Here is a 103,678-nt window from a genome sequence, read left to right on the forward strand (position 1 = left end):
ATTACAGGCATGAACCACTGTGCCTGGCCAGATGTTAAAATTCTAATAAATTAACCACTAAATATTAAAGCAAGAATTGTTAGACCTACGGAAATACTCTGACAAATCCACATTATAAGAATAAATTTAAATGTATTTTTCTCTGCCATTAGGTCAAGCAAGCAAACAAATGAAATCAACAAAGTTATAAAAGATTTGAACAAGTTTAATCTAATAAATATATAGAATTATTTATTTAATACAGTATATATATACTTATTTTTTTTTTCTTTTTTCTTTTTCTTTTTTTTTTGAGGAGTTTTACTCTTGTTGCCCAGGCTGGAGTGCAATGATGTGATCTTGGCTCACTGCAACCTCTGCCTCCTGGGTTCAAGCAATTCTCCTGCCTCAGCCTCCCGAGTAGCTGGGGTGACAGGTGCCCAGCACCACGCTCAGCTAATTTTTTTGTATTTTTAGTAGAGACAGGATTTCACTATGTTGGCCAGGCTGGTCTCAACTCCTGACCTCAGGAGATCCACCTGCCTCAGCCTCCCAAAGTGCTGGGATTACAGGCATGAGTCACTGTGCCCAGATAATACAGAATATATTTTAAGTGCACATGAAAAGCATTCAAATTTCAAAGCAAACATATTTATAAAGCAAGTCATAATAAATTTGTAAATAATTAAGATAATTTAGACCAGGGATTGACAAACTGAATTGCAGGACAAATCCAGCCTGCCACTTATTTTTGAAAATAAAGTTTTATTAGAACCAAGCCATACCCGTTCATTTACATGCTGTCTATGGCTCCTTTTTTGTTATAATAGCACAGATCATATGGCCCACAGAGCCTACAATTGTGACTGCCTGGCCCTTTACAGAAATAAGTAGTCAATCCCTGATATAGGCCATAGATCAACACACAATTAAGTTAAAAATTAACAAAATGATCAAATTTAAAACAATATACTTGGAAATTATAAATGTACAAACTTAAGCTTTTTTTTCCTTTTAAAATTTTTATTTATTTATTTATTTTAAATCTAGTAGAGACGGGGTCTCGCCATGTTGCCCAGGCTGGTCTCAAATTCCTGGCCTCAAGCTATCCTCCCGCCTTGGCCTCCCAACGTGCTGGGATTACAGACGTAAGCCACCGCATCCGGCCTTGAAAGTTGTTGTTGTTGTTGTTTTTAAATAACTCGTGAGTAAAATAAGACATTGTAATGGGAATTTAAAATATTTAGAATTGGTGGTTAGGATGTAGGATGTAAGAGGGGAACAGTAGACCATTGTGTCCACTATGGCAATTAGAAAAAATATATATGGATAAACTAAAAAACATATATATTTCTTTTTAGAGACACTGGAAGGCTGGAAATCTAATGGAACTAAATTCCAGAGCAGAAGGGACCCTTGCAAAGTGAGTGGAGATTCGTGACTGCTTTCCTCTATGAGGGCATTTGTTGAGTCTTGGCATGGGTTGGGGAGATTAGACTTGCCAGAATAGAGACAAGCCTACTCAGAGAGAATGAGAAACCAGCCAGCTTTTCTGGTCATGTGAGCTGGCTAGACAGAGTAGAATCTGGAGAAGCTTCAAATGCATAGCTGGTTTTCCTCACCTGCCAGTTCACCCCACAGGATTTTTGCTAAGTTCTGGGCAATAGAGAAGGCTAGATTGAAATTCAGAGAAAGATATCCTATAATATTGTTGTATTTGAGAAAGAGAAGGCTGCTTGAAAAAAGGGCCTGTAATAAACACAAGACAGGCACGACTCTAAGATATTTGAAACTATTTTTTTTTTTTGAGACAGAGTTTTGCTGTCACCCAGGCTGGAGTGCAGTGGTGCCATCTCAGCTCACAGCAACCTCTGCCTCCTGAGTTCAAGCAATTCTCCTGCCTCAGCCTCCCAAGTAGCTGGAATTACAGGTGTGTGCCACCATGTCCAGGTACTTTTTGTATTTTTAGTAGAGATAGGGTTTCACCATGTTGGCCAGGCTGGTCTCAAACTCCTGACCTCAGGTGATCTGCCTGCTTTGACCTCCCAAAGTGCTGGGATTACAAACGTGAGCCACTGCACCTGGCTGAAACCATTTTTTAAATTAAATTTGAAAAACTAAAAAAATACAGATGAGGTCTCACTATGTTGCCCAGGTTGGTCTTGAACTCCTGAGCTCAAGTGATCATCCTGCCTCAGCCTACCAAAGTGCTAGGATGACAGGTATGAGCCACCATGCTCAGCTGATATTTGAAACAAAAAGTAAACTGATCCAGCTCAATATCAGACTGGATCAAAGTGATCAGTTCATCACCTTAGCTGCCAGAAGAGTGTTCTCTCTCTGGTGAAAAATAATATCTACATCAGACTTTGTGGCTATTTATGCATAATATTAAAAATATATAATATAGGCCGGGCGCGGTGGCTCACGCCTGTAATCCCAGCGCTTTGGGAGGCCGAGGCGGGCGGATCACAAGGTCAGGAGATCGAGACCACAGTGAAACCCCGTCTCTACTAAAAATACAAAAAATTAGCCGGGCGCGGTTGTGGGCGCCTGTAGTCCCAGCTACTCGGGAGGCTGAGGCAGGAGAATGGCGTGAACCCGGGAGGCGGAGCTTGCAGTGAGCCGAGATCGCGCCACTGCACTCCAGCCTGGGCGACAGAGCGAGACTCCGTCTCAAAAAAAAAAAAAAAAAAAAAAATATATATATATATATATATATAATATATGCAAACAAGTAGAAAAATGTGACCTGTAAGCAAGAGAAAAAATAGACAACAAAAACAGTCCTACAGGTAACTCAGATGTTGGAATTAGCAGACAAGGACTTTAAGATGCTTTTTCGTAATTATGTTAAAGAAAAATAAAAGTTAGACAAAATGGATGAAAAGATAAAGAATGTCAATAGAGAAATTAAATCTTTAAAAAAGAATATGGGGCCGGGTGCAGTGGCTCACGCCTGTAATCCCAGCACTTTGGGAGGCCGAGGCGGGTGGATCATGAGGTCAGGAGATCGAGACCATCCTGGCTGACACGGTGAAACCCCGTCTCTACTAAAAATACAAAAAAATTAGCCAGGCGTGGTGGCTGGCGCCTGTAGTCCCAGCTACTTGGGAGGCTGAGGCAGGAGAATGGCATGAACCCGAGAGGCGGAGCTTGCAGTGAGCCGAGATCGCGACACTGCACTCCAGCCTGGGTGAGAGAGAGATACTCCATCTCAAAAAAAAAAAGAAAAAAATAAGAACTTCAAAATTGTCGTTGTTATTAGGTTCCTGCTGGATCTTGCTACATAATGCATTAATAAACACACGCATGTATTATTACCATAGTGCCACTCTAACATTTTAATAAATGTAATTCACACTATTAATTTCCCTTGTAATCCTATGTATTTTATGCATTTAAAAACGTTATTCTGAGCAAGAATACAAGGTTTCACATGATTGTCCAAGGGGTACATAGTACGTGCACACACACATACACGTGCACAAAGGTTGAGCATTCCTGATCTAAAGGATATAGGAAATGGTCAGAACTGTCATCACCTTGTTCCTGTTTACCATGTTGTATTACAGATATTTATATATCTTTCTTTCTTTACTAGCCTATGAATTCTTACAGAGCAGGGATGACGTCTTTTATTTCTTTGGGTCTTCAGTGCATAGAACAGGGCTTGGCATTCATTGAGTCATCGTTTATAGAATATCTTCGGTGTATAAGGATTGAGCCCCATTGGGTGAGGAAGGAGAATGGAGAGATTCAAAGGAAAGTGATAATTAATTCATGTGCTTATTTGAGCATTCAGTCTTTCATTCAGAAAACTGTCCAATTGTTACTCAATGCCAGCCAGTATGGTAGGCTCTGGGGACAACAGGAAAAATGAAACCTAAGTCTTTATTCTCATGGAGCACCCATTCCAGCTAATGGGAGAAAGATAGATAAAAGATTTCTGAAGAAAGACAAATGAGAATGAACTCACTTGTTCGGGAAAGGCAGCATCATGGGGAAAATCTTATTCTTAAATCTGTATTCATCAATTCTTTTTGGGCAAAATGTTACTGGGAGAACGTAACACTTAAGGCTAGAAAATGAAGATAAAGATGCTCTCTCTTCCTTTTTTTTTTTTTTTTTTTTTTTAGACAGACTCGCTGTGCACCCAGGCTGGAGTGCAGTGTCACAATCTTGGCTCACTGCAACCTCCACCTCCTGGGTTCAAGTGATTCTCCTGCTTCAGCCTCCCAAGTAGCTGGGATTACAGGCACCTGCCACCATGCCTGGCTAAGTTTTTGTATTTTTAGTAGAGATGAGGTTTCACCATGTTGGCCAGGCTGGTCTCGAACTCCTGACCTCCAGTGATCTACCCACCTCGGCCTCCCAAAGTGCAGGGTTTACAGGCATGAGCCACCATGCCCAGCCGAAGATGCTTAGAAGGAAAAGTCAGCTAGGTGCAGTGGAGTGTGCCTGTAGTCCCAGCTGCTGGGGAGGTTAAGGTGGGGGGATTGCTTGAGCCCAAGAGTTTGAGAGCAGCCTGGATAACATAGCGAGACCCTGCCTTGAAAAAAGAGAGAGAAAAATAAAGTCTTTGGAGCTCTCACGAGGACAGTTTACCTTGTTGCATGGTTGCTGGTCTTGCCTATTAAACTTTGAGAAGTTAACCCTCCATTGCCCAAGATGTTTCAGGGGCTGGCCTGTCCAAACACAGCAAGATAGATGTCTGCCCCCTCTGGAGTTCTGGTGCTTGTTCAAGGATTCTATGATGCGATCAATTAGTCAGAATGTGCAAGGTTGCCTAGATACCTTGGGGCTCCTTTTTCTTGTAAGAGACCAGGGCTGGGTGAGAAGGGACTGGGTGACCTCCCCTAACCTGCCAAACATGTGCTGAGAGACCAGGTCATGGAAGAACTTAGTGGCACAACAACCTGAATCTACGGGTCAGATCACTTGTCCGGGAAAGACAGCAAAGAGAAAGATCCCTGGCAGAACCAGGGGAAAGAGGGACTGGAAGCTGAGGATGTCTTACCATAAAATGGGAGAACTAGGGAAAGAGAATAAGGACAGCAAGGTTTTCAGTTGATTAAGATGAAACCTGATAAGGTGAAACATTTCTCCAAAGAGGCGTAACTTCAAAATATAAAAAAGATACATTTAAAACATTCATACGCCATTTATCTAAAGAGATATAACCTTAAAATAAAAAAGAGATAATTTTGATAAATCTAGGACCTGTTCACAGCAGTACCACCATACATTTGTGTTGAAAGTATGGACCAGACACGGTGACTTATGACTATATATCAGCACTTTGGAAGGCCAAAGCGGGAGGATCACTTGAGGCCAGGAGTTTGAGACAAGTCAGGGCAACATAATGAGACTCCTGTCCCTACAAAAAATTTAAAAATTAGCTGGCATGGTGGCATGTGCCTGCGGTCCCAGCTGCTTGGGAAGCTGAGATGCGAGAATGCCTTCAGCCCAGGAGGTCAAGGTTGCAGTGATTCATGATTGTGCCACCATGCTCCAACCTGGGTGACAGAGTGAGACCTTGTCTCAAAACACAACAAAAAAGAAAGTATAAAAAATATGTCCCAAGGAACCCTCAGCTCCCTCATTACCCCCAGCCCTAGCTGGCCTCTCTCTCTCGGTCTTTAGACTCATCCCCCTTCACTCCATCTGGACATCCTGCTTCAGCAAATGGTGACACTTAGAGCTGGAATCCAAAACCCTTTTTTTTGTTTTTTTTTTTTTTGAGATGGAGTCTCATTCTGTCACCCAGACTGGAGTGCAGTAGCTTGATCTCAGCTCACTGCAACCTCCACCTCCCAGGTGCAAGTGATTCTCCTGACTCAGCCTCCCAAGTAGCTGGGATCACAGGCATGCACCACCATGCCTGGCTATTTTTTTTTTTTTTTTTTTTTGTATTTTTACAATATTTTGTATTTTTAGTAGAGACGCATTTCATCATGCTGGCCAGGCTGGTCTCGAACTCCTGAACTCAGGTGATCTGCCTGCCTTGGCCACCCAAAATGCTGGAATTACAGGCATGAGCCACCACGCCTGGCCAAAGCCGTAATCTTTTGAAGAGACAGCAAGAACACTCTGTGGAGTTGTCATAATTAAGTATGTAACTAAGCAAATAAATAAAAATAAAATCACTCGATTATTCTTTTCAGTTTGTTTCCCATGACAATAACAAGAGTTGACAATTTCCTTCCTTCCTTCCTTTCTTCCTTTCTTTTCTTTCTCTCTTTCTCTTTTGTTTCTCTTTCTTTCTTTCCTTTCTTTCTTTCTTTCCTTTCTTTCTTTCTTTCCTTTCTTTCTCTTTCTCTCTCTCTCTTTTTTTTTTTTTTTTTTTAAGAAGCAGGGTCTCATTCTGTTGCCCAGGCTGGAGTGCAGTGGTACAGTCATAGCTCATTGTAACCTGGAACCTAGACTTGAGAGATACACCCCACCTCAGCCTCCTGAGTGACTGGGACTGCAGGTGTGCACCACCACATTCAACTAATTAAAACAAATTTTTTTTTTTTAACAGATGGGGGTCTTGATATGTTGCCCAAGCTGATCTTGAACTCCTGGCCTCAAGCAATCTTCCTGACTTGGCCTCCCAAAGAGCTGAGATTACAGGTGTGAGCCACCACACCCAGTCTATACTTTTTCTGAAGAAAATTTCTTGAAAAGTTCTATTTTTTTCAATCATGCCTCCCACAAGTAAGTATTTGATAGGAATGGCACAGTGCTAGGTTCACTAGAGCAATACAAGAATGTGTTTGACAAAGAGTTTACAATCTATCTGGCCAGATGTAAAACTCATACAGATAACTATGTGCAAAACAGAAAGGCACAGGCAGTTCAGGTAAAGTGGGGAAGAGAGGACAGAGAGAGGAAGTCCACTGGAGAAATGGTCAGGGATAGGCCAATTCCACATAGTTCTGCAGGGTAGAATGGAGATCAGTGGGGTGTATGGGAGGAACCGAGCTCAGAAGTCAGAAGGACTTCCAGTCAACCCCAGCTGTTCAAAAGCAAGAGCTGTAGATCGTGTGGAAAATGCTCAGTTACTGGAAGTATTCCAAAGAAATCTGGATAATCTGTTAAGGATATTTTAGAAGATATTCCATATATTTCCCCCTGTTGGTAGGAAGTTTGGACTCGAGAAAAATGCTCAAGCTGCTTCTGACTCTGCATCCCTTATTCCATCAACAAAGCATGGTGTTACCAAGTAAGCCTCCCAGAAGAAATATCAGCACCTCATGCGAAGTTTATTGGAAAATCAAAAATTTTTTATTAATTTACTGGATTTCATATACCTAACAATCCTTAGAACAACTATCAACAGCTGCAACACAAACCACATGCAAAATGAAAAACAGATGCCCCAGACAGCACCCCACCTCATGGCACACACTTAATAAGGAACAAAATCAGGATGCTGACATAACTTGCTTTAAGCATGCAAAGATTCCTGCAGGGCTCCCTGGCAATCAACCTCTCTGCACCCCGGGGCTGGATACTTCAAAGTCTTTGTTCTGTCATCAGGTTTGAAGTCAACATGGCAAGTTAAGGACAAGTTAGATGAGATACCCCTAGTTCATAACATGAGTTCCTCTTGCTCTCCAGTGTTCATCCACAAGTATAGGGCCCAATCCCCTATAAGAGATGACTTAAGCATCCCAATGGGGAAACAGCCTGCCAGTCACATGGGCAGATTCTATATATTTCCAAGTCCAGCAGCCACAGGACTGAAAACCACAGAGAACTGACAGCTCAATCCTCAACTGAAAAATGTCTTGAAAGGGGATCTCTCAGAATAGACATTTTGATTTCACAAGTTGGCCCATTTTGGCCCAAATATACCAAATATAAATGTCACGTAACATCACTGCAAATCCAGTAACAAGATACTAAGAGTACCCGAGAACCTGGGGTTCTCTTTCGGCCATCCAGAAGGTGAGGTCAGCCAGGAGGGTGCCCATTGGTCTCTGACCAACTGATCTGCCAGAGGAAAAGCCGGTCAGTGTCCAAGATGCATCAGATCCAATCCCAAGGGTTCCTAGTTCTCCTTCTGTGCCTGCTGTAACCTCTTGGCCACAGCAGTGATCAGTGCTGCCCCTTTTCCACTGCCATCTTCTGACAGCATGAATGTCACATCACATCGAGGGGCTAGTTCCTTCACAGTTTCCTGCAATATTCTAGAAAAGCTATGAAAAAGAGAAAGAAACATCATCAGCCCTCCCATGTAGAATCAGCACATTTATAAATGATCATAATCTAATTTCTTTAGCTTCTTCCCTTTGGTTTGCTTTTCAAGGCTCTAAACAGCTTCTTCTTCTAATTTTTTTTTTTAGACATGGTCTCACTCTGTTGTCCAGGGTGTAGAGTGCAGTTGTGCCATCACAGCCCACTGTAGTCTCAAGTTCCCAGGCTCAAGCCCCCCAGCTCAGCCTCCCATGTAGCTGGGACTACAGGTATGCACCATCATGCCCAGCTAATATTTGTAATGTTTGTTCATTTTGTATTTTATTTTATTATTTATTTATTTATTTATTTATTTATTTATCTTTTTTTTTTTGAGACAGAGTCTCGCTCTGTCGCCCAGGCTGGAGTGCAGTGGCCGGATCTCAGCTCACTGCAAGCTCCGCCTCCCCGGTTCACGCCATTCTCCTGCCTCAGCCTCCCAAGTAGCTGGGACTGCAGGCGCCTGCCACCTCGCCCGGCTAGTTTTTTGTATTTTTTAGTAGAGACGGGGTTTCACCGTGTTAGCCAGGATGGTCTCGATCTCCTGACCTCGTGATACGTCCGTCTCAGCCTCTGAAAGTGCTGGGATTACAGGCTTGAGCCACTGCGCCCAGACTGTATTTTATTTATTTATGTTTGTGGAGATGGAGTCTCCCTGTGTTGCCCAGGCTGGTCTCAAACTCCAGGGCTCAAGGGATTCTCCTGTCTCTGCCATTACAGGCATGAGCCACTGCACTCAGCCAACTTACATTTCTTGAGCTCTGTGTGAAGCACTTTACATGTACTCACTCATTTCAACCTCACACATTTAGCCCTATGTGGTAGGGATTATTAGTGCCGGCCTTTTGTGGATCAGGAACCTGGGGTTTAGAGAGACCAGCTAACATTCCCACACCGTATTACAAGTAGCAGAGGCACCAGGGCTCACACCTTGTCTGTCAGATTGAATAGGTGGCTTGACCACACAGCACTCCTTTCCCATAAAAGGATGGGGATGCATCTTCCCATGCCACGGCTGAGGAGGCTATGCCAAGTCCACACTTGGTCTCCAGCACCTCTGCTGCCCCACCCGCCATGCCTCTCGTGGGCACTCACTGAGGGTGCAGCTTGTACAGGGTGCCATCCACACCCACAGTGATCCTCAGGTGCTCCAGCCCCTGGTCTTCTCTCCTTTTTTCCACTATAGCGGCCAGGCCAGCACCGCAGAGCTGGGCCGCCCTCCGGGACACAGCTCCGCACACCTCCTTCACCACGATGCTGTCCTCACATGTGCTGTCCAGGCCCAGCTGCTGCAGAATCGTCCTGACCTGGAGGAGGGCCAGCCGATCGCTGCAGGCAATAGAGCAGGGAGTCAGGACCTCCTTCCCAGCATCCTGGGATGTGCTCAATGCAACCCACAGCCTTCCCATTCTTAGATGCCCTTGCAGGAGTGGGGAGAAATTGACCCAGGCAATGGCTAGGCTGGAGCAGAAAGGCTTAGGAGTAGAGACTCAAGAAGGTCCACCACCCGTGGAAGTTCCATCAACTTTAAAAAATAAAGTGTGAATGCCTCTGGTGTTCAGCATGTTCATATCTATGATCTCACTAGAAGCCACATGAGCTGCAGCAACCAACACACCAGGTACCTGTTTTTCAGAAGCAGAGGCTGTGGCTCAGCCTGCTAGGGCTGTGCCCTCTCGTTAGAGAGCAGGGGCTCAAATTCAACCCTTTTCACACCACCTCTCGCACTTTGCCACAAACCATGCCAACTCTCATACGCTGGCCCCCTTCAATTGGAGGCCAACTTTCCTTCTATTTAACTTTTTCTGATTCTCTTCATTTTCTTCCCTTTTTCTGATTTCTCTGCTCTTTGATAGTAAGACTGTATTTTCAGTAGTAGCCAGCAGGGTACATTCAATGAGCAAGTGAATACATGAATATACAAAATACAATCAGAACCTTAGAGAATCGGAACCAGGTAGGACTGTAAACCCATGCAGAGAAACACCCATCACGAGGCAGGATGGCTTCAAGTCTAGACCCCGGTCATCTCACAGTGAACTAATGGTACTTAAACGGAGCCCTGACTCCCACGCTAAGTGATGTGAAGTTGTATCCTTGACTGTCTCAGGTAATAATTAGAGAAGAGGAGTGTTATCAAGAAAGACAATTGAGAAACAACCTGTATGACCACACAGGGGATTCAGCAGGTAAACAGTGGTGTAGCCAAACGGTAGAATTCTTCGTAGATCTTAAAGATGAGTTTGTAGCCAACACAGTGGCTTACACCTGAAATCCCAGCACTTTGGGAGGCTGAGGCAAGAGAATCACTTTAGGCCAGGAATTTGAGACCAGTCTGGGCTACATAACAAGACCCCACGACCCCATCTCTAAAACAAACAAAAAAAAAGATGATGCCATGGAAAATCTTCATGACATAATGACATAGTGAAAAAATGGATTATAAAATACTATGCACAATATAATGTTAGTTTTTTATTTTAATGTTTGCCCTTGCCAAGATAAAAAAAAAGACATACACACACACACACACACACACACACATACATATAAGGAAATCTATTCAGACATTGGGAGGATTACAGGTAATTCCTTTTTTTTTTTTTTTTTGAGACTGAATTTCACTCTTGTTGCCCAGGCTGGAGTGCAATGATCTCAGCTCACTGCAACCTACGCCTCCTGGGTTCAAGTGATTCTCCTGCCTCAGCTTCCCAAGTAGCTGGGATTATAGCCCCACCACCATGCCCAGCTAATATTTGTATTTTTAGTACAGACAGAGTTTCACCATGTTGGCCAGCCTGGTCTTGAACTCCTGACCTCAGGTGATCTGCCTGCCTTGGCCTCCCAAAGTGCTGGGATTACAGGCGTGAGCCACCACACCTAGCTTAATCCTTATTTTTCTTCTTTTGCTTATCTGTATTTTTTAGATTCTCTAAAATGAATGAATAACATTTGTATAGTAAGAAAAAAAGGTTTTTCAACTGGTGTGTCTAAAGAGAAAGCCTGCAATTCCTTCCTGGGTCCAGCCTTTCACAGCTTACTTAGTTCAAGTACATTCCCTTCCTGATCCTCAGAGCAATCTGGGAGTTAAGCAACAGGGCAATTATTTCTGTTATGAAGCAGGAAACTGGAATTCAAAGAGGTGAAACAACCTGCCTCAGCTCATGCAGCATAAACAGGTTAAGTAGTGGAGATAAATCTTAAAACTCAAGCTCTAAGACTGTAAATTCAGGGACCTTCCCCCTGAGAACACTGTCCCATCCATTTGACAAACTGCTTTGAAATGGGCTGCAGTTAGCACGGCACCTACCAATTCCCATTGGCACTAGGTGGATAATTTTCTTTTTATTCCAGGAAGGTTTTAAAAAACAAAACCTGGCCGGGCATGGTGGCTCATGCCTGTAATCCTACCACTTTGGGAGGTCTAGGCAGGTGGATTGCTTGAGCCCAGGAATTCAAGACCAATCTGGGCAACATGGTGAAACCCCATCTCTACAAAAAATACAAAAATTAGCTAGGTGTAGTGGTGTGTGCCTGTAGTCCCAGCTACTTGACAGTGGGTGGGAGCAGGGGAGAGAAGCAGTGGTGGCAGCTGAGGTGGGAGGATCACTTGAACCCGGGAGGTTGAGGATGCACTGAGCTGTGATTGCGCCACTGCCCTCCAGCCCAGGCAACAGAGTGAGGCCCTGTCTCAGAAAACAAAAAAACAAAACAACAACCTGTAGAAATCAAAACATTCAAAACAGACACTTCTTATGCAGCAGAAGCAAATAATTCTGGGGGTATAAGAGTGTTACCACCTTGCGCTTGTCTAGGAACAACTTTCCTTTTATTATGGAAAAAAGAAAAGCAAGGCAAAGATAAGTAAACTTGCTTATCTATTGCTCATGAGAGAGAAGCTGTTTTACACAGCAAAATAGGATCCCTTTGGTCACCAAACATAATGATTTTTAACCCATCTGTTCAGATTGGATGGGGTGAAGACTAGACAGGAGAAGGATGCTGAGCACTTGCTAGTTAACACCCCAAAAATATATAATCGCTGCTGCTGTTATTGATTCCACCATCCTCTCCTTAAACAATAAGAACTCCCCTTAAACAGCCCATCTGATTTACCTCATTACATACACCACTTTCATGTATAATGTGTTTTCTTTTTTTCCCCACTGGAAAGTGATTTTTCACTTGTGGGCATCTGACCATAAAGACCAGGAGAATTAAATGAATGAACCCAAATGGAGATAAAATCCAAAAACAAAGCATCAGATAACATCCAGTGCTAGCACAAAAAGCAGTGGAACTGACATATTTGTACATAACTGGTGGTGATGGAAATTGAAACTACTTTTTTTTAAAAAAAATACTGCACCCACGGCGAAATACTCTTTTAACCAAATGTTTCTACTACTGACGAAATGATTTACAATATTCAAATGACTATGTGTACTAAAAGAACAACTACGGTTACTCAGAATAACAGGAATTTATAAATTATAAACTAGACATCCTATACTAAAGGGAAAGTTTAGTAAATTATAGTACAGTAACATAGTATAATATGCAACCATTCAAAGTGATAATTACACCAAAGAGTTGATAGGGGAAAGTTCCTCTTTCTAGAAGTATTCCAGCTAATAACTGCAGGAATCATCACCATTTACGATGTCTAGTGAAATAATAGATCCAGGCAATATGCATCAATGACTGATAACATCCTAAAAGAAAGAGAGACAGACAGACAACTCAATGCCACCTAAGAAATATTCTTGTCCAAAATTAACTACTGAATCTAACTAAGCACCTGGGTCTAAACTAAGTGTTTTTGGGAAATACAAGAAGACAGAGGAAAATGCTAAATGCTGCAATCCACAAAATCTAGAATACAGGAAACTCATAGGATAAGACAACAGTTTTTTCAACAAATACATGGCAAGGGAAAGCAAGACAGGGAGAGGAAACCCATAGATTAAAAGAGATTATTTAAACATATTAACCAAATGCAGTGTGTAAACTTTGTCTGGATACTGATGCAAACAAAAGAACTGTAAAAACCATTAATTTTTGGCAATTCAGGAAATAAGAACACTAACAGGACATTTTGTGAGACTGAGGTTTATCATTAGATTTTTAAGTGTGATAATGGTACTGTAGTTATGTTTTATTAAGAACCCTTATATTTCAGAATACATTATGAAATATTTACAGATGAACTGATGTAAGATGTGGGGTTTGTTTCAAATTAACCCAGCCTAGGGATGAGGACAGCGGGACTGTATAGATGAGCCCAGTTTGGCCATGAGTTTATTATTGTTGAAAGTGGTGATGGAAATATTGAGCTCACTTTACCTCTCTTTCCACTTTTGTATATGCTTAAGACTTTGTATAATAAAAAACAAAATAGCCGTGCATGGTGGCTCACACCTGTAATCCCAACACTTTGGGAGGCCGAGGCAGGTGGATCACCTGAGGTCAGGAGTTCAAGACGAGCCTGACCAACGTGGTGAAACCAAATCTCTACTAAAATAATACAAAAAATTATCTGGGCCGGGTGGCACAGGCCTGTTATCCCAGCTGAGGCTGAGGCAGGAGAATCGCTTGAACTCAGGAGGCAGAGGTTGCAGTGAGCTGAGATCACGCCATTGCACTCCAGCCTGGGCAACAAGAGTGAAACTTTGTCTCAAAATAATTAAAAAAACTAAAACCAGAATTTTATTTTATTTATTTATTTATTTATTTATTTATTTATTTATTTATTTATTTTTGAGACGGAGTCTCGCTCTGTCGCCCAGGCTGGAGTGCAGTGGCCAGATCTCAGCTCACTGCAAGCTCCGCCTCCTGGGTTCCCGCCATTCTCCTGCCTCAGCCTCCCGAGTAGCTGGGACCACAGGCGCCCGCCACCTCGCCCAGCTAATTTTTTGTGTTTTTAGTAGAGACGGGGTTTCGCCGTGTTAGCCAGGATGGTCTCAATCTCCTGACCTTGTGATCCGCCCGTCTCGGCCTCCCAAAGTGCTGGGATTACAGGCTTGAGCCACCGCGCCCGGCCCTTGAGCCACCGCGCCCGACCCTTGAGCCACCGCGCCCGGCCCAGAATTTTAAATGAAAATTTTCATGAACAAACACTGAAAACATAATACACAGAGTGATAAATGTAATGATTATGATTATGAAAAATGTTTGCATGCATTCAAGAACTTAAAAGGAGCTGGGCGCACTGGCTCACACCTGTAATCCTAGCACTTTGGGAGGCTGAGGTGAGCAGATTGCTTGAGGTCAGGAGTTCGAGACCAGCCTGGGCAACATGGGGAAACCCCATCTCTACAAAAAATACAAATATTAGCTGGGCATTGTGGTGTGCACCTGTGGTCCCAGCTACTCAGGAGGCTGAGGTGGGAGGATTACCTGAGCCCTGAAGACAGAGGCTATAATGAGTTGCAATCGCACCACCGCACTCCAGTCTAAGTGACAGAGTGAGCCCTGTCACCAAAAAAAAAAAAAAAAAAAACCTTAAAAAGGAAATATAATATGCAAAAATCAAAATAGCTGTAGTTGAGCATGTGGTTGATTTTTTCAGGAACAAAAGAGGATTATTTTTTAGCCTTAACCTAACTCTTGTGTAACTATTTAGGAAGCTTGGTGGAGGACTTAGTCATTTCTGCTAAACATTCTGAGACCCAGGCGGGCTGCAGGCCCCAGAGTGCTATACACATGGTCCTCGAGGCTGTGATCCTGAATCAGTTGGAAAGAGAAGAGCAGCCCCAGGAGGCAATCCCTTGTCCAGCCAGGGCCTTTCTGTTTTTCTTTTTAAACCTCAAATTGGCCCAACCCCAGCGCAGTGGCAGTATACGCCAGTCAGAGCCTCATGATGAACTTGATCACAGGTCACCTTTCAATCTGGGACAGGAACTTGGTTTCGAAGATGCCCCTGGTCCGGAGACGCTCTGAAATCTGCCCTCGGAAGAGGAGACCCTGCTTGGTCAGGTGGATCAGGATCTGCCGCACAATCTCCCCCAAGTACATCCCACTGGTCATTTTCTCGTATCTGTTTGGCGAAGAGGGATAAGGTTGGGGCAGACATGCAATGCAGAAGACCACATGATGTGAGAAGGCCAGGCTTTGGAACCACGCATGGGCGCTAAGCAAAAGTTAGTCCCTGGTCTTGGCCCCAAAGCCAATGCTCATTGGCTTTGTGTTACAAATCTGTTCCACTGGAGATTCTGCTCTGTGAGTTAACACATTGAAACTGTCTGCATGCACCAGGGGTGCTCAAAAGCATTAATTCCCTTCCTCCTTTCTATTGGGCTGTGAGCTCCATGAGGGCCAAGAGAGCAAGAGAGAAAAGGGGCCTCGTACTGACCAGGCACTCTGCACAGGATGTGTAATGGTGACACACATCATCATTAACAACAGTGACACAGAGGCAGACTCCCACTGCTTGCAGAGTCAAATGGAAAGCATTTATGTGCTGGGCTTGGGTTCTCTTCACTGCTCAAGACCTCATCAGTCTAAGGGATTAACACCAGAACAAACAAACAATGGTGGTTTCAAGACAAGTTCAAAGGTGCTGCCCCTTAAAACCTCAGTCCAAAAATGTGAGCCTTCAGTGGCTGCAGACACAACACTAATTAGAATGAACTGCCCCTTGGGAAGAGCCATGATACTCAGATGCCCCAACTTGGGATTCAGAGGGAAGGTACCTTCTTTTTGGAGCAATCCCTGCTTTAGCTGGGCTTACCACAACTCACCTGCCTTCCAGTTACAAGACTGATGCCAAAGGGGAGAGAAACCACCAGGGCCAGTCTCGGTCTTTTCTGAGCCTCTTCCTAGACAACGTTCTCAGTTCAACAGTTCCCAAGGTGTCCATGGCCTAGGCATCCCCTCACATTTCCCATCTGCTCAAGCTCTCAACTTGGATAGCACCCCTAACAATAAATCTATGTTTCCCATTATTTTCTATATTAAGACATTGAGCTTAGTTTTGATAAAGACCATATGGCCTGCAAAACCTAAAACATTTACTATCTGTTCTTTTACAGAATAAGTGTGCCAACTCCTCTTCTAGGGGATGGGCCTGGGTTAATAATCAAGTTTTAGCATGTGATATCGTTTGGATTTATGTCTCCACCAAAATCTCAAGTTGAATTGCAATCCCCAGTATTGGAGGAGGGGCCTGCTGGGAGGTGACTGGATCATGGGGGCGGATTGCCCCCCTGTTGTTCTGGTGATAGTGAGTGGGTTTGCACAAGATCTGGTTGTTTTAATAGTGTGTAACACCTCCCCCTTCACTCTTTCTTCCTCTTTCTCCAGCCATGTAAGACGTGCCTGCTTCCCCTTCATGTTCTGCCATTATAGTAAGTTTCCTGAGGCCCCCCAGCCATGCTTCCTGTACAGCCTGTGGAACTGTGAGCCAATTAAACCTCTTTTCTCCATAAATTACCCAGTCTCAGGTAGTTCTTTATAGCAACGGGAGAATGGACTAATATCACATGCCAGCTCTATCTCTGCTATCCCTTTCTCTCATAATAACAGAATGCAAGTGAAATCTACTCTAATTTATTTTTTAAACCATTCATTATTTTCAGTATTTTTCGTGTGGTTAGTTATTGGAATACACCTCACAAGTGATTGTGACCCATGGTAGGACATGACATCATGGTCAAGAACCAGCATTCTCATCCATCACAGGTGGCCACTTCCCCACTCCCAGAGAAGGTCACCAACCTAGTAGCCAGCTCTTGAAGGCCTGAAGATGTTGGCTTCTGAAAGAGACTTACTAAAAGCCCATCCCAAGAGGGGTCACTGAGTCACCATGCCCTTGGCGAATGAACATGCTGGCAGCCTCTGCCTCACTTCCAGAACCACCACTAGACCTTATGGGGCCTTATGGTAATTAGAAAAAGGGACTTTTCCCTTTTACCTGTTGCAAACTTGTCATAATATTTTTCTTTTGTTCCAATAGGTATTTCACTGACATTTGACAGCTGTAATAAGCACACAAAGCTATGCTGTCTATGGTACCCCCTTAGGTCTCGTAGTGTTGTTCACTACACAACCCACATAACTGCACACATCCACCCTTTTCACCTCTGCTTGCCAGGATTCAAGGACCCCTCGTCCACCTCCGTGTCGTATCGGGTCCGGATGTCATCTATGTAGCCATTGTCTCCAAATCCTCCCCACTCTGTGTTGATGCACATCTTCCCTTCGTCCCCCTCCACCATCTCGATGTTCCTCATGTCCTCCATGTAGCACATGTTGCTGCCTGTTCCTAGAAGGAATTGTGAAAGAACATTAGTCTTCAAAGACACCACCAGGTTTTAGAAAGGCAGCAGAGTGCAGCAAATAAGAATTTAGGCTTGGAGTCAGATATGACTGGATGTGATTCCAGCTTTACAGTCATAGCTGGCTAACCTTGGGCAAGCATCTCATCTTTCACAGGCTCAGTTTCTTCATTTCTGAGAAGGAAATAATACCCGCCTTATGGGTTTTATGAAGTGATATTTTTAAGTTTCCTTCCATGGTAAGCATTCAATAAATGGTAGCTGCCGACTTCATCATCATTATCATCATTACTGTTAAGCCATAGGCACACAAAGCTTCCAAGCAGTCGTAAAATTAGCAGTCAGAGCTGGAAGGGACCATGAGGAATCATCTAGTCTTGGATAAACAAATGCTTGGCATCTGTTAGCCACCATCTTCTTCCTTGCCCATGACTTGGCCTCAGAACTATTCTCAGCACAGCAGTCCAGGCAAGTATTTTAGTCAATCAACAGGCCTCACCTCTTTGCCCTCCTATATCTAGCCCAATCCCTCCCACAGGTGAAGAAACTCAAGTCAGACAGAATAAGCCACCTGCCCAAGCTCACAAAGCGGGTAAGAGTTAGAGTGAGAGGAAACCTCTCACCTGGCATGGGAGATAGCTCAGTACATCCCCACCTCCTTGTTCCACCTGCTGCTTATATCCAGAAAGCCCAGATGATCAAATGGAACAACTTTTCTAGGTTCTATCATTACTTAGCCTGTGCCTGTCACCTGGAATGCCTTTCATCCCCATCTCCACCTGTTCCAATCCTACCCATTCTACCCCTGGTAGAGACAGCATCCCCCTAGAATCTACCCTCGGCCTTACTCACTGCCAGACTTCTCCCAAAGACCCCTAAAATCCCTGTATCAGGCCACTCCTTTCCCCTCTTCTAAGTTTCTTTCCAGCTCCTCTCCTTCCTGTGCACCCTGAGAAGCAGAAGAATTCAGATAACAGAAGAGGTGCACATTGGAGCCAGAGTGAAAATCTACAATAGCTCCCTCAGCCCCAGGTCAAGAGGATCCAACTGTAGTCTCCTTCGCCCCATCACAATCAGCCCCAAGGCCCTAATTTAAAAATCTCTTCTTCCTGTGTCATTATCCTTCCTCAATAGAAAGGATGACCTTGGCTTAGGACTCTTACTGGAGAAAGAACTTGGTGACCTGGAATCGCAATTGTAACTTCATCTCTGCCTTGGGCAGAGCCTCTGTATAACGGAACAATGCCCACCCTCTCACATTGTTAAAAGGGAACCATCAACGGGTCCAGTGGGATTAGGCCAATGGGCCATGCCTTACCACTTACCTGCAATCAAGCCAATCTCACAGTTAGGATCTTCATAGCCACAGGTCATCATGGTCCCCACTGTATCATTCACAACTGCAACGATGTCCAGGTCAAACTCCTAAAAAAACAAAACAAACAAACAAACAAAAACCCAGCTCTATTATGAGTTGAATGTGCCAAACAGGCTTAGGAGGCACGTGTCATCCCCAGGCAGGCAGAGACCAGTCACAGGAACTGGGCAGAGGATAGCAGAGCAGAGGGGCCTGGGGAAGGCAGCAAGAGCAGGCATGAGCCTCAACACCACATCCTACGTTTCTCCTCTTGATGGCTTCCCTGAGCATGTCCACCACGTCCTCCCCTTCACAGTCAGTGGCCTTGAAACCTTTGGTCCACCCTATGAGTGTTCCCTGAAAGAAAGGAGGGGAAATTCATTTGAGCAATAGTTTGCTAGGACCACTGCACAACCTCAACATCCAACAGATGCAAGGCACTATAGTTGGCTGCTTGTCAAGTACATGTGCTTTTGACTCTGCCTCCCTCTCCACAGCCCTAACCCTGGGCACAGCAGCATCACAGAGCACCACACTCAGGCAAGGCCTACCTCTGAGTGGAAGGACTGCAGCAATTCATACTCGTCAAGGGTCAAATCATGTTCCCTGGCCATGATTACACAGAATAAAGGCCTAGGATCACAGTGATCCTACTTCTTTTTTTTTGTTTTCCTTTTTTTTTTTTTTTTTGGAGACGGAGTTTCACTCTTGTTGCCCAGGCTGGAGTGCAATGGCGCGATCGCGGCTCACCACAACCTCCACCTCCCGGGTTCAAGTGATTCTCCTGCCTCAGCCTCCCGAGTAGCTGGGACTACAGGCATGCACCACCACGCCTGGCTAATTTTTGTATTTTTAGTAAAGATGAGGTTTCACCATGTTGGCCAGGTTGGTCTCGAACTCCTGACCTCAAGTGATCCACCCGCCTCAGCCTCCCAAAGTGCTAGGATTACAGGGGTGAGCCAATGCGCCTGGCCTGAAAGTAGTATTTTTAATTCTCAAAAGGAAGCCCAAAGTTACATTGTCAGCCTGAGGCAGGAGTTAGCCTAGCCCCGGACTCCATCACCTAGAAAGCCAGGGTGGGCTGAAGGCAGGCAGAGCTGGGGTGTCTAGACCTGGGACAGGAAAGGCAGTCAGAAAATCTGATGGCAGCACCGTCAGCCCAGTGACTGGATGCCACCTCACCCTGAGGCCGTTAGCCCACAAACCCCAGTCTCCCTCCTTTCCTCCATAGTTCTTGGGAAACTGGGCCCCTGGCTGGCTCCTTTCCGACTGGTATGTGTACAACATTAGAGAGACACTCCCAACTGGGAAACCTCTCTTATTAATTGCAGTTACACAAAACTAATGTATTTTTTGATGTCTCTCTTTTTTTCTCCCCAGCCATGGGTGTCTTTGCTTCTAGCTGCCCACGGGTCTCCCCTCCCTCTTCTCTGTGTCTTCACGACACCTTCAGAGCTGCTGGGAGACAGGCCCAAAGGCCCAGTGTCCTGAGTCAGGAGCAGTAGCTGTGTCCTGGCGCCCAGTCAGGACCGCAGACAGCTGCACACGGCACCCTCCCGGATGGTGTATTAATTTTTAATGGCAGCAGCAATGCAGGAATGCATTAGTAGTGTAAAAAATTAAAATGTTACTGACAAGGATAGAGTTCCCTTCAACTCCCATCCTCCCAATCTGAGAGGTAACCTCTGCCATTAGTCGGATATTAATCCTTCCATAACTTTTCTTTTCCACTTATTAGTATTTGTTTTCTTTTTCCCCCCATTTCTTCTTTCAGGGGTGAAATTACACATATTTTTAAGTAAATAAATTCACACTGTGTGTGAACTACTGCAATTTTTTTTTTCTAATTCAATAATGTATCTTCCAGACCCTTCCAGGCCATTTATATGGATCTGCCACATTCCTTCACTGAGCAAAATATTCCTTGAATATAATTACACGAAAATAAAACCACGAAACACACCTATAAAACGAGTTCTATTTTTGTGATCATTTTCCAAAGAGGAAACCAAGGAACAGGGAGATTAAATAACTTGCCCAAGGTCACACAGCCAATAAGCAGAGAAGCTAAGGGTAGGGGAAGGGGGACGAGGGAATCAGTGCTTAACGGGTACAAAAATTCAAATGGAAAAGAAAAAGTTTAAGAGATGGATGGTGGTGATGGCTGCACAAGAATGTGAATGTACATCATGCCATAGAAGTGTGTATTTAAAAAAATAGTCACAGTGGGAAATTTATGTTATGTATATTTTACCACAATAAGAAAATGGTACAAAAATAAAAAACTTTTTTTTTTCTTTTTTTGAGACCGAGTCTTCTCTGTCGCCCAGGCTGGAGTACAGTGGTGTAATCTCGGCTCACTGCAACCTCCACCTCCTGAGTGCTAGCGATTCTCCTGCCTCAGCCACCCAAATAGCTGAGATTACAGGCACCTGCCACCACGCCCAGCTAATTTTTGTATTTTTAGTAGAGATGGGGTTTCACCATGTTGGCCAGGCTGGTCTTGAACTCTTGACCTCAAGTGATCTGCCCGCCTCAGCCTCCTAAAGTGCTGGGATTACAGAAGTGAGCCACTGCTCCTGGCCCTGGACAAAATCTTAGTGCGTCTTTGGTGCTACCCTTATTGTTGTCCTGAGCTCTCTGGTTGACCTGCTGAGCTGACCAGAATTCTCCCATACATTTAGGAAGCTGTATGCTGCTTCATGCCAGTCTTGGAAGCTGGGCTGATGACAATCTGTCAGAAAGACAGAGCTCCTCTCCACAAGCTGGTGAGTCTGTCTGTGAAGCGGAGGCCAGGGGTTGCAGAGAATTCACTGCCACGATGTCAGGCCCTGGTGACAGCACACCCTCCCTCACCACCATTACCAGCACCAGGTTCCTCTCAGCCTTTTCCAGGCTGAATTTCAATCCTATGCTGCCTCGAGAGTGAAGGATGATACTAGGATTTGAGGGCCTGCTAGGTGCCAGACACCATGCTATGCATTTTACACACACGAGCTCATTTAGTCCTCACCGTATTCCTCCATTTTCACCAACGGGGAAACCATGCCTCAGAGAAGTTAAATAATCTGCTCAAGGTTATTCAGATGGGAACAGTAGAGACAGGGCTGCAAAACAGGAGCCCACGACCCCAGAGTCTGTGCTCTTGACCACTGTGTTTCCTAACCTTAGAAAGGACACTGCGCCTCTCTGTATAGCCACATCTGGGCCTGCTCCCAAGCCCCTGAAGAAGGACATGTCCTTGCCCGGAGGTTTTCTGTGTGGGCACTGGCAGAGGCTGCAAACTGTCTCTCTCCGTCTGCAGAACAGACAGCTCTGCCCCAGCCTCATGCAAAGGCCCAGCCTCACTCGCCCACCGTCAGCACCAGGCCGAGGCCCCATGACCCACTGGAGCTCTGCGGAGTCTAAGAGCTCAGCCCAGTGTCTAGTCCCCACTTCTAAGCTCTACCTCTTGGTCAAGCTAGTTTACCAGAAAAACCGTGCAAAAAACACATATTGCTGACCTACCTGAGTCTTAGCTTTCCAGTTAAAAAACCTTTATTCATTACACATAAAGTTAAGCCTGGGTGATTTTTTGTTTTTACACACAGACACACACACACACCACACACACACACACACACACACACACACACATTTAGAGGTGGGGTCTTACTATATCGCCTAGGCTGGTCTCAAACTCCTGGACTCAAGTGATCCTCCCACCTTGGCCTCCCACGGTGCTAGGATTACAGACATGAGCCACTGTACTTGGCCTGCTTGTTGTGTATGTTGTTTTTGTTTTTGATAGAGATGGAGTCTCTGCTGCCCAAACTGGAGTGCAGTGGTGTGATCATAGCTCACTGGAACCTCAATCTCCTGGGCTCAGGTGATCCTCCCACCTCATCCTCTCGAGTAGCTGGGACCACAGGGACATGCCACCATGCCTGGCTACGGTTTGTTTTGTTTTGCTTTGTTTTGTTTTTGAGACGGAGTCTCGCTCTGTCACCCAGTCTGGATGGAGTGCAGTGGCGCGATCTCGGCTCACTGCAATCTCCGCCTCCCTGGTTCACGCCATTCTCCTGCCTCAGCCTCCCAAGTAGCCGGGACTAGAGGCGCCCGCTACCACACCCGGCTAATATTTTTTTGTATTTTTAGTAGAGACGGGGTTTCACTGTGTTATCCAAGATGGTCTCCATCTCCTGACCTCGTGATCCACCTGCCTCGGCCTCCCAAAGTGCTGGGATTACAGGCGTGAGCCACCGCTCCTGGTCTGTTTGTTTGTTTTTTAAGACATGGGGTCTCACTATGTTGCCCAGGCTGGTCTTGAACTCCTGGCCTTAAGCAATCCTTCCATGTCGACCTCCCAAAGTGCTAGGATTACAGAGATGAGCCACCACACCCGGACAACCCTGGGTGTTTTTACCCTAGAATTACAAGAAAGACTTTGTGATAAATGTCTCCATATTTATGAATTATCTATTAAAATGATAAACTATGATGTTCTTCAGTGTTGGCTAAAGTGGCCGTGTGATCAATTGCTTCTGAGATACTAATATTAGAAAATAAATGCATTTATTGCCAGACATGGTGACTCAAGCCTGTAATCCCAGCACTTTGAGAGGCTGAGGTGGGTGAATTACCTGAGGTCAGGAGTTCAAGACCAGCCTGGCCAACATGGCAAAACCCCGTCTCTACTAAAAATACAAAAGTTAGCTGGTGGTAGTGGCAGGTGCCTGTAATCCCAGCTACCTTGGGAGGCTGAGGCAGGAGAATCGCTTGAACCCAGGAGGCAGAGGTTGCAGTGAGCCGAGATCACGCCATTGCACTCCAGCCTGGGTGACAAGAACGCAACTCTGTCTCAAAAAAAAAAAAAAGAAAGAAAGAAAGAAAGAAAGAAATGCATTTCTTGTGATGTGCTGGCAAGCTTTCTTTCATCGGATGATAAAAACCCATTGCAATTCCGTGTTTACATGACTGTCCAGAAAGACACGGATCGTATTATTGCCCAATTGTTACAACTGGACTTCACTGGTCATTACCTCTTCCTCCCTCTCTCCATAGTATGATTCGACCTCTCTTTTAGTAGGAATATTATGTATGTGTCCCTTTATTGTATACTACTCTAAATTCTCTTGTGAATGGTCAATCTAAAAAATCGTGATAAATTGATTAAAAATTAAATTGTTGAAATTCTCTATCATGTGTTCCCAGCTGCCCCGAACCCAAGATCCCTGTAAAAATGAAGGCTGGCTGGGAGTTACCTGGAGATGGCCCCAGTAGAGGAAGGAAGCCCACTGGGCTGGCCATGAGTCTGGTGGGGCTGTCTTACCTTGTCAATGCTCATCTGCCTGCAGGGAAATGAGAACGTGAAGCCCAAAGGTAGGGAGGCCCCCTTGAGGCCCATGTAGTCCAGGAAGTCGGCAATGCACTGCACAATGTGGTCAAAGAGCTGCAGAGAGAGAGACAGCGGCATTCACACCGGGTGGACATTGATGCAGGGTGGCAGGCTGGCACCTCGGAGCCCAAAGGCCTTGCCTAGCACTTACCTCCTCACCAGTGCCCTGCATGATCCCCAGGGGGATGGCGAAGATCTTGTTGTACATTCGCACTGACCTCCGTCCACTTCTGATCTTCACCAGGAGGACCCGGAAGTTGGTTCCCCCAAGATCCAGGGCAAGAAACTTTCCTTTCTCTGTGATGGAGAAAGCAGCAGCTGCACTCCATGACAGGGACTCGTGTCAGGGCATTGGGAGGAAGAGGAGATGCTGGAGCAGAGCAGACCCAAGGCCTGCACTCCTGGGCCTCACAGACCAGAGGGTCGTGCGGGCCACCGTGCACAGTGACTGGTCCCTGGGCAGCATCTTGAGCCTGCGTGAGACCAGGCTGCTTTCCTTGGCCTCCACTTCTGTGGTAAATGCCCAGGCACCACCTACACTATCACCAGTGAAGTGCCGTGAAAAGAGGCCTGGCCTGGAGTCAAGGGACCTGGGGCTTCTGAGAAACGGCTTTTTTTCTTGAGCAAGAGAGGCAAGGTCCTTTCCTTCCACATCTGCAAAATGAGACTGAACCTCTGAAGGCTCTTTCAGCTTCACTGACTGACAGCCTTCTCTGGAGCCACAAGGAACGGTGCGGGGCATCCAGTCAAGGACGTGCATGATTCAGATACCCAAAGGGCCTCTGGCTGGGCACAGTGGCTCACGCCTATAATCCCAGCACTTTGGAAGTCCGAGGCGGGCGGATCAAGAGGTCAGGAGACCGAGACTATCCTGGCTAACACAGTGAAACCCCATCTCTACTAAAAATACAAAAAATCAGCTGGGCGTGGCGGCGGGCACCTGTAGTCTCAGCTACTTAGGAGGCTGAGGCAGGAGAATGGTGTGAACCCGGGAGGCGAAGCTTGCAGTGAGCCAAAATTGTGCCACTGCACTCCAGCCTAGGTGACAGAGTGAGACTCCTTCTCAAAATAAAAATAAAAATAAAAATAAAATAGTGTCTTTTACTGCTCTCAGTTAAGAGATCCCAAGTATAGCTGTTAGACCTTGAGTAGCTCATCTAGCCTCCGTGTCAGTTATGGCATCCATAAAATGGGAACCGTTCCCTCTTTGGCAACATTCCAAGTGGTTGTGGGGATGAAATGAAATAAAAGGTTCAAAAGCAAATTATAAGATGTAAAGCATTTTACTAAGGTCATTATTTCTGGAAGAGTCTCGTGAGATTCAAAGAGGTAAAATAATTTGTCTGAAGAACTGACTTCACTACTTAGTGGCTTCTTTTGGCTGAGCACCGAGGACCAGAAGGATCAAGGGTTGGAGAAGTTGGGGGCAGAAGTGATGAGAGGGAAAGGGAAGTCAGCCAAGCCACAGAAGAGAACAGAGCCAGAGAAGCAGCAGGAGACAAGCCCAGGCAATCCCAGGCATCAAAAACAAAGTCCATGGGGTCAGGATCTGGGGGTCGGGGGTGCACTCATGTTCTCATCCACACACACGTAAGTGCGCACACATAACCTAATGTAGGTTTTCTGTGTTTTTTGTTTGTTTGTTTGTTTTGTTTTTTACTGCAAATGCCTTGGGTTAACCAAGGCCAACAGATGTAGGAAGAATACTAGCCTTCTACCTATTCCTGCCCTCCATTAGAGACGTGAACCTAAGTCTCTAAAAACCAAGAACCTCACTGGCTTTGAGGAGTTTTGACGGGAGCCCTGGATGGTTGTTCAGAGAGGGAGGCTGTGCTGGCCCACCTGTGCCGTCCGGCAGCCCGCAGACGTAAGTGGGCAGCATTCTGACCGTGGCCAGCCCGTGGCTCTTCTTCTTCAGCCCATACTCCAGCTCAGCCCGCATCTTGGCCTGCACGTCCACAAGCTGCTCTCGGGTCAGCCGGAACAAAGCCAGCACCTTGTCGATCTGCTTCCGCTGGGCCTGCACGCGGGAGGCCACCGCAGTCACCATGGCGGCCCCCTTGGTGCTGCCACTCTCTGACAGGAGGAATCGGACATCACAGCTCGGGACCAGTTTCCTCACCACCTTGTGCAGGCGTTTTGGGTACCTGAAGCAGAGATGATGGCAAAACATTGAGCAATCATAAAGGCCAGGCTCAGGCAAGACCCAGGGGCAGCAGTGAACTGGTCCCAGAGGGCCCTGGGGGGCTGGGGCTCAGCCCTTTATTTGCTGATGGTAGGGAGGGGAGGGGGTGACAGGACGGAGGGACTAAGAAGCTGGGGCAGTGGAAGGCACTTGGGAGGCTCAGGGAAGTGCCGATTCTGTCAACAAACATTTCAACCAGTCTGTGCAGAATGTATTGGCTGAATCATTTCTGATTCAGAAGAAATGATTCATTCAAAGAAATGATTCTTTGGACAGAATCATTTCTGTCCAAAGGGAAGGATTTTCTTTCTTGGCTCTTTCCAGGGACTTGAGCTCTTTCCAGGCTCTTTCCACTTGACTTCCACGTCCACCCCTGGTAGCCAAAGGGGCTTTCATTCTCCTTCCTTTTGGAAAATTCCCATTTCCCTGTGTTTTCCTACCAGGACCCTTCCCATAAACTTGGCAACCTGTGCCATCTCTATTTTTCCCTGTCTATGATTAGGTGTATCTTACTTCCCAGGCTTAACCACATAGTAGGTGTTCAGTAAATAATGGCTAGATGGAAGAATGAATGGAGAGATGAATGGGCGGGTGATGGATGGAAGGACATAGATACATGGAGGGACAGCATTCCTAATTAGGCAACTGGCTTTAGCAGAATATTTCTTTAAGAGTAATCCCCAGAAGCAACCCAGCCAGCCGATGAATGTGCGCCCTGGATTCACCCTTTCCCTTGTAATCTCAGAACCAACAAGAGGGGCTGATGGTTCCAGACCCCGGAGAAGCAGTACAGTCCAGAAGACACTGGGGCCCTGCTCCAGGGAGACTCGTTGGTGGGGGCGTGGCTGGCAGGCGGCACTCACTGAGGGTGGATCTTGTAGAGGGTGCCGTCCACGCCCACCGTGGTCCGGAGCCGTTCCACCTTCTTGTTCTCCCGGAGGCGTGTCAGGATGGCTGCCAGGGCTGCTGCACAGAGGTTGGCTGAGCGGAAGGAGACGATGGTACAGACATGCTGGACGGCAATGCAGTCAGCCTCAGATGGCTCCAGGCCCAGGTCCACCAGGATCTCTCTTGTATTGGCAAGGCCTTCTTTATACCTGGCCAGGGGACAGGAATGAGCAGACCACACTTCTGCATCCCATTGGTATCCTCCCGGGCGAACAAGCTTCCCCACCTCTCAGGATTGTGAAAATTAACAGACAGGGCCATAGTAATAACATAAAAATAACAATATCAACATTGATAGTAGCAGCTGCCACTAACTGAGCAGTCACCATGAGCCAGGTACTTGTCTAAGGATTTTACACGTATTAACTCCTTCAACGTTTACACAAATCCTGCGCGAGGCACCGTCATTACCCTATCGTACAGATGAGAGATGTGAGTGCAGAAAGGGTGAGTAACTTGCCCATGGCTGTACAGCTAGTAAGGGCTAGAGCCGAGATTTGAACTCAGCAGTTAGATTCTAGCACCCACACTTTTAATCACCCTGTGCTATGCTGACTTTCACAGAAATTCTGTCCCTGCCTAGTTCTGCATAGACCTAGATGCTGTAGGTCAGCGCCACACGGCTGAGCTCAGAATCTAAACTGATCACAAAGTCAAGGCAATACCAGGGTTACTAAGCCTGAGAAGCAGGACCCTCAGATGTGCTGGACGGCAATGCAGTCACACAGGGGCCAGTCGCCTTCACCTGCAGCCTTCACCAGCCAGCTCCCCATGCGAGAGACCTGTGTGTAAGGCCTCAAATCACCACATTCAAAGCCAGTTCCTGATGGGAGCAGGTCAAGAAGGCTCTGCTATCACAGGAGTTCTGGACTTGGATTCCACACATGGGCTTAGTGTCCAAGGATGCCCTGATATTGTAAGCAAACTTGTGTGTGAATGTACATTTTCGGGGCTAAGGGTCTAGCTCTCAAAAGGATCTGTGATCCTAAAAATGTTACAAGTTACCACTTTAAGAAGAAGGCAGCAGAACATGGGAAGAGGGTGGCCCTCCGACATCAGAGTTCCTCACTGATGAAATCAACAAGAAGCTCTCATCTGGGTCACGGCAGAAATTGCTAACCCATCTGAAGCCATGACCAGATCTGAAATCCTCCTGGTGAAGGAGGATCTAGTCCCTCCTGCTGTCCTACCACACGGAGCACCCCACACCTGGGCCTCCCATCCCAACTCTCCACGGAGCCAAGGCAGAGGGACTTGCTTACTTCTCCATGGCAGCCACGTGCCGTGTTTCAATCTTGCCCTTAGTGTGGAGAGCAGAAGATTTCTCACCGCCGAACAGGAGGCCAGCCTTGGCCATCTTCAGCAAGATAAGCCTGACAAGCTCCCCCAGGTACAGGCCACTGATCATCTTCTCAAACCTGCATGTTGGTGAACAGATCAGTGGACGAAGCCCGTTTGATTAAGCTGCATCATTTCCCAAAGACCAGGAGCCACTGCCCGCAGGCAGGAGCAGATGGGAGAGGGCTAAGCCAAGATTCCTCCCTCTCACAAAGTGCTGGATGGCAAGAACTTTTGTCTCAAATCACCCTGGCCATGGGTACCATTCTCACATCGAGCACAGGGACTCTCAATTTCATAGACTTTGGGTATTTTCCCAAAATCACTCAAACATGATGCGACAAGTCAAATTTCACACTCAGATGCTTCCCACTCCTACATCAAACTTCTGTCCAAGAGAGAAAGATTCTGTGCCTGTGAGACGGGCTTGGACAGCCCCAGAGAGGCTCTACAACAATGTGGATTTAAGATCCCCATGGCTACCTACAGCTTTACTCCAAGTCTGCACACCAACAATTCCTAATTGTTTCCCAGGCAGACTATTAAATATTATTATTGTTATTATTATCATCATCATCATCAGAGACAGGGTCTCGTTCTGTCACCCAGGCTAAAGTGCAGGGGTGCAATCATAGCTCACAACAGCCTCCAACTCCTGGCCTCAAGTGATCCTCCTGCCTCAGCCTCCCACAGGTGTGCACCACCACACCTGGCTAATTTTTTTATTTTTGTAGAGGCAGGGTCTCATTATGTTGCCCAGGCTCATCTTAAACTCTTGGCCTCAAGTGTTTCTCCTGCTGTGGCCTCCCGAATCCCTGGAATTACAGATGAGAGCCACCGGACCAGGCCTAAATATAATGCTTATTTTCCAAACACAATAAGACCCAAAATCAAGAACAATCTATGTCATAATCTACCTTATATAGTTCATTATAAAAAGTCTTAGAACAGGCCAGGTGCAGTGGCTCACGCCTGTAATTCCAGCCCTTTGGGAGGCTGAGGTGGGTGGATCACAAGGTCAAGAGTTCAAGACGAGCCTGGCCAATATGGTGAAACCCCGTCTCTACTAAAAATACAAAAAAATTAGCCAGGTGTGGTGGCGCATGCCTGTAATCCCAGCTACTCAGGAGGTTGAGGCAGGAGAATTGCTTGAACCCGGAAGGCAGAGGTAGCAGTGAGCCAAGATTGCACGACAGCACTCTAGCCTGGGTGACAGAGTGAGACTCCATCTCAAAAAAAAAAAAAAAAAAGTATTTGAACATTAAAAAAACAGAAGACAATCAAAAGAAATTTAGGGTGGATGTTAAGGAATATAATATATATACATATTTTTTGAGACAGGGTCTTGCTCTGTTGCCCAGGCTGGAGTGCAATGGTATAATCACGGCTCACTGCACCCTGGACCTTCCCAGGCTCAAGTGATCCTCCCACCTCAGTCTCCTGAGCGGTTGGAACTACAGGCATCTGTCATCACACCTGATTTTTTTTTTTTTTTTTTTTTTTTTTGAGACGGAGTCTCGCTCTGTCGCCCAGGCTGGAGTGCAGTGGCCGGATCTCAGCTCACTGCAAGCTCCGCCTCCCGGGTTCACGCCATTCTCCTGCCTCAGCCTCCCGAGTAGCTGGGACTACAGGCGCTGCCACCTCGCCCGGCTAGTTTTTTGTATTTTTTAGTAGAGACGGGGTTTCACCGTGTTAGCCAGGATGGTCTCGATCTCCTGACCTCGTGATCCACCCGTCTCGGCCTCCCAAAGTGCTGGGATTACAGGCTTGAGCCACCGCGCCCGGCCTAATTTTTTTTTTTTTTTTTGTAGAGACTGGTCTCACTATGTTGCCCAAACTGGTCTCAAACTCCAGGACTAAAGCAGTCCTCCCACCTCAGCCTCCCAAAGTGCTGGGATTACAGGCATGAGCCACCAGGCCTGGAAAGAATAGAATTTAAGTAAAATGGAAATGGGTGAAGATGATAAAATTCAAAAAATGGACACCACATCCTTGGCACATGACTGCTCTGGGTCACTAGAGCATGGGCATGTGCCTGAAGTAGGTGCCACCAAAGAGGAATGTGCTTCCTGGGTGGGCAGTTCTAGCGTTTGAATCACTCCTAGAAGGTGCTTGAAATTCACCCGTATGTCTTGACAAAATGACTGATTCCAGGGCTGGGGCTAGGAAAGTGTGACATGAGCCGGGAACATCTTACAGTGCCAGGAAATAAGGAAGTATTTAAAGAGTGATGGAACATGTCAAAAGGACACAGGAGCCAGCTTCAGGGGCTTCCTTTGCCCAAATCTGAAACAATTTGAGCATCAAAATAAAAATGGACAGCAAACATGGAGGGAAGGTCCTGCCAGAGCCCCCACCTGCTGAGTGATGAGGCCTCCGAGAAAGCAAGGCGACCGGCAGACATGCGAACACAAGGAGTTCGGCTGCGCCTGCCTTCTCCTCGCTGCCCAGGTGTGTTCTGCGGCCACACGTCCAAGTGCTCTTATCTTCAGTGCCTTTTATGCACATACGTAACCCAGAAATACTGACTGAATTAGAATTAGGGTTATTAGGGTTATGACTTAGGGAAATCTTTCAATGTCCTTGGCTCCTATTTCCTCATTTGTCAAATGAAACTGAAATACAAGCAATGCCTTAGAAATTTGTTGTAACGGGGCCGGGCATGGTGGCTCACGCCTGTAATCCCAGCACTTTGGGAGTCTGAGGCAGGAGGATTGCCTGAGCTCAAGAGTGCAAAACCAGCCTAGCCAACATGGCAAAACCCCAACTCCACAAAAAATACAAAAATCAGCCAGGCATGGTGGCGCGTGCCTGTAGTCCCAACTCCTCTGGACGCTGAGGTGGGAGGATTGCTTGAGCCTGGAAGGTGGAGGTTGCAGTGAGCCAAGATCGGGCCACCGCACTCTAGCCTGGGCTAGAGAGTGAGACCCCGTCTCAAAAAAAAAAAAAAAAAAGAAAGAAAGTTGTGATGGATAGCTAGTCACAGCTGGAGAGCCTCCCAGGCAGCCAGGGGACCTGAGTGATTGGGCCCTGCCTGATGCCGATGCCCAGATAACAGCAGAATGGAACTCACATTTGCTTTCCCGGGTTGAGAGAGCCGAGGTCCAGCTCCCTGTCGAACTCGGTGCGAATGTCCTCCAGGGCCCCATCGTCCCCGAAGGCCCCCCACTCTGTGTTGATGCACATCCTGCCCTCGTCGCCCTCCACCAGGTCAATGTTGCTCATGTCCTCCATGTAACACGCATTTGTGCCTGTTCCTGAACCAGGGATCAGAGAGAATATGCAGAGAGAAGGCTCCCAGCTGGGCACAGACAGAGAACTCTTGACGGCTGGGGAGTCCTCCTCAATGTACCACAAAGTGCTTTTCATGCCCTGGGGGCCGGCTCTCGCTGGGGGAAGCAGCTTGGGCAAGCCCCAAGCACATGGGGAAAACAGCTGACATGTCAAGTCTGCACTTCTCAGGGTGCTCAGGCTTTGAGGTTCTGAATGGAGTCAATTGTGAAGAAGTCCCCTGATGAATATGGATGAAAGCTGACGAAGCGCTCTTACAAGAGGATGATATATGAAGCTAATCTTGTAAATATTTTTTTCAGAAAATCACCAACCCAGGGTAATTTTGAAAATTCTTTCCCTAAGCTACTTAGCTTCCTCTCTATTTGGTACTAAAAATATTCTTTACTTATGGCGTGCCACAAATTGTTTCTAGCAGAAGCTGCATGCTTATCTTAGACAGTGATTAGCTACCACCTAAGAAAGCAACACTCCGTTATGCAAAACACAAAATCGCTCCAAGGAAATGCCTCAAACACTTGAGCGCTGGGGAATGACTGCAAGTGGGCACCATCTTTTTGGACTCTTTTGGGAGGATAGAAATGTTCTAAAATCAGATTGTGGTGATGGTTACAAAACTGTATGTTTACTACAAATCATTGAATCGTACACCTAAAATCGGAGGACTTTTATGCCTCAATAAAGCTATTTGAATTTTCGGGGGTTTTTTCTTTTTTTTAGTATCTTTCCTTGGCTGATACTCTGGTGTGAGTATTTTAAATGCCAACATGGAAAATGAGAAATGTAGAAAAACAGAATGTAATGTTTGGAAAAAGCTTTTCTCAGAAATGCACAGACACTGTTTAGGCGTGGCCCCCCAATCTGTGGTTACCAGATGCAGCCACAGTGACAGACGGGTGCCATGACTGGCAAAGGCCTGATCCATCCCGAGGCTCCTGGAAACAGAAGGGCAGATGTCCCTCAGCTTTAAAGACCTGCCCTTCGGGAAAGCCAGGCTGAGGAGGGTCTTGAGGGACATTAAGAAAAAGCAATTCAGAAGAACTTTCCCCAGGAGGGGTAAAGGAATGGGAAAAGGAGAGGGGGATATTCAAGAAAAACCTATAAGTCAGAGCCATTCAGCTTTACTGTACCCTAAATGCCTTCCCACACATTCCTCCGGCAGATCCCCTGGCTCTGGTGTGGAGACCACCCACTGGACACCCCCACTGCACCACGACCTCCCGGTCCAGAGCTGCAGTGCACCTTGCCTGACAGTCCAGTGGCCTCTTGGATGGTCGCCCTGCTTCCACTCTTGTCCCCAGTAATTGATTATCCACACAGCAGCCAAAATGGGCTTTTAAAAAATGCACATCCGGCTTGGCGTGGTGGCTCATGGCTGTAATCCCAGCACTTTGGGAGACCAAGGTGGGTGAAATCACTTGAGGTCAGGAGATTGAGACCATTCTGGCCAACACAGTGAAACCCCATCTCTACTAAAAATACAAAAAATTAACCAGACGTGGTGGTGGGCACCTGTAATCCCAGCTACTCGAGAGGCTGAGGCAGGAGAATTGCTTGAGCCCGGGAGGCAGAGGTTGCAGTGAGCCAAGATTGCGCCACTGCACTCCAGCCTGGGCGACAGAGCAAGACTCTGTCTCAAATAAAAAAATAAAATGGGCATCCATTTATCCATCCCCCCACCCCCAGAGTTCCCCAGTGCCTTCCAGTCTCCCTCAGGGGATAAGCCGGTGACCTTACAGTGACTGTGTCCACATCCTGTGCAATCTGCCCAGTCTGTGCACTCCCTCTCACTTGAATGGCCTCCTACTCTCAGCCTTCACTCACCTCATCCAGACACCACTTGGCTATTGGGTTCCCCCAGGACCCCCTCCCTGGACCCCTTCCCGTCTCCAAGCCTGTGGGTGTCCTCTTTCCTTTGCCAGGGACTCCTTACCCCCGGACCTCTACCTTGCCCCCTGGTTTGCATCACTGAGGTCCCGGCTCAAATGCCATCCCTCAGAGAGGCTTCCCTGACGCCTCGTCTCACTCACAGTCACATCACTCTCTTTGGTGTCTTTTTTTCTTTTATCACGCTAACCACCACTTGAAATTATCTTAATAGTTTAGGCTCTCTGGGCCTCTCACCCACCTCCCCACTGAAAGTTCCCGGAGCACAGGAACTCCCCACTCAGAACCCAGTGCCAAGCCCAGGGCCCGGCACACAGCGGGTGCTCAGTAAACACTTGCTGAATGATGGATGAATGGATGAGTGAATGAATGAATTTTTCATGTCCCTATGTTGCTTCTCCTAAATAGTGTCAGTGCCCTTCCCACCGAATTCACTCATCCCCAATAGTCCCTTCTGCCCCACCCTCAAAACACCAGTCCAACTGAGTTACCGATGATGACACCAACTTCGCAGTAGGGGTCGTCATAGGCACAGGTCATCATGGTCCCCACGGTGTCATTGACCACGGCCAGGATGTCCACGTCCATGTCCTGCCGAACACAAGGCCAGAGGGCATCAGCGGGTGGGAAGGAGGTATTTCCCTCCCTCCTTCCCCACAGAGGCAGCGGGCAGGGAAGGTGGCTGCTGAGACATCCCTAGATCCTGCCTGCTAGGCCTGTCTGAAGGAGGAAGACCTCATCAAGGTTCAGGGTCTAGGAGAGAGAAAGAGCCGACGGGAGCTGAAGCGGGAGCCCGTCCTCCTGCTTTGCGAGTGAAGGCCTCTGCAGTGGAAATATGAGGGACAGGCCACTAAGACTCCAGCCCTTGCTTTTTGTTGTTTTTTTTTTTTAATTTAAAAAATTTTAGTTTTTAATCTACAGATAGGGTCTCATTATGTTGCCCAGGATAGAGTGTGATGGCTGTTCACAGGTACAAACATAGCACACCACAGCCTCAAACTCCTGGGCTCAAGTGATCCTCCTGCCTCAGCCTCCCGAGTAGCTGAGACTACAGGCACACATCACACCCAGGTTTCAGCCTTTGTTTGTGGGACCCTGGGAAGACATCGAGGAAAGCATGTTTATCCTGGGAGCAGTGGCATTTCCAGGAGAAAACACCAAAGTCCTCACCCACGGGGACATCTCAGCCAGCAGGCACAGACTCGGCCATGTCCTCCCCATGTGTGGCTTGGTGACTTCCTGTCTGGATTTCCTGTTCTGCCAAGTCGGCTTGGCTTATTGCACCAATATCCCCCAAAGTTTGGAAGAACATTTTAAAATAAAATGAGAGCCAGGCATGTGGCTTTTGCCTATAGTCCCAGCTATGCAGGAGGCTGAGGTGGGAGGATCACTGGAGCCTAGAAATTTGAGGATGGAGTGCCAGGCACTACCAGCCTGGGCAACACAGCAGGACCTCATCGCTAAAAAAAAAAAAAAAAAAAAAAAAAAAGCAAAATGAAACCCATAAGGGAAAATGCAGGCTATAAAAGAATAAGATCCCAGCTTTAAAGAAAAAAAGACTGGAAGGCTATGCAGCAAAACATGCCTCTTGCTGTCAGGGTAACAAGCAATTTGGGTTTGTGTACTTTTCAGCTCAGCAAGGAGTGGGTCTTGCTTTTGCAGTAGTTTAAATTATTGTAAAATACATTCAACAAATAGGGATATTTAATGGACAAAGAGTGGACAGTGAAATACAGAACCAGCCTGGAAAGAATATGATCTTTTTGGCCTCAGAGAGGAGGGCGTGCAGGGCCTACACACAGCATTAGATCTAACCAAGACCTCCGGAAGAGGGCTGTGGCTGCTGGGGAGGCCCAGGGATGAGCTGGCCACCTTTCAATAGGGATTTGTGCAAGCCCCGCCTACCAAGGCTCTGTGGGTTCATCCAAGTTGGCCACATCTGTACTACAGTAGGACTTTTTCTAAGATCAATTCCTTCTCTGATTCTCCCTCCAGGCAGGCACCATATGTGACCCTTCACCCCACCCCCACCCCCTCCAACCCAAGAGAAAGGAACTAGGGCTGGGAGAGCCTCTCACACGGAGGTGAATTCCTCACCTTGTGTCTCCTCATGGCTTTGGTCAGACGGCTCACCACATCCGTGTCCTGAACTCCTCGTGCCTTAAACTTCTTTGTCCATGAAAGCAGGACACCCTGGGAGAAGATTTCAGGTCCAGTTTAAATGAAAGAGGTGCTGAGATGCGCAATGTGCAACTGAGCTGCAGAAACTTCATGCCTACATGCATCCCCCATGGCCTTCTCTTCTCTAAACTGAATCCCCCCAATTTTTTAAAACATCACTTCTGCAGCCTTTTCTAATAATTTAAATGACTGTATTACTCTCATCTGAGTGGTTTGAAATATATGGTAGCAGAAGGAGTAATTATTGAAAAGTTAGAGCTCTTGGATTCATGAGACATTAGACAAGCCGTTTAACCTCTCTGAGCCTCAGTCTACACCTCTGCAAAATGGAAATGTACCTCCCTACCTCTCTCAAAGGAATGCTCTAATGAAAATACCCGGTGTATTAAACATGCAGAACGCATGGTTTGCCAGGTCCACAGAACAGAACTAACATGGTGGAACCTTGCAGGACTGTCTCAGGAACTTAATTTCAACTTAGAAAACTGATTCCCAACCAGGCAGAGTGGCCCGCACCTGTAGTCCCACCTGCTTGGGAGCCTGAGGCAGGTGGATCACTTGAGGCCAGGGGTTCCAGGCCTGTCTGGGCAACATAAGGAGACCTCATCTCTTAATAAGGAGAACGAAGGAAAAATGGTACTCAATTTGCATTATCAATCATTGCTTACAAATGGTGTTTCCTGAGTTTCGTGTCTGAAATCGCAAATAATCATACAACATTTCAGACTGGAAGAGAACTTGGAAGTTAAGAGAATCGCCCAAGTCTTCTCAGTCAAGAGCAGCTGACCCAAGCTCACAAACTTCCTGACCACACCTCCTCCATTTCCCTCAATTTATGGATTTTAAAACCCTGAGATTGAGAGAGGGAGGAAATTGCTCTGAATCTCACCGCAAGTGAAGCACAGAGCCCTAGCAGAACGCAGGTCTCTGACTCTGGACCAGCCCTCAGGCTTTTTCCCTGCACCACAGCGCCGCCGTGTGGTAGCTCTCCCTAACTTCTGCCCTCATAGGCTATGACAACATCCCTGCCTCCCCGGACAGAGCCGGAAGAGATGCACAGGGTGGCTTTCTTCAAAAATCCTTGTTGCAGGGAAGGTGGATGGGGGAAGTGAGGGATAAATGCTTGTGATAGAATGTTAAATAAAAAAGGCAATTCCATACAACTGTACATTTTCTTTTTGTCTCAAATATTTGGTGACTGGAATCAACCATAGATTTCCTAAACTATAGATACAGGATAACACTTGTGCTTAATATAGCTATGAGTAAAAGAAAAACCCACAATTCTAGTGGTGGGAATAGTTGAATGTTGAGATGAGTGGTGATTTCTATTTTCTTCTTTAAACGTTTCCATTCCTTCTCTCTTTTTTTTAACCTTGAAAAAGTATTACCATTTATTTTATTATCAGAAAAACATGCACACACACACACACACACACACACACACACACACAGAGAAATTTCTCTTTGGTTAAGACTTTCTGTTCCCAACTGGATTAAGAAAATGTGGCACATATACACCATGGAATACTATGCAGCCATAAAAAATGGATGAGTTTGTGTCCTTTGTAGGGACATGGATGCAGCTGGAAACCATCATTCTCAGCAAACTGTCTCAAGAACAGAAAACCAAACACTGCATGTTCTCACTCATAGGTGGGAATTGAACAATGAGATCATTTGGACCCAGGAAGGGGAACATCACACACTGGGGCCTATTGTGGGGAGGGGGAAAGGCAGAGGGATAGCATTAGGAGATATACCTAACGTAAATAACGAGTTAATGGGTGCAGCACACCAACATGGCACATGTATACATATGTAACAAACCTGCATGTTGTGCACATGTACCCTAGAACTTAAAGTATAATAATAATAATAATAATAATAATAAATTTTTAAAAAGACTTTCTGTTCCCTCAAAAATAAGAATAAAAAAAAGAAGTCAGGCTGGTCTCGAACTCCCGACCTCATGTGATCCGCTCTCCTCGGCCTCCCAAAGTGCTGGGATTACAGGCATGAGCCACTGTGTCCGGCCTCTCCTTGATATAATTAAATGCCCTTCCTTAGTTTAAATTTTACCTGAAAAATCTTTATTGTGATATGACACTAAACGGGTCAAAATGGGCCGGGCACAGTGGCTCACCACACCTGCAATCTCAGCACTTTGAGAGTCTGAAGCAGGAGGATCACCTGAAGTTAGGCATTCAAGACAAGCCTGGCCAACTTAGTGAAACCTTGTCTCTACTAAAAATGCAAAAATTAGTTGGGTGTGGTGGCGGGCACCTATAATCCCAGCCACTCGGGAGGCTGAGACAGGAGAATTGCTTGAACCCAGGAGATGGAGGTTGTGGTGAGCCAAGACCGCACCACTGCACTCTAGCCTGGGCAACAGAGCTAAAAAAAAAAAAAAAAAAAAAAAAAAAATCAAAATGTTTTCAGGCACCTGCTGCCATTTTCATTGAGGTTCTAAAGTGGTGTCTTTCTGGAAAGGCACTGTGGTTGGGGAGCTTATGAGCTTGGGGTGGGCTACTCTTGGTTGTGGCTTTGTGCAAGTCTCTTAACCTCCCTGAGCTGCAATGTTTCTCAAATATAGAATGAAGATAATCATATCTACCTTATAGAATTGTTTGGGGGATTTAACAAGATAATGTGCATAAAGCATTTGGCACAGTGTGAGGTACAGTGTCAAAACCCGAGGTACGTGTTTTTATCGTTATTATTGAGAAAGATGTTGGTGGGTATTCAACATAGATAAATGACAAAATCCTGGATGGATAAACCATACGTTCACATCCTCCGCTGCCAAGCTATCAAGAAAGCATGTGCGTTTAATTCTCAAAGTTGAATGAATTCTCACAGAGCTTGAGAATTTTCTTCCTTCTTCCTGGATTCTCTGTTGCAGAGCTCTCGAATAAGAGCAGCTGGCACACTCATTCTACCACCCACACTACAGGATCCAGCCAGGCGCTGATTCCCAAACCCCTGACACACGTCTACTCACTCCTGGGACCTCTCTCTGCCAGCCGGCTCCACTTGGCCTCACCCAAACATTCCCTGGAAACTTTTTTGTATGTTTTCTTGTTGTTGTTTTTTGTTTGTTTGTGACAGAGTCTCGCGCTGTCACCCAGGCTGGAATGCAGTGGCGTGATTTTAGCTCACCACAACCTCCACCTCCTGGGTTCAAGCAATTCTCCTGCCTCAGCATCCTGAATAGCTGGGATTACAGAAGCCCGCCACCAGGCCAAGCTAATTTTTGTATTTTTAATAGAGACGAGGATTCACCATGTTGGCCAGGCTGGTCTTGAACTCTTGATGTCAGGTGATCCATCCCCCTCGGCCTCCCAAAGTGCTGGGATTATAGGCATGAGCCACCGCACCTGGCTGCTTGTTTTAGAGATGGAGTCTCGCTTTGTGGCCTACGCTGCTGGAGTGCAGTGGAGTGATCACAGCCCACTGCAGCCTGGACCTCCCGGGCTCAAGCAATCCTCCCACCTCAGCCTCCCAGAGTGCTGGGATTATAGGCATAAGCCACCATGTCAGGCCTCTGAAATCTTCTTTATATTATTTTCTCAATCCTTTCTTTATAAAAGAATGAAAAAGTAAAACTCAGCCTGTCCTCTATACAGATGATGGCAAATTCCCACGATAGAATCAAATAAATGATTGACACCTTTCAACTGTCAGATAGTTATCAAGCACCTATTAAACACAACACATTGTGAGAGACCTTGGTGGGGAAGGTCTGTGCCCTTGGCGGGCACTACTTGCCCTCCAAAAACCTCTGTTGAATTTAGGGATAAGATACAAAAGCACAAAGAGCCAAGTAATCCAGGGACAGTCACCACAGCCTAGCAGCTACTGTGTAAGGCCCAACCACAGTGTTGGATGCTTTACAAATGCTTTGCCTAAGTTTCACCTCAGCCCAACAAGCAGATATGATTATCTGCTTTACAAATGAGAAAACAAGGCGGGACACAATGGCCCATGCCTGTAATCCCAACGCTTTGGGAGGCAGAGGCAGGCAGATCACTTAAACCCAGGAGTTTGAGACCAGCCTGGGCAACATAGTGAGACTTCATCTCAACAAAGAAAAAAATAAAAATAAATAAAATTTTCTCAAAGAGAAAACAAGAGGCTCATGAAATTAAGGAACTGGTCCAAGGGGACACAATTTGTCCTGAACCATGATTCGCAGCCATGTGTGCGGAACGTGGAAGCTCATTCCCTTTCACTATTCCACACCAATAAGCGACTCAAGCTGGCAATATCAAGCACATCCCAAGGAGGCCCATGTGACTGTCAGCTGGGCATCATAACCAGAAGGGCCAGGAGGAGATTGATCAGCATCCCCAACCCACACAGGAGTGGCCCGGGGAGACTAGACTCTTCACAGAATGTCCCCTTATTTGCTGTCTTTATTCACATAAGATCGGGTTAGCGTCCTCCTGCTTACAGACTGAAAACTGAGACACACACAGATGAGTTACCAGGAACCCCCACCTGGCAGGTGGCACAGCTGAGACTGTGTATCCCAGGCTCTGTGTCTGCTCCAGAACATTCTCACTCTAGTGTCCCCATTCTAATCCTCCTCCTGAGGGCTCACGACAGGGAGAGAGTCCCCAGCCTTCCCACGCTTCTTCTAGTTGGCTATGTCAGTGGTCCTAAGTGCCGGCCTCAGGCAGCATCACATCTCCTGGGAACCTGTCCGGGAGGCGAATTTAGGGCCTCCTTGCAGAAACACTGATTCCAGTAGGCCCAGCAGTCTGTGCTTAAAACAAGCCCTCCAAGGAATTCCTCACACCAAGGTTTCAGAGTTACTGAAACGCATTTCACTTTCCCGAGCTGTGCCCACGTTAATCATAAAATCAAGGCCACTGCGTTAACAAGTTCTCTGCCTCACGCTGACGCCCCATCATGAACAAAAAGAAAAGAAAAAGACAAACAAGAAAGCTCCTGCTGTTCTCTCCTGCGAGCAGCCTGACTCCCGCCCGTGCCCGCATTCCGCAAGCCCCAACTCCTGCACAGCTGCTTCCCTCCGCGGGCTCTGGCCTTACCTCTTCCAGTTTAGTCTGTCGGCAGGGGAAAGAAAAAGTTAGGCCAAGGGGCAATTTCTTATGCTTTAAATCTTTGGTCTTCATGAAATCTGCCAGACAGTCTGCTACATATTCAAACAGCTGCAGAGAAGAGAAAGCAAAGGACGTGGGCTAAGGTGTGGTTTCCCCACACACAGATGCCACCGCCTTCCCTGCTGTCACAGGAGCCACCTGCCAGGTACCTCTGTGCCGTTCCCACGGATGATTTCATTGGGTGTTGGGTAGAACTGACTCTCCATCTGCACATGTCGCTTCCCTTCTTCAGCGACTTGCACCTTCAGCACTCGAAACTTGGACCCTCCGAGATCCAGGGAAAGGAACTCCCCATTTTCTATTAAGAAACAAATTCAGTTTCCATTTATTGAGGGTCTACTACAGATACGGCAAGCTCTGCATTACAGGGTGGACATATAATCAACGTCATCAAATCTTACAACCACTTGGTATCATTATGCCCATTAGCCAAGGCTGAGGACTATGGCCATTTCTCAGAGCCCTCGAGGTAAGGCGCAGGGCTGAGATGTGAACTAAGTCTGCCTGACTCTGCAGCCTGAGCCCAACCCACTGGCTCATGCTGCAGGAAGGCGCATTTCCGCTGGAGAAGGCCAGTGTGAGCACAGTCCTTGCAGGTGGCCTCGACAGTGGAGCCCATCCTGGGATGCCATCACCGGGAAGACAGCGGGTACTCCCAGCCTGGGGAAACTCGGATAAAGGTATGAGGGGGAAGACAGGTGTGCAGCGAGGAGCAGCCAGCTTCCTGCAGCCCATGATCCTATGGGCAGAGGGAAAACACTCCTGGAGGGGAGAGGAGACAGGGACCAAACGATGGCCCTTGAGGTGCCAAGGATGCTGAACTTTTTAGGCCAGAGCCACTCCAAAAGGAGAAATTGGAACATGACCCAGCCCAGCCCAAGACAGATGCCATTAATTGAAAGGTGGAGGCTGGGTGCAGCGGCTCATGCCTGTAATCCCAGCGTTTTGGGAGGCTGAGGCGGGGAGATCACCTGAGGTCAGCAGTTCAAGAACAGCCTGACTAACATGGTGATGCTGCTGCTGTTGCTGGTCTATAGACCATAGTTAGAGTAGCAAAGGTGCAGCCAGCTCGATTTTTTCATTTTTGTGGAGACATCTGGAAATTCTTACCTTCCCAGATCAGCCGCAAAGGAGCTGATGGAGCCGTTTATCATTCGGTGAGGGAATTCAGGGAGTTAATCCTATGCAACTTTTATCAGTATTTATTATGCACCAAGCAAGACGGTTCTCCCAGACGCTGTCTTGCTGTGTAGGAAGTAGGGTAGATCACACAACCTATGTCCACACATTTACTGAGCATCTACTCTGTGCTGAGTAACATGAGTCAGGTGCTAGGGATGTACAGATGAAAGACGATGTGCTCCCTGGGAAACTGATCCGAAATACAGGCACATAAATCAGCCATTTCCATATAGTAGGACCAGTGCTCAGATTGTGAGAGGCACGGGGAGAGATACCCAGATCAAAGCTGGGAGTCAAAGGCAGCTGGCTCTCCAGGGAGGGGACACAGAGCTGAGTGTTGAAGGGTGAGCAGGAGTCCGGCTGCCAGGCTGCGGGGAGCGGGGGTCCCAGGGGGAGGAACCATGGGCAAAGGAATGAGACAGCATCCAATAGGAGTGAGTGTGCTTTTGCCAAAGGAGGGCAGCTGTCGCAGAAATGAGGTTGGAAGGTGGTTCTCAGGTTAAATTTGGAGGGATTTGGAAAAGCTATCCCACCCCAAGGATCTCGGGCTTTATCTGGAAGGTGAAAGGGAGCCGCAGAAAGATTTTAAGCTAGGGAATGCCAAGATCTGAGATTTTGGGGACAAATGCTTCTAACATCAACCAGAATAGACTGAGGGTTTAACAAAAGAAGAGGCTGCTGTGCTGCCATCGGATGGGAGGGGATGTGCTGAGACCTGGCCAGCGTCGGTGCGGAAACTTCCCACTCCCATCACCCGCACGGCGATCACTATCAAACACCGCACTCCAACAGTGGCTCGAGGTGCCATTTCATGGAAGCCACACGGTGTGATCCCTTCTGTCTCTGACCCCAGAAAAAAGGAACCAGTGGACCCTGGGAGAGGGAGGACCTGCCCAGGCAACAGCGGTCTGTGGGACCTCGGGGTCTTCACAGACATCAAGAAAACATCCCCAGCCAGGCACAGTGGCTCACACCTGTAGTCCCAGAACTTTGGGAGGCCCAGGCAGGAGAATTAATCCCTTGAGGCCAAGAGTTCAAGACCAGCCTGGTCAACATGGTAAAACCCTGTCTCTACAAAACAAAAGACAAAAAGTCAGCTGGGTGTAGTGGCATGCACCTGTAGTCCCAGCTACTTGGGAGGCTGAAGCAGGAGGATCACTTGAGCCTACGAGGTCAAGGCTGCAATGATCTATGATGGCTCCACTGCACTCCAGGTTGGGCGACGGAGGGAGACCTTGTTTCTGAAAAGAAAGTAAAAGAAAAACAGCATCCCAAGTGGGGTAGATTCCTTTGGCCAATCTGCTTGCTCCAGAGGACCCTCCATGACCTGCCTTGGACACCAATGGTTGGTTCCCTTCTCCTAAGTCACTGTGGGGGCTCATGCCTTCACTCCCTCCCCTTCCCCAGTACAGAGTCTCCCAAAGACGCACGGTGGCTGAATGTGGAGATTCCTGGAGATTCAGAGTCCCCAGGGGGAGGGGCTGGGAAAGTGTGTATTAGGAAACACTCCAGGTTCCAGGCTGACGACCTCAGGGCTCCTGGGCTCATCCCCAAGGCCTATGTGGCCTTGGAGGCTGACTGGAGGCTAAGGTCTGGAACAGAGCCAGCAGGGGTCAAGCTAGAGAATCACAACCACCCTCACTCTTCCCATGCCCCTTCCATGACTGGCAGAGAAGGCTCCAGTATGAACACAGCACTTTCAAGGCACTTGATCCTGTCAGAACAGACCACTGCAGCCCCCTGACCAAAAGGCTGGGTGGTAACTAAGGCTCAAACAGGTAACTTCCTCAGGGGTAGGTCCTGATGGGAGTAGGCAAACTCAGGACTTCTCTGGAAACTGCATACATTTCTGAGACAGATGCCATAAGGAATTAGGAGAGTTTTTTTGTCTCACTCAGTCGCCCAGGCTGGAGTGCAGTGGCACGATCTCAGCTCACCGCAAACTCTGCCTCCCCAGTTCACGCCATTCTCCTGCCTCAGCCTCCCAAGTAGCTGGGACTACAGGCCCCCGCCACCACGCCCGGCTAATTTTTCATATTTTTAGTAGAGACGGGGTTTCACCGTGTTAGCCAGGATGGTCTCGATCTCCTGAACTTGTGATTCGCCCACCTCGGCCTCCCAGAGTGCTGGGATTACAGGCGTGAGCCACCGCGCTCAGCAAGTTTTGTTTTTTGTTGGTAATCATGAAATTATATCACCAGCTCACAAGAGCTATGGAGGACTTGGGACAAGATTTTAGAGATTTTAAAGCATGCCATTCACATGATCTCATTAAATCCTGACAATCATGTACGGTGCCGGGATTTACCAAGAACACCTGGCTTATTAGGAACTCTGGACCCAGGGACCTCAGCACAACAGAATCACTGGCAAGATGCTTTGTGTGGTGAGAGGCTCTGCGGAGACGGGGATGGGGAGCTGGGCATCTTCCTGGCTAAGGAAGAGAGAGTTTCTATGACTTAGTTACTTTCACTTCTGAACCTTCAGACGCAGCTAGGGCCAGGAGGACACCGCCTATCCCGTAGCCTCTAGACCCTCAAAGGCTACCTTCCCTTGCTTCCGGGGACACACCTTGTCTGTATCTGGAGGAGGGACCTCAGTCCAGGAAGCCAGGTGGACTTAGCCCTGGTGCTCCCCACATGACTCAGGTGCTTCCTCCCAGGGGCCCAGATGCCCTGTCAAGGACACGTTCCAGCACTGTCGTCAAGCTGTGGCAAGGACAGAGCCAAGATTTCAAAGTCTCTCTCCGAAGCTCACGTCCCTCCAGGACAGGGCACTGTCCACTGTCCACCCGAAGCACCTCCCCACAAGTGAGGGCACAGGGCCTTTCCCAGTGCAGTGTCCCAGGGCCTCTCAACCAGCAGAGCCAAGCTACCTTGATCCAGGCATTGCTCCAGAGAGGTCTGGAACGCAGCTAATTCCATCAAAGCCGCCTGAGAGCTCCCAAACCTCAGTCCCTGCTCTTGCCACACAAAGCATCTTGCCAGTGATTCTATTGTGCTGAGGTCCCTGGGCCCAGAGGTCCCTGGCCCCTTGTGGCAAGAGCCCCAAGGCTCTTTCACGAACTCGGTTTGAGCACTGGGACCCTGACATGGGAGAAACCCCTTGATCCTTGGTGGTTCTGTCTGAACAGGGTTGTCACAGGAAATACGTGGCTCAGCGAGTCCCTAGCACCCTATGACCGCAGTGGTTGCTCAGTAAATGGCAGCCCTCTTTCTTTCTCTCTCTTTCTTTCTCTTTCTTTCTTTCTTTCTTTTTTTCTTTCTTTCTTTCTCTCTCTCTTTCTTTCCTTTCTTTCTCTCTTTCTTTCCTCTCTTTCTCTCTTTCTTTCCTCTCTTTCTCTCTTTCTTTCTTTCTTTTTTGATGGAGTCTCGCTCTGTCAACCAGGCTGGAGTGCAGTGGTGCAATCTCGGCTCACTGCAACCTCCGCCTTCCAGATTCAAGTGATTCTCCTGCCTCAGCCTCCCGAGTAGCTGGGATTACAGGTGCATGCCATCACACCTGGCTAATTGTTGTATTTTTAGTACAGGTGGGGTTTCACCATGTTGGCCAGGCTGGTCTCAAGCTTCTGACCTCAAGTGATCTGCCCTCCTCAGCCTCCCAAAGTGCTGGGATTATAGGCGTAAGCCACCACACCTGGCCAGTAGCAGCCCTTTTCCCTCTTATGGTTTCATCCAGAGGCTGAGAATGGAAGAGTTGGATTGAACCTCATAGATCCTCTCTAGAGAGTTCTAGGCCATTGTAGGCAAAACAATGTCCACCCCACCCCTCCACAAAGATGCTCATATCCTAATCCCCAGATCCTGTGAATATCTGAGGGTGCAAGGCAAAAGGGAATTAAGGTTGCAGATGGGATCAAAACTGCTCATCAGCTGACCTTGAGGTTGGGAGATAATCCGGGATTATCTAAGCATGACTAATGTGATCACAGGATCTTTAAATGTTGAAAGGAGGCAGAAGGTCAGGTCAGAGAGGGACCTGAAGAGGCTATACTGCTGGCTTTGAGAACAGAAAGAGGCATGCCTCAAGGATGCAGGTGGCCTCTCGAAGCTGGAAAAGCCAAGGAAACGGATTCTCCCCTCAAGCTTCCAGAAGGAATGCAGCCCTGCCAACACCTGAATTTTAGCCCAGTGAGACCCATTGCAAACTTCCGTCCACCAGAACTGTCAGAGAATATATTTGATTGCTTTCAGCCACTGGGATTGTGGTAATACATCACAGCAGTCATAGGAAACAGATACATGGGCCATTTCTCATTCTACAGATGGGCAAACTGAGGCTAAACACTTGCCTAGGTTCACTGAGAGTGACAGAGCTGGACCTCAGACCCAGGTTTGTTGAATTATCATTGAATATGATTTCCACTACATCATTCTTGCTTCCATTACTCATACTCTATGGCCTAGAATTTAGATACCTAGGAGCCAGCACCATTTATTACTCATTCGACAAATATATCAGGGCCTGGCATGCACCCAGCACTCTACTAGGTGCTGGGAACACTGTGGTGAGTGAGACCTTGGACCCATGGATTGAGTGGTTAATTTGGTGGAGACTCAGAGTGGGGACACTGCAAAGTGACAAGTGCCCTGACAAGCACCCAGCCCAGCTCGGGATACTTCGTAGATGGAGGCAAGGACCGCGACGCTGAGATGGAAAAGCCATGTTGATGCTCACCAGGGAAGAACACGGAGATGCTCCGGGAGGAGAGGGAGCAGATGTGTGAGGCCACGATGGGCAGAGAAGCCAAGGTGCCTTGGGGCTGCAGAACCAAGAGGGATTCAGCAGGACTGAAGCACAGAGGGGTGGGGAGGGCTGGACGGCAGAGAGAGGGTTAGAGAGAGAAGCCAAGGTACGGGGCAAACCTTAGGTACTTTAGATACCCATCAGCCAAGAGGAGCCGGGGACCCTGGCAGCGGAGGACTGCACTCACCGGAACCATCAGGAATGGCCCTGACGAAGGTGGGCAGCATCTTCACCGCGGCCGTGGGGTTCGTGTCCTTCGCCAAGCCCTTCTCCATCTCTGCTCGGAACCGCCTCATGATGTCCAAAAGGGTATCATCGGAGAGCCGCATGTGATACAGGAACCTGTCCACCTGGAACAGACACCGCCACCAGGGGGCGCTGCTAGGGGCCCTCGCCCTCCAGCCGAGGCCGTAACCCCCGACATCCCTCAGCAAGCTGCGTCCCTGACTCTGGGGACAGCATGGAGATGTGGATTCCCAAAGGCTCCCTATCTGACTCCTCATCAGGCAGAGGACAGGGAAGGGAGTTGGGAAAGCAGAATGGAACGGAAGGCTGAGAAGGTGTGGAGTCACTCCTCTGAAGGGCAGACTGAGGAGAAAATGATTCCTCCATTATTCGGATGAGACAAGGGAGAGGCAGAAACTAAGAAGGATTCAGGGTTTCCGATTCCCAGTTCAGGGCCCTCATCAGTGTCCCATTCCTCTCCACCGAAAAAGGCCAGCTAGAGCTTGAATCGTGGATTCCTAAACGTGGAAGCTTTCTTTCATCCAATGATGATCACAGATATAGCCAAACAGGTTTCTCTTTGTTTATTGGCTGCCAGGAAGCTCAGAACTAAATTCAGTTTCCAAAAGCAATGTCTAAAATCTAGTCCTTTAAATTCCACCCCACCCCCGCCCCGCCCCTTTATTTGAGACGGAGTCTCACTCTGTTGCCCAGGCTGGAGTGCAGTGGTAAGATCTCGGCTCACTGCAACCTCCACCTCCCAGGTTCAAGCGATCCTCCTGCCTCAGCGTTCTGAGTAGCTGGTATTACAGGCAGGTTCCATCATGTCTGACTACTTTTTTGGTTTTTGTGGGTTTTTTGTATTTTTAGTAGAGATGGGGTTTCACTATGCTGGCCAGGCTGGTCTTGAACTCCTGACCTCAAGTGATCCACACGCCTGGGCCTCCCGAAGTGCTAGGATTACAGGCGTGAGCCACCTCACCCAGCCATAAATGTCCATTTTGGTTTAACTGAGTTGTTGTAGTTAAGATAAAGCTGAATTTTTAAAGTCAGCTCAAATTGCTATTGATAATGAGTGGATCTCACTCATGTAACCAGGAAACAGGGACAGAAGACCATACCCAAAGGAGGGAAGTTATACAAATCACTATGGCTATACTCAGTCCTCTTGACAGTAATAAGTCACATCAGGAATGGCAGCAAAGTTTCCTCCCTCACACTAATTAACACTAATCAATTGGTGCTGGCAGTCTGGAGCCCCGGGCTCACTGGGATGGATTATTGATGGGGGCAGGAGGAAAGACAAGGGCATATGCGCCCCATTCTTGCCAGCCCTGTTTCTATACTGAGCACTCTCCACCCTCCAGGTGACAGGAGGTTCTATCCCAGGTACATTCCTGGTGAAAGGGCATTTTATCCAGGGTGAAGAACACGTGCTACTGTCTACAAAGTGCATCCATGTATGTCACCTATTCTCATCGCCACATCGTCCCTTTGAGGCAGCCACATAAGGCCAAAGTTCTTGTCCCCAAGTGAGAGGTGAGGGGAGAGGGCTGCAGAGCTGCGGCTATGTGGGACTGTAACATAGTCTCCAGATCCCTTACCCCCATGGCCTGGCTTTGGCTCACAGCTCTGTGGGGGATGCATAAGCCTGACAGACAAATGATACCAAATGCACAGGGCTCTCATTACCTTCAGGCTAGGACAGGGCTCGGGCCATCCACTAGGCCTCAGAGGCTAGGACCCAGCTCAGTCCCGTGACAATGAAAAGACCCAAGACACTGAAATGGTCCCACGGCTCCAGGGACTTGGGGGCCAGAGAAAGACCAGAAAATCATCAGACAGCCATTAGCAAAAAAGGACAATTGAGCTTTCAGCATATTTGAGAAAACAGGATGGAACCAGGTCAGGCTTCATTAAGGACTTCCTGCTCCCCTAAGGCTGTTTATGACTAATTGGTTGGCACAGCCACACACAAACCAAGAAAACTGGATGCAAAGGACGTGACCCCAGTAACTGGGGTTGGGGAAGGGTGGGACGCTCTCCGTGGGAACCGAACTTGATTCTTTCCTACCCGAAGGGCCCTCACACAGTGCCCCTGAACCTACTGATCATTTTTGCTTAGCCTGAGAGTATGAAAAACTCCAGGCATCCACACAATATTATCCCTTCTGTGTAAGTCCTGTTTTTTGAGGCCCAGTTGGGGTCATTTGCGACTGGGGCTTAACGGGGTCATCGAGCACTTGGTTTGCTGCTGCTCTTTCAGTAAGTTAAGGTTATGACCGAAAGAATGTCAACTCAGTAACAGTTTCTTGTTGATTTTCTGTATCTCCCACAGCACCAGGAACAGTTGTTAGAAGGGAAAAGTGAAACATATGTCGGGACAAAAAGCACCTATTTTCAATCCAAACAAGTCATGTGGGGTATGTATAACCAGGGACACGCGTCCCAGGCACTAAGGGAGAGTACCGCGGCTGCAGAAAACCAAGCCCACTTTCGGAGAGATGCACAAACCATCATGAGAGATACCTTCTAAGCAAGAAAACCAACCAGCGGTGCGTTTCACTTAGAAAGAGCAAATTCAAACATTCAAGACTCAGAGCTGCTGAATTACAGAAGGTGGGAGCTGGAGGGGTCTTAGAGGTCATCTAGTCCAAAGGTCTCACATTATGAATCGAGAGTCATAAAAAGATGCTGCTCTTTGACCCAGGGCTTTCATTTCCGGAACCTATTCTCAGGAAATAATCCTGACTATGGAGAACCATAAATCTCTACCAAGGCTGGGTGATGTGGCTCACACCTGTAATCCTAGCACTTTGGGAGGCCGAGGTGGGTGGATCACCTGAGGTCAGGAGGTCGAGACCAGCCTGGTCAAGCTGGTGAAACTCTGTCTCAACTAAAAATACAAAAATTATCCGGGCATGGTGGCTGGTGCCTGTGATCCCAGCTACTTGGGAGGCTGAGGCAGGAGAATCACTTGAACCCAGGAGGCAGAGGTTGCAGTCAGCCAAGATTGCACCATTGCACTCCAGCCTGGGTGACAGAGCAAGACTCTGTCTCAAAAAAAAAAAAAAAAAAAAAAAAAACTCTACCAAGGTTTAAAAACTCTACCAAGGTTTATCATAACAATACTTTTATTTTATTTTTGAGACAGGGTCTTGCTCTGTTGCCCAGGCTGGAGTGCAATGGTGCAATCACAGCTCACTGCAACCTCAACCTCCCGGGCTCAAGTGATCCTGCCACCTCAGCCTCCCAAGTAGCTGGGACTACAGGCAACTGCCACCATGCCCAGCTAATTTTTGTATTTTTTGTAGAGACAGGTCTCTCTGTGTTACCCAGGCTGCTGTCGAGCTCCTGGAGGCAAGTGATCATCCTGCCTCAGCCTCCCAAAGTGCTGGGATTACAGGCATGAGCCACCTCGTCCAGCCTAATATTTTAATTATTAAAAATGTTTTTGAAAGTATCCAAATGTGGCCAGGTGTGGTGGCTCACACCTGTAATTCCAGCACTTCTGGGAGGCCGAGACGGGCGGATCACGAGGTCAGGAGATCGAGACCGTCCTGGCTAACACGGTGAAACTCCGTCTCTACTAAAAAATACAAAAAACTAGCCGGGCGAGGTGGCGGGCGCCTGTAGTCCCAGCTACTCAGGAGGCTGAGACAGGAGAATGGCCCGAACCCGGGAGGCGGAGCTTGCAGTGAGCTGAGATCCGGCCACTACACTCCAGCCTGGGCGACAGAGCGAGACTCCATCTCAAAAAAAAAAAAAAAAAAAAAGAAAGGGAAAAGGTTAAATACATGATGGCATATCCACTTGATTGGATATTAGGAAGACATTGTAATGATAATTATGATGATAATGAAGCAATCTACATAAGTGGTTACACTACAACAGTAAGTGAGGAAAGCGGTTCAGAACTGTATGTACCTTATCAACATAACTAAAAACATACAGGATGAAGAAAAACTAGGAAGGCTTCCACCCAGCAAATATGAAGGTGTTTGAGATTAAAAGTAAATTAAAGGTGGAATTATAAGTAACAGTTCCACTTTTTGTAATGTTGACATACAGAGCTGTAAAAAATACACATTGAAAACCTCCCAGTTTTCCTATGGATGAACAATCTGCAGGTCAGCGACCAGGTCTGGCCTGGTGCTATCAATAGGTCAAATAATGTCAATATATTGAACTGGAAAAGAAATCTGTCAGAGTGGTTTCTATGTTCCTTTTTTCATTTTGTTTTATTTTTGTTTCCATGCTGGTATGGGAGATTTTTAGAAATTGTTCCAGGGTCTCAGTAGTAACCCTTGCAGGCAAGTCTGGCCCAGGATCTGGACAATTCTAGAGGCAGGAAGCACAGAGACAAAGAAGGGGCAGAGAAAAGAGCTGTGCCTTTTGACCGGGTGTGTTTTCACCCCGTGTTGGGAGGAGTGTTCTCAGAACCATGACTCAGCCCAGCAGCCATAAACCAGCCTCCCACACTACCCCAGAGACTTCCTGGGGCACTTGCTTAAGGTGGCTGTAAAAGTGCTTCCAACTTTCTCACCTCCCACGGGGAGAGGGAGGTCAGCTCCAGGCGTTGAAAAAGGCTGACTGTCCTTCCAGAAGGAACTGGAGCCCATCAGCAGAGGCTGCATTTCCCATCACAGGCTGCTCCTGAGCCTGCACCTGGGCTTGTGGACAAACATGGCCCGCCTGATCTAGGGTACAAAAGGTTAACCAACACAAAGGGGCCCAAGGAAATGAAATAAGTTTGCAGAATCAAAGATTTCAGGGTTCCAAAGATTCCCTCTTGGGGGTGGGAGAGACACCTGCAAGTTTTATCTTTCTTTACTAAGCAGGTAACAAAAGAAAGTGGATTCCTAGACAGCACCTCCTTAAGTAGCCAGTAGAGGGCTCTGTGAATCTAATCAACACTGGATTGCTTTACCGTGTTAAATTTTAAATTTGCTACCACCCCTAATTCAACTCTCTAATGAATAGAATTTAGCGGGAGTTTATCCCACCAAGTACCTGAGGGCTATAAGGGGCCTCACTTCCTCTCTCTCTCTGTCTCTCTCTGTCTTGTTTTGTTTTGAGAGGGAGTCTCATTCTGTTGCCCAGGCTGGGGTGCAATGGCGCGATCTCAGCTCACTGAAACCTCTGCCTCCTGGGTTCAAGCGATTCTCTTGCCTCAGCCTCCCGAGTAGCTGGGATTACAGGCACACTCCACCATGCCTGGCTAATTTTTGAATTTTTTAGTAGACATGGGGTTTTACCATGTTGGCCAGGCTGGTCTCGACCTCCTGACTTCAGGTGATCCATCCACCTCGGCCTCCCAAAGTGCTGGGATTATAGGCATGAGCCACCACGCTTGGCTTTCTTTTTTCTTTTCTTTCCTTTTTTTCAGACAGGGTCTCACTCTGTCACCCAGGCTGGAGTGCAGTAGCGCAATCTCCCGGACTCAAGCCATCCTCCCACCGCAGCCTCCCGAGTAGTTGGGACTGTAGGCACGCACCACCACGCCTGGCTAATTTTTACATGTTTTGTAGAGATGGGGTTTCTCCATGTTGCCCAGGCTTGTCTCAAACTCCTGGCCTCAAGTTTGAGATGAGATCTGCTCATCTCAGCCTCCCAGAGTACGGAGATTACAGCCGTGAGCCACAGCGCCCGGCCTCCTTGCTCATTTTGAAAGCAGGAGGGTGTCACGGCACAGCAGAAAGAGCACTGAAGGAAGAGTCAGCCAACTTGGGTTTAATCCTCATTCCATCCTAAATACTTGGTGACCTTGGCTAAGTCCTCCTGCTAGGAGGACTTCTGTCATCTGAACGTTGAGAGATGCTTTTTGCCCAGGGCCCTGACAGCCAGCTGGTGTGGCCAGAGTAGCAGACTGGGCTCATTTTAGCTGCCTGGAAAGAACTCTGGTTCCCTCCTGTTGACCCTTGGCAACCTTTAACCAGCCCACTTTGGAATGAATTTAGTAGACAAGTTCCCTGAGCAGAGTGACAAAATAATGCACACCATGAATAATGGTGTGGCAAATAGCAGGTGCCAATAATAGATATTTCAGTGACTGTCTATTACAGCTCACACCCTCTTGCTGCCCACATTTATATGCTTTCAAATACATGAATAAACAGATCTGCCCAACAGCTTTTTTTTTTTTTTTTTTTTTTTTGAGATGAAGTCTCGCTCTTGTCCCCTAGGCTGAAGTGCAGTGGTGCAATCTCGGCTCACTGCAACCTCCACCTCCCGGGTTCAAGCGATTCTCCTGCCTCAGTCTCCTGAGTAGCTGGAATTACAGGCGCCTGCCACCACACCCAGCTAATTTTTGTATTTTTAGTTGAGACGGGGTTTCACCATGTTGGCCAGGCTGGTCTCAAACTCCTGACCTCAGGTGATCCGCCCACCTCGGCCTCCCAAAGTGCTGGGATGAGAGGCGTGAGCCACTGGCCCAGCCTTCTGCCCCAACACTTCTTAAAACTTCTTTGAAAATGATTCCCCTCGCCTGTGTGGCCTTTCCGAGCAAACATCCCTTACAACAAACACAATCCTCTTCAAGCTTTCCAAAGACTCTCCTCACCCCCTTCCACATCCAGCCCCTGCCAGGAAGTTCCGAGTGAAATGTAAGGTTCAGGACAGTAACGCAATGCCCAGGAGTGTGGGAGAATTACTCCCTCCACCCTCAGTGCGTCTTTTACTGCTCATATGCTCCCAGTGTCTTTTCTAATAAGCTCTCGTAACTCCCTTCTGATTTTTTTTTAAGGGAATCAGTTTTGTCCATGAAGAAGGAGCTGGGCATCTCTCAGCTTCGTGGGCCCTCCTTACCTTCTTGATCTGATCCTCCTTCAGCTTGCTGAAGTAAAATGCCATCAAGTGGACCGCAAACATTTTCCCCAAGTCTGCTTTCTCCTGAGATGGACAGAGATTCCTGTGCAGTGCTCACCCCCACGACTCTGGAGTGTTGCACGCCTCCAGTCCAGGCTGGCAGACCTACCGGGGAGCGAGGTGCTGCGGACTAAATACCTCCAGCCTGCTTGGTTCAATGATTAAACTTCGCCCCAACCTTTAGGCCCTCCCTCTGGCACACACTTGATTGTCTAATAGGAGGCTCTGGATGGTTGCTGAGGGTTAGTGGAGGGGGAAGCAGGGAATTGATGAGTTGCTTGACTACTTGAGAATTGGGTGCCACCAAATATCATTGCTGAGCAACCCTCTCAAACCGGGGCTCCCCCAAGCCCACTCAGCTGAGGAAAATCTTCTGAAAAGTTGGGCATGAAACAAAGTCAACCTTCAGCCCGTGGAGCTGCTCTGCACATTTGCAGTCTTTTCTCTAGTCTTTTATGCCGGTGGCATGACTCTGTGACCCCCTGCTCCTCAGAAGCGCTGTCCTAACTAAAACTAAACATCGTCCTGGTCAACGGGATTTCAAGAACGTTGGGGCAGATTCTTCCATTTGTGACAGATCAGATCTCTTAACTAATAGCCCATGGTTAACAGAAAATGATCAATAAATGTTTACCTGTTCACAATGTTAAGCCAGAAAACCTTTAGTTCACAGGTAGTGACCCAGAAAAAAATATTCCTGAGAAAGAGTGAACTGAAGTCACCAGTGCTCACTGGGAATCACTGCTGGAGAGAAGGAAGTCACACTTAAGAAGTGTCTCAGTCCAGCCAGGTGCAGCGACTCACGCCTGTAATCTCAGCACTTGGGGAGGCCGAGGCTGGCGGATCACCTGAGGTCAGGAGTTCGAGACCAGCCTGGCCAACATGGTGAAACCCCATCTCTACTAAAAATACAAAAACCTTAGCTGGGAGTGGTGGCAGGTGCCTGTAATCCCCGCTACTTGGGAGGCTGAAGCAGGAGAATCACTTGAACCTGGGAGGCACAGGTTGCAGTGAGCTGAGATCGTGCCGTTGCACTCCAGCCTGGGTGACAAGAGCAAAACTCCATCTCAAAAAAAAAAAAAAAAAAAAGAGAGAGAGAAATGTCTCAGGCCACTGAGATGTTTTATTCACTCACTTCTCACTCCTCTTACTTGGCATGAGGAGGACCCAGAAAGCACCCGATACGCGGGTACAATCAACCTTGCACTCAGGCCGGGCGCGGTGGCTCAAGCCTGTAATCCCAGCACTTTGGGAGGCCGAGACGGGCGCATCACGAGGCCAGGAGATTGAGACCATCCTGGCTAACACAGTGAAACCCCGTCTCTACTAAAAAAAAAAAAAAAATACAAAAAACTAGCCGGGCGAGGTGGCGGGCGCCTGTAGTCCCAGCTACTCGGGAGGCTGAGGCAGGAGAATGACGTAAACCCGGGAGGCGGAGCTTGCAGTGAGCTGAGATCCGGCCACTGTACTCCAGCCCGGGCGACAGAGTGAGACTCCGTCTCAAAAAAAAAAAAAAAAAAAAAAAAAAAAACCTCGCACTCTTCCCACAGTCATCGGCTGGCTCATGAAACGAAAAGCAGCAGTGTTAACAATCGCGGCTAACATGGATGGAGCATGTACCAATCTCATTTTGTTTTTATTACTATCGTTATTATTACTTTTTAGACAGGGTCTCATTTGTCCCCCAGGCTGGAATGCAGTGGTGGAATCATGACTCGCTGCAACCTCAACCTTCTGGGGGCTCAGGTGATCCTCCCACCTCAGTCCCCAGGGTAGCTGGGACTACAGGCATGTGGCACCATGCCCAGCTAATTTTTGCAGAGATGGGGTTTTGCCATGTTGCCCAGGCTGGTCTTAAACTCCTGGGCTCAAGTGATTTACCCACCTCAGCCTCCCAAAATGTTGGAATTACAGGCATGAGCCACTGCTTCTGGCCCACTCTTATTTTATAGATGAAAAAATCGAGGCCCAGAAAGGTGACGTGATCACAAAGCCATAAATAGGACAGCAGGGGGTCAATCCTTGGAGTTTGATTCCAGTGCCCAGCTCATAATACATGACATTGGCTCTCCTGCCCTGCTTTCTCCACGCAGTAGATACTCAATAGATACACAATCGATTTATTAGTAGCAGCAGCATTCTGTTGGATTGTTAAGAATTTCTTTATCTTTTTCTTTTTCTTTTTGAGACAGTGTCTCACTCTGTTGCCCAGGCTGGAGTATAGTGACTCAACCTCGGCTCACTGCAACCTCCACCTCCTGGGTTCGAGCAATTCTCCTGCCTCAGCCTCCTGAGGAGCTGGAATTCAGTGCTCTCTACCCATCGCCATGTGGATGAGCCATCAGGTCTCACTTAAGCCCACAGTGCAGAGGAGGCTTGGTTAAAACTACTTCAGATGCTTTTTTCCGATTGATATAAGCATATTAAAACTGTCTCCCAGATTGATAATCCCCATCCTTTTCAGTCTATTTACCCTCAGACTATGACTTTTAGCTTTCTCCTTTATTACACAAGCAAACGAAGATTGACCTTTAGTTCCCCAAACCATTCAGTTCCCCAAACCAGGTGGAACTGTTGGTGTTCTGAAATGGGCATGCTAGGCCCTAGTCCACACTCACTGAGGATAACATCCTGGGAAGACCATCTGCCATAAGTGATGACATTATTTATCTTAATTTCCCCACTAGTTGATGTGTTTCAGAAACAGACTCTCGCTACATTGCCCAGGCTGGATTCGAACTCCTGGGCTCAAGTGATCCTCTGGCTTCAGCCTCCTAAGTAGCTGGGACTACAGGCTTGCGTCACCACACCCAACATTTAATTCCCCCATTTAAAAAGTAACCTGGGCCAGGCACAGTGGCTCACACCTGTAATCTCAGCACTTTGGGAGGCTAAGGTGGGAGGTGGGCAGATTGCCTGAGGTCAGGAGTTCAAGACAAGCCTGGCCAACATGCTGAAACCCCATCTCTACTAAAAATGCAAAAATTACCTGGGCAATGATGATGGATGCCTGCAATCCCAGTGACTTGGGAAGCAGAGGTAGGAGAATTGTTTAAACCCAGGAGGTGGAGGTTGCTGTGAGCTGAGATCGCACCACTGCACTCCAGCCTGGGCGACAGAGTGAGACTCCATCTCAAAAAAAATAAAAAATAAAAAAAAGTAACCTTGGCAGTGCAGTATGCACCGACTGTCATTGATTTGCTCACCACAAGAATAAGAGGTTACAGCCGGGCGCGGTGGCTCACGCCTGTAATCCCAGCACTTTGGGAGGCCGAGGCGGGTGGATCACGAGGTCAGGAGATCGAGACCATCCTGGCTAACAAGGTGAAACCCCGTCTCTACTAAAAATACAAAAAACTAGCCAGGCGTGGTGGCGGGCACCTGTAGTCCCAGCTACTCGGGAGGCTGAGGCAGGAGAATGGCATGAACCTGGGAGGCAGAGCTTGCAGTGAGCCGAGATCACGCCACTGCACTCCAGCCTGGGCGACAAAGCGAGACTCCGTCTCAAAAAAAAAAAAAAAAGAATAAGAGGTTACAGTAGCCAGTGGTCAAAAGAATGCAAACCATAACCAAAGATCTCTGCAATCTCACGGTTGCTTGTGTGAGTCAGATAGGCAGCCCTTGGAATTTTAATTGGGCAAATGACACCAGAGGATTTTCATCTATTGCATCATTCCATTTTTAATCTGAGCACATTAGCGTCTACATTCCAGGCCTGAGTAAGGTGACTAAACCAGGAAGTTTAATGATTACAGAGATCACATGCATTTGGAGTCATCTAGCTCAGCCCCTGCATTTTTATAGAATCAAGACAAAATAATTAGGTTATTTTACCATTCCTCATCTGATTACTCCAATTCAAGTCTTGGGATTTTTCACCCTTACTAAAGCTCTATTGGCTATTCAAGATATCTAGGTTTGAATCTTATAAGTAGTTGGATTTTGCTTAAGAACACCCATTTGAGGGCTGACACTGACAAGTGACATTTTAGTTGAAGCACATCACCCATCTGGCCCAAATCTTCCATGTAAGAAGGGAAACTCTCCCATCTCTAGACACATCTCCATTTCATAGAGCTCCACTTTAATCTACACGGTCCATTTTGGCAAGGCCCAAAGATAATATCTGTTTTCCTTTAAGTACTGAGGATGGTGGGAGGACTAGAAGTCCAGTAAAATTTACCTATTTATTTAGCAAACACTTCCCAATGGGGTTTACTAGATGTCTTACGATATTAATTCCACGTAACTATCATTCTCCCTATTTTACAGATAGAGAAACCGAGGCCCAGAGCCCAGCTGGGACACGGTGAACTCGAGATTTGAACGCAGGCAGTCTAGCTCCAGAGCTCTTGCTTGCCCGCTGTGCTACACTGGCTAGGCTGGAAACAAGGCATGGGGAGACATGGGGTCTACACTGGAAAACTGGCCCCAAGCTCTGGCTAACATAGTGGAAAGTGCACAGGACCTGGGGTCCCACTTTGGCTTTTTTTAAACTGCAGGTAAAGGTCCAAGTCTATATTCATATCTGTAAAAACTTCATAGCTACGTCAGTGGTCAAAATGAGAAAGAAAGCAAATTATCACACAAGGAAAGGCATGTGGTCTTCAGTGGGCACACTAAAAGTGTAGCAGGATGAGCCGCAGACAAAACTCCTCAGACACCGGATTAAAGAAGGAAGAGGTTTTTTATTCGGCCGGGAGCATCAGCAGACTCGGCGTCTTAAGAGCCGAGCTCCCCGAGAAAGAAATATTGGCCTTTTTAAAGGCTTACAACTTTAAGGGGTCCACGTGAAAGGGTCATGATAAATGGGAAACGTGACTGGGGGCTACATGCATCAGCTAACAGAACACAAAGTTTTACAATGCTTTTTTCCTACAGTGTCTGGAATTTACAGATAACACAAGTAGTTTAGGCCAGGGGTTGATGTTATTATTATTACTTTGTTTAACTCCTAGGACTGGGTGGTGGTGCCAAGGTTGTCTGGCTATTTATCTTACTTTTGTTTCTCTCTCTCTTTTCTCCTGTCTTTGAACTAGGCAAGGTGTGGGGAGGAGGGCAGTAGGAGTAGTAATGGTCTCCTCCCTTAAAAGCACCTCCTGAAGCTCAGCCTTTCCCTGGCTAGGGACCCCTCTTCAGCTCATCCCACTTGGTCTCGTGTGCAGACCTTCTAGTCCACTCAGTAAGGCATGATCGTAAACCATCAGAAGGTACCTGTTCCATATACTGGAATTGAACAGTTGGGAATTTTATGGAAATTCTATTCCTGTTACTAAAGAAAACAGTTCTTAATTCTGCCCTGTATTCTTTTTAATGGTAAGGCCAAAGTTAAGTTGTCATAACATAAATCAGTCTGACCTGCTGGTACTCCACTTGCTGCAAAAGAATCAGAAACTATGTGAGAGAGTACAAACTTCCATAATAAGAAAACCAATGTAGAAACTTCCAAACACTGCCAGTGGTTACAGTTACAATGGTGTCTCTATGGGAGCAGCCACAAATGAAACAGAAATGCTAACCTCAGCAAGTTTCAAAAGAATGCTACTAATCATTTTACAGGTTTATTCCGAACCGAAGACAGGGAATGCTCAGGAAGAAATTCCGACACAATTTCTAAATCATAACTGTACATTAAGGGTCATATTTGCAAAACACGTATCAAGGAAAGAAAAGCCGAACAAGAAAATGCAGTTCATATGACTTTTAACATTTTTCAGCATATTTACAACTGCAATTGCACAAAATAACTTTTCAAAGCAAACGAGACTTCTGGTTTAGCATGACATTAACCTACAAGGACAAAGAGAAAGGAAACAGTGACCGATAAGAGATCTTAACATAATTCTGGAAGACAGGAAGCTCACGGAAGTAATCGCTTAGTAGAGGAAACACTGAAACCTGAGTGCCCGCAGAGAGTGACTCGGCTGAGAAGGGAGCTGTGACATTTGTAAAACTCTAAAAATGCTCAGGAATCAGAGGCCTGGGGGAAAACATAGAGTCCAAAACAGGAGACTGGTTAAAAAGCTATATAAAAAAGCTTGACCAGGCACGGTGGCTCATCCCTGTAATCCCAGCATTTTGGGAGGCCAAGGCGGGTGGATCATTTGAGGTCAGGAGTTCGAGACCAGCCTGGCAAATATGGTGAAACCCCCATCCCTACTAAAAATACAAAAAAAAATGAGCCAGGCATGGTGGTGGACACCTCTAATCCCAGCTACCAAGGAGACTGAAGCACAAGAATAGCTTGAACCTGGGGGGCGGATTTTGCAATGAGCTGAGACTGCACCACTGCACTCAAGCTTGGGCGACGGACCCAGACTCCATCTCAGGGGCCAGAAAAAAATAAACCCAAACCCACAGGTGTGGAAAGGGAAAACTATAGAGACAGTAAACAAATTGCTAGTGGCCAGGGATTCGGAAAGGTGGGGGATGCTGAATCAGTGAAACATGAGGGCATTTTTAGGGCAGTGAAACTATTCTGTATGACACTGTAATGGCAAATACATGACACACTTTCAAAATCCATAGAATTTGACAGCACAAAGAATGAACTTTAATGTACATACTTTCAAAAAAACATTTAGGAGGTCAGCGATGCAACACAGACTGTGAAGTGAGAGTCTAACTGTGTTGCAAATGTGTGAAATAGCCTCACTGAAGGGGAAGGGGAGGGAAAATATGCTGACCTAAGAAACTTTGGAAATTAATAGAGTAAGACTACAATTATAAGGAAGTGTATGTAGCACTGTATTCTGGTTGATAAAGTTGCTTCCTGCAAGAGCACCCTTAACAATTCTGAAACCACTGCACCAGAATGCTGAAATGGAACAATTAAGTACATGGATGGTGGATGGCGGGAGGGAGGTTTCTTGCTGTTGGAGTGAGAGGCTTCAAGCAGGGGAGAAGACTAGAATGATCCATGTCACTGGATTAGAATTGAGGACATCAGTATAAACTCATGTTTAGCTTGATATAGACATAGATGGCTATACATATATGTTTATATAAAGGTTTAAAGACATGTGTATATAGTTTAGTATACACATGCATATGTCCTTGCTTTGTCAGCTGAGAAACCCTAGAAGCAACGACACCCAGTAGCAACAAGCACACCTAGTGCCCAGATCAAAGAACCAGGTCTATATAAGATGGTCCTGGCGCATCTTGTAGTGCCAGAAAGGAAAGAAGTAATCAACAAAACAAAAACCAAATGGTACGGATGCGTCAAAGGAACCCAGGAGCCAACTGAAAGTGAAAGTGTTCCAATAACCAAAGCTAGGAAACATTGATAGGAGTGTTAAAAAAAAGAAACAAGAAAAAATTGAGCAAGATAAAGTTTGATTGGATTGTAACCCAAAGTCTACATTTCCATTAGCCTATACTGATATAAACAAATAATTGCATAAATATATAAGTAAGGGAGAAAGGACCAATCTCCCATGCAGAAGAATGTACATAGATACTCCACCCACAAAGAGGTGGAGCACAGTGTACACAGGGACTCTTTCCAGAGAGTTCAGTTTGGAAAATGAGAAAAGGGTAACATGACAGTGAAGAAACCTGACACATGTCTTCAGGCACGTGATGAAGGTCAACCTCAGCAGGGTGAAGTCATGTTGATAGTATAGATCCGTGGTATGAGGTGGTAAGACTGGCGCCTTACCTCTGGGTTCTTTCTCCCAAAACCCAAACCCTAGTCTGATCATAAGAAAAACATCAGACAAATCCCAACTGAGGAATAGTCTATAGAATACATGACTAGTACTCAAAGCTGTTGAGATGATCAACAGCAAGTCTGAGAAACTGTCACAGCCAGGAGGAGCCTAAGGAGACAACTTAATGTCATGTGGTGTCTTGGATGGGATCCAAAAGAGCAGAAGGCCACTGGGTAAAAACTAAGGGGATCTAAACAACCTGTGGCCTTTAGTTAATAATAATGTATCAGTCTTGGTTCATTAATGATAACAAATGTACCACACTAATATAAGATGTTAATGGAGGAAATGTAAAATATTAATGGGAGAAATGTGTTGGGTATATGGGAATTCTTTGTATTATCTTTGCATTTTTTCTGCAAATCTAAAACTATCCTTTTTTTTTTTTAAGTTTATGTTTAAAACACCCTACAGGCCAGGTGTGGTGGCTCACGCCTGTAATCCCAGCACTTTGGGAGGCTGAGGTGGGTGGACCTCCTGAGGTCAGAAGTTCAAGACCAGCATGGCTAACATGACAAAACCCCGTCTCTACTAAAAATACAAAATCAGCCGGCTGTGGTGGTGTGCACCTGTAGTCCCAGCTATTCTGGAGGCTGAAGCAGGAGAATTGCTTGAACCCAGGAGGCAGAGGTTGCAGTGAGCTGAGATCACACCATTGCACTCTAGCATTGGCAACAAAAGCAAAACTCCATCTCAAAAACAAAAACAAACAAAAAAAACCTTACAGATACTGCCAGGCATGGTGGCTCACACTAGCACTTTGGGATCACCTGAGGTCAGCCTGGCCAACATGGTGAGACCCAGTCTCTACTAAAAATACAAAATTAACTGGGTGTGGTGGTGCACGCTTGTAATCCCAGCTACTCAGGAGGCAGAGGCAGGAGAATTGCTTGAACTTGGGAAGCAGAGGTTGTTTTCTTTTTGTTTGTTTGTATATTTGTTTTTTGAGACAGAGTCCCACTCTGTTGCCTAGGCTGGAGTGCAGTGGCGCGATCTCGGCTCACTGCAACCTCCGCCTCCCGGGTTCAGGGGATTCTCCTGCCTCAGCCTCCCGAGCAGATGGGACTACAGGCATGCACCAGCACGCCCAGCTAATTTTTGTATTTTTAGTAGAGACTGGGTTTCACCATATTGGCCAGGCTGGTCTCTAACTCCTGACCTCATGATCCACTCCCTGCCGCCCGCCTTGGCCTCCCAAAGTGCTGGGATTACAGGTGTGAGCCACCACACCTAGCCTTGGGAGGCAGAGGTTGTAGTGACCCGAGTTCATGCCACAGCACTCCAGCCTGAGCGACAGAATGAGACTCTGATTAAAAAAAAATAAAGTAAAATAAACCTTACAGATACTGACATTTGGGGAATCATTTAAAAAGCCAGCTTATCATCCAATCAACCTGCATAAAAACTGAAAAAGCATTAGGCCTATAAACAGAGCTCTGCATTAGCTTATTTCTTCACTTTTAAACATAGACACAGGCAAGGATCGCTAGACACATGAGACAAGTTTCCAACAATAAAGGTAGAAACCAAACCAAGCTAGGAAAAAGAAAAAGAATGAGAATAATGTAAGAAACAGAAAAAAATTTTTAAATTACTTTATCTAGAGATACTATAGGTGGAGGTTTATTTATTTATTTATTTTTTTTGAGACAGAGTCTAGCTCTGTCGCCCAGGCTGGAGTGCAGTGGCCGGATCTCAGCTCACTACAAGCTCCGCCTCCCGAGTTTACGCCATTCTCCTGCCTCAGCCTCCTGAATAGCTGGGACTACAGGCGCCCGCCACCTCGCCCGGCTAGTTTTTTGTATTTTTTAGTAGAGACGGGGTTTCACCGTGTTAGCCAGGATGGTCTCGATCTCCTGACCTTGTGATCTGCCCGTCTTGGCCTCCCAAAGTGCTGGGATTACAGGCTTGAGCCACCGCGCTCAGCCTATCTATTTTTTTTGAGACAGGGTCTGGTACTGTTGCCCAGGTTGGAGTGTAGTGGTACCTTCTCAGCTCACTGCAACCTCTGCCTCCTGGGCTCAAGTGATCCTCCCACCTTAGCCTCTCGGGTAGCTGGGACTACGGGCGCACACCAACATGCCTGGCTAATTTTTGCTTTTTTTGTAGAGACAGTGTTTTGCCGTGTTGCCCAGGCTGGTCTTGAACTTTTGAGCTCAAGCGATCTGTCTGCCTTGGCCTCCCAAAGTGTTGGGATTACAGGCGTGAGCCACTGCACCCAGCCAGGTTTATGTATTTTAAAGTTTTGAAACAGGGGAGGGAAATCTCAGCATGATTCCCTTATCCATTTGCCTGTCCCTTAGCAAACCTCTACTTTTCATTGCATCCTAATAGGTTTGAGTTAGACACACACAGAATGACTGCATCATAATTACAGACTCTCAGTTTTGAGTCATAAGAGACTCTGATTTGTGATAATAGTTTTATATATTTGTGATTTACAGTCACTTTTCAAGAGTTTCATTTTGCAGATTTATACTCTTCCACATATATAACATACAAAACATTACAAGTCACTGGATATTACTCTCGGTCATTTTCTAACCACATTTTATTAGATTACCAGGTCTGTATAGTGATAGTTTCTAAGCCTTAGTCCACATCCCATGTTTAAGTTCAGTGGAATCCATAATAATCCAAGGAGGGCTCTCAGGCAAGTACTTCAAAATCTGTGAGAAGACTGCAAGGATAGGAAAGGGCTTTCAGAAAGAGCAACATGACCATAGTGAAATGGGAATGAACACCTGGAATTCAGCTGGCCCTGAAGCCCACAAAGAAAGGTAAGTGACATGTCAAGCTTGTTGCAGAGAAGGAAGACTAGGCTGCTTTCTTGGTGACAATTTTAGGTACACTGAAGAGAACTCTCCAGGGCCACTCCAATTCTACTCTTCCTGTTTCGCTTCACATGCTGCCATCTTTTCTTTAGTCTCTTCTTACTACGGTGCCCTCTTTTCCCTCCAAGGGAAGGAGGACTGAAAGGGCAAACTATCACTATTTATAAATGCTCATTAGCTAAATGTTCAAGCAGCCCTTCCCTTACAGCACCTCCCACCCCCACCTCTCTTATTGGAGGCTTTAACTTTATTTAACTTATTTACTTATTTATTTAGAGACAGAGTCTCGCTCTGTTGTCCAGGCTGGAATGCAGTGGCATGATCACTGCTCACCGCAGCTTCCACCCCAGCCTCCCAAGTAGCTGTACTACTGGTGAACGCCACCACACCTGGCTAATTTTTAAAAATTTTTGTAGAGATGGGGTCTCACTGCGTTGCCCAAGCTGGTCTCAAACTCCTGGCCTCAAGCGATCTTCCTGCCTTGGTCTCCCAAAGTGCTGGGATTACAGGCATGAGCCACTGTGCCCAGCCACTTCCTTATTGAACATATTCAGGACTTTCCACTTGCCTTAGTTTTTAAGTGTCTCGCCTAAGTCTTTTCTCTGACTTACCAACTCTGGCCCCCAAACTGGAGAAAACAGGAGAGTTAACAGCACTATAAGTGATGTACCCCATCACTTAAATACAATGGGACCAAATCCCCTATTTGGTTCAGTTCATAGATATTTCTTGTAACCATCTGGACAAGCATGATTATGTCTGCTATGGTGTAAGTCACAGGGGTAAGCAAATTTTAGAAGCTGCAGTTGCCTCGTTGCAGAATATCAAGAGATAAGCCCTTCCAGGCATTTCACTAGTTTATCCATAAGCAAGGCAGATACAGATTGAGTGCCACCCACTTAGCCTTTATTTCCATGAAGGCAAAGGTCAGAATGAAGATTGTCATCTCAGTTAAATGTCACCTCTAAACTACCGAAGAAAAAAGCAGAGAGAGGTTGCTAATCTGGCTACGTTCCCTCACCCAATTTGAATCAAATCATATTTAATCCCTACTGTGATGTCAGCCTCAATTCAATAGTTGCTCAAGAAATTAGTTCAGTTGTCAGAATAATCTGAGAGCTCAATTCACAGCCCAGACTGGACCCAAACCTTCAGGTTCATTTATATAATAAAATGCTTCCTGTGTGCCAGGCCCTGTGCTAAATGGCACATGATCACATTTAACCTCCAAAACAACTCTAAGTGAGCGTACTGACCATTTTCTTCAAATGTGAGATCAAGCCCAGAGACGGCAAGGCTACTAAGCTGTGAGTGATAAGAAAAGGAACCACATCTGTCTAATTCCAAAGCTTCCACCTTTAAACCCCTTTTAGCTAGGTTTCTGAACAGGGTTGAAAACTTTGTTGGACAAGCATAGGCCACTATGCATCAGACTGGCCTTTGGACAAGGGAAGACCACCCTACCTAAAACAGCCCATCCCTGCCACCCAGCATCACTCTTTACTTATTCTACTTCTTTCTAGCAGTCTTCTCTAAAATTACACCCATTCATCTCACAAAGACTGATTTCTGTTATATTCCAGACACTGTGGATGCAGCAGTGAAACAGACTACAATCTCTGTCCTCATCGGCCTGACATGATTTGTTAACCTGTTCCTGTCTCTCCTACCAAATATGAGATCCATGAGGGTAGAACATTGCCAGTCTTGCTTACTGCATATTTCCAGCACCTAAATAGCCTCTGGTATATGGGTACAATAGACAGCAATGTTTGTCAAAGAATTCCATCCACGACATCCTCAGCATGGCATAGGAAGCTGGTCAAACGATTCACCAAAACGATTTTATTCCCATGCAGAGTTCCTTATGGTGCACTGTCTCAGTACTCTTCTACAAATGGCCATTATATAAAGATTTAAATTAAACCTCTATGATATCCTAGTATTTTCTAAATGTTGAAAAAAAAAACCAAAACAGTTTAGTCATCAAGAGTGATTTTTCTGTGCAAAAAAAAAAAAAAAAACCACACACACACACCCCCCCGCCCCAACACCAAAAAACTCCCAGTACCAGATAGCCACAATACGAGAGCAGGGAGTAAATGCATATGAGGAAAAAGGATTCAAAATAGATTTTTATTTGCAAAATTAAATTAAAAAAAAGAAAAAAAAAAAAACCAGGAACAGAAAACTAGTCCGAATCAGGTTCCTTCTTCTTTCTTCTTGTCCCTTTTGGATGAGTCCCAGACTCCGTTCTTTCTTTGCTGCATTCAGTCTGTTGTGTCATCCACTCTTTTTCTAGCTGTTTCAGCATGTCTGGAGTGAGGAGTCCTTGCTGCACCAATCTGGAAGCAAGGGACAGCTCTCCTGCATTGGCGCTGGGTGGCTCAGTAGCTTTACTCCCTAGAGCTTTGGTGCCGCGTGTCCTTCTAGCTTGGCTCTTTAAGGTTCCTGACAATCGTGACTGGCTCACTGATGGAAAGCTCTCCAAATTCAACAGCTTATGCGTCTCAGACACTTTAATCAATTTAGTGATATTGTGCACACCATCTTGGATAATACCATCTAGTTCCTTCTGGAGATCTCGAATAAGGCTGGCATCTGGAAACATATCCATAAATCGGTAGCTGGGAAAAAGACACATTAGCATTATGGCAACAGCTCTTACTGCAGTCACTGGACTACTCTCAATGGCACACCTACATCTTGACATTGATTAATTCTAAATGTTCTTTTTGCAAACTCTCTTCAGTGCCTTTGCTCAACCTTTATTTCTGCCCCCACACATCCGAGGAATATGTCATCCTGAGGGAGGGTCAGCACTATACCTCAACAGACTCTTGATATACTCCTAGAGAGGGACATGCACCTCCTTTAAGAATCACTGGCCTAGAACAGGACTTCTCAAATGATAATGGACAAGTGAATCACCCAGGGATCTTGTTAAAATGCAGAATCTGATCAAGTCAGGGATGGGCCTGATACTCCTTAGTTCTAACAAGCTCCCAGGTGATACCAGTGCTTTTGGTCCAAGGACCGTCCTTTGACCAGCAAGAGTCCAGTGGACCTTCCTTCTCACCCAGCCAACTTAACTAGAATTGTAATAACTCAAGTCATTTTTGGAATGGGTATAAACCATTCCATCAGTTGAACTGCCTTTATGGACAACAGACATAATATAGAGCATCTTGCAAATATGTCCATAATTTGAAATAGAAAAACAAATTCATAAAACCTTTAATTTGTCCTACTAGAAAAATGAGAGCACATAAAGGAAAAATGTTGGTACCTTAGCCACAGGTAAAGATCCAAGACATCGTGCACGGCTTCAAGATCCATGAGGTCTTTAATATTCCTAGGTGGAAGTAAAGGCCATTTGATGTATCGGCGTAACCATGCAAAGGTCAGGGGCTCATTCCTGCTATACTGCCTGGCAAACTGAGAGGGAAAGAGGAAAAGAGTTTCATAGAAGTGTCAGAATTCCCTTAAGTCTACAATTAGAAAGAGAAAAAATAAGGAAGCAAAACAAAAACATTAATTGTGGTTGTATTTCAATAGACAGGTGGTTTCTTTTCTCCTTTGTACTTTTCTCCTTTGTTAAGAACATTTAATACTTTATAAGGCCAGGTACAGTGGCTCACGTCTATAATCCCAGCACTCTGGGAGGCTGAAGCAGGTAGATCACTTGAGCCCAGGAGTTCGAGACCAGCTGGGGCAACATGGAGAAACCCCATCTCTATAAAAAACACAAAGAATTAGCTGGGCATGGTGGTGTGTGCCTGTGATTCCATCTACTCCTCAGGAAGCTGAGGTGGAGGATTACTGAGCCCGGGGAGGTCAAGGCTGCAGTGAGCCATGATCTAGCCACTGCACTCCAGCAGCGTGAGACCATCTGGAGAAAGAAAAAAAAAAAAAAAGATGATTGCTTTCTTTTTCTAAAACCAGGGTAATAATACGTGCAGCAGAAGTTCAAGGGCTACTCTGGGCACACAACCTATAGAGTATCCCTGCTTCACAAGGAGCAGTTTAAAAAAAAAAAAAAAAGAAGAGCTGTAGAAGGACTAACTTTCCAGGGCCTGTCTGTTAACTCTTATTTAGGAATATGTGATGTTCTAAGCTATGGACAGACAGTACCTGAAGACTCCTATTTCTATCTCATTATGTAATAGTCCTATAACCTCAAATATGAGCTTAAGTTTATCTTGTTAATGTTCTCCCTTATTATATAGAATCCCTCTGAGGTGGCCTGGTGCAAGGCTGGTCGGAAGTCAATCTTGGCTCTGCCTCCTGCGAGCTGTGTGGCTTTGGCCAAGTCACCACTCTGTGCTTCAGCTTCCTCACTGGTAACATGAGACACCACAGCCCTGTCTTGAACCACAAGACACTGCTGGGGAATGTGCTTTGAAAACCATGTTGCATTCCAGACATTAGGCAATATTATACATCACCTGTACTACAGAAGATAGACATACAACCACACAGTAAGACCCCTCAAGCAAGAGTTTACATAAAATCTTCAGCTTCAAGATTCAAGCTGATTTCAAATGATTCATTTCCTAATTAGGGGAAATTATCTCTAAATGCTTAACCTAAACAAGGTCAATACTTCAGAGAGGAAGAGTAGTTTTAGATCAACTGTGTTTAAATAATGCCACAATTGTGTTAAATTCAGTCTGGTCCACTCTGCTAAGTTTAATAAATGCCAAGTAGGATAGCCATAAAAGACAGAAATGTGACCACACTGCCTGCCAGGCAGGACAGGCCAAGCATGAGTTCTCAAGTTATCTTATAAAGGCAGTAGCTCTATTTTTTTTTGGCCACAGACAACTAATGGAAGCCCAATACATAAAAGAGCTAAGTAAGGAGTTATGCAGAGAGGGCAGGGAGAGATGCCCGCCCGCCCGCCCATCCATCCATCTATCCATCCATCCGTCCATCCATCCGTCCGTCCATCCATCCATCCATCCAGCAGCTGGCCCTAAAGGAGCTCCATGGAGCACAGCTTCCAAATCACAGTCCTAAGGGGCATGGTAAGTCATCAGTGTGATTGAGCTCTTTCATAGTTCAGTAATGACAAAGATCAAGAAAAAAGGAAAAGCCTCTAGATTTCATATTCTAATTTTCAAACAGAAAACACATGGAGCGGCCAGGCAAGGTGGCTCACGCCTATAATCCTAGCACTTTGGGAGGCCAAGGTGGGTGGATTACTTGAGGTCAGGAGTTTGAGACCAGCCTGGCCAACATGGTGAAACCCCATCTCTACTAAAAATACAAAAAATTAGCCAGGCGTGGTGGCGGGCACCTGTAATCCCAGCTACTTGGGAGGCTGAGACAGGAGAATCACTTGAACCTGGGAGGCGGAGGTTGCAGTGAGCCAAGTTCATGCCACTGCACTCCAGCTGGGGCAACAGAGGGAGACTTCATCTCAAAAAGAAAACACACAGCGCATCATGGCGCACACCTGTAGTCCTAGCTACTCAGGAGGCTGAGGTGGAAGGATCGCCTGAGCCCAGGAGTTTGGGGTTACAGTGAGCTATGATTGCGCCACTGCACTGCAGCCTGGGCAACACAGCGAGACCTTAAGAAAACAAGCAACTGTTGACCTGCACGTTCCAGAGACTCCCTACACTTTAGTAAAGAGCTTCTATTCACTAGAATAGCTCTTTAAAGGATGGTGTGAATGGGGCCAAGGCCATGGGACTGAGTTCCACTCAGGTCAGTTTACAGCAGTTTAAGATTGTTCCATAAACTTCAACCTTATGCTAGCTAAGTTTTTCACAAATGCCAGCTCTAAGAAATATATTTTCTAGGTAAACATCTAGACATGGAAGGTCTCTAACACATATTGTTAAGAGAAAAAGAAAAGGCAAGTTTTGAGTAATTCATTAAGATAACGTTGATGGGGCTGGGCACAATGGCTCATGCCTGTAATCCTAGCACTTTGGGAGGCTGAGGCGGGTGGACTGCTTGAGCTCAGGAGTTCGTGACCAGCCTGGGGAACATGGCAAAACCCTGCCTCTACAAAATATAAAAAAATTAGCCAGGCATGGCACGTGCCTGTAAGCCCAGATACTCAGGAGTCTGAGGCACAAGAATCGCTTGAATCCAGGAGGCAGAGGTTGCAGTGAGCTGAGATGGCACCACTGCACTCCAGCCTGAGCGACAGAGTGAGACTCTGTCTCAAAACACAAAAGATAATTTTTTACAGGGAAACGGACCCTCACAAATCTAGTGTTTCCATATGAACATGCATGTAGGCAAACGCAGTGAAAAACAGTCTGCAAAGATACACACAAACTTACACAAGTAGTTATTTCAGAGGACTAAGATTGGGAGGGAGCCACATTTAAGCTATCTGTAATGTTTTCATTTTGTATAAAGAGAATGTATGTATTATTTATGTAATTTTTTTTTTTTAAAGGACAGAGTCTTGCTATGTTGCTGGAGATGTTCTCGAACTCTTAGGCTTAAGCAGAGTTGGCCTTCCTGCCTTGGCCTCCCAAAGTGCTGGGATTACAGGCATAAGCCACAGCACTGGACTATTTACATTATTTAAAAAATAAGTTTAGAGATAGATTTGATTAGAATATAGTTCGTATGCAGAATGCTCAGGCCTACAGAGGAAATGGCAATGAACCTCAGTGAGTCAGGACAAGATTCAGAGAAGGGGAGGCCTTTGGGTTTAGTGGGGTGGGGAGAGCATGCAAAGCAGAGGAAATAGGGCGGGCAAGGTCCCAGAGAGGTGAGAGAACAGCAAGTCGGGGCAGGAAGTTCAGTGTCCACTGTCCTTCCTGGCCCCCAGGAATCCTGTGCTTCTCAGAAGTCAGAGATTTGCATCCCTGCCCAAATGAGTAAAAAGGGGCTAGAACCCTGGCATGGTGCTCATACAAGACAGTAACTCCTGGCTCAGTGCTTTACACTTAAGAAAACTGAACATGGCTGGGCGTGGTGGCTCAAGCCTGTAATCCCAGCACTTTGGGAGGCCGAGACGGGCGGATCACGAGGTCAGGAGATCAAGACCATCCTGGCTAACACGGTGAAACCCCGTCTCTACTAAAAAAAATACAAAAAACTAGCCAGGCGAGGTGGCGGACGCCTGTAGTCCCAGCTACTCGGGAGGCTGAGACAGGAGAATGGCGTGAACCCAGGAGGCGGAGCTTGCAGTGAGCTGAGAGCCGGCCACTGCACTCCAGCCTGGGCGACAGAGCGAGACTCCGTCTCAAAAAAAAAAAAAAAAGAAAACTGAACACTATTGCTACTATTAATCCCTATTTAAGTTTTTACAAAGTCTCTCATATTACAGAGTACTCTTCTAATTGTTTTATGTTGAATAACAAAGTACTGTTTGGGGAAACTGTATGAACCTGAAGGAACTCAAAATATCTTAAAGATAAAGGCTTACCTGTAACAGTGAAGAGCACACAAAAGGCTGCTTCTTGTTGATAGGGGCCGTGCAGAAAATATACCTCACTCGCAGACTTAATGGAATATGCTGGATCAACTCTGCAGAAAATTTAAAATCATCCATATTGCAGACAAAATACTGCCCATCAACTTGTGAAAAGTCTACAAAAATATCCTGGGGAAAAAAGACATGAAATTACTGGACTGCCTAAGTCAATTAAAATGAACAATGAATAACACTCAAGCCTATAAAAGGCAATCTCTTTAATCCAGAACAAACTTCCATAAAGGCTTGCTTTAATCGCTCCCTCGTATCCTTCCCCACCTGAAATACTGAGAGGAAATTCCTCAAGACTAAAGTCCCAAAAGATTTTGAGAAAAAGTTTTCGCTTGTAAAATAAATTTTATAAATAGCAACTTCTCAAAGGCAGACTATCCATTCATGCTCATGAGGTTAAGCAGTAATCACTTGACATATCAACATTTTTAGAAGAGATTCGAAAGGGAGTTTCCACTTACAATGAGATTGGAAAGTGTTGCATCAGGGAGATGGTAGGCAAACATTTCAATCTGCTCAGCAGTTGGATGAAGACCAGCTGCCTTTTAGTAAAAGAAAAAACAATCATAAGCTGATTTAAAAAAAAAAAAAAAACGACAAATTTTCTTAAGTTATTGCATGATAAAGTCCTATTCAGGCTAAGCCTCACCAAATAAATACATTCAAGCTAAACTCTCACCAAATGAAGTAAATGCCAAGAGTTTGAGTAAAAGAAAATATATCATTTTACCATTTATTACCAATTAGAAAAGCTGATGAGATGATTTAGTAAAAATGAAAGATTATGGCTACTGAGAAATTATCTTTTGCTTACATTTTAGTCATATTTCTAAAACCTATGATGATCTGACAGCGTATAAAAAACGATTTTATGGGCCGGGCGCGGTGGCTCACGCCTGTAATCCCAGCACTTTGGGAGGCCGAGGTGGGCAGATCACGAGGTCAGGAGATCAAGACCATCCTGCCCAACATAGTGAAATCCCGTCTCTATTAAAAATGCAAAAATTAGCTGGGCGTGGTGGCGGGCGCCTGTAATCCCAGCTACTCTGGAGGCTGAGGCACGAGAATCGCTTGAACCCAGCAGGTGGCGCTTGCAGTGAGCCGAGATCGCGCCACTGCACTCCAGCCTGGCAACAGAGCAAGACTCCGTCTCAAAAAGCGAAAAAAAAAAAAAAAAAAAAAGATTTTATGGCCAGGTGGTGTGGCTCATGCCTCTAATCCCAACACTTTGGGAGGCCAAGGTGGGAGGATCACTTGAGGACAGTAGTTCAAGATCAGCCTGGGCAACATAAGGAGATCCCATCTCTACAAAATTTATTTTAAAAATTAGCCTGGCCGGGCGCGGTGGCTCAAGCCTGTAATCCCAGCACTTTGGGAGGCCGAGACGGGCGGATCACGAGGTCAGGAGTTCGAGACCATCCTGGCTAACACGGTGAAACCCCGTCTCTACTAAAAAATACAAAAAACTAGCCGGGCGAGGTGGCGGGCGCCTGTAGTCCCGGCTACTCGGGAGGCTGAGGCAGGAGAATGGCGTAAAAACCCGGGAGGCAGAGCTTGCAGTGAGCTGAGATCCGGCCACTGCACTCCAGCCTGGGTGACAGAGCGAGACTCCGTCTCAAAAAAAAAAAAAAAAAAAAATTAGCCAAGCATGGTGGTGAGCACCTAAAGTCCCAGCTGCTCAAGAGGCTGAGGTGTGAGGATCTCCTGAGCTCAGGAGATTGAGGTTACAGTGGGCTATGATCATGCTACGGCACTGAAGCCTGAGTAACAGAGTGAAACACTATCTCAAAAAAAAAAAGGAAAGAAAAATCTGTTTTCCAGGGTAAAACTATTTTCCATGTCTCAATTCTCCTCACTGAATTAAAATGAATAAGAAAAACCCAGTCACTTTAACTAAGGCCATAAAACTAACATACATACACACATCTAGAAAGACATGAGAGCATTTTTGAACTGGAAGTGAGTTCTCTTCACTGCACATTACAGTGCTTAGACACGGCCACAGGTAAGTATAAGGAATGGAGTATGAAACAGAGAGAGAGAAAGTGAATGAAAAAGACAAAGAGGAAAAGAGGCAAGAGAGATTAGTCATGAGGGAAGAAGAGTTCAAGACATGAGGTGCCCAGGAGGGAGGCAGGGAGGTCACGGGAGCCACCCACGAACCTAACTGTACTGCTAAGAAGTTACAGAAATGATTCTAGCACAGCCTTCCCCTGGAAGCTTCTCCCTGCATGATCTCATGTCTATATTCCCCTTCATCTAATGTCACGGACAAATGAGATAAGCCATGTAAGTGAATTTTCCAGGCAACTTTAAATTTTAACTATTAATAGAAAGTTTGTTTCAAATATGTACAATTGTAACTCATTAACTAATATTAACCAAAATTTAACCACCTCCTCACTGGATGAAGTTGTATTGTTTAGGGCTGTTTTTGCCCCATACTCAAGGGTTTCGTCTGTATTCAGGCTTCTGGTCATTTTTCAGTCCACTAATGTAGCTCTGTGTGCTCAGCTGAAGCAACTGCTTTCCTCCCTGTTCCTTCCCGCTGCTAGATTCCAGAAGGAACTAAAGGCAAATCAGGCTCACTAAACTTTGTCAATCTGGACCTTCACTTGCATACCATTCTCTGATCAAAGGATCTCCATGGCTCTCCAAAGCAATAAAGTAGGGCTTTTTTAAATGCAGTTTTCATGGCACAAAACTTTCTTTCACTTATGTCTGTATCCAGAAATGTGTCTGAGACGAGAGTCTGGATGGTGGGTGAGGGAAAGAATGACTGTCCTCCACAGAGAAGTAGTAATTAACATGTTACACCTTACCGTTATAGGATCCACAGGCCTCTTCAAAATTTCCTTTAATAAACTGAGATCTTCGTGATTCATGGTTGTAACCTCTCCTTCTTTAAATTGCGAGCTGAATCTGCCAGCTCTGCCAGCAATCTGCAGGGCTTGAGAGGTGGTGATTGGTTCCAGTTCTTTCTCTCCCTTTTCATTGATACTGGGCTTTATAAGGGAGTAAAAAATAATTCTCCTTATGCTCCTGAAACAGAAATAAAAGTGATCCTGCAGACTGTATGAAAAACTCTCCAATACTTGGGTCACTGCATAATGCTCACTCCAATACTAGCTTAGGTCCTCGTGCAACCTTGACTGCCACTTAAAAAATTAAGGAACGTCTGGCACAGTGGCTCGCATCCATAATCCCAGCACTTTGGGAGGCTGGGGCAGGAGGATTGTTTTGAGGCGAGGAGTTCAAAACCAGCCTGGGCAACATAGCAAGACCCAAGTCTCTACAAAAAATTAAAAACATCAGCTGGGTACGTTGGTGTGTGCCTGTAGCTCTAGTACTTGGGTGGTTGAGGCAGGAGGACTGCTTGAGCCCAGGAGTTTGAAGCTGCAGTGAGCCATGATCATACCACTGTACTCCAGCATGGGGCACAGAGTGAGACTGTCTCAAAAATAAATAAATACATAAATAAATAATATTTAGGCTTAACATTGTTTTCATTTAGAGATAATAACTAGCCCCACATGCATACTAGGCACTTGGACACCTGACTGAAAAACTGAAAATAAAGTGACATAGTATGATAGGTTAGCAGTAGTGGAGGGCAGCACTCAAACATCCTAGTGTGGGCCAAGTGTAGTGGCTCATGCCTGCAATCCTAGCACTTTGGGAGGCTGAGGTGAGAAGATCACTGGAGGCCAGGAGTTAGAGACTAGCTTGGGCAACAAAAAAATAAAAAATTAACCAGGCTTTGTGGTGTGTGCCTGTGGTCCCAGCTACTCTGGAGGTTGAGGCAGGAGGATTGCTAGGGCCCAGGAGTTCAAAACTGCACTGAGCTACAATTGGATCACTGCACTCCAGCGTGGGTAACAGAGCAAGACCCTGTCCCTAAAAAAAGTCCTGGCACTATTTAATATTTTCTTTTTATGGATAAATCTCAAATCTAGCCTATAATATTTATTCTCCCAAATCAAAGTGTTTGGTCATTAATGCCAATTAGAAAATTGAAAAACAAAAAACCACCATTCAACTCACTGAATATTCATGTTTATTAAAAACAAATTACTTACAAATTAAGTCCCATGCCAATTGCATCTGTAGCAACCAAGATTTTGCATGGGTCATTGGGATCATTAAACTTTTTTGCTTGAGCAAGTTTGGTCCCTAAAACAAGAACAATTTATGTTAAATCAGTGTTCTCAGTGTTTTATTACATCGAGCTAAGTACATCTTGGAAACCCTCACTCGTGTTCTTCCCATTTTTAATGATAAAACCTTTACTGTTTCAAACTTTATTTCTTTATATCCTCAAGGAGCTACTTATCCTTTACATCCATTCCTTCAAATACTCCGTCATATAGCAACACAATCCCCCACCACACTAGACTTATTCCTGAGGACACAGATTTCAGGACTACAACTTAAAAGGACATGGTCAAGTCCAGATTTCAATGACATTTCTGTAAGAAAATATTAGTAAACTCAACATTTAAGATACGGTCTAATAATAGCAGCAACTAACAAGAACTATAATGAAAATACTTCTATTTCCACTAAATGAAACAGAAAATTATTTATTTTATATGATGTTTAACAAATTACCAATACAATCAAGCAGCTTAATTCAATATTGTTTACTATGTTTTTTATACATATCTCAACATAAATTGCAAATATAGGAGATTTCATATCTTGTCATGATGAAAGTCAATAATTACCAGGTGGGAGACTGCCATATATAACAGCTGATTCTAATCCCCGAATTTCAATCTGCCGACTCACAGAATAAATATCATTCTTGCTAAAACAGACAATGCAGTCCCCAGGCCGAAGGTTATCTAAAGATTCTAGTGCATGGTCCAGCACGGAAATGGGGGTAAGCCTCTTATAGTCTCGAACCTACAATAAAGACATGAAATGGCAAAGTGACACACCCAACTCAACTTCTTGTGACTAGTAATTAAGTGAAAAGTTTGCAATGCAGTTAAGCTAAAAACTGGTAAGTACCAATTTTTTTCAAAAGAAAACACAGAAAAACATTTATTTTGTTATTTTAAGTGTTACCATCACTTCTCATTGGCATCTCTAAAGTAATAAGATGAAACACAGTGTTTCATACATTTTCAAAGCTTTTTCTCATATATTTCATTTTCATGGCAATGTGTTAAGTTCAGAAAGGTTATTAACTGCTATTTCCATTTTATAAAACAGTAAAACTGAGCCCAATAAAAAATTAACATCTGAGGCACATTTTGCAAGTCTCACCTGTGACTTGTCTAAAGAATGCAAAGCTCACTTTGGGAGGCCGAGACAGGCAGATCATAAGGTCAGGAGATCAAGATCATCCCGGCTAACACAGTGAAACCCCGTCTCCATTAAAAATACAGAAAAATTAGCCGGGCATAGTGGCAGGTGCCTGTAGTGCCAGCTACTCAGGAGGCTGAGGGAGGAGGATGGCGTGAACCCGGGAGGCGGAGCTTACAGTGAGCGGAGATCGCGCCACTGCACACCAGCCTGGGAAACTGAAACTCCGTCTCAGAAAAAAAAAAAAAAAAGAAAAAGAAAGAAAGAATGCAAAGCTAAGAATGGCAAAACACAGAATGGACTCCAAAATTTCTTCTACTATATTCCACTATATCTCCTTGAAAACTGAGCAAAAAACTAAAATAACAGGCGAATTCAAAACTATTTCCTTGGTTTATGCTTATAATCCCAGCACTTTGGGAGGCCAAGGTAGGAGAACTGCTTGAGCACTGGAGTTCGAGACCAGCCTTGGTAACATAGTGAGATGCCCTCTGCACAAAAAAATAAAAAATTAGACGGGCGTGGTGGCAAACAAACACCTGTAGTCCCAGCTATTTGGGAGGCTGAAGTGGGAGGATCACTTGAGTCCAGAAGGCTGAGGCCGCAGTGAGTTGTGACTGCACCACAGCACTCCAGCCTGGGTAACAGAGTGAGACCTTGTTTCAAATAATAATAATAATAATAATAATACTTCATTTTATCATAGAACTCTGGTAAAGAAAAAGAGAAGAAAGATTAAAAGGAAACCAGTTACTTCCAACTCTAAGAATCTGAAAAAGGAATATAAACTGTGTCTGGCAATTAGATGTGTATCAAAGGCCCCAATATCTGACATACAAGACTTTGAAAATGACGAACTTGGTGGGTCTCAAACTTCTAAGAATACTGATTTATTTAATTTGAAGAGATCTACTCAAGCCCCAGAAGGTTTTGTCAAGAAGTGAAGAATTTCCTGTACTCTTGGAAGACTTAGGGTATGATGACCACTCTGTCAGAACTTCAGATCATGAGGTTCAATCAAATATATATGATCTAGTTGATCACAAGAAAATGAAGCTTTCTTTTTAGTTAAGTTCTGACATTGGCATTATCTAGGGCCTCTGAAGCCACTACCTAGGTACTCTGGACTATTTGATATGCCACCTGGAGACCAAAGCATCTAATCGAATACCTCCACTTCCTCCCCCGTTGTGTACATAAGCTCCATCACCAGGTCAATAGCAGCAGGTTCTCCACACAAATGAACTTCTTCAGCACAGAGTCCTGTCAATGCAAAACTGGGTTTCTTAATTTTAAAGATTTATAATTAAATATGCAACATTTTACATAGCTAAAATACTTTACGTTGGCTTACATATTGCTTTACAACCTTACCAAGTATTTTCAAAAATATTATCTCTGATGCAAACCTCGAAATAACCACCCACTTCTAGTGGGCCAAGATTATCCAATTTTTATTAATCTCAGGCCTTTTAAATTGCTTTGGCCAAGGTTTCAACTCTAGCAGAGTGAAACCAGCCAAGATTACAAGCTGGCATTTGGATGCTTAGTACTGAACAGAGGTCCCATACTTGTGTTTTTCAAATTAGGATCCATGGAATCGCTGAGGTACCTCAGAGGTTGGGGGTTGGAGGGCAGAAGAAACTCCAAGCTCCTTATCCCTGAGCAGATACACTTCCATCTACTTTACATAACAGGTTTCAATGTATATTCTTTGTTTAAAAAAAGAGTTCAGCTTTTTTTTTTTTCCTTTCATGAGACAGAGTCTTGCTTTGTCGCCTAGGCTGGAGTGCAGTGGTATGATCTTGGTTCACCGTGGTTCACTGCAACATCTCCTTTCCAGGCTCAAGTGATTCTTGTGCCTCAGCCTCTGAAGCAGCTGGGATTACAGGCATGCGCCACCATGCCTGGTTAATTTTTATATTTTTAGTAGAGATGGGGTTTCGCCATGTTGGCCAAGCTGGTCTTGAATTCCTTGCCTCAAGCAATCTGCCCACCTCGGCCTCCCAAAGTGCTGGGATTACAGACCTGAGCCACCGCACCCAGTCACGTTCAGCTATTTTTTTTTTAATTTGAAAACACCTGCCCTAAAACATGATCAAAAATTCACTCCAACATCGAGTAGCAGAAATTTTCATTTATGTCTATGGACCTCAAGAACTCCACTTACAGGAGGCTATTCTAAAGAAATAATTTTAAAAAAAGAAAATAATCTGGGTGAAGTGGCTCATGCCTATAATCCCAGCATCTGGGGAGGCTGTGGGAAGAGTGTTTGAGCCCAGGAGTTCAAGACCAGCCTGGGAAACATAGGGAGACTCTGTCTTTACAAAAAATTTAAAAATTAACCAGGGGCACGTTGGCAAACAGCTGTCATTCCAGCTACTCGGGAGACTGAGATGGGAGGACTGCTTGAGCCCAGGAGGTCAAGGTTGCAGTAAGCCACAACTGTGCCACCACACTCCAACCTGGGCATCAGAGCAAGACCCTGTCTCAAAAAATAAAAAGCTTTGGCCACAAAGATTTTTACTGCAGCCTTATTAGTAATAGGGAAAAAAAGGTCCAACTCTATGGAGCAAATTACGGTATTGCCCTTCAACAGAGATATGTGATCATATTAATATGTAATATGAAAAATATCACATGAAAAACAGAACTGAACAAAAGCAAGATACAAAATTAGATGTTCTCAAAACACCATATGCACATACAAAAAAAAAAAAAGACTAGCATGAAACACACCAAAACATAAATTGTAGTTGTGTAAATATGAGATTTTAACATTTTAACTTTAATTACATGGTTATGCTAGTTTTAGCACAGGAAAAAATGGATTTCCCATTATTAAAATAATATTTAGAAAATAAAAACTAATACTTAGTTGACTTTTTTGTGTCAAATGAAAGGTTCTAGGTGACTCTATTTGGCAATGGCAAGCAGATAAAAATGCATCTCAGTGCAGATGTCATGAAGTTCGGGTTTTATAGCATTACCACCACCAACCTAGAAGTGCTCTGGTCCAGGCCCATCCTCTGGCTGGATCTCTAATCATTTGAATTTCATCAATTACAGCCACTTCATCTGAAAATTAAAAAGTTAATGTGAGCAATAACATCTACTTAAATAGTATTATAAACAAATTCCAATACCAAAATTCAAGCATCACCATCGCCACCACCACCATCACCACCACTTACTGGGTTCTTTGTTCTAAGTGTTTTGGCAGGTTTGTTCTAAGTGTTTTAGTGTTTTACCTCCTCTTAAGTACCTCCTCCTTAATCCTCACAACAAATCTATGAGGTTAAGTATTATCACTATCTCCATTTGACAGAAAAGTCAGAGGCCCAGAGAAATTAAGTTACTTGCCTTAAGTTATACAGTAAGTAAGTGTAGAGATGAAATTCAAACCCAGGCCATCTAGCTCCAAAGTCTATACTCTTTTTTTTTTTCTTTTTAATTTAGATACAGGGTCTCACTGTTGCTCAGGATGGCCTTGAACTCCTGGGTTGAAAGTGATCTTCCTAACAGTGCCTCACTCTGTCACACAGGCTGAGTCCAGTGACACAATCATAGCTCACTGTAACTTCGAACTCCTAAGCTCAAGCAATCCTCCTGCCTCAGCTTCCAAGTAGCTGGGACTACAGGCACGCAGCACCATGACCAGCTAATTTTAAAAACATTTTCTTGGGAGGCCAAGGCAGGCAGATCACAAGGTCAGGAGATTGAGACCATCCTGGCCAATATGGTGAAACCCTGTCTCTACTAAAGATACAAAAATTAGCCGGGCGTGGTAGTGTGCGCCTGTAGTCCCAGCTACTCTGGTGGCTGAGGCAGGAGAATCACTTGAACCTGGGAGGCAGAGGCTGCAGTGAGCCACGATTGCACTACTGCATTCCAGCCTGAGCAACAGAGCAAGACTCTGGCTCAAAAAAAAATTTTTTTTTTCTTTAGAGATGGGGGTCTTGCTATGTTTCAGGCTGGCCTCGAACTTAAGTGATCCTCCCATCTCAATCTCTTAAGTAGCCAGAATTAACAGGCACAAGTCACCACACCCAGCTCCAAGTCTATACTCTTACATACTCTACCACACTGCCTCCCAAACTGAGCAGTTCCACTTGTCCTATTTTTTGCAATCTAAGAGACAGCCTGAGGAATTTGCCTGATGAGAGCTATCACATCTAGACAGAAGTAAAAGAAGGAGGCAAGCTGCAGAACAAGGAGGTGACAGCCCTTCATTTACTAATGAAGCATCTCTACAACAGGAAACCAGGCAGCTCTCAGGAGTAGAAAGTAAAGTAGAAGGAATAATTCCTTGGGCCTCAGCCATGCTTATTCTTAGGGGTTTTAAATCTATCACTATGGCAAAGAGTAGTGTCTCATTTTATTTTCTAAAGCTAAAATGCTTCCAAATATATTATCCCAATCCCTGTAATTAATATATTATATTTTTACTTTCTTCTCCAAATACCACAGAATTGAAAAGAGAACATTTAAAAATACAATTAATATACTTACAATGATACTTAGAAACGTAAAGAAAGCTAACTCTATATTGAAAAATCATCAGATTAAAAATTACTTATTGAGGCTGGACATGATGGCTCATGCCTGTAATCCCAGCACTTTGGGAGGCTGAGGCGAGGTGGATTGCTTGAGCCCGGGAGTTCGAGGCCAACCTGGGCAACGAAGTAAGACCTCTTCTCTACAAAAAAAAAATTTTTTAAATGAGGCGGGAGAATTGTTTGAGCCCAGGAGGTCGCGACTGCAATGAGCCGTGATCGTGCCACTGCACTCACACCTGGACGACAGGAGTGAGACCCTGTCTCAAAAAAATAAAAAAAGTACTTAGTGATCTGGATATGTACAAACAAGACTAGAAGAGAGGACACAGAGAAGAAATTCTGATTTATAAACTTCTGTGCTATTGTACAATATATTACTTTATAATCTATTGATTTTTTAAAAACTATTCATCTCATGAAGTTGATTATTAAAATGAAAAAAAGCAAGCAACCAAATAGTAAAGCACCTTCCTATTTGTTTAATATATACACCCACCATGCACACATAACTACATGCATACACAACATGAACACAGATATTGACAAAGTCTGGAAAATATATACCAGAGGGTTATTTAACACTTGTTGATTCCAGATAGATGGGATTGGGAAATTATGTATGTTTGTTTTCTTCTCTTTGCTTGCTTACATTTTTATATTTTCAATAACGAAGACATGATTGCTTACATAATAAGGAAAAAGTTAATTTTCACTTAAATGTTAAGGCCAGGCACGATGGGTTATACCTGTAATCCCACTGCTTTGGGAGGCCTAGGTGGGAGGAACACATGAGGCCAGGAGTTACAGACCTGTCTGGGCAACACATTAAGAACCCATCTCCACAAAAAATTTATTAATAAAAAATTAGCTGGGTGTGGTGGCTCACACCTGTAGTTGTAGCTACTCGGGAGGCTAAGGCAAAAGGATTGCTTGAGCCCAGGAGGTCGAGGCTGCAGTAAGCCATGACTGCGCCATTGCACTTCAGCCTGGGTGACACAGTGAGACCCTGACTCAAAAACAAAACAAAACAACTTTAAATAGAAGCTCATTGTGGCAGTGCACATAACAGGAAAAAATTTTAAACAACCTAAATATCCTTTAACAAATGGGTAACAAATAATTTCAGTCCTAAGATGCAATACTATAAGACAGTTTAAATGAAGTAACTACAAATATGTAGCTATAGATACTTCAACAAGACTAGATAGATCTAAACACATTTGTGGAGTAAACAAGCAAGTGGGATAACAATAATAACATAATAATCACATAAATGTTTTAAAACACAACAATCTAGAATATTGACAAATAATACATATCAGTGATATAATATATATCCTGAAAATATCTGTTAACAGTTAGAACAAAAGAGGAGAGAGGAATTAAACTGGAGAGTGGTATAAAGGAAATTTCAGTTACACATATTAACATTTTAGCTCTTTTCAAAGAAAAAGGGCAAGAACTTCAGGTGCAAGCATTTGTCAGTGGTGGCAGGATCGCACGTTTGTCATACTTATTCTCTTCTTTTTCTAGATTTTAAAATTTTTTCTTCACACACAAAAAATCATATTCCACATGTTCAAGTGTATTTTAAAATTAAAAATACCACAGCGAGGCGCAGTGGCTCACGCCTGTAATCCCAGTACTTTGGGAGGCTGAGGTGGGCAGATCCCTGAGGTCAGGAGTTCGAGACCAGCCTGACCAACATGCAGAAACCCTGTCTCTAGGCCGGGCGCGGTGGCTCAAGCCTGTAATCCCAGCACTTTGGGAGGCCGAGACGGGCGGATCACGAGGTCAGGAGATCGAAACCATCCTGGCTAACACGGTGAAACCCCGTCTCTATTAAGAAATACAAAAAAAACTAGCCGGGCGAGGTGGCGGGCGCCTGTAGTCCCAGCTACTCGGGAGGCTGAGGCCGGAGAATGGCGTGAACCCAGGAGGCGGAGCTTGCAGTGAGCTGAGATCCGGCCACTGCACTCTAGCCTGGGTGACAGAGCGAGACTCCGTCTCAAAAAAAAAAAAAAAAAAAAAAAAAAAGAAACCCTGTGTCTAGCAAAAATACAAAAATTAGCCAGGCATGGTGGTAGGCGCCTATAATCCCAGCTACTTGGGAGGCTGAGGCAGGAGAATTGTTTGAACTGGGGAGGCAGAGGTTGCAGTGAGCCGAGATAGTACCATTGCACTCCAGCCTGGGTGACAGAGCAAGACTCTGTCTCGGAAAAAAAAAAAAAAGAATTAAAAATACCAAACCAGTTTCTTAAATGGCATATACATACAAGGAGTTGTAACACTGCACATCTCAACTGTACAAGAAACATGTGAAGCCTGTTTCCCATCTGGGTGAACTGTCACACGCTCTTCACCTGTCACCAAGTCACATGGCACACCCTAGAAAGACAGAAAAAAACTAGAATTATTGAAAATAATGGCAAAAATATGTTTTGGATATTTAACAGTGTGTTCTCTCTACTACCACCAAATTAATTTGTTTCACAGTTAAAACAAAATGTTCCCATGGCCGGACACGGTGGCTCATGACTGTAATCCCAGCACTTTGGGAGGCTGAGGTGGGCGGATCACAAGGTCAAGAGATTGAGACCATCCTGGCCAACATGATGAAACCCCGTCTCTACTAAAAATACAAAAATTAGCTGGGAGTGGTGGTGTGCGTCTGTAGTCCCAGCTACTCAGAAGGCTGAGGCAGGAGAATCACTTGAACCGGGAGATGGAGGTTGCAGTGAGCTGAGATCGTGCCACTGCACTCCAGCCTAGAGACAGAGCAAGACTCTGTCTCAAAAAAAAAAAAAAAAAAAAAAATTCCCAATGCTTTTTTCCCTTTTATAAAAAACAAAGTAAAATAAGAGCCACTCTCTTACACAACCTGGGGAAACTTGGAAACATCTCAAATCAGGAAATCCTCAGGTAACAAAAGCATGAGACACTGCAGCAGTTTCACATTTTAACTTTGTACATCTCTGAGCTATCTGACTTCATTAAAATGAATTGTTTCTATATTCGAGAAGAACATTATAAATACATTTTAAGAATGTAAAGACAGGCTGGGAGCAGTGGCTCACACCTGTAATCCCAGCACTTTGGGAGGCCGAGGCAGGCGGATCACGAGGTTGGGAGATCAAGACCATCCTGGCTAACAGGTGAAACCTCATCTCCACTAAAAATACAAAAAATTAGCTGGGCATGGTGGCAGGCACCTGTAGTCCCAGCTACTCAGGAGGCTGAGGCAGGAGAATGGCGTAAACCGTGGAGGTGGAGTTTGCAGCAAGCCGAGATCGCACCACTGCACTCCAGGCTCCGTCTTAAAAAAAAAAAAAAGAATGTAAAGACCTCCTATTATAATTCCCTGAGAGGGAGCAATATTAATGCTATATCAGGGTGATCAATCATTCTGCTTTGTCTAGGACTATTGGGTCCCCTAGAATGGAGGACTCTTGGTGCTAAATCTGGAGAAGTCTAGGCAAACTGGGATGGCTGGTCATCATAATGGTCTGAATCTAATCATGGGGAAACATCAGACACATCCAAACTGAGGGACAGTTCACAACACAACTGACCTGTAGTCTTCCAAAATATACAAGTTATGAAAGACAAAGGAAGACTGAGGAACTGTCCAAGATTAATGGAAACTAGAGATGTGACAACTAAATACAGTGTGAGACCCTGAAAAGAACCCTGGAAGGGTGGAGGATGGGGTATAATGGTCAACTGATAAAATCTGAATATGGACTGTGTACTAAGTAAGAGTAATCTATCAATATTAAATGTCCTGCCTCAGACAAATATCTTGTGTAAAAGTCTGTTCTGAGGAAACACATACTCAAGTATTTACAGATAAAGAGGCATTACGTATGTAAATTACCCAAACTGTTCAGGAAAAAAAAAAGAGAGAATGCAAATTACCTACCAAAACTGGTTAAACTCACATTATAAAGTCATAATAAAACAATGAACCAAAATGTAGCCCATTTAGTGAAAATGATGCCTCAGACCACAGGGCTTCAGTCCTTTCAGTTTTGAAAAGGTGGCTTCAGTCTTTATCATCAGTTTTAGCTGATAGCACCAGAGGGCTAATCTATAAAAGGTAAATTAAATATCACAGAGTAGTGCTTAACTCTGAGGGGACAAAGGACTACAGAGTTTTGACTATAGCAACAATATTTTATTCCTTAGAAAAGTAAGTGAAGCAAGTATGACAAAATGTTAAGATATGATGAGGTGGTGCAATAGGTTCAAGCTTATTTGTACATTACTTTCTGCATTTCTCTACATACGTAAAATGTTCTTTAATATTGTATTTCATTCATTGTACTGGGCACATGTTTTCACATTTTTGTATCTCTGAAATCAAGGTGCATCTTTAGAATTGATAGCATGTCAGAGTCAGTTGGTAGCATCTTTTTCTTTCTTAACTGTATATAAAATAATGGCACATCTTACAATTGACAGCCTCTTAGATACAATGAAATACGGTAATTTCTTGTTAACAGTAAATTACTACAAACATCTTTTCTCACTCCCACCACAAAAGAAAATTAAGAAAAAAATGAGCAAATATTTGGTAATATACTGACAGCAGCATTACTCTTTTCGAAGATCTCATGTGCCAGTAATTTTAGAGGGCCACAATACACTCCAGACTTTGCTGAGAAGTATTTCTGGATTGCGTGATAAGTCTTTCCACTGTTTGTGGGGCCTGAATGAAATATTATCTTCCGCTGCACGGCTCTAGCATCTGGGTACCTAAAACATGAGTAGGTAAACAGCTTAATCCATTAACCTCAAAATCCATCCTGGCAAAGGTATCAAATGAAACAAATACCAAATGAAATATCCTCTTAATATTCACAAGATCAAGTCTTTGAAAAACTGAACAATGGGTTTAATATCCACATTAAAATAATGACTGGTTTCCAAGAATGGTATTTACTAACTAGAGGACAGAAAAACCCAAATGCAAATTAATGTCTTGATATTTTTCCCATTGTACAAGTCTCTTTTTCTCGGCGGTTACTAAAAATAAATTTAAACTGCTATCAGTTCCATACTATGTTCACATCATTCCCACAGCTCTAAACACATAACTCTAAAAGCAAACATTCCTAGGCCCCTGAATTCCAACATACACAAATATAATAATGGAGTCTTCTACCTCTGGCCATAGTGGAATAACTGGCACTAGACTTGCCCTCCCACTAAAAACAAGTACAGGTGGAGCATGGTGGCTCATGCCTGTAATCCCAGCACTTTGGGAGGCCAAGGTGGGAGGATCACCTGAGGTCAGGAGTTCAAGACAAGCATGGCCAACGTGGTGAGACCCCGTATCTGCTAAAAATAAAAAAATTAGCCAGGTGTGGTAGCACACGTCTGTAATCCCAGCTACTCAGGAGGCTGAGGCAGGAGAATTACTTGAACCCAGAAGGTGGACGTTGCAGTGAGCCGAGAACACACCACTGCACTCCAGCCTGGGTGACAGAGTGAGACTCTGTCTCAAAAACAAAAAACAAAAAAAAACAAAAAAAAAGTACATATATGTATGTTGTGCCTTATATGTTGCAAAGAACTAAGGTGAGTATAGCCTACTAGATGTGGGCAATATCCAGCCTAGATGATGATCCAGCCTAAAAGATACCAATTTAGGTAAACTTGGTAAAATCCAAGTCTTTTTTTTTTTCCAGAAACAACTACATTTTCTCATCTATAGGTAGCTAGGGGCAACACAGTTCCATTCTAGAGGGAAACAAAAGGGAGAGCCCCACAAAACTTTGGGGTCAAGGGAGAGACTCATCTGACACTTCTTTTAGAGGTCAGGGTTTGTATATCATAATTCAAGTTAGAATAAGTGAATTAAACTGAATTTGATGGAATGTGAGTAAACCTAGAACAGCATTGAAGCACTGAAGCATTACACAACCTGAAGACTGAGAAGGATATATAATCTGAAGGATCTTTTTATTTCCCCAAGGTCTTTCGCACTGGAGACAGCATAAAAGAGTGAACAAGTGTTGGGATGAGAGAAGATGACATCAATGTGTGAGTTCAGTATAACTGGGGATAAACTAGAAGTACCTGTGATTTTATACTCGTCTTATTACCTGCCAGGGCTCATCTAGCCATGGCAATGTTTGCCTAGAATGGCGGTAAAAGCCTTTCTTTGTTGAATCAAATACTACTACACTATTACACTTCCACACTATTTATTTGGGGATGGGCTGGGAGTGACAGTAGCCTAGTAGTTCAGCTGCCTGATTACAGCCCCATTCTTTTAGAAGCACACTTCTGCCAAGGAGTGGTTTGTACTGCTGTGTTTGGTACATTTAGTCTTTTTTCTGCTACAAGTTTTCCTTACCTGTCCTTTAGTGGAGATTTTATTCATCACAGGACAGAATAATCAAGGACAACCAAAATCCTTTTGTTAATTTCAGTACCTCAGCTATCAACATTTCTGAGGTATCATTCAATGTTCCTCTGCGTCATGGAGTGAAATTCTTGTTTTATGGGTATTGGGAGTGTGGGAATGTGATAACCTAAACAACCTTTGCTCTGAAATTCCATTTTTCCCTCTTTCCTTGAATTGTATTGACCTATAGAGTTAATTTCTTTTGTACTTTTTCAAAGAAAATATTAAAAATCAATGGTCTCAAAAAAAAAAAAGTACAAAGCAGGGCAAAATACATGCAGTAAATGTGTGGGGACATGGGCCATAGGCAGTGCAGGACTGCAATTCTTGAAAGAATAGAACACTTGGGATGAGCCATACTGCACCCAGTAAGGCATAAGGAGGTAGAACCCAAGCAGAATATGACAGTCTCACTGAAGCGAGCAGCAGAGATCAAGTTCAGAGCAGCTAAAATGTGAAGACCAGAGTGTGGAAGAGAAGGGTGCATAGAAGGACAGCCCAGAAGTCTGTGTGTGGGCTCCCTGTGAGTTACTGGCCAAGGGCTGGGCTAACCATGTACAAGGTAAGAATCGGCAGGGTCTAGGAATGAGCAGCCTACCAAGGGTTTGAGTGGAAAGTCTCAAAGATGTCTCAAGTGCTAGGGGATGTTGCAGTTCCAGCCATGGTGGAAAGAACTCATTAACACCCAGGCACTCAGCTAAAACACCAGGAAGGCCATAGCTTAGACTTAAGGACAACATCGTTAAGTCACGGCTATTCTAGATCTGCCCTAATAAAACCTAAACCCACACTCAATGTGCATCAAGGTGAGATACCAGTTAATTGCCTAACAGAGTTAATTGCCTCTTTTTATTTTAGGAAAACAACCTAATCCAGACTCCTTATAATTTATTATCTAGAATACAATAAAAAAATAATAATGACCATGAATCATCCAAGATTAGAAACTGAAAAGTTCAAATCCACAAATGGAGAAACTAACCAGTTAGGTGGTATTCTTAAGTCACTGATTTTACGTAGATCATCCTTACAGTCCAACACAGGAAATATTTGTTTGGCATGTCTCAAGAAAAATGGAAATAAATCATCCACATGAGCTGGAAAATAAAATACTGTATTAACATGTGCAATCTACATAAAATTCATAACTAAATTTAGTGAAATCTTTTTTCTTAGTAAGCTAAGGTGCGGGGGCATTGCCAGGACAAAAAGAAAAGTCCTCTCCAGGCGCAGTAGCTCACGTCAACAATCCCAGCACTTTGGAGAGCCGACCTGGAAGGATGGCTTGAGCCCAGGAGGTTGAGGCTACACACTGAGCTGAGACTGCGCCACTGCACTCCAGCCTGGGTGACAGAGCGAGACCCTGTCTCAAAAAAAAAAAAAAAAAAAAAAAAGGAAAAAAAGAAAACAAAAATAGAAAAGTCCTGAAGTTACGGGCTTTATCCTTTTCTGGGATCCTGTTTTGTCTTAATTTTTCCTTTTAATTTCATTTATATTTTCAGGAAAACAGGAAATTGGCTAGCAACCACCATGTTCTACTCTTTTAGTACAAACAGGCAAAGATTAGCATTGGCAAAAGTTAAATTAAAAATAAAGAACCTAGACATGTACATTACAGAGATGAAGGTACAAACATTTTTTAAACTTCGAAAACCACAGACAGGCAAAATATGTGTTTGTTCCTCAGCAAGAATTCTCCACATCTTAGTGGCTCTGAGAGGAGGCTGGGGCATGTCCCATTCTGCGTTGTATCCTCAGTGCTGGGCACAAGATACAGGTCTAAGAGTCAAATACATAACCAAAACCAAATTGCCTGTGGGAATAAAATGATGATATTCTGATTTTTTTTTCTTTTATAGCAAGAACTTTGTCCTGATATGAGGAAGAAGGAAGCCAGCGGCAGAAACAGACAGAATCTGCTATGCATTAATTCTAACTTATATAAGAGCTTTATTTCACTGGGCCCCAGTCTTCCTCCAGTCTAAGACATATGGGTGATGTAATAACTAGCTCAGGGACCCACCATAAAAGCAAACAACCTAGAAGTCATCCTGTCAAAGCACTGAGTTATTTACAGAGGATGTTACCAGACCCATTCTAAACCAAATAAGCCCTTCTAGAGAAATGAACATGAAGTATGAGAAGAAATAGAAGGTATGTTCAATAGGATTTTTAAAAGTCTCTAAACACTTGCCTGCACCGAAGCAAATATCATTCAAAACAATGTGAATGTCCACATCTAGGGAATGAGACTGCATAATATAATTTCTAAAGCTTATGAAAGCTTGGTGGAAGAGACGAGCTGTAGAAACACAAAATGAAAAGATCTAAGGCTTAGTTCTCATTTTAAAAAGCACACAGAAACACCACACCAAACTCACCAGAGAGTCTTTTTTTTCCTTTTTTTTTTTTTTTTTTTGGTAGTACAGCTGGTTTATTACGATCTGGGCTAAAACTGAGCTAAAACTGAAGTCCTAGAACAGCATGAAGGAAGGCCGCACCTGCAGCTCTTCTGCTGTGCAGTATGGCTCACCAGGTGAGCCTTGCCAGTCTCCCACCCAGCCAGAAGCAAAGGGCAGGGACGTGTCTCCAGACAACAACTATGTACTTATTTCCAGGTCACACAAGGGGTCGCACAATCCTGACCAAGCTGTACTGTAAGAGGTAATAAAATATCTCTATGAAGATGTTTTGGGCCTTACCATCAAGTCCATAATCAGCACCCAGTTTCTGAACTTCTTTCCTCTTGTAAAACTTGTCTAAGACCTTCTTTACTTCATCTAGAAGAGAGATGTCAAATTTTAACATGTTTCCTTATCTTAGATAAATGCTGAAAAAAAGGCAAAAGAAGCTTGAAGCAGTAACACTAAAGGCAGCAATTTAATGAGTGTTGCAAGAACTAGAAGGTTTCAGTTGATCCTTCTTTATGAATTGATATGCGATGGGAGTGTTAAGAAAAATGATCAAGTCAAACAATGCAACACCCTGTTATACCTCAGAGGAATGAGCAATGCACTCTGGGATCAGAGGCAGCCTCAAGCCTTCACCAGGCCATTTATATGTAGAGAGCCACAGTGTTATTCACTTACAACCATTCTGCACATCCAAACAGTGAGCAGCTAAAACACATCCAGAAAGACAACCAATATAGCAAGGACCAGATCCTCATGCTTAAGGAAGCCAGGCTGATCTTAAGTTTGAGGATGATGATTTCAGGGACAAAAGATTACACTTGTTCTGTGCTACATGGCAAAACTAAAGTCAGTGGGAGCAGATTTCAGTGGAATTTATACAAGAACTTCCTAACAATTAGAACAGTGAAAAATGAGAGCTTCTTGACAATTGAATTACTCAAGCAAGGGTTAGATGACTGTCATGGGTGACAGCAGAGAAATGTCTATGCTATTGGGAGATAACATGCCACTATGAATCAATAATCCTACAGGTAAAAATATTTTAAACTAATCAAGCTGAGACTGTATTATGGTTGTATATGTTAAAATACTACAGCATTATTCAATAAACATTTTACTGACTCAGCCACACACTATGTATTTCTAGGAGGAGAAGCCACAATGAGGACACAGCCTTTACCCACGAAATTCAGAAAGGCCAAGTGGCCTGCATTTTTACCTTCCACAAATGTGCCAACCACATTTTCACACAGTCCAATACACACAACATTCATTGAAGAAATCAAGCCTGAACAGAGCATCCCACTAACAAAACTGACAGAATGAGGAAATTTCAGAATCACTGTTTTAGCCACTAGATCTGCCCACAATTAACTATGAGATACACATACACACACAGTGTGTGTGTGTGTGTGTGTGTGTGTGTATTTATATTTCAGACCACAGGCAGATTTCTGGGTCTCTGTTACTTTGTGCTGAGTAGAACAACAGTTTCTTTTTTTTTTTTTTTTTGGAGATGGAGTTTCACTCTTGTTGCCCAGGCTGGAGTGCAATGGCGCGATCTCGGCTCACTGCTACCTCCACCTCCTGGGCTCAAGAGATTCTCCTGCCTCAGCCTCCCAAGTAGCTGGGATTACAGGCATGCATCACCATGCACCATGCCCGAATAATTTTGTACTTTTAGTAGGGACAGGGTTTCTCCATGTTGGTCAGGCTGGTCTCAAACTCCTGACCTCAGGTGATCTACCAGCCTCAGTCTCCCAAAGTGCTGGGATTACAGGCATGAGTTACTGCGCCTGGCCAACAGTTTCTTGGTATCAAGGGTAGAAAAATCAATGACAAATAAAAGATTGGAAAAAAGCAAGTGCAATTGCTTGGGAAAATTCTGCTGACCTATAAACTCGATACAAACTAAAGACAGATCACATTTATTTAGAATTAATCTATTTTCTGTGACTAATACTACCATGTTATATAAGATTCATGCTGCTTTACTCAAATTAAAATGCTTCCAAAATATGAAATTTCCCATTATGTAAAGTAAAAGAAACCAGTTACAAAAGACCACATACTATATGACGCTATTAATACGAAATATACACAACAGGCAAATCAACAGACAGAATGTGGATTAGTGGTTATCTGGGGCTAAAAAAAAAAAGATACTGGGGACTGGGGGACTAGAGTGACTTGCTAATAGATATCAGGCTTCTTTTCATGGTGATAAAAATGTTCTAAAATAAAATTATGGTGATGATTGTACAATCCTGCAAATATACTACCAATGAATTATACACTTTTAAAGGGTGAATTTCTGGTATGTAAATTAAAATTGTATCTTTCTTTTTTTATTTGAGACAGGGTCTCACTCTTGTCACCCAGGCTGGAGTGTGGTGGTGCAATCTCGGCTCACTGCAACCTCTACTACTACCCAGGCTCAAGCCACCTTCCCACCTCAGCCTCCCAAGTAGCCGAAACTACAGGCGCACACCATCATGCCTGGCTAACTTCTGTATTTTTTGTAGAGATGGAGTTTCGCCATGTTGCCCAAGCTCGTCTAACTCCTGGGCTCAAGCGATCCACCCTCCTGGGCCTCCCAAAGTGCTGGGATTGCAGGCATGAGACGCTGCGCCCAGCCTAGTCTTTTTAAAAGAACATTCTGACTGCAGGTAGAGAATTGAATGGAGGGATCAAAGGCATATGAGGAGACACATAAGGGGCTATATGTGCAGTCCAGTCAAAAGATGGAAGCTGGCAATTTAGACTAAGCTGGTTGCAGTGGAGAATGAGGGAAATGAATGAATTCAATATTTATGAGGTAGAATCAACAAGATTCATCAACTGGGCTTTCTCTGATTGTTAGATGTAGGGGTGAGGGATGGACGACGACCAGGTTTGACCTGAGCACCCAGAGAAGCAGGCTGGAAGGAGGAGCAGGTCTACCAGGAGGAAGGTAAGTTGTCTTGACATGCTAAGGTGAGGTGTGTGTAAGAAAGGCAAGTGGAGACACCTGGTAGGCAGCGAGATATACGTCCAGGGCGAAGGAGAGAGGTCCAGGGTAGAGACAAAGATCTGAGAGGAATACTGAATTAGTGAGGGAGAGAGCGAGAATGAGACACCCCATAGAGAACACAGAATAAAGCAGCAACGTGACGCAGGACAAAGCCTTTAAGTACTTCAAATTTTTGGGCTATGAGTAGGCAAAAGAGATTGAGAAGTGACAGCTTCTTGTCCCGATTGCTAAGCTAAGTGGAAATCTGACACCTTAACCACATGGCTATATCAGAGTGTAGTAATTTAGCATCTTCTGTAGCCCCTCCTGCCATGCTGAAAAATCATTCTAGTAAATTCAACATCTGGACCAATACCAGTCAAAGGAGATGAAAAATCACCTGGCACACAGACCCAATGAAGTAGCTAAGGATTCTCCACCAGAAGAAAATCTAGTGCTGACAAACTTATGTCTTTATTCCATCTTCTTACAGGAAGCAGCAAAGACATTTACACTTTCAGGTAAATTGGAATAGCTGCAGAAAATAAGATTTATCAATATTTGAATACAATAAGGCAAATTATCTCATGCAAATTACCTTATGCCTTCAAATAATATAAAACAAATGGAAAATTGTTCTTTAATGGGTAAACTATTGTTTGAGTTTCAACTCTGCAAGATGAAAAAGTTCTCATCTATTTCGCAACAATGTCAATATACTTAACACACTAGTGAACTGTGTGCTTAAAAATATTTAAGACTGGCTGGGTGCAGTAGCTCAGGTCTGTAATCTCAGTGCTTTGGGAGGCCATGGCAGGAGGATCCCTGGAGCCCAGGAGTTTGAGACCAGCCTGGGCAACATAGCAAGACCCCATCTCTACAAAAAATTTAAAAATTATCCAGGCATGATGGTGCATGCCTGTAATCCTAGCTACTTAGAAGGCTGAGCCAGAAGGATTGCTTGAGCCTGGGAGTTGGAGGTTACAGTGAGCTATGATCATACCACTACACTCCAGCTTGGGTACAGAGCAAGACCCTGTCTCTAAAAAAACAAAGTATGGCCGGGTGCGGTGGCTCAAGCCTGCAATCCCAGCACTTTGGGAGGCCGAGACGGGCGGACCACGAGGTCAGGAGATCGACACCATCCTGGCTAACACGGTGAAACCCCGTCTCTACCAAAAAATACAAAAAACTAGCCGGGCGTGGTGGTGGGCGTCTGTAGAATGGCGTAAACCCGGGAAGCGGAGCTTGCAGTGAGCCGAGATCTGGCCACTGCACTCCAGCCTGGGCGACAGAGTGAGACTCCGTCTCAAAAAAAAAAAAAAAAGTAAAATAAAATAAAAAAACAAAGTAAAGAAAAAAAAACTAAAAAAAGTTTAAAAGAGTAAATTTTATGCATTTTTACAATTTAAAAATAAATAATAGTATAATTACATTATTAAAATAATACACTCTCTGCTATGGTTTGAATGTCTTCTCCAAGACTCATATTGAAATTTAATTGCTATTTTAACAGTTGAGAGGTGGAACCTTTAAGACGTGATTAAGACAAGAGGAGTCTGCCATTTTGAGTGGATTAATGCCATTATCACAGGAGTCAGTCAGTTATTGCAGGAGTGGGCTCCTGGAAAAAAAGGGTAAGTTCAGCTCGCTTTCTCTGTCTCACAGGCTCACTTGCCCTTCCACCTTCCACCATGCAATGATGCAGCCAAAGGCCCTCATCAGATCCTGGCCTCCAGAACCATGAGTTAAATACACCTCTATTGCTTATAAGTTACTCAGTCTCAGGTATTCTGTTTTAACAGCAGGAAACAAAGACAGTCTCCCAACTCCAAGTAAAAGTGAAAGGCCTTGCTTAACACTGACTTGGAAGAACAGGTCAAAGAATAACATATACTGTGAGTTCCATCACATGTTTAGTGAAAGTACTGTACTTCTGCTCTGAAAAACATATTGTAGTCTATATTTTAGATTTACAATAGGAGGCACCAACGTCGCTTGTTGAAGTGAGACATTTCTCCTCCTATTCCTGGAGGCAATTACTGGATAGCATTTCCTCAATCTCCCAGTTTCATTTGGTCAGAGGAAACTCCCTTACCTCCCTAATCATCCCGAAACTCACCTTGAAAACATTCACATGCCTCTCTGTCAAAGAATCCATCCAAACTTAAGTTTTGCTGGGCAAAGCCCGCTGCCACTCACTGATGCTACCCTCTTCTTTTCTCTCTGGAGCCGGGGATACCCTACCTTGTTCTACCTTGCCATGTTCTACCTTGTATTACAGTTCGCTTTCCATACACGTGTCATTCTCCACGAAACCGTTACGTTTCTTAAGAGGGGATCGGGACCTGAGTCTGGTTCCTCTTGGGAACCACCACACAGCCTAACAGCGCTGTATGAGTCGGCGCCTCCTCAATGTCAAAGAATCCTAAAAGAAGTCTTTTCATTGCCACATCCCATTCCCCTTCTGGGGGCGGGAGAGAAACAAAGAAGAATGCAAGAAAGAGCGGGCGTCTACCTAACAACTCAAAAAAAGTCAAATCCTCCCAACACATGAGTGTTTAAACCATTCAGAGAGCAAGTCAGTAAAAGGGAAAAGGCCGCTTCTGGGACGAGGCGTTAAGAATTAATTAGACACAGTCCCAAGCTGTTTAAGGGGCTCACACACCAGCGAAGGAGGCAGACATTGAGAAGCACGATGACAACACTCGATGGGACCTCGGATCCCCAGGGGAAGGGGGTGCAGCTTCCTCCCAACCAGTCTCGGCCCGGCAGACACCACTCCCTGCCGCCCTCCGTAGTTCCCGCACTCACTCTTGTCCAGAGGCCGGGTTAGCTCGGCCCCGACGTCGCCATCGGCGCTGGGGCCCTGAGGTTTCACAGTCAGGGGCACGAACAAAGACGTGTTTGGGATTTTGGAGCCACCTGAGGCAGAGGAGGACGCGGTAGCAAGGACAGAAACTTGCCCCAGAAGGCCGGGAAAGGGCCCAAAGTGGGGGCGAAGGGCAGAGCAGATGGCTGCCCGGTGGCCAGCCTGGCGCCCTGCTGGGAGCCGAGCCCACAATAGGGCACACCGGGAGAAGGACATCGAGGCCGCAAGTTCTACAGGCGCCGGCAGCAGCCGCGGATACGGCGGCAGAGAGTGACGCGCACCTCCAGCGCCTGCTGTCCAGAAAGACCCGGACCGAGCAGGTAAGCTGCCCGGGAAAATGCCTGACCGTTAAGGAAAAAGCCGTGCGGTAACGGTGTTCTTTCAGGGAAGAAGAAGCTTAGCAGAGAAAACCGCTAGACATAATTCTCGTTCTGTTTCTCTGTTTTGTTGGTGATTGGGACCAGCTTTCCCTAAAGAAGGGAAAATAATCAGGCATCTTGGGATGTCATAGATGAGCGGAGGGGGCCTGCTAGTCGTGTCGCGTGATGCAAACTAGTCCTTTGGTAAGCCGGTGTCTAGAAGCACGTGGGTGAGCAGTGAGAGAATGGATGGTGGAGCAGCAACTGCGAATGCTCAGGGTTCGAGTGTGTCTTGCGGACTCAAACACTAAATAGCATTTCCCAAAAGTTTCTTGCATTGTTAACCGGCCTTTCCTGATATGGTAACGTTAGCGATAATAACTTGATATGCCCCTCAGAAACGTTGCTAAGAAATAGTGTTGCACTATTAAACCCCTTGTATTACGTAAGTACTTTTGCTTTAATGTGAGCAGTTTGTGTACATCATCCTAGCAACTATGTCACAACCACATGGCAAAAATACGTGCTCTGTACCCCAGCCATAGTTTAGTTCCATTGCATTTGTTGAATACCGTGTCCTCATGTGAGGCTGCAACATGTTAGATTCAACAAGTTTAAATTAAGCTGGGCGTGGTGGCTCACGCCTGTAATCCCAGCACTTAGGGAGGGCGAGGCCGGTGGATCATCTGAGGTCAGGAGTTCGAGACCAGCCTGGCAAATGTGATGAAATCCCGTCTCTACTAAAAATACAAAAAGTAGCCGGGCGTGGTGGTGCACGCCTGTAATCCCAGCTACTAGGGAGGCCGAGGCAGGAGAATCGTCTGAACCTGGGTGCTAGAGGTTGCAGTGAGCCGAGATTGGACCACTGCTCTCCAGCCTGGGCAACAAAGTGAGACTCCGTCTAAAAAAAAAAAAAAAAAAATTCCCAAGTTTGGCATCTTCACATCTCTTTCTACTTAAATCATTAAGATCTTACAACTTGAAGGAACGTGTTATATAATATACAATACTGTATGTCTAATAGGATTCCAGTAACAATTTGTCACCTGCCTTTGATTCACAAAATAATTTTTAAACATCAGGGATACAAGGAGACAGTCCTTTGCTTTCAAAGTTTCTGACCTGGTTTTGGTGATAGGAACAGTACATGTTAAATAATGCACTTATTACTCTAATAGGCTAATGGCAGTTCAAAGAAAGGAGCAATTTTAGAGTGGTAAGGAGATTTCTGCCAGACTTAAAAGTAAAACATATAGAGAAGTGGTAAGTAAATTCTAGTCAGAGGAAACGATGTAAGCAGAGGCTTAACTAAGGAAAAGACATACTGAAAAAATGTAAATACCAGAGTTAAGGCAGGCCTAATTCTATGGCTTACAAATAGTGATTATATTTTTGAGAAGAGAAATCATTCATTAGGAAGTACCTAGGATAGACTAGGATAAACACAAATGTGCAGGGAGGAAGATTACAACTTTAGCAACAGTTGTAGCTGAAGGTGATAGATTCCTGTATCTGAAGTATGATGGAGACCATGTATATGGAATGGAGAGATTTTACAAGACTCCTTAGATAATGTAGTGAGTGACTAAATATGCTAGAAAATGTCAATAAACAATGATGTGTCGTCAGATTTGGAAACTAGGAGAATGAAGGATAAACCAAACATTTAATAGGTAACTGAGGCAAGCACTATGTTATTCCTTTTAATCTTTTCATATGCTTGACAACCATTTAGAGGTATTATTGTCACCAGGTTAAGTAACTTTCCCCACTAAGTGGTAGATTCAGATACTAATCTAAATCTTTTTTTTTTTTCTTCTTTTTGAGACAGAGTCTCACTCTGTTGCCCAGGCTGAAGTGCAGTGGTGCAATCATAGCTCACTGCAACCTCCACTTCCCAGACTCAAGCAATTCTCATGCCTCAGCCTCCCGAGTAGCTGGGACTACAGGCCTGCACCACAATACCTGGCTAATTTTTATATTCTCTTTAGTTTCACCATGTTGGCCAGGCTGGTCTCAGAACTTCTGGCCTCAAGTGATCCACCGGCCTTAGCCTCCCAAAGTGCTGGGATTACAGGTGTGAGCCACTATGCCCAGCCAGTCTTTCTGGTGTCAAAGCAAATAGGTGGGCTTTTTGGACAGGAGCAGCATATTGGGCCAGAATCAACAGTTGTACTAGTCTTTTTTTTTTTTTTTGAAAGGGTGATCCTGAACTCCTGGGCTCAAGCAATCCTGTGTCAGCCTCCTGAGTAGCTGAACTACAGGTGCATGCCATAGCACCTGGCAGTTACTAGTCTTACAGATCTAGCCCAACCCTAGTATAGTTTTACAGAAAAAAAAAAAAAATTCTGAAAACTATTTTAACTGTAATTTTGTTTTGCACCTCCTTGCAGATAGAAAGTGCAATCTGAATTTTATGATAGCACATACAGGCTTTCCCTTTCAGGCATTCATTAAGTTTTACTATAAACATTGTAATGGGAAAATTCAATATAAAATTTTGCTTTTACAAAAAAAGAGATGTCATATCTAGACTGGTCATGTCGTATTTGTAGCAGTAAGTGTAATCGGCACCTAACACATATTAGAGCCTCTATAAATATTTTATTTTGCTTGTTGAATGGATTAATGCAACAACTGTGTAACTGATATCCTCCTATACTTTGCCATAGCACCATAATGATCTTTTGAAAACACAAATCTTATAAGTTACTCCTGCTTAGAGTCCTTTAGTGATTCTGAATAAATGTTCAGATAAAGCCCATATTCCATCGTATGGCATCCAGGTTCTGTCCTAAATTGGTTCGCCCTATATGCCTCTTCCAGCTTTATTTCTACTCCCCACACCTACCATTCTATTCATGGTAGAACTGTACACCAGTTATATCATCGTTTCTCACCTCTGTACCTGTGAACACACTGGGTGCTTCTCTTGCACATCATAGGTTCCAGTAGGGGCTCTGTCATAGAATGAAAACTATCGTAATTGTGTCTCTGGGTCAGTGGTTCTTAAACATTAGAGTGCATCGGAATCATCAGAAAAGAATCATTAAAAACAAGATTGTTGGGCCCTATCCCTGAAGTTTCTGATTCAGTAGATCTGGAGTGGGATCTGAGAGTTTACATTTCTAAAACATTTCAGATGATGCAACTCTGCTGGTCTGAGACCACACTTTTGAGAACCACTGCTCTGATTAAAGTTCCTGCAGGATAGGGCCAAGATAACACTTAGTCCATTTTGCATTGCTATAGCAGAACACCGCAGACTGACTAATTTATAAATAAAATGAATTTATTTCTTACAGTTCTGGAGGCTGGGAAGTCCAGGATCAAGAGGCTGGCATCTGGTGATGGCCCTCTTGACATAACATGGTAGAAGGCATCACATGGCCAGAGAGCAAGACATTGTGTGTCAACTCAGGTTTCTCTTTTCTTACGAAGCCACCAGTCATTTCATGGGGGACCCACACTAAGAACTTTTATCTAATCCTAATTACCTCCCAAAGGCCTCACCTCTAATCAACCTATGAATTTGAGGATTAAGTTCCCAACACAAAAAACTTAGAGGACACATTCAAACCATAGCAAGCACTAACTGGTAGTCTGTAAATATGCTAAATCCATGCATAAATATAGAAATAAATAGAAGGGGAAAGGAAGTGGGAGAAGATAACCTAGGTGGTAGAAATAAAACAAGTTAATTTCTTCTTCACCTTTGCTTTTGCTATTAAGAAAACCTGGTGGCCGGGCGCGGTGGCTCAAGCCTGTAATCCCAGCACTTTGGGAGGCCGAGACGGGCGGATCACGAGGTCAGGAGATCGAGACCATCCTGGTTAATACGGTGAAACCCCGTCTCTACTAAAAAGTACAAAAAACTAGCCGGGCGAGGTGGCAGGCGCCTGTAGTCCCAGCTACTTGGGAGGCTGAGGCAGGAGAATGGCGTGAACCCGGGAGGCGGAGCTTGCAGTGAGCTGAGATCTGGCCACTGCACTCCAGCCTGGGCGACAGAGCGAGACTCCGTCTCAAAAAAAAAAAAAAAGAAAAAAAGAAAACCTGGTGTAGGTTTCACAAAAACACATCCTGTAGATTACTGTCTCGTATCTTGTCTACAAAATTCTGTAGTTTGAAGTTTCTAGTATTTTTCTGACATTAAGGTTATCATGATCTAGACACTAAACAATTGCTTATCCTAAGTGAACTTTTAAGATTTACTCTTGGCCAGGCACGGCAGCTCATGCCTGTAATCCCAGCACTTTGGGAGGCCAAGGCAGGCAGATCACGATGTGTCTGGAGTTTGTTCCTTCTGGTGGGTTCGTGGTCTCACTGACATCAAGAATGAAGCTGCAGACCTTCGCAGTGAGTGTTGCAGCTCTCAAAGGTGGCATGGACCCAAAGAGTGAGCAGCAGCAAGATTTACTGTGAAGAGTGAAAGAACAAAGCTACCACAGCATGGAAGGGGACCCAAGCGGGTCACTGCTGCTGGTTGGGGGTTGCCGGCCGACTTTTATTCCCTTATTTGTCCCCACCCATGTCCTGCTGATTGGTCTATTTTACAGAGCACTGACTGGTCCATTTTACAAATCTCTAGCTAGCCACAGAGAGCTGATTGGTGTGTTTTTACAGAGTGCTGATTGGTGCATTTTACAAACCTCTAGCTACTAGCTAGAGTGCTGATTGGTGTGTTTTACAATCCTGTCTACAGAGTGCTGATTGGTGTACTTTACAATCCTCTTGTAAGAGAGAAGTTCTCCAAGTCCCCACCCGACCCAGAAGTACAGCTGGCTTCACCTCTCCACGCGGTCAGGAGATCGAGACCATCCTGGCTAACATGGTGAAACCACATCTCTACTAAAAATACAAAAAATTAGCCAGGCCTGGTGGGACGTGCCTGTAGTCCCAGCTACTTGGGAGGCTGAGGCAGGAGAATCGTTTGAACCCGGGAGGTAGAGGTTGCACCACTGCATTCCAGCCTGGGCGACAGAGCAAGACTCCATCTCAATTTAAAAAAAGAAAAAAAAAAAAAAAGATTTACTCTTAGAATCATGAAATGTTAGAGCTGGAAGGGATGGGGCACTGTCGGATGCATTTGTAGAACTTGTAGAGATAGCACCCACATGGACCTGCTCTGTCTTGCTTTCTCTCCGGGGCATAATAACAGACCTGGAAAACCTTTGCTTTATTCTAATACTGAGCTACATAACAGTTCTAATCCATAATTGTATTATATTTGAGACCTTTTTTTTTCTAAATGAGAGCATCTTTAATTTTATAATCACTTGTTTTGAAATCCCTTAGCTGTCTAAAAGCCTGGGCTCTCAAAAGAGCTAAAAAAAATCCCCTTCCTGGGAGCAACCAGGAAAGACTGACTTATATCCTGAGACGATAAATGGGTACCACCAGTGAACATTGTAACAAAATTTTATCTTCCATCTGTTTGCATAAGAGCTCATTTTATCTTTTCTAAGTCATTTGTTTTCCCGTAGGTACTCTTACTCCCCACCACTTCCCCTATGTTTTGGGGTTTTTTTTTCATAGATACAGGGTCTGGTTGTGTTGCCCAGGCTGGTCTCAAACTCCTGGGCTCAAGCAATCTTCTGGCCCTGGCCTCTCAAAGAGTTAGGCTTCTGGTCATGTCTCTTGTCTATTTAATTTGCAGGCCCCCAAGAACTCATCCTAAGAAGGTAAAAGTTCTTCTTCCTCAGCAATATCAAAACAATGAGAAAATTCTTCGTTAAAGAAATAAAATTTTTAAGGGTTTAGATCAGTGGTTCTCAACTCTGGGTAGATTTCTCTTTTGAGACATGGTGTCTGTCACCCAGGCTAGAGTGCAGTGGCATGATCACCTCAGTGTAATTTCAAGTTCCTGTGCTCAAGGTGTGTCCGGAGTTGGTTCCTTCCAGTGGGTTTGCGGTCTCACTGACTTAAAAGAACAAAGCCGCGGATCTTTTCCATGAGTGTTACAGCTCTTAAAGGTGGCACGGACCCAAGTGAGCAGCAGCAAGATATATCGTAAATGCGAAAGAACAGAGCTTCCACAGTATAGAAGGAGACCTGAGCCGGCTGCTGTTGGCCAGCTTTTATTCCCTTATATGTCTCTGCCCACATTCTGCTGTCCATTCTGCAGAGCACTGCTTGGTTCGTTTTACAAACCTCTAGCTAGCCAGAGTGCTGTTCGGTGCGCTTTGTTTCTGTTTTTTTTTTTTTTTTTTTTTTGAGATGGAGTTTCGCTGGTTGCTCAGGCTGGAGTGCATTGGTGCGATCTTGGCTCACTGCAGCCTCCGCCTCCTGGGTTCAAGCGATTCTCCTGCCTCAGAGTAGCTGGGATTACAGGCATGTGCCACCACGCCCGGCTAATTTTGTATTTTTAGTAGAGATGGGGTTTTTCCATGTTGGTCAGGCTGGTCTCAAACTCCCGACCTCAGATGATCCGCCCACCTCAGCCTCCCAAAGTGCTGGGATTACAGGCATGAGCCACTGCACCCAGCCTGATTGGCGCATTTTACAAACCTCCAGCTAGCCACAGAGCACTGATTTGTGTGTTTTACAA

General features: G+C 45.1%; 2 protein-coding genes and 2 long non-coding RNA genes across 12 annotated transcripts; 2 read left to right on the forward strand and 2 right to left on the reverse strand.

Annotated features, from left to right (window-relative positions):
- The first annotated feature begins 1,340 nt into the window (after window positions 1-1,340).
- On the forward strand, window positions 1,341-16,635 carry LOC135965126 (uncharacterized). The gene is made up of 3 exons (XR_010577994.2): window positions 1,341-1,402; window positions 6,506-6,597; window positions 16,510-16,635. It is a non-coding gene; the product is annotated as an uncharacterized lncRNA (long non-coding RNA).
- On the reverse strand, window positions 7,229-54,303 carry HKDC1 (hexokinase domain containing 1). Of its 4 annotated transcripts, XM_005565675.3 has the most exons (18): window positions 54,137-54,303; window positions 47,292-47,454; window positions 41,326-41,474; window positions 41,105-41,224; window positions 35,964-36,059; window positions 34,358-34,457; window positions 31,762-31,945; window positions 28,613-28,768; window positions 27,266-27,499; window positions 26,060-26,364; window positions 24,369-24,514; window positions 24,152-24,271; window positions 19,102-19,197; window positions 18,809-18,908; window positions 17,287-17,470; window positions 15,089-15,244; window positions 9,301-9,534; window positions 7,229-8,168 (listed from the first exon to the last, which is right to left on the reverse strand). In XM_005565675.3, the coding sequence occupies exons 1-18, from the start codon at window positions 54,197-54,199 to the stop codon at window positions 8,021-8,023; spliced, it is 2,754 nt and encodes a 917-aa protein (XP_005565732.3). In that variant the 5' UTR covers window positions 54,200-54,303; the 3' UTR covers window positions 7,229-8,020. The 4 variants fall into 4 exon arrangements, with proteins under 4 accessions (XP_005565732.3, XP_045217043.2, XP_045217044.2 ...); XM_045361108.2 differs by lacking the exon at window positions 19,102-19,197; XM_045361109.2 differs by lacking the exon at window positions 9,301-9,534.
- A 12,559-nt stretch (window positions 54,304-66,862) lies between these two features.
- On the reverse strand, window positions 66,863-97,023 carry SUPV3L1 (Suv3 like RNA helicase). 6 transcript variants are annotated; one of them, XR_012417852.1, is made up of 16 exons: window positions 96,715-97,023; window positions 94,314-94,435; window positions 91,197-91,274; window positions 90,689-90,796; window positions 89,477-89,591; window positions 86,669-86,837; window positions 84,356-84,467; window positions 80,521-80,598; window positions 78,692-78,783; window positions 76,935-77,115; window positions 76,287-76,380; window positions 75,030-75,249; window positions 72,669-72,745; window positions 72,148-72,324; window positions 68,035-68,183; window positions 66,863-67,372 (listed from the first exon to the last, which is right to left on the reverse strand). XR_012417852.1 is itself a non-coding variant. In XM_045361111.3 (16 exons), exons 4-16 carry the CDS (start codon window positions 90,750-90,752, stop codon window positions 66,937-66,939), a joined length of 1,968 nt encoding a protein of 655 aa, XP_045217046.1. In that variant the 5' UTR covers window positions 90,753-90,796; window positions 91,197-91,274; window positions 94,314-94,435; window positions 96,715-97,023; the 3' UTR covers window positions 66,863-66,936. The 6 variants fall into 6 exon arrangements, 3 of the variants coding, with proteins under 3 accessions (XP_045217046.1, XP_015311741.1, XP_005565733.1); XR_012417851.1 differs by having other exon boundaries at window positions 94,301-94,435; XM_045361111.3 differs by having other exon boundaries at window positions 72,669-72,749.
- Window positions 83,622-84,321, forward strand: LOC135965128 (uncharacterized). Its single transcript, XR_010577996.2, has 2 exons — window positions 83,622-83,806; window positions 84,133-84,321. It is a non-coding gene; the product is annotated as an uncharacterized lncRNA (long non-coding RNA).
- Window positions 97,024-103,678: the final 6,655 nt, after the last annotated feature.

This window comes from Macaca fascicularis, chromosome 9 (genome assembly GCF_037993035.2).
Source record: "Macaca fascicularis isolate 582-1 chromosome 9, T2T-MFA8v1.1".
Classification (NCBI taxonomy): domain Eukaryota; kingdom Metazoa; phylum Chordata; class Mammalia; order Primates; family Cercopithecidae; genus Macaca; species Macaca fascicularis.

Bases quoted from the DNA above. Each gene is read 5' to 3' on its own strand.
- HKDC1 (XM_005565675.3), bottom strand. From the start codon at position 54,199: ATGTTTGCGGTCCACTTGATGGCATTTTACTTCAGCAAGCTGAAGGAG. The intron at 41,475-47,291 runs GTGAGTGCAGTC...GTTTCTTAATAG, and splicing joins GGCCATTCCTGATGGTTCCG to AAAATGGGGAGTTCCTTTCC. The intron at 18,909-19,101 runs GTAGGATGTGGT...TTGTTTTTTTAG, and splicing joins AAGCCATCAAGAGGAGAAAC to GAGTTTGACCTGGACATCGT.
- SUPV3L1 (XM_005565676.5), bottom strand. From the start codon at position 96,988: ATGTCCTTCTCCCGGTGTGCCCTATTGTGGGCTCGGCTCCCAGCAGGG. The intron at 91,275-96,714 runs GTGAGTGCGGGA...TCTCTCTTCTAG, and splicing joins AACCCGGCCTCTGGACAAGA to ATGAAGTAAAGAAGGTCTTA. The intron at 89,592-90,688 runs GCAAGTGTTTAG...TTTATTTTCCAG, and splicing joins TGATATTTGCTTCGGTGCAG to CTCATGTGGATGATTTATTT.